Raw genomic sequence first — 144,179 nt, forward strand, 5'->3', positions numbered from 1 at the left:
TCCGGCGCCTGCGCACTGCCTCTCCATCCCCTCCGCATCGCCCCCCCCTCCCTCCCTCCTCTTTTTTTCTGCAGCATCAGTACCACACTCCCCCCCCTCCTCTCTCGCTCTCTCTCTCCCTCTCTCCCTCCCTCTCTCTCTCTCTCTCGGTCGGTTTTCCTGCCGGGCTGCTGCTGCTTTGCGCGCTGCGGGGCCACACTGCGACCGCACCGAGGAGGAAGAGGAGAAAGCCGCGGACCGAAAGAGGGGCCAGTCTGAGCCAGAGCGGCGGAGAGGCACGGTTTGAGAAAAGGCGGGTTTGACGCGCCGTCACCGCGCGGAGAAAGCAGCTCCTCGGAAGCAGCGGCAGCAGCAGAAGGCGGAGACGCGTCACACCGCGCTCTTCCTCCCTCCATCCGTCTCCGCTTTTCAGGGAACCGAAGAACGAGTGAAAAACGCCGAGGAGGACAAACGGAGGAAAAAATCTCGTTGGGGGATCTCGGAGCGCAAAACGACGAACGACGCGGTGTCGGAAACCTCCCCCCCTCCCCCCCGGACCAGGGCCGATTCTCCGTCTCCGTAGCAGCCAGCTCGGCGCGGCGACACCATGAAGGACCGTACGGCGGAACTGCGAAGTGTAAGCTGAAATTTTGCTCTTTATTTGCCATCCATGTTCCCCCCGTGTGTCCGCCGCCTCCTCTCCTCCGCCTCCTGTGGCCGCCGCAGCCTCTCGGCCTCCGCTGCGTCCGGAGGCGAGCGGGGCGACAAAAGCCGCTAAAACCCACATTTCTGCAGATTTTCGCGCCGGCGTCGCGGCGCCGAGCTCCTCATGCTGTGAATACAGAGTGATGCGAAAGTAGCCGCAGAGTCGGGCGAGGACGGAGCCCGAAATGGAGGCTTGTCTCGGGCGTGAGACGGCTTCGTCCCTCGGTGTGAGCGGATGTTCGGGCTGTGGTGAGCCGAGCGCCGGCTACAGCCCCGACGCCTTTCATGACCGACGTTTGAGCGCGTCTCGGCGGGGTTAGACGCAGAGGCCCTGCTCGGGTTTTCTCTGCATGTGCGATGGGAAACGGGTTAGACTCCGAAATAAATCAAGAAAAACGCTCCCATCCGAGCGAATCCGGCCGTGCACGTCCCTGCGAGCGCGCCCGGACGACCGGATGGAGGAGGAGAGCCGACTCCGAAACGAGCCGCGGACCCAAATGCAGTGATTTTTTTTTTTTTTTTTTTTTTTTTTTTTTCCGAGGCCGCATCCTGCGGCCAGCGCGCGCCTCCTCCCTGATACAAGCCGCGTGAAGGTGGGAGCGTCAGTCGCGCTCAGGCGCGGAGGTGAGGACCGATGCGCGGCGGGATGGATGAACCGGGAGGCGGGTGGAGCAGAGCGGAGGACGCAGCTTTGTCTGCTCCTTTTCCGCGTGTTTCGCGCCGCTCCTCCCGCTCCCGTGCCGGTGATAGTGGAGGGAGGTGGGAGAAGTGAGGGAGGGGGCAGGGTGTGTGTGTGTGTGTGTGTGTGTGTGTGGGGGGGGGGGTCCCTTCGCTGTACCAAAGCCTCACCCATTTTATGACTGTGGCGCCGCACCGGGTGAGACTGGAGCTGTTAACGTATGCGGAGAGATGCGGTGCGGCGCTGGGTCCCGTTCCGAAGCGAACAGCTGATGCTGGCGGTTTGGGCGGGTAGTGGTGGGATCTTTTTTTTTTGGTTGGGGGGGAGGGGTGGGGGTGGGGGAGGAGAGAGGAGGGAGGGTCTCACATCACTTGCTCAAACTGCAGCAGCTCCATGCTCCTCCCGCCGCCGCCACCACCCGGGTTCAACCGGGTTCGCCAGGCAGAGGCGACCTGAATATCTGCCTGTCTGTCATCCGTCTGTCTGTCATCTGTCTGTCTGTCTGTCTGTCTGTCATCTATCTGTCTGTCTGTCTGTCTCTCCATTTCTTTCCCTCCCTTTACAGATACATTTTGGGGGGTGGTCAGAACCTGATCAATAATAATGGATCAATAAATCAGCAGCTGAATGCCGTGTGTGTGTGTGTGTGTGTGTGTGTGTGTGTGTGTGTGTGTGTGTGTGTGTGTGTAATTTGCATTAAAAAAGTCACAGCCTCAGCACCGCCTGGAGTTTACCGCACTGCTGTCCATCACTTCTTCTCTCCTCCTTCTTCACATTCCTCCCTCATCCATCCCTCCTCTTCCTCCTCCATCACTCCATCCTCCATACCTTCCTCCCCCGTCATGTTTCCATCCTCCCCCATCCATTCCCCCTTCTACTATCCTTTCCCTCCTCTCTCTTCCTTTTCCTCCCTTCATCTATCCCTCTATACTCATCTCCATCCTTCCTTCTTTTCTCTCCTGTTTCTATTTATTTCACTTTTACTTTCTCTTCCTTCTCTTATTTTAGCTGTCATCCACCACTTTCCACCTTTTCCTCTCTCGTCCCATCCTCCACCCCTCAATTATCCCACCATCTCTTCCTCCGCCTTCCTTCCTTCATCCTTCATCTGCCTCCTCTTTCTCTCTCCCATCTCTGACTCCACTTGTCTACTTTTCTCCATCCCTCCATCTTCCTTCCACCCATTCATCCTCTTTTTGAAAAACTAGCGGAAAATTTGAGGAAAAGTCAAAAATCACAGAAAAGTTTTTGTGCTCTGAGGTGGAAACGTCGGTTTCCATTGAAATGAGGCTCAGTTTCCAGAAAGTCATCAGAGTAAAACCCGAGTGAATTTGAGCTGATTCTAAACCACCACAGAAGAAGAAGGACGCGGCGAGACGGGGTCACTGAAAGAGCTGCAGTCGAAGCTCGGACGATGGAGAACCACGTGGAGAACGTGATGGAGATCAGACGTTTCTGCTGGTTCCAGGTGTTGATGTGAGGAAGGTTCCCGTCTCCTCACGGCTCCTCACAGATTCTGACGGTTTCCTCTCTTCACGCTTCACGGACGTCAGCGTTTAGTCGCTCGGGCTGATTCACTTCAGGTTTCACACACACAACTTTTCAGGGGTGGAAGAAGTATTCAGATCCTTTACCGAAGGAAAAGTAACGATACCACACTGTAAAAATACTCGGTTACAAGTGAAAGTCCTGCATTTGCGACGTGTGGCAGGTATTGTGATAAATGAACTCATGGATCCTGAGTCACGGAGGCTTCAGCAGCATTTTTACTGCTGGAGCTGCTTTTAGCTACGTCATAGACAGGTAGATGGTTTAGTCCACTGGTTCCCAACCCGGGGGTCGGGCCCCTCCAGAGGGTCACCGGGTGAACCTGAGGGGTCGTCAGATGATTCGTGGGAGACGAAGTTCTGATTCACTGATCTGGAGTCAGTTTGTAGACTTTTCCTTCTCCCTGAAACATAGTGTGAATATAGAGTTTGACCTCTTTGGTCCATAAATTAAATTAAAAGTTTTTAATTCAACTTATCTGAAGTAGAAAGTGGAAAAAGTCCGGTAGAATAAAAGTAGCTCAGATTTGTATTTGAGTTCTTTATGCACAAAGTGAAAATGAGCAAAAACATTTTCTGTCTTGCATTCTTTATTTCAGCTTTCCTCCATCCATCACTTGTCTTTTTCATCCTCTATCCCTTCGTTTCTTCATGTTTTCCCAGCCCCCGCCCCTTCTCCGGCCATTTCAGCATCCACCCCTCCATCCTCTCCTCTTCTTTTTGTCTCTTCCTTTTCCATTTCCAGCTGTCCTCCTGTCCTCTTTTTCCATCCCACCAACATCCCACCATCGCTTCATCCCTGCCTTCCTTTATCCACCCATCCCTCCGTGTCTCCATCATCCACTCTCTCCTCCCCCTATTTGTCTTTCATCTTTTATTGAACCTCTCTTCCCGCCCTCATTCCTTCGTCCATCCGTCTCGTTTTCCATCTTCTCTCCCTCGTCCCTCCATCCTCTCACTCTCTGCCGCAGTCTTTCGCTCTACGGACGTTTATTCTGTCCATCCTCTGTGTGAAACAGACACCACAGAGAGGAAGTGAAGTCTTATTGCTTCGCGATGAGTAAATCTGCTCCTTCCTTCGGTCAGCATCCTTTCCTTTCTTTTTCTTTTTTCTTTTTTTTGCATTAACGAATCCCTCCTCTCCTCTCAGCCATGTTGGATGATCACTGGAGTGGAATCCGGCTCCGGCTCACGTAATCCTGCCGGTAACAGATGCTGCTGTATCATGCAGCGGCGGCGGCGGCGGCGGCGGCGGCAGCTCGGTAGTAATAATAATAATTTTTATGTAATCGTCCACATCACGGTGACGCTGCTGCCTCCTCCCCCTCCTCATCCCCCCGCTGCTTCGCCGCGGAGCAGCTCCGAGTCCAAACGAGTCTAAACGAACGCTGTGAGTGTGTGAATGTGACTGAGGGAGGCAGAAAGCCGATGGGCCCCAAATAAAACTCTGCAACGTTCCTTTAACATGATTGTAACATAAGACTTTCTTAAAAATACCATAAAGTACCATCAGGTTCCTGCAGATATTTAGCTTTTTACTCCAAAACCAGAACGCAGATTTATTTCCTGATTTCCAGAACCAGGCGTGCGTCATGATCAACAGAGGGGCTTCGTGACGCTTTTTGCTAAAAATGAATAAAGATTGTGGTTCTCCTGCGTCCGCATATATATGGGACCGATGCTGCCTTCATGATGAAGGTGTGGGGACAGAGATGTTGTGGATAAACTGGGCACAGGGGACGTTGAGGGACGTTGTGTTACAGACAGAGATCGAATTCAAACATGTCCTCCCGTGTGGGGTCCCTCCGAACTGCGGATTCTGGGGCATGATGACTCTTCCTGGGGGCAGTAAAGAAACGCTGCATCATTGCTACGGGCTGCGGCACAATGCTTCGTCACGTTAGACCAGACGTGTCTGTGCATCGGGTTTTAGGAAGAGTTGGGTGAACTCGTGCTGTCAAAGCGATGCGTGTTTACCGCCTAACTGCTCATTTGGACGGGAGGTCAGAAGGTCCAAAATTCATCACTGAAAGAAATCAAAAAGCCTGTTTCTAATTCCGAAGTGGATCTTTGTACTTTGCCTAACAGATAAAACTAAAACTCTCCTTTAACTTGAGTATCATCGTCTTCTTTATCATCAGACCAACAACGCGTTTGTCCGTCTGTGTCCGAGCTCGTCGGTTCCCGCGGGAGACGTAAATCTGTAAAAACGCCTCGCAATTATATGGTTTCGTTATTTAAAAAGTCTCAGTGATTTTCCTAAAGCAGCTGCTACCTGTAGTAGGAGGGGACTGTGGGACTTTGATGGGGACTCGTCTCAGTGAGTTTGGGTTGTGGACTTCTGCACGCAGTCCCAAATTAAGGACTGTGTGGACTGTGTTTATATCAGGGCCTGAGACCAGCAGCCCGCGGAGCAGGACCTGCAGCATTTAGGGGCACAAACTGTGTGCGAGAACTGGTACGAGTTACCTCGCTGCAATGCAAAAAACAAAAATGAGTTCATGTGCAAATAATCCAAAAATAGAGCCTCCATCAGCTGCACCAGCAGAAACCTGGTCTTTCATTGCAGCAGTCGTCCTGCGCGTTTCAGCATCATCCGGACACCATGAGTAGCAGGGCTGTTTCTGAGAGTCGATTGTGATATTTTTAGACTAAATTTCAGTTTTTGTGCAAAACGAAATGAAGATGAAAATGAAAAGGGATTGAGCAATGCCCACCACCACCAGAATAAGATTCCTGGCAGTGCAGAAAAGCTTTTTAAATCCTAGTGTGAGAGGAGAAAACTCACAGGAGGACGATGGCCTGTGCTGGGTTTGGTGGGTGACTGGTTGAAACTGGTTGTCCTGTGGGTGTGTTTGTGCTTGGAAGGAATTTTCTCATGATCTCCGTGTTGCTACAGTCCAGACCACCGGCCCCGCCAGGATCACAAGCCAAAGGCCTGAAGTACGGATACGACCGATACTCAGTACCCAGGGGATCGAGACTCTCCCGTTTTTATTTGATTCGTTCTCTCCCGGCATGCGAACGCACGTCGTAGCGCGTTCAGTCTTTGCCTCTCGGCCGCCGTGTGCGGCGACCACGCGTTTTATTTGACTCTTGCTTCTCAGGCACGTGATTTAATAATTAACAGGGACCCGGAGAGAGCAGCGTGGTGGGGTAAAGCCGGAAAATCAAATATGAGTAATGAAAATGGACTGAGGAGCTCACCTCACACTGGTACACTGGTACTGGTTATTCTGGTTATTCTGGGGTTTAGTGGTGTTGTCCACCACCAGCGTGTTTAAAGAGACGGATTTTTATTCTCTCTTCTCTCTCTCAAATGGAGAGAGAGGAAAGGAAAGAAAAAACACTGCTGGGTAATAAACTGCTCGGCTGTGTGTGTGTGTGTGTGTGTGTGTGTGTGTGTGTGTGTGTGTGTGTGTGTGTGTGTACTTGTTCTTATATCCTGGAAGGGACTCTAACCTGAAATCACGCTAACCCTGTGGGGACACAAAACAAATGTGGTCCCCGCAGGTGGAGACTGCTGTGTGAGGGTTCTGGCCTGGTTTTAGGGTTCAGGTTGGAATCAGGTCTAGTTTAGGGTTCGGGCGGGGTGGGGGGGGGCATAATTCACCCTCAATGGTGTCACATGAAAGCCACGTGTGCCTGCAGACACACACACACACACACACACACACACACACACACACACACGGTGTTCGCAGCTGTAAAATGAAACCATCGTATTTCTTGGCAGTTTGGAGCCTGGCCAATCAGATCTGACCTCACTGGACTTTCTATTCATCGCTCTGCAGATAAATCAGGTCTATTGTGACTTTCTTCTATTCTACAACACTTTTGCCACAAGGTCTATTTAGTATCTGTTCTGGAGCTTTTGATCATATCACATGATCTTCTTCAGCAGACGAAGTTTGCTCAGGTAGCAGGAAACTGTAGATGCTCGAAGGTTCATTTTCTTATGAGAATTTTACAGACCTACTGTCCTATAGTGTTAACGTGACAGATCCGGAGGTTTTAAATAGTTTAGAGTTACATAAAAATAAAACCGATGTTTATTCGTGTGTTCATTTCTAAACAGAATCAGGATATTGACAGACGACCAGTCTAAATCGGGGCGCGTCGCCACTTCAGGCTGAAACATCCAGCGTTTAACATTTTCCGATACCAGTGCGAATCAATAGTTTTTTTCAACACCCGATATTCATGGTTGGATCAACCGGCTAGGGGGCAAACCTGAGTTGCTGATCTGACCCCAGATCTGACCCCAGATTTGCTGTGTGGTGATTTAAGACAAATTAATTTAGGAATGTGTGAGGTACAAGCACAAAGCAAAGAAAAGGCAGGTCTTTAGTATTTGACGCAGAGACCCTCTTCAAGAATTGGGTCTGAGATCAGGGAATGAAATGGGACCGTTTTCCTTTTCCATTTAATGAGCGCAAACCGTGTTGACACAAGGAGCCCGGAGCTTCCGGGGGCCTTTGGAGGTCCCGGGCTTCGGTGCAGTTGCCCACTTTGCTCAGCTGCTTATCCAGCCTGACTAAGTTATAACCACGTCTTTCTACGAAACTCTGCTCGGGTTCCTCCGTCATTCGAAATATTAAACGTGCAGCTGAAATATTGTTTGCTTTTTCCGCATTGGCCCAAATATGAGATGACGTTAGTTTACATGACGATCCCACTGCTTTTCCAGCTCCAGAAGAGTTTTTGAAGATACAACAAACTCAAGAGAGTTTCCCTCAGATACTGTTAATGAAAAACTTCAGAATGTGAATCCTACATTTGTGTGATCGGGCTGTTGGAAGAAATCATTTTCAGCGTTTTCCGGACCGATCAAACAGACAGCGTTCAGTTCTCGCGGACGCACTTCTGATGCTGAGTAAAGCGTATTCAGGCTCGAGATGCAGCCCTACGCGTTAGAGTCTCATTGTTCTAGCGTCCGGGTGTCGAGTCTGTCCTGAGGGTGGCGCTAGAGGAAAGGTCGGGGGGTCGTTAAAACCTAAAAGGTTCGTCCTCTGGCGAGCAGGAGTGACACTGGGACATTAAATGGAAATCCGACCAATTAGGAGTCGAGATGCCGTCTTTCTGGGACAAAGTGTCAAAGGGACACGTGCACCAGCCCGATAGAACAGAGTGTGTCCTGTCTGACAGTTGGTGTGGTTTGCTTTGTCTTCCTGGAGGCACCAGGCGGGTGGGTGTGTTTGGTGTTTGTTTGACTTTGTTTACCCAGCACACACACACACACACACACACACACACACCTGCTGCAGACAGACAGTCGGCTGCTGTCGTATCGTCTCGTTTCTTTCAGTAGTGACTTGCTCAAGGGCACCTTGACGTCAGCAGTCTGACTCTTCCTGCCGTCCTTTCAAATTAAAGTTCCGCTGCAGCTGCTGCAGACGGTCTTAAAGTTTCACTCACATCAGCCGATAATTCTCTGTCGGTCTTTGTCGTGCATTTGTGAAAATATTCTGGTTTCTAATTAGTGTTTCGACCAGTTGACCACGAGAATTTTACAAACTTTAACAACTGTTGAGCATCAAGACACATCAGCTGTTTACTTTTAACTCAAGTCAGGCTGATGTTTCCAGTGAAGATGAAGATGAGTGGGGACGGTTAACTGCCACGTTGACCTTTGCTAGCCAGTTAGCGCCCCCTGCTGATTGTTAGTCAGGCACGCTGCTGAGAGGCTACTACAAGTCGGGAATCGCTCGTCACCTGTGCGGATCGTGACCGTTTGATTCCCGCGGAGAGTTCTGGATGACTGGTACAGAAAAACCACGTGAACAGACTGAATCATGGAAACGGCAAACGGTGAAAAGAGGCGGCGAAGCCAGTGTGATGATGGCACTCGAGCGGTCCATCTCACTGATTGGTCGATCGACAGCGAGTTAATCGGCAGCCGTTTCAGTAACGAATGATGCCAGCGGTCCGTGGGTTTTCTTTCCGAACAAAAGACTCCTCCCGCGGATCAGCTGTCCTTCGGGTGATCAGCCGACTCACCCGCCGAGGTGGAGCCAGAGCCTGATGACCGCCGGCTCCACGCTTGGCATGGTTGGTCACCCGTGAACCAGATTACTGGTGACATGAGGTAGGACCCAGTTCGTCTTCAAACCACCTGGACATCCTACAGGTACACGACAGAAAACGCTGCGGCTGGTCGGAGGAAGCTGTTGGTGTCTGCGCCGTCAATGTGTTTCTGGCCACGGGCTGGATGCTAATGATAGCTCGCTCATCAGTCTGAAGGTCTCTCTCGCTCTGTGTGTGTGTGTGTGTGTGTGTGTGTGTGTGTGTGTGTGTGTGTGTGTGTGTGTGTGTGTGTGTGTGTGTGTGTGTGCGTGCGTGCCGTTGGCCATCCTTCAGCCAAGTCAAGGGCAAACCCACCATTACTGGTGGCAGACAGGAGTCACTTTCACATCCTGACGTTATCCTTTGATTATATGATCTCTACTGTTCTCTACTGTTCTCTACTGTTCTCTGCTGATCTCTACTGTTCTCCACTGTTCTCTACTGTTCTCTGCTCATCTCCACTGTTCTCCACTGTTCTCCACTGTTCTCCACTGTTCTCTGCTGTTCTCTACTGATCTCCGCTGTTCTCCACTGTTCTCCACTGTTCTCTACTGATCTCTACTGTTCTCTACTGTTCTACTGTTCTCTACTGTTCTCTACTGTTCTCTACTGTTCTCTGCTGTTCTTTGCTGATCTCTACTGTTCTCCACTGTTCTCTACTATTCGCTACTGTTCTCCACTGATCTCTACTGATCTCTACTGTTCTCCACTGTTCTCTGCTGATCTCTACTGTTCTCCACTGTTCTCCACTGTTCTCTACTGTTCTCACTGTTCTCTGCTGTTCTCTACTGATCTCCGCTGTTCTCCACTGTTCTCTGCTGATCTCTACTGTTCTCTACTGATCTCCGCTGTTCTCCACTGTTCTCTACTGATCTCTACTGATCTCTACTGTTCTCCACTGTTCTCCACTGTTCTCTACTGATCTCTACTGATCTCTACTGTTCTCCACTGTTCTCCACTGTTCTCCACTGTTCTCTACTATTCGCTACTGTTCTCCACTGTTCTCCACTGTTCTCTACTGTTCTCCACTGTTCTCCACTGTTCTCTACTATTCGCTACTGTTCGCCACTGTTCTCCACTGTTCTCTACTGTTCTCCACTGTTCTTTGCTGTTCTCTACTGATCTCTACTGTTCTCCACTGTTCTCCACTGTTCTCTACTGTTCTCTGCTGTTCTCTGCTCATCTCTACTGTTCTCTACTATTCGCTACTGTTCTCCACTGTTCTCCACTGTTCTCCACTGTTCTCCACTGTTCTCTACTGTTCTCTACTGATTTCCACTGTTCTCCACTGTTTTCTACTGTTCTCTACTGTTCTCCACTGTTCTCCACTGTTCTCTACTGTTCTCTACTGATTTCCACTGTTCTCCACTGTTTTCTACTGTTCTCCACTGTTCTTTGCTGTTCTTTACTGTTCTCTACTGTTCTCCACTGTTCTCCACTGTTCTCTACTGATCTCTACTGATCCCTTCTGCTCTCTGGCTTCATTACGATGTTTATATTCACCATTTTCTTTCTTCACTTCCGTGCGGTGTCTCTGTGGCAGCTGTTTAAACCCTCGACCTGTTTCCGTTTTCAGCGCGCAGGCTTTCACCCAGTCCGAGGTGAGATGCAGTTGATTTAGATTCGATTGTGGTTGAATTAGATCATCCGCTTCCTCCTATTAGCCCACTCGCACCGACTCGCACGTTTATGCTTCTATACTTGTGAGGGCCCTCGTCGTCATAGTACATGCCTGAGTCCCTGAACCATAACCTAAACCTGAAGAAGTCTCGCCTGACATAAACAGACACTGCAACGTAAAAAAGAAGCAGTGAGTATTTTTATCTTAAAAGAGTAAAATAAATCAAAATTTAGAATAAGATCACGTTGCAGCTTAAGTTCAGTTCAAGATATAAATAAATAATCCCAAGTTATAGTTCCAAAAGTGCCTTTGTCTGCAATAACTGTCCCCGCTTTCCAAAAAATGTTCAAACAGTTTTCACTTTTCATTATTTCCATCACTTTTCCAAAAGTTTCCACTTCCCTGAAATTTAAAAAAATGTACCCACTTTCCAAAAATATATTTACTTTTCAAAAATTTTTCATTTTGCAGAAATGGAAAACCCGTGTTCGTGACTATCCAAAAATATCTGCACATCTTAGATCGTCCATATGTTTCAGAGATGTCCTCAGTGTCCCTGAGATGTTGTTGCTTTCATGTCAAATTTCCAGACCTGTCTCCACTTTTTTGTAACGCGTCTTCACGTTCCAAGAACTTCCTAACTGGCCAAAAATGTCCTCACTTTGCAGGTCTAAATACGGATCCTCAGAATAATGGAAGTACAAAAACACACACACACACACACACACACACACACACACACACACTGTAAAACACACACAAAAGCACTAAAACACACACACACACACACACACACACACACTCCTCCTACATAATATTGAACAAACAGTACGTGCTGACTGAAGAAAGCCTTGTGTGTTTTAGTGAGTTTGTGTGTGTGTGTGTGTGTGTGTGTGTGTGTGTGTGTGTGTGTGTGTGTGTGTTTGTGTGTGTTTGTGTGTGTTTTAGTGAGTTTGTGTGTTTGTGTGTGTGTGTGTTTGTGTGTTTGTGTGTGTGTGTGTGTTTCTGTGTTTTTGTGTGGGTTTCTGTGTGTGTGTGTGTTTTAGTGCTTTTGTGTGTGTTTTAGTGTGTGTGTGTTTCTGTGTTTCTGTGTTTTTGTGTGGGTTTCTGTGTGTGTGTGTGTGTGTGTGTGTGTTTTAGTGCGCTTTTGTGTGTGTTTTAGTGTGTGTTTGTGTGTGTGTGTTTTAGGGTGTGTGTGTGTGTGTGTGTTTTAGTGTGTGTGTGTGTGTGTGTGTGTGTGTTTTAGTGTGTGTGTGTGTGTGTGTGTGTGTGTGGGCAGCTTGGTCAGTAGGAGGCTGATCATGTGATTTATGGCAGCATCTCCATTTAATGGCCCTGAAATCGTCCCTGGCCCCCTTTCGTGTGTGTGTGTGTGTGTGTGTGTGTGTGTGTGTGTGTGTGTGACTGTGTGCTCATGTATTATAGATGTACCCCTCCCCCCTCCACAGCTCAGTGAGCAGCCCCGTAACAGCAGCAAACGTCCTCCTGTCCTCATCCTCTGAACCTCTGAGGCTGGTTTATTTTATTCAGTCAACATCTGAGTATTAACTTGTTAGCTCAACCAATCAGACGGCAGCTCGGCGGCGGAGAAGGTCGTTAGACGGATGCATTTCAGCGCGCTGAATGCAGGCCAGGTTCGTCCTCGTCTCCGTTTCCATGCGGCTGCAGACTGATGGGAAACGTAGGCGAGGAGAGGTGATGCTGGTGCTGATGTCACAGGTCTGACAGGAAAACGTCCTCTGAGTCAGACCATCAGGATAAGAAAGCTCTCATTTCATTTTCCTCCCGCATGAAGGGTTATCTACGCTCAGGATTAAACAGCATTAAATTAGTTTTTATTGACCTTGGGTGACGGACTTTGGCTGATGTTCTGTTGTTTGCTGCCAAGCTTTCAGAAAATACTAATTTTGCAGTCGTAGTCACCACCTGAATGTCGACCCAAACTGTTTTTACAAGTCAGAAAAATTGTAATTAATGGACGTTTGAGACAAAACTGTTTTCCCAGTGAAGAATAATCTTATACAGCTACAAAGTGTGAGGGTCCACTGGGTACGCAACTATTTTTTGCCAACTGTAAATTCTCATTTTAACTTTTTCTTTCAACTATTCCTCAACATAGGCACAAAGGACTCTCCAGGGTAACACAACAATCACACAGGGTTGTGTTCTAACCACCGGTTTTAATTATTTCAATTTCGTTTTTGAGAAATCAGGTTATTTTACTCTTAGCTTGGCGGATGGGTCTAAATACTACAATACCCATGAGCTTCGGCTGCTGTTGCCATGGAGAAGATTCCAGGCACAGGTGTGAACCAGAGCAGTAGTAGAAATGTAGAATACATCCCCATGGTTACTGAATTCATCCCAAACTGATCCAGAATCAGAAAAGTTGCAGATTGCGTAATCCATTTTTGTCAACAACACACAACAGCGTCTGAAGCTCTGTGATTGGATGTTCTTTGTTGAAATGCACCTTGGGAGTTGTTGTTCAGATGAGCCCCCCCCATCTCCACCAGAGATGGGGAGACATTCCATTTAAAATTTAATTGATCACAGAATCCCTTTCCAGCTGCCCACTTGCTGTTATTTCAGCGTTTAACCTCAGGTTCAATCGAGGGTCTTACCATCCGCATGGCTGTCGTGCAGAGATACTGCATGTTCGGTGTCTCGCTCAAGAGCACTGTGGCAGCAGAGACTGCTGTTGCCGGGTTTGAAACCGCTGCTCATGCTGCTCTGGCACTGTATATCTGTAGTGGTTCAGTATTACATCCAGTGGGGGAAATGCAGTATAAATAGTCCTGAGCCAAAGTCATTACAGGCAGTTATTGAATTGAATTAAGGCATTAAAAGGTTGGTAGATGGCTGAACTAAGTAGCACCAACTCTGCCTCGCCTCCCTCAGCCGGAGCGTGTCCTTCCTTTAAATAGATTCCTGCAGCTAATGCCTGACAGGAGGCCGAACTGTGCGCCGCCATTACCTCACGCTCAGCGTTCAAAGAAGGACACGACTCTGACGGGGAATGAAACAACGAGACTCGATGGGTTTACTTCAGAGTCCGTGGGGATGACTGGAGGAAGAAGTATTCACATGCCCTATCTTAAGTAAAAGTAAAAATACCTTTATTATTTTACTATAAGCAAAAGTTCTGCACACAAAAGTAAAAGTATCTCCGGTAAAGTTCTACTTAGACCTGGACAACTTCACTGACTCAGGACTTGACTTGTGCTTTTACTTGTGACTTGAATGGGTCTTTTTTCGAGTGACCTGGACTTGTTTATTGGGACTCATGGCTAGACATAAACTTGCTATTACAGGGCTTGAGACTTGACTTGGATCAGTTTCAAATGACTCAAAACTTCAGCTTGTTTTCGAGTGTGTCATGACAGGACTTGGACTCGCCTCTTGACTTGAACTTGTTTCGAAGGATTAAAGACTTCAACATGGATTAATTTTGAATGACTTGGACCTGTTTCAAATGGCTCAAAACTTGACCTGTACTTGTCTCTCCACTTGGACTTGTTATGAATGACTAAAGACTTCTTCTTGTTTCGAGCCTCAAATGACTTGAGACTTGACTTGGACCTGTTTCAAATATTGAAACACTTTGACTTGGATTTATTTTGAATGACCTTACCTGGATTGACTTGAGATTTGACTTAGAATTGTTCCTCTTTCAAATGACTTGGACTTGTTCTTGAATGTTTGAGACTTGGTCTTGCCTCAAATGATTTTAGACTTGACTTAGACTGTTCTGAATGACTTGGATTTGTTTTTGAGTGACTTGAGATTGCACAATGACTTGTCTCAAATGACTTGGACTCATTTTCAAATGACTCAAGATGAGACTTGGACTAGTTTTAAATAACTTACTAAATCTGAATGACTTGTGACTTGACTTGGGCTTTGAAATTATTTGAGACCTTTGGACCTTTTGAAATGACTTGTTTTCAAATGAATCAGGACTTCACTTCGAGTTGTTTCAAATGATTTGGACTTGTCTTTGAATGACCCGAGACTGCTCTAGGACTTGTCTCAAATGACTCATCTTGGGCTTGTTTCAAGTTGGACTCATTTGCGGATGACCTGAGATCGGACTTATTTGAGTGACTGGAGAACTGACTTCGGTTTGTCTATGAATGACTTGGTTTGGAATGATTCAACCTGACTTGGACTTGCCTCAAACGACTCAAAGACATGGATCTGTTCGAAAATTGCCCCAAAAGTGATTGGACTTGTTTCTGAATGACTTCAGAATTGAAATTGACTTTTTTCTAAATGACTAGGACTTGCCTTGAATGACTGAAGACTTGACTTGACTGTTTTTGAACGACCCGGGACTGGACATAGACTTGTTTTTGAAGGACTTGACTTTATTAGTCTTAGATTATTCAGATCTTGATTTGGACGTCTTCTGAACGACTTTGAGACTTGACTTGGCCTGGTTTTGAATCACTTGTTTCTAATTATTTGGTTTTGTTTTCTAATAACTCGAGACTTGACTGACTTTGTAGATCTGAATAGATCCTTCTCCATAGCAACAGCAGCGGAGGCTCATGGGTAGTGTGGTTTTTAGAACCACAGGGAGAAATCATCGTTCAGGGGAGACGGTGAAAGTGTCCAACTGATGATTATTATTGCTAAAGGTTTTCGTTCAAATGTTCCAATACAGTAGACCAGCAGCTCGGCCCATTGGCTGAAAACGACGGTGGGTCACTGCATGAGTTCCCAAATGTTTACAGTGAGGTCACACTGCACCACTGAGGTCACACTGCACCAAAGAGAAGAAGGCACTGCCTCAAATCAGAATTTAAGTGAGGTTTCTTTCTGTTCACACTGTCATTGAAGGAAAATCAGATCTGTGTCATGCATGAGAGAAAATCAGATTTGGGTCACTATCACCTGCACACACACACACACACACACACACACACACACACACACACGTGCACGCGCACACAGTAACATGTTACCCGTCTCCGGGGAACAGGAAGTGGAATCAGGACGGCTGAATGTTTCACGAACACAGGAAATTGATCCTGAAGGACATTTGGTTCCAACGACACTCACTTTTCTGCTCCGTTCACTCAGAATGAGGCACAAAGTGAGGCTGTGAATTAATATTTTATTCTGCAGATATTTAGCAACAGCTGCCGTCTGGACCGACTTCACTGCAAATGTATATTTACAGCGTAATTTTCGTCGTATGCATCAGGTACCAATAAAAGAATGACTGGGTCCTGTTGGTATTTACATGTAGGTACAGTTTCTCCAGAATATCAGGCCTGTTTACACACATTCTCCCAAAACTTCAGTTCTGTTTCCCAGCGTTGAACCTGTAGATACCCAGGATGTGCAAAAATGCTTAGAGAATCGTTTATTCCTCGCTTCCCAGAATACCCAGTTGTTGCTCCCTTGTTCCCCACAGTTGTGTTTTCTACCGTACCTACGTTTAAACAACAGTAGGAACCAGTATTTTACCGGTACACGATACATACAGTAAAATGACACTGTAAATCGTACTTTTATCACCAAAAAAGAACGACATCCAGAACCACGGTAACCCCGATCCGTCAGACGCGTTGCTCCAGCCTGACTCTCTCAGGCCGGAGCTGACAGCTGAAGACGCTGAAGAAACGATGACTGATGGCGAGCTCACATCAGAGACGCTGTCTCTGAAAACTTCTCTCTGCCTGACGTTTTTCGGTCTCTTCACTCGGCGACCCTGAGAACGAAAAACCCCAGAGACAGAGCGACGGGCGGCTGGAGAAGATGAACCGTGACACTAAAGGACCATTTGAATTTTCACTCTCCGAGCCTGTTTCCATGTGATTAATTACTGGAGTAAAACCTGCAGCAGGCTCATTATTACGACGCACAGACTGAACTGCATCTCACAGAAGCTCCGACATCCCACAGCACATACACACAGAAGCCACACTGACGCACGTATATCGTGGATGGTGCATTTCTGTCGGAAGTGCCCTTTTTCAGTTGAGATTAAATTAAGGAATGAAATGGACAGAAGTTCCGGCGCCGTGGCCAAAGCCTGCTACTCGCTGCGTTTTCAAAACCTGCCTATTTTTCTACACCTGTAGTTAAATAAACAAATGTTTAGGTTGACTGTTCCTCTTTTTACGTAAAGGCAGACGGAGGCCAGAGAGATGAAGGAGTGAGGAGGATGAATGAGTTAATGGAGTGGAAATGAGGTGACCCAGTTAGTGAGGCTCAGATGAATGAATCCAACACACCCCCGGTAACGTTGTACTGTAGGTACAGTTTTGAACACTGAGAGAGAGAGAGGCAGAGCCGGGGCGGGTCGATCCTGCTCCATCACCTGAACCGGCCACGGCCGCTTCATCATCCACGTGTGGCAGCAAGGGGGCGCTAATGAGGAATCAGGAGAGGCGTGGAACGTGTCCTAGCCTGAGCTTAGTCCGGTTGGGTGGGGTTTGGTGAAAAATATGGATTCTCAAGAAATTTTGTAGAGACGCTGGTGTTTTCCCGGAGGATGGATCCTACTGACTTTCCTGTAGCGCCACCATGTGGTTCACCTTCTTGGGTTTGAGTGAAATATCTCCACAACTGTTGGATGGACTGTGATGAAATGTGGCTCAGACGTTCATGGTCCCCTCAGGATGAACGGTAGTAACTCTGGTGACCCTCTGACTTTCCTCTAGCGCCACCATCAGGTCACATTTTAATTTGTCCAGTACCTTTTTAAAAATGCTTTTCTTTAGTTAATTTTATGTTTTCTTCACATAACTAAACTGAGTGGTTTAGTTTTGTGTTGAAATTAGACAATATTCATTTTTATCTTGGCTTTTTCTCAGGATAGTTAGCTTAGTTTAGCACAGCGTAGGCTGGTTCATAGACCTTGAATGTGACAAAGCAAATTAATTGATTTTAATTTTTGGTTATTGGTCTTTTACCTGAGTCTTTTCATTTTGTGCAACTTTATTAATCAATTTATTTAACAAAAATAAAACCTATCTGTCATTTTAACGAAGACATATCAATTTTCTTGAGCCCACGAGTACAGGCGTGTGTTTTTATGCATGTTTGAGCGATCACTGCGTCTTTATATATCTGTGTGTGTGTGTGTGTGTGTGTGATGCTAATGATGTCAGAGCTGCATGCTCACACTCCTGACAATAATCTACAAAACGATGCCCAGAAAATTCCACCACACACACACACACACACACACACACACACGGGACAAGAGAAAACACGTCAGATATGACCGTGCATGTGTGTGCGTGTCTGACGCAACACCCTCACAGGGTCTGCCAGGGTGTGTGTGTGTGTGTGTGTGTGTGTGTGTGTGTGGAGCTCCTGTCAGTCAATAAACCAATACAGCTTCATCTTCTTAATTAGATATTTGCTTTTCCTGGCAAACACACTCACATACACCATTTAATTAATCCTCACAGCTGTTCACTGCTTTTTAAAATTTTAGTTCCGAGTTGTGTCCAGAGGTGACCTCAGTGTTCAGTGAAGGTTTGGGGATTTTAAAACCTGTTGCCTAGTGGACTTTCCGTCGTTGTGATTGTCATCAGGGAGCCGGTGGATGATCAGTTCGGATGAAATCACTCCATGTGGTGTGACACACAACAGTTTGGGAAAATACAGCGACATTTTGTTACAGCAGCGTTGGGATAATTTTCCGTTGACGACAATGTTTGTTTGGGTAAAATTATTATGTTTTAATTCTTTATTTGAATTTCAAACAAATATTCTCACCCAAAATAAGAGAGAAATCAGGTGTGATCACAGTAGATCTATCAGACGAGACGTCAAACTCAACAGGCTCAAGACCTTGAATAAGTCACAAATAAAACCACGTTCAACAATCAGTTCTCGGTGGAGTAGCCCTGAATCAGTCGCACTGCCCTGATTCTTATTGGTATGATTCATCAATACCCGATCAATACTTTACTGAAGCTGCGTCCGATGTTCTGCTGGAGGAGTTTAACAAAACAACTGAAATGCAGAAGGTGGTTTTCTTGAGGATGTTTAAATGAATATTTTTGGTTTTCAGGTGTGTGATTGTAGTTTTGTGATTTAATACATCTTCTTCTTCTTTTAAAACTTTTAAGCTTTAATGCCCAAACCATTTTTTAGAAGAATTTAAAAAGATAAAAGCAGGAGGAAATGCTGGATAATTGAATGTTAAATAGCAGAGGACCCAGGGTTGAGCCTTGGGGAACTCATCATGTCTTTTTGGTCTGCTGAGGTGCCTGGTTTCCAGGTCCCACTTTCAGACTGAGTTTTTGTACAGCTGCTCGTTTAGACAACATTTAAAATGTAAAAAATTCAGCTATTTTGGTTCGATTTTAAAAAAAAGGTTTTGTAGAAATACATGGTCATACAGCATTTTTTGAAGTAAGGTAGTGATAAAAGTATTGTTTTGGTGTCAGTAGTGAATCGCAGGTATCATATCTTCACTAGCTTAAAAAAAAATTTCAACCTCGTAAACAGGTCCGGATTAACCTTCTAATGGGCCCGAGGGTAGAAACTGAGCTGTTGGCCCCCAGTGAGGCCCCTGTGTAGTTTGATTAGTTTTGGTTATTCAGCAATATTTGATATAATGACAATAATATCAAATGAAAAATATTAAAAGTAGTGGAACTACATCTTGACACAGGTCCCCTTTACAAGCCAGGGCCTCAAGATGCAGCAGCTGCCTTAGCTTTTCATTGATGGTTTATAGAAGTAAATGAACCGAAATACCACAAACTAATTTCTGCAAAGTGAATCTGGTCTTTTAACCGCGTGGTTCAGTTTTTTAACCCAGCGTTACAACTGGGTCCTGTTGGAGGACAAGAAAAAACTACATCAAACAGTCCGTTGAGCTTTTAGGCTGAAATTTAAATTTGAACACATCATTGCAGGTCAAATATTTCTGTGTTTCCCCCATTTTCAAAGCATAGTTCATAGCTGTTGGAAATTAGTTGTATAAAAACGTCATTTCTAGGAGACGGAGTTGTCACGCAACATTTTACACATTAAACACAGACATGTTCCTGAATTCATAATTTAGGGAGCTCGGGATCTAAAGAAAAGCTAATAAACCAAGAAAAAACAAAACTTGCCAATAAACGAACAATAGAAATGATTAATTAGTATTAGTTATCAAAGTAGAGAAAATAATCAGAGACCACCACAACTCCCTCCTGTCCTTTGCTCCCCCCACGGCACGGCAGTGAGATGAAGGAGCCGGCAGCACTGAGGCACTCTGGGTAATCCAGCTGTTTTCCCAGGATGCAAAGAGTCGTGGAATCAATAGATCGTCATCTTCTTTTAGTGGGTTGGAGGCTGGCAGGCGGCCTGAGAGAGACAGAGTGTGTGTGTGTGTGTGTGTGTGTGTGTGTGTGTGTGTGTGTGTGTGTGTGTGTCCTCATAGCAGCACACCGTCGCTGTCGGATGAAAATGTCTGCAGGTTCCTCGCTGCTACTACATGACGAAGGTGTTTTAAACCAATCACGCTGAAGTCGGACGTTTACCTGGTTCGTGTCGGTTTCCTGCAGAAACCTGATTCACTAAACATCATGTGAACAGGAATCTCGCGTTATGCACAAATTAGACTTTAAGCATATGATAAATGTACCTTCAACCAACTGCCGCCTAAACAGAACCATGAAAACCTCTGGTTGGATATTGTAGAAAAGCAAATTCAGCCTTGAACTGAAGACTTTGGATTTTTCCTCCTCATGCTGATAAATTTAAAAAAACAGATGCGCTACTGCGGAACCCTGTAGATGAAGTGTGTCGCTTTTGGGAGACGGGGTTGTTCTCTCTAAAGTAAAGTGGAGGAAACTAGCAGCTATGGGGGACAGCCGATCGCCATCCTGGACCGTGCGGGGAGGGATCATTTAGGGTTCCCCGCCAGCAGAAGGCAAAATGGATGATGAGATATGGCTCATTTAACACGTTTTGGGTAAAAGAAGCCCGACAAAACAAGAGACCAAACAATCAATAGTGCGATTGATCAGTCCTGATCATTGGTTTATGACATTGACCCCGTCGGACTTTGAGACCCCAAGATATTAAGACATAGTTTATCCCTCTCATGTCTCCCATTGCCGTACATTTTCTTATGTATTTATCTTCTTCAGCAAAGAGAAAAACCCTAAATCAGATCAGTATTTGCTGTGACCCCCCTTTGCCTTTAAACCAGCACCGGTCGTCCTTGGTCCTTGGCAGGTGGGTTGTTCCAGCATCCTGGAGAACCTGCCTCAGTTCTTCTGTCTCTTCATGTGGTCCCAGACTGACTCCGTGAATGAGATCAGGACCCCGTGGGGGCCAGACCACCTGCTGCAGGACTCCTTGTTCTCCTGGTCTCTGATGACAGCGTGTTTGGACTCGTTGTCCTGCTGCAGGATGAATCTGGGGCGATCAGACGCCTCCTGGGACCGAGACTGGGACTGATGATGGAGACAGTTTAGGATGAGACCATGTAGAATTGCATTCAAATGAGTTTGGACCAAAGATGAGTTCTAACTCACTTGGAATCTTATTTTTATCTTTACGTGTCAGCTAAAACGAACCCCCCAGGGATGGGTCTGGGCCCTGACCGTAGATGCATCACGAGAGCCGGAGATCAGACTCAGAGACGCCACCCGGTCCCTCGAATGGAAGTTGCCTGCCCGGCGAATGAACCAGAAAACTTTTCTTGCTTCAATGTTTGCGTCCACAGTCCGCACGGTCCAGTGCACATGTGAGTGGAGGCGTCGTATCAGCTCCATGCGTCACACTCGGGACTCATCACATGATGATCCCCGGCCCAACGAGCACCGTCCTCCTACTCGGGAGCGGTTCTGAGCATCACAAACCCACTGAACTGGCTCTTTCTGATCCAGAACATTGGGGACGTCCAGAGGAGCCGGAGGATTCAATTATTCGATCCCGTTCATGTTTGTTAGGAGCCAACAGGAAGTCGTCTCCTCGTCCATCCTCCCTCCTTTACTCCTTTTTCCCTCCGTCCTCTCTCTCCCCTTCCACTCCTCCCTTTAACCTCAGTCTCGTCCTCCGTCCTCCTGTCTTTTCCATCCTCCCCCCTCCCCTCTCACCTCCATCAACCCCTCCTCCCCCGTCAGCCTATTACCAGACCCCATAAAGGCCCCCTCCTTCCTTCCTGCCTTCCTTTCTTTTCTTTTCTCCTCCGTCTCTTTATTTCCTCCATTTGTCCCTCTGGCGTCTCCTCAGCAGAGAACAAGTCGACAGCAGTCAGACCGTTTATTTATAGACCCAAAGAAATAAAGAGAGAAGGCAGACTGTGTGTGTGTGTGTGTGTGTGTGTGTGTGTGTGTGTGTGTGTGTGTGTGTGTGTGTGTGTGTGTGTGTCAGGATAGTTCGATGTCACTCGTCTTCTATTCGGACTCTTCTGCCCGTCTGCGGTTTCTACTCTCTGTAGTTTGGGGTCCGGATGGGGCTAAATACTACGATACCCATGGGCCCGAGCTGCAAACCCATCGTCACCATAGTTACAAATTTCATCCTGAACTGATCCAGAATCAGAGGGTAATCAATTTAAACTGTCAGGCTTCTACAACAGCACGTAGCAGAATACGAAGCTCTGTGATTGGATAATTGCTAGTGAAATGCACCTTGGGAGTCGTAGTTGACTTCTCTCATCAGAGAATCAGGTTTTTGATGATTGAAGCAGCAGAGTTGAGTTTAAATTCAACTCTGTTTTGTCTGTTTGGTCTTTCCTTCGTGTTTATGTTCCAGCCCGTTCGTTTTCTTATTTTTCCAACTTCTTTAATCTTCGTCTTTTCTCGTTCTCGTCTAAATGTTCACCAGTGACCTATTTAAGCTGCGTCCTCTCTGAACCTGCTGGTAGAGAGAGATGTCCTGTCTTCTTCACCGTGATATTTCTTCTTCAGCTCCTCTTTTGATCGGTGCCGTTCAGCTACGCTACCGTTGCGCAGCAGCTCCGTGGTCGCTGCCGGACATTGACCTGTGAGCCGTTGGGCTACGTCCACACTGCTTTTCCGTCTACATCCGCCCCTCGGTTGCCCCGGCAACCGCGCGTCACGCCATCCGCTCTGTTGCCGCGACGCTCCAGACTCCGCCCCCCGGTGCTTCTTCGTCATCCCCAGGGACTTTTATCATGTGACACTGGACACATTAATGTTTACTTTTTGCAGATTTGCATTTGTACAGATTTCTAGTCACTTACTGTGTGTTCGTTGTTATGAAACTATTTTTTTAGTGGTTTTTACTTTTATACTTTTTACCTCCTCTTTACGGACTGCGCGTTGAGCAGTTGTAACAAAGCGGATTCCCTGTGAGGATTTTTCTGGTTGTGGTTCTGGTTGTGGTTCTGGTTGTGGTTCTGGTTCTGGTTCTGGTTCTGGTTCTGATTTTTCTCTCGGTGCCATGAGATGAGGAGTTTAATGCGGACTAAGGCAGGGAGCTGTCGGCATTTTTTTCAGCCGAAAAATTACAGCATCGGTCGTTTGCTCAAATACCTGAAATTACACCTAAACAGCACGTGTAGACACGTTACTTCAGATATTTCACAGATTAAACGTGTAAATATATACATTTGATATATTTGATTGTTTTTTAACCCCCGGACAAAAAGACGTTTGTCAGCTGCCAGAAACCTCCTGTGAAAGAAAACTGCTGCTGAGGACGAAACCAGTTTTCACCTCTGTCTTTGTATAAAACGTTCTTTTTCCCATTCAGCCTGCTTTGCAGTGTTAAAAATGAAAACTGAGTTCAGATTCATTTCTTAAAGACTCCATTTAAAAATAGCGAGTGTGAAAAAAACGGTTCAACCAGCAGAAATGTTCAGATCAGCATCAGTTAAACAAGATTTATGCTGAGCAGGAGACGCGTGGACATTATTATCTGTCAGTCACAGGCTAGTTCATCGTGTATAAATTCATTCATCACCAAACACAGTTGTGTTTTACTGCAGCTCAGGCTGTAGACTGCTGACTGATGGTGCGTTCATGTGCTCAGAAGAGGCTCTGACGTCCGAGCGTCACATTTATTTCTGAGAGCGAAAGTGAGAATCTGAATCTGACAGAAAAAAATCAGAAGGTGAATCTTTCGTGTTTGAGCTGCAGCGACTGGTCACAGAGAGCACAGATGGACTCTGGGTAGAGCCAGAGATCCCAGTGGATTGTGGGTAACACAGCTCGCTGCTGGCATGGTTTACCACACACACACACACACACACACACAGAAACGCAGTGTGTGTATCCATGCATGCAAACACAAACACACACACACACTCACACTCTGCTGGCATCAGAACACACTCTGACACCTGAGGTCAACGTCCTGATTTAAGTCTGCATGACATGAGAGAGGGAGAGGGGGGTGGAAAAAAGGAAAAGAATAGGAAGGAGGGAAAAAATGAAAGGAAAGGAGGGAGAGAAGGAAAGAGTAAAGAAGACAGGATGAAGAATAAGAAAAGGATGGATGGATGGATGAAGAGGTAGCAGAGCAGATTTAACCTGCAGACCTACAGCCTGAAATACACTGTAAAAAACACACATTTAAATAAATAAAAAAATGTTCACGTATTTTATCTTTGCTTGTCCTGAAACCGATTATCTGATGCTCAGACCTACAACCATCTACATTCACACAGCTCGTCCAGCGGTTCCCAACGTATTCAGCTTGCGAGCCTTTAAAATGAAGGAATCAAACTAAATCTGACTAAATCCTTTTTGGAGGATTTGTACGAGCCTGAGGAGGTGAACGTATCCTGTGCGTCACTGGAAAAAGTCACACAAGACCAACACGCACGAAAAAAACCCTCATTTTGTGCCGTTTCCTTTCTTATCTCTTTCATCGTTTTGTGACCTTCAGATGCATCTTTGGACCCGGTGGGGGTCCCGACCCTCCGGGTAGGATCCGCTGAGCTGGACGGTCCTGGAGGCTTTATTGGAAGCTGGAAAGTACATTTAGTCAAGTTCCATCTGCGGTTACTCGTTTTTCTTTGATATTTCCGTATTCATGCTGGACCTTCACTTGTCACGGAGTTAAAATGGTGAAACTTTTATTTGAGTATGTGAATCCATGTTATCAAGGAGATGCCATTAGGTCGAATAACGTAGCATGAACGGGGAAAATAAAAGAGGACCCGGAACTGACCCCTGAGGAACTCCACCGGGGTCAGCTGGAGTTGAATAAACCTCTTTTTGCAGGTAGGATGAGAACCAGTTTAGAGCAAAAAGATGAATGAACGTTAATTTCTGTGTCACGGCAAATTACAAGGCACCGTTCTGTGTAATGTAACATTAAAAGTGTAACAAGTCGTCCTGCGGTAACACAAATACAATTTAAATGTTTCGGCTGTGAACTGTGAGCTCAGTCGGTTTGAGTTTCTATCTCACATTTAGTCCTCGGTAAAAAGACCAACAGAGAACTAAACCAGCAGATGTGGTTTTCTTCTTCAGGACTGTCCGGTGGTAAAATACCTGATTTCTACTGGGCACATGTGCACGTCATATAAATTCAATGAGACATAACTCTTTCATATTCATATTTTATTATCTGAAACGTAGAGTTTCAGTTCTGTCCACATGTCATTATGAACTGTTCTTTGCTCTCAGCGAACCCAGACAAATGACAAATATATACATATAACAGCTTGGACATTATGTTTTACCTGCTCTTTGTGGATTTGATTTTCCCTTCCTTATTTTAACAGCAGTTGTTTTTACAGTGCAGCGGCAGAATACTGTCCTCTCTCTCTCTCTCCCCTCCCCCATGCTGTAAGCACTGCCCTCTCTATCATCACCCATCCCCCCTCTCCTCTCTCTCTCCTCCATCTTCCTCCCCTCCCCCATCCCATCCACCACCACTCTCTCTCTCCTCCCAGGCTCACTCTCAGTCTTCCTCTCTCGCTCATCCTTATCCCCCTACTTCCATTTCACCCCCCCCCCGCTGCAGGGTCTCGCTGTTCAGTCAGTCACATTAATCTGATTAATTCGCTCATAAACACACACATTTAGAAAACTCAATATGAGAACTTTAAGAGCAGGACACGGTTCAGGTACAGCACACGACTCCGTGTTTTAACTCTGAATATCATTCATCTATTTACAAACTCTTCGTCTTTCTGATCGGAACCGTCCACCTGCCTAATGAATCAGTACTTCATCACCTCTCACCTCCTCTGACCTCGTGACCTCGTTTTCAGTTTCCAAAATGACTCCAGAAATTAGAGCATGGCTGAGCCGTGAACTGCGCCGTGAGTTGAGGCCTCGGCATCAGATGTGATGGATGCTTTCTGGTATTCTCTCATCTAAAACCTCAATCCAGCTGTTTCCTCTCCAGACGAAGGGAGAGGGTGTGAATGAGGAAGTTATTCCGGCTTGAAACTGCTTCTGCTAGACCTCAGTCTGGAACCAGCCGGCATCACCGCTCCATGGTTTCCTGCCTTCAGATCAAATACGTCTCTTAATAAAAACCTGAAACATTTTAGATCGGAGACGTGCAGAGTAACCCAGTCTCACAACAATGATTGTTACGTTTAGGAGCAACGAAACGCCACTTCCTTTACTTTTTCTTATCAACGCAGCCAAGACATTTGTTTTAATAAACCTCCAAAATATTTTCTGATTCATGTTATTTGTTTTCCCAAAAAAGGGGTTTGGAGCGGCAGAAGCGCGATGTTGTTTTTCTTCGCAGCTCTTCCGCTGGACGTCCTGATGCTTGAAGATTTAAAAAGTCACCGCTGACTTGGGTGGACGCGTTTCCTCCTCTGACGTTTAACCAAACCAACGTGTTCGTTCTCTGAACCAGAGACGGGGGTCCGGACGTGAACCTGGTCTCTGCTGTCGCAGTCCTGAACTTTGCTCGTCCAACATCCACCCCGACCTCTGACCTGCAGCTCTCGTGTCACACGTATCAGTGACACTACCATTTAATTCACCGGGAATAATTTAAATTCCAATATACCTCAAAGCACATTCGGCCGAACAAGTTAGTCGTAAAGAGCCGTGGTGGTGCAGAGAGGATCCGGCAGACTTCACGTCCCGGTGTTGTCCTGTGGAAACAGTGGATTTGTTGTCGGAGCAGCTGGTTTCAGTCGCTGTAGTTTTAGTGATTCAGGTGAAAAACGGCCACGTTTCTGGAGGGTGACCTCGTTGTCGGCAGGTAACGACTGGTAAAACCAGTTAAAACCAGTAACGTCGTTTAGACGCACTCATGTTTTCGTGCAGGAATGGCCGCTCGATCGCGTCCGCCCTCAACCCACGTTCACCCGCGTCACACACTGATCTGGGAAGGAGAATCAAATCCGACTCGACCGTAGTTTAATTTCACGTCGTTTCCATGTTCACGTGATGCACAGAAGTGAGAGTTAATGACTCTATTGACTCCTTTATCGCCGCCATCAACGCTCTCCGCTGTAAACGTTTCGGCCTCCTGCCTGTGTGAGAAGAATCCAACCAGCTGATTCACACTGAGCTCCTATTGATCAGATCAACCATCAATAGATGATCGATCAAACCGCATCATATCCATCAAACGGCAGCTGGCGAAGTCAGATTAAAGCTCAATAGCGTGTGTGTGTGTGTGTGTGTGTTGCTGTATCTACATGTAACAAACGTCACACACACCCACAGTTGATTTATTACAGACGTGTTAACAGCAGGAACAAACACACAGACGCCTCCTTTTGTCTTTCACTGACCTTCCTCCTCCTCCTCCTCTTTCTCCTCCTCTTCCTCCTCCTCTTCCTCCTCCTCCTCCTCCTCCTCCTCCTCCTCTCGTTTGCTGTAACAGAAGCTGACGTTTTCTCTTCATTCACTAAAATACAGCTCAGCATTTACCAACAAAGATAAAGGAGAAATTATTTGTTATCATTCAACGTTATCTTAGTTTAAAATTTCCGGTTGTTATTACATTTATATTTTTGATTTTTTTCAAATATGTTTTCTGAATTTTACTTTTTAATTCCATACATTTGTATTTATAATATTTATATTTGAATAGCTACTATATTTTTTCATTTTTTGTAGTTTAATATTGTAAAGAGGCAAATTTATTATTAGATTTCGTTGATACTTCATAGGATAAATATTAGATTTTAATGATTATTATTAGTAGTAGTATTACTACTAATAATATTAATTTTAAAGTAAAGTTAAATCATATAAATAAAAACTAAAAAAAAAGATATAAAATAAGATCGTGTATTTCATTGTTAACAAAATGCTTCCTAATGCAGCAAAGGAATCTTTGTCGACACCGTTTCATGTGTTAATGATTTTTCATTTACATGTCACACAAATGAAAATAAAGATTCGAGCGAGCTGCAGAACAACAGAAGACGAACCAGACTTTGTTCTGGACTCAGCGAAGATGAGAAGAGGAAGCTTGTCAGAGTCTCGGAGTCTCTGTCCCTGGACTGAAATCTGCCGCATGAATGTTTTTATTTTTAGGATGTACAGCCTCTCCTCTTCACTGACTTTCTTCTCTGTCTCTGTCCTCCTCCTCGTCCTCCTCCTCCTCCTCAGTGTTTCCGTCTAACTAGTCCAGATGGTTGGATGAAGAGAAAACAGCAGAGTGTGTTTCAGCCTCTGCTCTTATGTAACAGTGTTCAGATATTAGTCAGGCCCGTCCTCCTCGTTACACTAAGACCGATCCACACAAAACGCGAGGAGGAAGAACTGAACCCCGGGGAGGGATGTGGAGATCAGCTCAACTGCTCTTCCCCTTTTATCATTTGTCCCCATTTCAAAACCTGCACTGGACTCACTCAAGGTCCACGATGCTGAAAACCTGATTCTGGGGGTTCAGGTGCTGCTAGATGATCCGACCAGGTCGGGTCCGTGGCGCACGGTGTGTGACCCCGGCGCTGCGTCTGTTGGAGCGCTCTGTGACCCTGCTGACGTTTACCCACGATGCCGTGGGGCGTCCTAGCGCTCCTACCGGGTCTAGAGCCTCCTGCTAGGTGAAGACGCCGTGAACGTGTTTGTTCTTGGATCAACAGATGAGCTTGTTTGACGCTCACAGGCCTGTGAGAGGTCAAAGGTCAGGGGCTGATGGCCTGAACTCTGAAGATAATGGAGGAAGTTTGATTAATAATTGATAATAATAGAATCTGCTGCCGCTGACGTTCAGTTACAACACGGCGGCAGCAGACGACGCCTGACGGGAATCGAACCCTCAACCCCGGACCTGGGCTGCGTCTGCAGGTCTACAGCTGACTCAGGTGTACATCGGACCAGGTCTACACCTGGTCCAGTTCTCCGTTAAAGGGAGATTGCACAGTGCAGAATATTTCAAATGCGATATGAAGTGAGTTTCTGATTGGCTGAGGCTGGTCGCTGATGTAAGGACGTGTCTTACCTGTGATAAGTTCACCTGCAGTGGACGACCAGGAAATCAGAGGCTGGTTTATGTACAAGTGGACTAACAGAGAGAGACAGGGAGATGTAGGTTTTGAACGAATGAAGCGACACAGCAGCAGAGTCGCAAGCAGGCGACTGTCAGACCAGAGACCAGGTCCACATCCAGAGTCCCGTCTGTGGTTCGGGTTCGGGAGAGATGGTGGTTTAAGTTAGATAAACAGCTTGTGTCTGTTGAGTCAGTGTCAACTGTTTCTGGATGAAATCAGACCAGGATCTTTCCAGACGCTGAACCAGGTGCTGCGAGAGTCTGAACCGAACCATAAACCAGTTTAATGACGCTGGAGTCGCTACAGGTGGATCCTGAGCTGTAGGATCAGATATTCTGGGGCAAAACAGACACGTGGTCTGTGAACGTTTGACCGAGACGTTCAGTGTCAGCGTATTTGCAACTTGTCAAATAGGTAAATTAACAACGTTTCCTCCTGACATGAGGAAACAGAAAACAGAATCCGGTCACAGTTACGTTTCCTACAAAACCTATTTGCTGTTTGAGTTTCTTTAGGAGAAAGGTGTTTTCATTAGGAGACGGGGTTGGAATGTCTCAGATCCTGTAGATGTCCGTCCTGTCTGTCCTCACAATCAGCGGCTGTCACTATGTTTGTTTCCATCTCCACGGTGGAGGCTCAGTTTCTGTTTCAACTACAAAAGAAAAAAACAGTTCAAGTCCCGAATGACCTGCAGATGTAGAGATAACATGTCGCCGTGTCCCTTCGTTGCACGGACCAGTCCTCCACTGTCACATCCACCGATGGAAGAAACCTCCGTGGAAGATTTCAACAGGGAGGGACACTGGGATGCATTCAGGGACACGGCTGTACATTCAACCACACACACTCTTAACCGCTGCGTCCGTCTTCCTCTTTCCTCTTAACAACAGAAATGATCATATTTTACTTGTAGTGTCTGTTTTCTGTTTTATTTGAGGTTGTGACCATCAGATACAAATAGTCAATCACCAATAAAATAAGAAGCCAATCACAGGGAGGAGAAAGGTCAGAGGTGACAGCAGCTTGCGGTCAGTGCTTTCATTAAGCCGCTGACACTGATCTCCTCTTTCATTCAGTTCGGTGGCAGCGATCAGCTGAGCTCATGGTTCAGTTTCAGCCCCGAAGAGCTTCTGGATCATTCACAGATGCCGAACGATGAATGAACTAATTACTGCCAAACGATCCTGAAGTTATTACCATTTTTCCGTTGTAGTTTTTTTTTTCTTGCTGTAATATGACGGAGTAGAGCGACCTAGTTTCAGTGATGTGGTTTGTTTGTTGCCGTCGGGGATCAGGAATAACAAACCATCTGCAGGACCGACCGCCAATGAGACTCTACGCTGCAAAACATCTAAGTGGCAGACATGTACCCAGCTTGCATTATTTGTACTTCACTTGACGACTTCAGCTTCCTGCGCCTTTATACTTCTACTTCACTACATTTCAGGGCAGAATATTGCACTTCTTACTCCACAGTCCAGTTTAGCAGGCATTAATTCAGACCAGTTAATGAAGCAAATATGATCATTCCACTCTACCTGCATCCAACGAAACGACAACCAGCTCAAACAAAACTCTTGGGAGAATGAACCCAGATGAACTCATGTGCCCGTTACCTGGAGCTGTTGGCTAATGCCAAGCCCATCATTAATGTTGTTTATATATGAGGGCGAAGGGCTGAAGTGTCATCCAGACCTCTAAAAATAGCCACATCGCTGTGAGGATGTTTAGTTCTGTTGTACAAAAATAAATCTCACAATTCTTCTCTTTTCAACCTGAAATAACTATAATAATAATATATGTTTTTTGTTTCCAGCAGAAACAAGTGGTGAACACAACATTAACGTATCAACAGCTTTTCAGTTGATATGTTGAATTTGTGATCAAACAGTTTCTTGTCTCCTCATCCAGCAGATAGAGAGAAACATGATCCTTCATCTGGATCAGGTGTCTGAGTCCATCTGATGAATCTAGGTCCAGTACTCCCTCTCTTTTAGCTCTGGTTTTGGTCTCCACCAGCTCCAGTGGGAAACCTCTGGCTCTTTAGCTGCTCAGCACTCCACTATGTCCAGCAGCTGGTCTCTGACTGGGTCTGTCTGCTGTTTGCTGCTGAGCAGGTAGCGGAAAGTGGCTTTTTACAGCTGTTTCCCTCCAGAGATGCCGAAACCTTTGGAAACACTCTGACGGAGCCGACAAAGACAGTGGAGGTGTGTGTTTTCCTGAGGACGATGCTGGGTGTTGGGTGTGTTGATGGCAGCGGCTGATTGGTGGACAGGTGTGTCTTTGTTACAGGTCTTATCTGCTGAGAACAGACATGTTCGCGTTGCTGTGTCTGTGTCTCTGTTTCCCATCTACCTCAGAGTGGGACATAGCACTTCTGAGATACAGCATTGCGTTTTATCTGACCCACAGAGGGTGTCAGGTGACTGTTGGACCCTGTTAGACCAAATGAGATCCAGCTGGACCCACTTAGACATTAATCAGAACCCCTCAGACCCTGTTAGATCCGTGATAGGTACTGTTAGAACCATGTAAGATCCAGTTAGATGCAGTGAGACCCTTTTTAGATTCTTAAACCCAGTTAGACCCTTCTTAAAACTTATTTAGAAGGCGTTAGACCTCATTTAGACCCCGTAGGACCTTGAGAAACCTTGCAAGTCCCAGTTAGACCTTGACAGACTTTTGTAGAATCCTGTTAGACCCTTGATAGACACTGTTAGTCCCATTTCCCATAAATCCTGATATATTTGTTTAACTATCATTAGACCAGATAAACCCTGTTAGACCCTGATAGACCCAGGAAGACCCCTCAACCTTTGTTAGATCCTATATGACAGTGCTAGACCTTAGTTATACCTTTGTTATCCTTATTTAGTCACTGAATCCCAGTACTTGACTCTGGACCATTGTTAGGTCCCATTAGTCCCAGTAAGACCCATGTAGGACCTGGGCAAACCCTATTAGACCCTCTTAGAACTTATTTAGACTCTGTAGGACCGTGTTGCACCCAATTAGGTGCCATTAGACTCTTACTGGCCCCTGCTAGATTTTATTAACCCTTAGATAGACCCAGTTAGACCTTAATTAGAGCCTGTTATTCCTAAATGAGACCCTGCAGGACCTTGAGAGACCTCTACTGACCCAGTAAGGCTGTTGTAGGACCTACGCAGACCCTGTTGGGGTATTGCGTCAGACATGCACACACATGCACGGTCACGTCTGCCGTGTTTTCTCTTGTCCCGGTGTGTGTGTGTGTGTGTGTGTGTGTGTATAGATGGTGGAATTTTCTGGCCTCTGATCTTTGGCATCAGGAGTGTGAGCATGCGGCTCGCTGACATAATTAGCATCTCACACACACACACACACACACACAGCGCAGTGGAGGAAGCTGCCATTCGTCTCCCATAGAGACACCGGAGACACCTGAGCAGGACATAGAGGACAGAGACTCAGAGAGACACGATTTCATCAGATGAGACCTGGACGATATTCAAGCATAATTCTGATCATTTAGAGCAAAATTCATGTTCTTACCTTCATCTCTTTGACTTTCTATTCACTTTCTGTTCAGAACGCAGCATCAAATGATCTGCAGCCTTGTTTTGCCCTGGGTTTAGCCTGTCAGGCTACATACAAGTTGCCCTTCATTAGTTACGGCGGTTGTTAAACTTATTAAACTGGTTTATGGTTCTGTTTTAGACTCTCACAGCACTTGGTTCGGGTTCAGGAAAGATCCTGGTCTGGTTGAATACGGACAAAGTTCACAGTGACTTCAGACACAACCTGTTTATTTACATAGAACCAAAACCGCCATCTTTCATGAACCAGGTGCTGTGAGAGTCTGAACCGAACCATAAACCAGTTTAATGATGCTGGAGCCGCTACAGGTGGATCCAGAGCTGTAGGATCAGATATTCCGGTGGAAAAAAAAAGAGGCCTGTGAACATTTGACTGATTCGTTCAGGATCAACGGATTTGTGACTCGACAAATACGTAAATTAACAACGTTTCCTCATTATGTTCATAGAAAACATGATTTGGTCACAACTACGTTTCAAAAAACGTCTTCAAGACATTTTTCCTGTTGCGGATTAGTTGTATATGAATGTCGGCTCTGGGAGACGGGGTTGTCTCTGTGCAGCACGTCCTCCACCTGTCTCAGGGAATAGGACTGATTCTTATGTGGCTGTCTCGAGCTACAACCTGCTGATTTATTCTGCAGAGTGTGTGTGTGTGTGTGTGTGTGTGTGTCTGTAGGATTTAGTCCTCCGGTGACTGACAGAGTAAACATGAGGACAGCGGACAGAGGACAGAGGCGTCACACATAAAACACACTGAACCAGAGTAAACCACAGCGAGCAGGACGGAGGAGGCCGATCGCTGCTATTTCGGTCCGTATTGATCTGATCTGATCTCAGAGCTGCAGAGGAGCCGCTGACACACACAGAGGAGAGGAGTCGCAGTAATGACTGAGATTATCATCTTTTCGCTGTGGAAGGAAACTGAGCTGCATCTGAGCTTCTTGCTCCTGTAAAAGCTGGAGTTCAGAGTCGGCTCGGACGCCGTTGTAACTGTAACGGCTTCGGTGTTTTTGCTCCTTTTCTGTCACATGGGGAAAAACACTTGGGCAGCTTCGAACTGTCTTTGCGTCCAACCTCTTCAGCGGACGCTGGTTTCTATTCCTCAGCTCCTCCAACCTGCACCTGATGACTGCCGCATTTTACTGCAGACTTACCGGCAGAAAAAATAACAACAATATGGAAATAAAACTCAACGAAATTAAACTCAGAAAATCAGCATTGTTTAAGTTTCAAATACGTTTTTTTTAAATGATCCAATTCATTCTGAAAGAAGGAGAAATTTCTGGAACTGATATCGTTTGATCTCCACATTATAATGTTTAATCATAAATATTATCATATGCTCCACTTTGGAGGTAGTTTCCAAGTTGTGAATATTTATAGGAATTTATAGACTTTTGATTTGTGATTGAGTAGAAACACAGCCGTGAGAAGCAGTAGGCATGTTTAAGTAATGATGAACGACCGGATTAATTAATACAGACGATTGATCGATCAGTAAACTGGTCATTTCACAGGTGAAGTGCTTGGTTTTCTTTGCTTTTTGGACACATCTTGTCCTCTAAAGGAGTAATATGCGTAATATACTGTCAGTAGAGATGTAACAGGTGCCCTCTCACATTAAATCACAAAAAGCTATTTGTTTTGATCAAAAACAGTTGGGTTCATTTGATCTGAAATCAGAAGTTCACCTCAGATTCTGACAGCAGGTTTTTTTTTTTGCTGGTGGCGTTTGATTTCATGAAGGTGGGGGCCACTGGCTCATGTCCCTGTGGGACGTGTACAACCTGAAACCTGAGGTGAATGCGTTTTGAATAGGAAGCTTTTATTTATTTTTCAGAACCTTAACACCACGGAAGAACACAGCTGCACTACAGTACCCATAATCCCCCAGGACAGACCTACGTTGGTGGTGTCTGCGTATCGGAGCGTCCATACACCTTCCACGGCGTCCAGCCAGGTTTTGGGTGTGACTCCAGCAGCTCAACTACAGTTCCCATGATGCCCGGGGTGTCGGCCGCCTGGCTGCAGCCGCGGTGCAGATGTGCCTGGACCTCGTCCCGCAGCATCGCAGCTTTACTGGTTGCTATTTATATCCGTGGACGAGGCGTTGACCGACCTGGTCTGTAACGCCTGTCTGGGTTTGGTTTGACCTGATGAGAGAATAGAACTGCTCTCAGATGGGACCAGTCAGGAGATAAACACACACCCAGGTTCGTTTCACCTCCACGTGATTCGGGACTGTACGTTCACACAGTTTATTCTGGCTCAGACTTCATCTGTGTGAGGAGAAGAATGTGTTTCAGATCTCCTCCGTTCAAATTGATGGGCCGATAATTTGGTTCTTATTTGGGGAGCGACTTCTCATTTAAAACCACCACGGCCCCATCATGTTTCACAAAGGCTTCAGAGTCAGATCATACGTCCTTTTAAAGAAAGATGCAGTTCACGCTTAAAGCTTCTGTCGAGTTCACGTCCTGTCACAGACCAGCAATTAACGTTTGACCTCTAATTTGCTATAATCTTCCCCTGACCTCAACCCTGCTGTCGCTGCCATGCACTGAACTGGGAAAATGCCGGCCTTGAACCCAGTCTGGGTTTCGCAGAACCGGCCAAGATCACCGTTCCGGCAGATTTTTTTACAGCGCTCAAGCTGATGATATTTGTGAATGTGTGAGAAGTTTGTCGGGTGACGCGCTGAGTCACCTGTCAGGTGTCGTTTGGGGCCAGAGATTCCTAATGATGGTCATGTTTCTCCGTCGCAGGACGGCTGTTGACGTGTGAAAATATCGTGTGGGTGCATCAGTTTAATCTGAATATTTTAGAGTGTCAGCGGAGGTGTTGGAGCTGAGAGCGTAAACCATGAAAATGTCGTTTTAAATTGAGTTGTTGGTTTTTACAGTGTAAGTGATGAAGAGCAAGAGCTGGAAAAGTAAAATTCGATGTGAGCAAAGTTAAAGTTGAAGCAGGATGGACAGATGGATGGACAGATGGACAGATGGATGAACGGATGGATGGAAGAGCGGATGGACAGATGGATGAACGGATGGACAGATGGATGGATGGATGGATGAAAGAACAGATGGATGGATGGATGGAAAGATGGATGGATGGATGGACGGATGGACAGATGGATGGATGGATGAAAGATGGATGGATGGATGGACAGATGGATGGATGCGACGGATGAATGGATGGACAGATGGATGAACGGATGGACAGATGGATGGATGGATGGATGAACGGATGGATGGATGAACAGATGGATGAACGGATGGACAGATGGATGGATGGATGAACGGATGGATGGATGAACAGATGGATGGATGGATGGACAGATGAAGGATGGATGAACGAACGGATGAATGGATGGACAGATGGATGAACGGATGGACAGATGGATGGATGAACGAACGGATGGATGGATGGATGGATGAACGAACGGATGAATGGATGGATGGATGAACCGGATGGATGGATGGATGGACAGATGGATGGATGGATGGACAGATGGATGGATGGATGGATGAACGGATGGACAGATGGATGAACTGATGGACAGATGGATGGATGGATGGATGAACGAACAGATGGATGGACAGATGGAAGGATGGATGAATGAATGGATGAATGGATGGACAGATGGATGAACGGATGGACGGATGAACGGATGGACAGATGAACAGATGGATGAACGGATGGACAGATGGATGGATGGATGAACGGATGGACAGATGGATGGATGGATGAATGGATGGATGGATGAACAGATGGATGAATGGATGGACAGATGGATGGATGTATAATGGGGTTGCACTAAAGTGTTAGTTAGGACCCTGAGAGCCAGGCTCATGATGGTAATAATGGTTTCTTCCCAGTTTGCTGTGGCAGAACTTGACTTTAACGATCATACGTGGACATGTTCAGGTGTCCACATTCTCACCTGTGATGCTACTGTACCTGGAGAAAAGGTAGTAAACACTGTGAGCGTAGCATCCTGTTGACAGAACGGGTGGTGTTTCACACTCTACACCCACCACCGTATGAGCCGGTTTGGGTCGGTCCCAGAGGGCGTTTGTCCTTCGCTCTGCGTCTCTGCTCCTGTTTCTGTCCCTGCTCTGCAGAGTCAGTGTGACGCAGGGTGAGGACGGGGGGAGGGAGAGGGGAGTGAGGGCACAGAGGGACAGGACAGCTGCAGTCTGACCACACGGGGCTGGACGGACGGGGGCCACTCTGTGCTAACCAGCGAGCTAACACTGCTACACATAGTCACTTCACCTGATCCCCACACACACACACACACACACACACACACAAAATTACACACAAATGTACAAGAGCCGCAATTATCATCTTTAAATGAACAACGATTATCTTTCGTTATTGATTTATCTGTTGATTATTTTTACATTCAACTATTACTTTTCCGACAAACTAAAAACGAAGTTTTAATATGAATGGTTACAGGTTACTGACCCAGTATTAATGTAGTCACACTGAGACCTGTTTGTCTCCTCGTGATTACACCTGGTCCTAAACAAACGGCCAGAAAATCCTAAGACCGGAGAAGACCACACCAGAGGACGATGAGTTTTTTTTCTTTGAGAACAACTGCAAAACCGCTGGCTTCCTTTAAGGTGTCCTCACCTGTCTGCCTACCTGTCTTTCTGCATTTGTCTTATATCTTTCTCTTCATACACCTGTCTTTGTGCTTCTTTCCACCTGCCTTGCTCCCTCTCTGTCATGTCTTTCTGTCCATCTGTCTGTCTCTGCTTTCAGCTTTGTGTCTGTCTTGCAGCTTGTCTCCCTTTGTGCCTCTGTCTGTCTGACCACCTGTCTTTTTACCTGTGTGTCTCTCCCAATCAGGTGTTCAGCCTGTTCAAACCAGTAGATCTGGTTCTCCGAGTGTAGTGAGCTGGTCTGTTGAAGGCAGCGTCACAGACTGTCAGTACCGAGGAGCTTTTCATTATCGGCAATCAACATATCAGTTACACACACACACACACACACACACACACACACACACACACACACACACACACACACACTGTACAGGCTCGTCTCTTTTAACATTAATAGAAATCCAATCAGTGTAATTGGAAACTGTTTACTTTCATTGAGCGATTGCTTTAGTCTGCCTCACCTGCTGACCTGTCTGTCTCTCCGTCTGTCTCGCTGTCCGTCCGTCCGTCTGTCTGTGATGGATGATGGACTTTAATACACCTGAAATAGTTAAAGCTTAAAACATTAAAGCATCAAATATAATACAGTGGAGCAGATTAGTTTGTTCAGTTTAAAACGTCCACTGCGCTTGGAATAAACGACTTTTTGAGAATATTTTTGTTTGACTTTGCCAACTGGATCCAGCCAACTGGACTTTGCCCAGTTGACGATCCTCCCAGTTTACTCCACATCATTGGGGTCTACGTCATTTGATTAATCGCACATTTATCCGAAATTTGCTCCGCTGAGGTAGAACATCGACTACGTCGGGTCCTCCATCCTCCATCTTGTGGCCCCGCTCTCGTGTCAAAATGTAGTTTTAAGAGCTGAACAGGTTTAGTTCACATGGAGCTCGTGTGCGGTGAAGTTGTTTTATCAAAGTGCCTTTACTTCTTTTGTGTGAGAGAAAACCTCTGTTAGGCCGAACTGTTCCACCACAGGAGAACCGGCAGTTACCTTCAATCGTTTCTGACTCCCTGACATGTACAGTGGGGGTCAATAGGGGCCCAACAACCCCGGGGGCCCCGCAGAAGGTTAATCCGGGGGCTGAGGATAGCGGGTGTTAGAAGCCGCGCTGGCTGTAAAACAGTTGAACTTGCCAGGATGTTCATGGCTGCCTCTCATGAACTCAGCTTTCCCGTTTATTCTGCGGGACGTGTGATGAAACACTCTCAACCAAAGCTGAGTTAATCATTTCTCAGACCGACCGACTCATTCTGAAGCTGTTGAGTCCCCCGTTGTTTGTAACACTTTTACGGAAGCTTCACTGAGGCAAGATTTCTGAAACTTTGAAGAGGACACTGTTAATAAAAGTTTGTAATGAGAGTGAAACTGTGAAAGTGGAAGATCAGCGACAGGCTTTTAGTGGAACTGGAGCCCTGAGGTGCTGCTCTGTCAGTGAACTCTCACCACAGTTTTACTTCATCCATTAAACATCCCCGCTGAGCTCTGTTAGGCAGAAATGACCCAGCGCTACGTCACATCACAGAATTTTCCCTCTGTCTGTCTGCAGGCTAAGGACAGCGACGATGATGAGGAGGTGGTGCAGGTCGACAGGGACCACTTCATGGATGAGTTCTTCGAACAGGTAAGACACAACAACACACACAGGTTCGTGCGGACCTGAGGTCGCTGAGCTCACGTCTCCACTGTTGTTTCCGGAGACGACCTCAGGACTCGTTGAGGGGCACCATCGTTAGATGTGACTAGTATTAAGAGAATTCTTACCATCGTGTGGGTCGTTGGAATTGACAGAAAACCGAATGTGCAGTTGAATAAATATTATGTAGGAAAAAAAATTCAATCTTCAGAAGTGTTTTTGGTTGTAAGTCAAACCTTTCTATGAGGGGTGTGGTTGCAGTATTTTTAAAACCTTGTCCTGTGTATTCAGGAATGCCTCTGCTTCTCGAACCGATTTCCCACATTTCCTGGAGAACCTGGACAACAACAGCTGTAAAAACAGAAAAATGATCATTTTCCAAGTCGAAAACAAGGATCCATACTTTTAATTCTAATTATTATTATTCGTTTTCTACATCAAAAGGGTTCGCGAGATGATTCAAAATGATTCTTCTAGTCTTTGGTTTTTTTTACTTATGAGTTAAATGATCATTTTATCAAAGGTGGCAAAATAAATCAACATAAAACTCACTGTTCACTCTTTGGTCAACCTGGCTGTCATGGCAGGCAGTGAGGGGGGGTTGTAGCTAAACATTCCTTCATTCTAAGGAGGCACCATCCCAAACAGTGGGAAACACCAGATCATTAATCAAAAAGCAAATGACACAAGATGAAGATCTTAGAAAGAAATAACGCTTCAGTCTGAAACTGATCCGTGTGGGTGAAAACGTCCTGGAAGATCCGGATCCTCGGAGGGAACCTCTGTTTTCATGGAGCTGACGAGGATCCTAATGAAATTAATTGAAACGGTTTTAGAGAACTTGATGGCTGTGAACTTTCATTTAGCTGCTGTGCAGTTGATTTCATGTTTGTGGAAGTTGTTCCATCAGGACAGATTTGGGGGATCACCCGTGTTTAATCAGCGTGAGATCTGCAGAGCGACGGGATCCATCACATCCCGACAGAGATCTGACAGTCCGACGGTCTGCGGACGATAAAGACAAACTGATGGTTCTGACGTCTGAATATCACCGGCCTCTAATGCAAATAAAACCCTGGGTTTGATTTAATGGTCTCATGGTCGTGAAGTCTACCTGTAACGAACAGGTGAAGCAGATTCGAGCAGTTACATTAAAAGACAAACTGACGGAGAGAGAAACACAGTCCGACGAGCAGAGGCTGAAGTTTGCAGCCTTCAGCAGAGCCAGAATCAGTCTTAATGAGCTCATTATAAATTATAGGAAGCAGCATCAAGCCCAAAGTGGGGTCATTTAAGAGCAGAACAATTTAACGATGATCGCTTTTTTATGTTGCGGACGCTTGGCAGAAACCTGCAGCTGCTCTACAGCCTGCAGTGGAGCTTTTAATAGGCAGCTGATGGACGGAAAGACGGACAATCACTGAATTTATATTTTCTCTCGGGCCCATCACCCAAACCCAACTCTGCTTAAGGCCTGCTCCGTTCAAACCCCCTGTCTCTGGGACTGTAAGCTATGTGGACTTTAACTCTTTGTGTTTGATTTGTGGGAAAAACGGGGATTATGGAGACGTTAAGCTGTTAACAAGTGGACGTTGTGAGGGTTCACAAGGAAACCTGTGGAGTTCAGTCTGAGAAGATTTGGAGTCAATAAAATGTCCTCAGAAGTCTTTTGGACACCACGTAGAGGTCAAGATAAATGAGAAATTTTCAATGGACACTTTCAACAACATTTCATATTTATAACAAAAAAGATACGAAGCAACTTCAGACATGTATTTTTAAATTTTCAGGATTCTGGGCAGGGCTGTAGCAGGACAATCCCACCTTAAATTTCACATTTTATTTGTTGCTTTACATGGTCAAATGTATTTTCTGTTCACTGCATCTCCTTACACTATGGTCTGAGGTCAGTTACTGTACACAGCAACTTTAGACTGAATTTAATGTATTGGCTTTTTCGTCCAGGAGAGTCAACTTTAGTCCAAGAACCTGCCTTACAGAACTCATCCTGCGTAATGTGCCATCATAACGTGCAAACTTCTCCACAGGTTTCCAGAAAAATGACCCATTACATGACCTCGGCGTCCTCGGTGATGATAAAGAACCAGTGACTCGCATATTTCGGTGCTTCCCTCCAGTGACACTGATTCGGACCGACATCCAGATATCTCTTGAAGAATGTAGTGAGGAGGCAGAGAGCGACGTTCCTTCTGTCTCACGGCTGATTGGAAACCCGGTAAACCCCAGTAAACCCAGTTGTCCGGCCATCATGGAAAAATTTAACTCCCAAATCGAACAGTTTCTACCTGTGGTGAAGACATACAGTGGAAACACCACCTGGACAAACGAACGACAAGCCCGGGATGTAATTGGGCAGTTAGACTGGGAAAAATGAGGGCGGTTTGGTTGAGGTTTGTCTTTTCCTCATTAACACGTGGCCTGGGAGAGCGGCGACCTTGCAGTCCGGCGTGGAAGGTGGATTATCCTCCTCAGCGGATCCGCATCAACCGAAACACCACACACAGAGTTGGTGTTGATCTCCACCTGAAGGCAAAAGCTTCAGAGCTGATCTATAATCTGTGTGTGTGTGTGTGTGTGTGTGATGTTGGTTTTAGGGCACACACACTAACAAACACGTTATCACGAAGAGCTTATAGACAAGTCTGGCCACTCGGCAGCCATCTTAGCAACGCCCCCGGACCGTTATTTCAGGCCAACGAGACCAGGCCCCTCTGTAAATGGGACCTGGTCTTGGGTAGAGAGTCACAACTTCACTTTTAAAGGTCGCTGGGACATAAAAACTGCACGTGTAGAATCATCAGTCAAATCTGATGTCAAAAAACTGCTTAAAAAGGTCTGGTGACCCAATCCAGAGCGCCGCGCCGTGCCGCGACGCGCCGTGCCGCTCATCCCACCGGAGCACTCGAACAAGAGTTTACGTCTGAGGTTTTAAATAAAGTTGGTGCATCACACAAGTTTTTGTTCTGATAATGGTTTTCCTCATTAGACATTTCCTAGTCAGGCTCCTTCCTGCCGCCACTTGACCCGAAGCTGTCGTCGACCTCAACTGTGCAACAAGGCGATTGGCCGATTGTCTCCTGTTCGGCTGCTGTGAAGCAGACGCTTGGCTTTTTTCTTGATCTTCTGAGTTCTGCTGGAGTGTGTGCGGCAGCGTTTTCTGTGATGGCGCCACTGTAACGTGTGTTTTGTGAATATTTTGTGTGTGTGTGTGTGTTTAGGTTGAGGAGATCAGAGGCTGTATAGAAAAGCTGTCGGAGGATGTGGAGCAGGTCAAGAAGCAGCACAGCGCCATCCTGGCCGCACCCAACCCTGACGAAAGTAAGACTCTCACACACACGCAAGCACGTACATAAACACACACACACACACACACGCGGAGCGAAGGGGAGAATAACGCTGCGTCGACAAGTAGCGGTGCTCTTCTTCAATAAACAAGGGACCGGTGCGTCCAGTTGGACACATTCCACAGTACGTGTTTAACCCCAAGCCCTGGTTGAAGGCACTGCGGACCCTGAGTTCAGATTACATTGGCTTCGTTCCACGTGTTGCCTGTTTTCGTACAAGTGAAATTAAAAAAGGAAGCAGATACCTAATAGTTTCTGAGATGTTCAGATGGATCTGGTCAGCCTAGCTTAGCTTAGCATACAGACTGGAAGCAGGGGGAAACTGCTAGCCGGGCTCTGTCCAGAGGTAACGAAATCCACCTACCAGCGGATCTGAGACTCACTAGTTAACACGCTGTGTCTCGTTTGTTCAGTCAATGACAGAGTAAGATCTCCGTGGTGACGCCACCTGACAGTCAGATGCAGATGTGTGGCGCTGGAGATTTTGGTCGTAGAGAGGGGTGTAGTACGCGATCAGCGGTGTATCGGACACTTTCAGACTATAAATACAGACATGAAGTGTTGAATATTGTGTCAGTAACCTTCAGTAACTCGACCCCGAACCTCAGAGTGAAATCTAATCCTGTTAACTGCTCGCTGATGAGAGCTGCCGCTCAGTGTCTGACGAGTCTGTTGGCAGGCGCCCGCCGAGCGCTGCCATCAGTCGCTTCAGGCCTCCTCCCGACACGCGAGGAAAAAATGAAAGCCTCACCTGATCGGCAGCGCGAGGCTCAGAGCGCTGCGCTCCGCTCACCCTGACCCCGGCACACTGTGACTCAGCAACAATGACTCAATGCCACCGCCGAAGCCCAGGGCCAAGTCTGTGCTGTCAGAGACGCTGCACCGTAAAACGCCTGGCCTCAAGACCGGTTTTTCATCAGATTCAGGAGGAGCCAGAGATCCCCCAGGGGTTCAGCTCGGCACGAGGATTCCCCGAGGGCGACTTTTGGCTTGTTGTCAGCCGGATTCAGTGGCTCTAAGATGCTGCTCCTCCGTTATTTTTAACTCTCTGAACGTGACCGAGCCAGCTTGCGTCAAGAATCGCGCCCCGTCTTGTCGTCACAGCTGAGTCCGGTCTGGACTCGCAGACGTGAAACACACATGTTTAGATCCAGTGTGAGCGAGGATGTCACGATGCCTGAGGTCCATCGCACATCAATCATCAGCACGGGGGAATGTCGGGTCCCTGTAAATATAACTGAAGAGAGTCCCGGTCTAGACCTGCTCTACATGCGACCCTCTGGTTGCTGTATAGATAAAACTGAATTAATGGAATAAATATATCCTCTCCTTATCACTGCAGAACTTGGTTGAGAATCTTCATGTTTTTAACGTTTCTTCAGTGGCAGATGAATCCGGTCAGAGTTGAACAGCTAATCCAGCAACTTTTAACGGGGACAGTTTGACTAAATGTGAAGAAGTTCAGGCTAAAAATAAAACAGGGCTCACGCTGCAGCCCACAGCGAAACCCACGGCAGCATGACGCAGTTCTTCTTGTTCACTTCTCCCAGAGCATTATGGGAACTGTAGTTCAGAAACTTAGAAGCTGGCGATCCTAAAGAGTAGTAAGGAAGAGAAATTCAACAGGAAATCGACATTACTGACACTCACAATTCATCCACATCGACGTGATTCTTCTATTTCTTCAACACTCTCCTGCATCATATGCAAAAATCCAAACCATTTCAAGCTGCATCAAACTTTTTTTTGCATAAAAACTGTCCCACGACAGGAACAGTAGCGATCCAATGCCAACTGATGCCATTTCTGAGTGGCCCAACGTATTCTGGAGACAAGAACGTGTGACACGAATCGGCTGACACATGTTCTGACTCTGCTAAAAGCCTGTAAATGAAGGGAGAGGGAGGCAAACATAAGAGCAGGGGCATGTTCAAGCTCCAAGGAACAGTCGAGCTCTCACAAGACGGCTGGGAACAATGAGTGCTCGAGCGTGGAGACTCCAGTTCCCGGCTGTCAGTAAAAATAGCTGCTGTTTCCCAACGCTCGTCAAAGCGCTACGCCGCCCTACCCCGGCTTCCTATCGTAAAAGTTATGTCCAGAAACACGTCGAAGAGGCCGTTCCTTCGATGGACGCCGCGTCAAACTAAATCGACTTATTCCACGATGCGTCAGTTTCTACCCGGAAAAAAACCCTGAGCGTAACGGGGATAATGAGGCGCTCTGAGGGACGCGTCCGATCGTTGGGGTCCGGTGTAGAAAAAGGAAGGCAAACGTCGGAGAGGAGTCAGGTGACCCCCAGCGGAAGTTGAAACACACGGAGGCGGCGTCAGGTGAACCCCACATCACAGCAGAGCTACATGTTTGTCGTCTGTCATTTTATTTGACTTTGTTGTGCGTGCTGATGTTTTCTGTTCTGTCGCTGCATGCCAGATGATGATTATTCTTTTCTTTTCCATCCTTTCCTTTTTTCGCTTTTCCTTTCTTTGGTTTCCGTTTTCTCTGCCACCGTTCTTGTCCTCATCCCTCTGATTCTTCCCTTTTCCCACCTTGAGTCTTTCTCTCCTTCATCCAATCCTCCTTTCCCTCTCTCGCTCCGTCTCCGTTGTGTTTTCCGTCGCATGCCGCCCGTGAAGTCCGTCCTCCTCTTACGGTTGAAGTGTTTAACCTGCATGAAGTGAAGTAAACCTGGGAGGAGACGAGGAGGTTAACCACTGAGGACAAGTGAGTGACGTCTGTCTGTCTCCTCTCTCTGCTCTAAATACAGAAAAACAAGCACAAAGGGAAACGTGCAAAATGATAATGACAATATGAAAAAGGGATCAGCGCAGAATCAGAAGTAAGATTATTCTTCAAGTCACGAATAACACGATACGAAAAGAGACAAAAGAATCAGAAAAAGGAGGAAACGTAAAGAAAGATGGAAATGATCCGTGGTCAGTTCAGAGATAGAAAGGGATGAGATTAGAGGAGAAGTCGTCAGATTAGATGCAATGAAGAAAGGCGATGTGCTATAACGTTGGACAACGTCTTCACAGAGGCCCGGTGCATCAACCGAAGAAAGACAACCCTTCCCTCACGATTAGGAGATCTGTACGTCCTCATTAGAAAAGAGATCGTATCTCAGAATTACGAGATATTTAACCTTCTAGTGGACGAGCTGAGATCAGGTGACACAAGGCAAATCAAACTCAGCGAGACGAGAGCTGAAAACTGACGAGATGAGCAGTACGACTAGAGGAGATAAAATCCAGATGAAGTAAAAGTTGAGAGGAGGTTAGATGAAACAAGATGAAATGATGTGAAGTGAGATTAGATGAGATGAGACACAGACCAAATCAGACGAGATGAATGGATCAACTGACGAGTTCGAAATTAACGCTCAACCTCGCGGTCCAGACGGTAAATAAAAAGGTACTGATGCAGACGCGCGCACTAATAAACCATCGAATCAGCACAGGTCAACAGACTGTCTTGGATTTATTTATGACATTGTTTCCACACAAACGTCTGAATTTCGCTCTTTTACGACACATTTTTAGCTCAGTTTTCCTGAGTTCACCCCAATTGTTGCATATATTATATATTTATATATAGATATTAATGCACCTTTGCATCCCCTCGCAATAAATGTTCTTTGGACGTTCGGACCCACTGTATATTAATGCATTTATTAGTTTGTCCTCACCCTTTATTTTTGAAACACACACTTGCCGTCTCCGTTCTGATTCGCTTTGCAGCGAACGTCATTTGTTCAATCCTATAATGAACGAGGTCATTAAAGCTGATTTTATTTATTTCATTTCATATCAGGCATTAGTAGGTTCTTTGTGATCTGGTTGGTTTGAATGAGATGTGAGGCTGAATCCGTCTGAACCGAGGTGAGAAACAAGTTTAGACCAAATGAGCGGATTAGACCTTGAAACGGAGGAAATCGTTTACAGGTGAGACGCCGTGAGATGATGAATAAAAATGAAGTGAAACGAGATTAGAGATGATTCCCAGCACCGTGATGAAAACACAGCGCTGTCAGCCACAGGCGGGATCTCGTGCTAGTCTCCTCTCCGTCCCGGCGAAGACGCTCCTCGGTTCGGTGTCAGCTCGCCCTCGGCTGCCAACAGGCCGTCGTACGAAATGCATCCCGGTGCTTCTGCCTGAATAATGCATGATGGGAGTTGTAGTGAGAGGGGAGGAGTGCGGCTGTGGATCTGCTTCCAAACCACGGCCATTCATAAAGACTCCGTTACTCCTCCTTTCATCATCACTTCTCTCTGACTTCGACTGTGTGTCCTCCCCGAATCCCGCATACTTGTGGACAGCAGGTGGAATTACGAAGGTTTGCGTCGATCGTTATCAGCCTCGTCCACGCTAATCGATTAACGAAGACGTTCCGCTGTCTCAAAGAAAGGCTGGTGTTCCGAGTCTCAGGGACCGGAGGGATTATCCGGTGCTGATGAGGTTGGTGCTGTGGACGTGGTCGTTACACTGAGTGCAGACCAGCCCCCTAGAGGTCACGGTGGGACTTGTTTCCTGAGCTACTTTTGCGTTACCCTGCAGTACATTTTGCGAACCCTTCTCCCCGTCGTCCCGTCTTTAGGTTGGTGTCAGCGTGTTTGACTCCGAGCCGATGAGAAGCAGCAGAAGGAAAAAAACTCAGAGGACGAGGCTCGAGGTTTAAATGACAGGAGGAGCAGCCGGAGTCTGAACGGGGTTCAAGACCCTGAGCTCGTACACTGCAGGCGCTCGGGACCACGTTTCGGTTCATCATAGAAACGAGGACTTCCCTTGACGACTAATACATTTTCCTTTCTCTCATTCACTGCTCTTTGTGCCTCTCACTGTTCTTGAAATGTGCTGCAGACGTAAACTAAAACGAAACAACATCTATTTATATAGATGTTGTTTCGTTTTGAATAACACACACACAGAGATATATGTGTGTGTGTGTGTGTGACTTCTCTTCCCTGTCGTTGCCGAGCGTTAGCAGCACATGCTAATAAAACCCAGCGAGCAGCAGAGAGGAGGAGGATGAAGGAGGCGGTCAGACGAGAGAACAGGGTGAGTCAGAGGCAGAAACGGCTGAGTGTGATCCAGCGGCTGAATGGCACTGCAGCGCTCATAAATCTGACTGCACTGCTGCAGCCAACACACACACACACACACACACACATTACACCACCGCGCGCACACGTCATTCCCCTCCCTCCAACATGGCTGACATGATGTGACGTTCCCGTTGCTGCACAGGCATCATCCGACAGCGACCTCACATCCTCCTCCTCCTCTTCGCCGTCCCTAAAAAATCAAGCCGTCTTCCTCTCGTTCTTTCTCTTCGCCGGAGATTTTGCTGCAGAACTCAGCCTCCACGCCGGTGTCCGCTGTTGGCTCCGGGATCATTCAGCAGCCAGTTCAGGTCTCGTCTAAAGCTCACGGATGGACTTGTCGTGTCTGATTTGTTTAATTACCTTACATGTTGGGACTACTTCCTGTTAAACGACAGTGTATCCATCCGCCCGCCGCTTCACCACAGACACAATGGTACCAAACCCGACAACCTCCCAGTGGTTAAGTGCCTTCAACCCCTCACACACATTGAGTTACTGGATATATGATCATCAAAAAACGCTTTAGCATTAAGCTACAGTTTACGATGACGCACACACACACACCGCGTCAGCGTTCGGAGTGTGTACCGCGTGTTCGGTCCCTTGCGGAGGGACAGTCAAGCAGGTGAGTCTAAGGCAGAGGGCGGCAGCAGCTCGTGGTGAGGAACCATTGTTTGGACCTTCGTTTCATCTCGCCAGGTTCCAGTCACTCACCAGAACAAACTCTCATTGTGTCTCTCATTTTGTTCTTTGCAGAGACCAAGCAGGAGTTGGAGGACCTCACAGCTGACATCAAGAAGACAGCCAATAAAGTTCGTTCAAAATTAAAAGGTAAGCACTCACACGCAGACGAGTCCTGCTCAAACACCGAATAAAGAGCCTCCAGACCTGCAGGTCACATCTGTCGCAGTGTTTCAGGAGGACTTTCTCTGTGAGGAGTCACTCTGAGGTGACGAGGTCCCGGCAGGACTCGTCAGTTCTCGAAACGCAGACGTTTGCCAAAGCGCGTGCGGTCTGATCTTATCCGTCACACTCGTATCGACTGTGTGTCTGGAGACAAAGCTGAGCTGCGACTGACGACCCGGGAGACGTTAGAATTTAGGGAGCGTGAGAAACGATTAGACGGCAGAGACCAAACTGTCCGAAAGAGGCCGTGAGAGCCTCACCTGAACGTCCAAATGGGCCCAGGAACCCGGCAGCTGCCGACCAGGGCTCCCGCGCCTCGGTGGTAGGACCTCTGACGGTTGTGATGACCCTCTGAACCTTCCTGTAGCGCCACCAGCTGGCCGGGTTTTCTCAGCAGACTGAGAAGATGCTGTAGACGTTTAGGACAGGTGTGTCGGTAAAAACAGTAGACTCCTGCAGAGCGTCCACGCTCGCACGTAATCTGCCTGAGTTCAAACACTTTGGCCGAAACCCCCCTTTAGGAACATCAGCGTTTAAAATCGGTCTCATACCTGACGACAGGGGTCTGACGGAAACGTCGGACGCTGAAGACTCGGCGTTCGTTTACTTTGAGACTTTGAGACTTTGACGTGATTCCACAGCAGCAGCAGAACCTACGTGTTGATGAAGCCGACGGCTTATGACTCCCACGCTCTCACGTAGCAGGTACAGCTCCAGGAGAATTCCCAATGAGGACATGATGTGTGTTACTGCTGGGGGGGGGGCACCCTTAGACTCAGACATTATCTGAACAGGGTCTCTTATTAGAGGATTTACGGTTTTCCTCTCACAGGATGAGAGAGCACATCGACCTTCAGCTGCGGGAGAAGCAAATATCCAGAAACCGTGGTGGTGATTTATCAAGCTGTAATCGCTGCGACAGCTTCATACACACACACACACACACACACACACACACACACACACACACACACTGTAACACACAGGCCAGTGAGCTTAAAGCTACTGAAAAACAACCACAGAGTCGGTGCAGCAGTGTTGGTTCGTACCGAGGGTTCAAGGACATCACCGCTTTAATGTGGACTACACACACACACACACACACACACACACACACACACAGAGAGGCCTGCAGACACATGTACACACAAATACACGCACGCACATCATGTTGATACATGTGTGAATCAACACACACACACACACAGACTGTACATATGCAGACTGAGAATAGCTGTGATGCTGGAGATAAAGCTATAATTGGAAACCCCATGAGGCCTGAGTGTTATTGGCCCATCTCTCACACACACACACACACACACACACTCTGCAGCATGTCTCTGCACTGTATGTTTGTCGTCCTCTGGGGCTCGCTTGTGTGTGTGTGTGTGGCGGGTGACGTGGGGGAGCAGACAGTAGTCGCCGCGTCAGACTGACTGTCGGGGTTCAGGCCGCGCAGACTCGTTGGGTCCGTAGGTTTGATAACAGACCACGGGAGCTCGGCCCACGTGTGCCGGACCCCCTTCCAGACTCCGACCAAGCGCACGTGACCGGGGCTCCTTTTCTTTAAGGACCTGTGGTTGCCCCCCCCCCCAGTGACTCCCCACTGGGGGGGGCACAGAGAATTCTCTGTGTTTGCAGTAGAGCCGTTGCTGCAAGTACGGAGCCGTCCAATCGCTGAAGTCCGCAGCAGCAGGCGACAGAGAGTCGGCCCAGTGAGGAAAACACTACTCGCTGCAGCGAGCCTATAGGTCGCCGTAGGTACTGCAGCTGCCTCGGGGCAACCATGTGTCTGGTTTTACACATGGACAGGTCCACATCCAGGGTCCCGTCTGAGCTTCAGGTTCAGGAAAGGTGGTGGTTTCGGTTCAGTGTAAACATACAGGTTGGGTCCGAGGACTTCCTGGTCTGGATTCAACCAGAACCTGAACCAAGCGCCGTAAAAGTCGTAGTTACGTTTCCTACAAAGCGCGTTTGCTGTTGCAGTTTAGTTTCAGAGAAACTTCATTTCTTGGAGACAAACTGTCGATAAAAACGGGAGATTTTTATGTAAGAACGAATAAACATCCGTACACACACACACACACACACACACACACACACACACACACACACACACACACACACACACACAAGGACTCACAATCTGTTGCTTACTTGCCCAGTTTTCATCTCACTGTCACATAAAATAATACACACACACACACACACCATCAGTGCTGTGTGATATTGCTGAGTCATCGTGGATCCAGCAGAGAGCAGCTGGGCCACGAGCCAGGACACACACACACACACACACACACACACACACACACACACGCACACACAAACACTCAGTGGAAAACATTATATAAGCGTTTCTGTTCATCCCGTCACTCGCTGGAGACAAACCAACATCACAGAGTCACATGACACCAGGACAGACCTGCAGCCAGGCCGGTTGCCATGGCACACACACACACGCATGCGCACACACACACACACCGTTCCAGCTGATGAGTTAATTATCAGCTGTGATATTTTTTCCAGTGACACACAGATCAGAGTGTGTCTGACCTCACAGGTCTTCATCTGGACTGAAGGTTTACAGTCCTGCCAGCGCCCCCTACAGGCTGCTGAGTTCATTACAGCCACAATAAACCAACACTGGACATTTCATTATAAGTTATTGCTATCATACACACATCGGAATCACATTACTGACACGCTGTATCGGAGCTGCGATCACTCATACTTACATTGATCATATTGGTTTATATCAGGGGTCTGACACTCGAGCCCCGAGGCTTCAGCCTGAGCCCCCTTTCATTTCTATCCTGTGTTTGTTTCCATTCAGTCAAACTGTCCCAGTAAAAGCTGCTGAATCGGCTGTGATCAGCTCCTGTTCTCAGTGTAGCCGTGGACGTTCAGACAACTGTCACTGGGTCACTGTGCTACTGAAGGAAACTTAAAAACAGGAAGATTATGAATGGAGTTCTGCAGCCTCTTGTTCCTCTGGTTTCTTAGTGGATTTATAGACATTTATCCACAACGGACATCAGAGTTGTGCTTTTGAGAAAAACAAATTTCAGGCGTTAAGTGTTTTAAAGTATCTTTCATTGAAAAGTTACAACTAATAAATAATCTTATACCTGTATAATATAATATAATAATCTTTATAATATGGGCCACAGGATGAGTAAATGTTACCAAAGGAGACCTCACAGAAATTATTAATATTTATTGATAGAGCACTTTTCTTCTATATTTCCCTCATCATCATTAAGTCCCATGTTTAGACTCTCAGCTCTGAGCCCATTGGTTCCCACTGAAGACGTAAATCTTTACAAACTCCCCCAGATTGATAGTTTCATTTATTAAAAAGTCTCAGTAATTTTCCTGAAACAGCTGCTCACTGTATTTTTTTTATCAAAGAAACAGGAGGAAATATATAGAGCATCTGTTGGGGACTATTTTCAGCGGCGGAGTGTTTGTGGCAGCAGGACGGTGTGTGTGTGTGTGTGTGTGTTGATGGCGACGAAGGAACACGGGCTCACCGATGTGGTTGAACGGTTTGTGGAGGCAGTGGAGCTCCGAGGCTCGGAGGAACCGGATTCATCACAGGACGTGATGGAGACAGTCAGTGTGGGTTTGAGTCTGAACACGAGGTTTGATGACGGGAAGAAAAATAAAAAACAGCACCAGACTTACACTTCTTATCGCTTAACGCAGTTACTTCACAGTTAGTGCTTCACAAAGTGGAAACACAATTTTAAAAAAATGTTTGAATTCAAAACAACAGATAAATGTCTGAAAAATTCATAAAAGCCCAAGAGAAAAACATTTGTTCCGACTGAAATGTGAAAGGTGCAAGAGCAAAGGTCCCGGGGTCACTAAAACCTAAAGGGATCATCCTCTGGGATCAGGAATCATCATGCAAATCTGACCTAGTGGTGGCGCCAGAGGAAAGGTCAGGAGGTCGCAGAGATTATGAGCAGGAGCGTGGACACGCCCATCACAGTTACCCAGGGCTCGAGGCGACAGCTCCACACGTCTCGCTGTGATTTGAGACGAGCCAAAGCAGCAAGTCGCGCATCGGAGGAGCCGAGAGCGTGAAACGTCTGGATGTTTCTACATGAACAAAATTACTCAAACAACTGGTCCGTTTCCAAAACAGTCGCCGACTCATTTTTTAGAGTTGACCGATGAGCTATTGGATTAATCCACCAGTTGTTTAAGGTCAGATTCTATAAACCGTTGGGTAGTTTCATATTTTGAAGTTCAACGTTTTTCAAGCGTTCCTCATATGTCGTCAGATAAACCTGGTGCAGTACAAAGCAGGTTTCCCTCCGAAATGTAGAAGTATAAAGCAGCAGGAAATGCCCACGTAAAGTACAAGCAAGTCAAATTCGTGCTCTGGTGCAGTACTTGAGTAAATGTACTTAGTTACCTTCCACCACTGCAGACTGCTTAGATAGGCTACTGACAGTAAAGGCAACAATTCTTTTATTTTGGCGAAGTAAGCTTGGCCAAAGCTGTCACAATAAGAGCACCGGCTAAAATGCAGAGAGGAAGTTTTGTCCAGATTGATTTGACTTTATTTGACTGACCGTGTGTGTGTGTGTGTGTGTGTGTGTGTGTGTGTCTTCCTGCAGCAATCGAGCAGAGCATCGAGCAGGAGGAGGGTCTCAACAGATCATCAGCGGACCTCAGGATCCGCAAGACACAGGTGAGACGAGAAACCGAGAACCAACTCTCTGCCGTCTGATATCAAATAAATGCTCAAATGTCCCAGAAACGTTTTTTAAAAAGAAGAGAGGAAAGACAGGGACCATGTAACTGCAGGGTCCCTGGTTTTATCGCAGTGGGGCGTCTTTGTTGCGTGACACCCTCCTGCTTTCTCCTCGTATTTCCAATGAATTCCTGAAGAAAGACACAGGACATTTATTTTTACAAGCATTTATATTATGCTTTAATCATTAAAAATATGTTTTTTCATTTCAGGACCCATTTTCAGTCACGTCCAGTAATTCATGCAAGAAGCCTTTATTTTGAAGCCATAGCAAGCCAAGAATTTATTTTCTTTTTTTACATACATTTCTATACATTTCTGAAAAAACATGCATGTCATCAATATAGTACAAATGAAAATGTTATTACAGTTATTTTGGTTTATTGTTTGTACTTTGTAATGGAATTTGTAAAAAGCACCTTTTCCTTCCTTGGTTAAAAGTTCATAGACTCAGCTTTAGCTTCGCACTCCTCATATTATCCTGCACGGAAACAAAACTACGACTGAAACTCATCAGAGATCGTTCATTCTGTCTGTTTTCTGTGTTTAAAGAAAGACTTTATTTAGCAGAGTTTTCTGGACATTAGAGCCATTTTTCATGGTTTTCTTTTGGTCTAACGTGCACAAAAAAGTCCAGGGCTTGCTGCATTTGAATATTTTTACAGATATTTTACTTTTGTTTGAGCGAACGGTAAATGTTATCTGATCACCACGTGTTATAACTTTGATCTGAGACTGTCGCTGTTCATCCAAACTCTGCTCGTTCACAGATCAGTCGAACCTGAAATAACCTGAGAGCATTAAACATGTCGCGGTCCGGGAGCGTTCAGGGAGCGTCTGTCAATAAAGACATGCAGGGTTCTCAGCTGTGATAGTCTTTCACTCTTTGACTGAAGTGAAGGGTTTGACTTTTCTCTGTTTGTGTCCTGCACAGAGCTGAGATCTGCCCACGTTTATTTCATCAGAGAAAAAAATCTGCATCTCTGAACAAAGAGCAGAGAACACACACGAGGGAATCCAGGCTTTTTGTTTTCTCTGAGCTTCCTCTCGCCTCTGCAGCCCGTCCCAATTGTCTGATTTGACCCTGCAGTATTCTGCTCTGTCATTGGCTGCTGCTCCACCCTCCTATCAGCCTGCTCCCCGCTGCCTCCTGGTGGAGGAGTGGAGAACTGTTGCTCCTCACAGCTGCAGCAGCATCAAGACACAACATCACACCACCACAGATCTGTGTGTGTGTGTGTGTGTGTGTGTGTGTGTGTGTGTGTGTGTGTGTATTTGAGCATACCTACGTACATCATTACGTATTTTACAGTTGAACTCATGGAGGTGGAAAAAGTACTCCAATTTTTTTACTTCAGTAAAAGTAGTATCACCACAGAGTAGAAATACTCTGTTACAAGTAAAAGGTATCAGTACTAAAACTACTCATTATGCAGAAAAATGTGCATTATATCATTGTATTGTAATTATTGGTGCATTTATGTGCCCATCCCTCTAAGATCTCAGCTGGCTCTGCTGGACAGTTTAACCATTATCATCCATCATAATTCACTTGCGGATTATATTTTGTTTTAATAACCTGAACCTGCAAAGTAACTAAAGCTTTAAAATCCCAACTCCAGGTGATGCACTGCAAACAAAACAAGACAGTAAACAACTACATCATCACATGCAAGCAGCGGTGGAAGAAGTGTTCACATCACTTACTTCAGTAACAGCAGCAATGATACAGCAGGAAAATACATTAACAGACGTATTAGCATCTTCAAAAGTAACAGGACCCCGTCAGTGTTGTCTTTTTATATTATTGGAAAATTGTTATTGATGCATTAACATATAGGCAGTACTTTATTGTTGTAGTAACGGTGTTTACGTTTTAAAAAACGTTTTAATTGCTTGATATTCTTCTGGGTACCTTCCATCAGTCACATTTACAGTCAGAACAATAAGTTCGGCTATTTTTACCTGTCACGTTAGTCATCTGACCCCCCTTGAAATTTTGACCCGCTGGTTGTGCTTGATAATGAAATCTGAATAAATGTAGTAAAAGCAGATATGTCCCACTCACGTGGAAACTTCAAGCGTTGTCAGATTCTCTGAATTCTCACTTAACTGTCTTACTTTTCATTTATTACTAAGCAGCAGATTGTACAAGTCTGTAAACACGACTGCTCCCAGATAATCTGAATTATTAGTTGCATCGTCAGAAATCACTCGTACGTCTGTAAATGAAGAAAAATCTGCGGTTTCTATTAAAATAAATCCATAAATAAAAACCAGACATTTCCCTCTGACATTTCCATCCCTCTGGTGGCTGGTTGTGAACACAGCAGGAAAAAAGATGAGATGATTTTCTCAAAATCCAAACCTGCCTTTAAAAACCTCTTCTCCTCCTCTGTTTGTCGTCCTGCAGCACTCGACGCTGTCACGCAAGTTTGTGGAGGTGATGACTGAGTACAACACCACGCAGTCCAAGTACCGTGACCGCTGCAAGGACCGCATCCAGAGACAGCTGGAGATCAGTGAGTACTGCAGACATACGACACCGCATACAACCGCCATACAACCAACATTCAACCAACGTACAACAACCATACAACCAAAGTAGTACCACCATACAACCACCATACGACCAACGCACAACCACCATACAACCACCACACAACCACCATACAACCACCATTGAACCACCATACAACCACCATACAACCACCATACAACCACCATACAACCACCATACAACCACCACACAACCACCATACGACCAATGTACAACCACCACACAACCACCATACAACCACCATACAACCACCACACAACCACCATACAACCAATGTACAACCACCACACAACCACCATAAAACCACCATTGAACCACCATACAACCACCATACAACCACCATACAACCACCACACAACCACCATACAACCACCATACAACCAACCATACAACCACCATACAACCACCACACAACCACCATACAACCACCATACAACCACCATACAACCACCATACAACCAACGCACAACCACCATACAACCAACGTACAACCACCACACAACCACCATACAACCAACGTACAACCACCACACAACCACCATACAACCACCATACAACCACCATACAACCAACATACAACCACCATACAACCACCATACAACCAACATACAACCACCACACAACCAATATACAACCACCATTGAACCACCATACAACCACCATGCAACCACCATACAACCACCATACAACCAACGTACAACCACCACACAACCACCATACAACCACCATACAACCACCATACAACCACACAACCACCATACAACCAACGTACAACCACCATACAACCAATGTACAACCACCACACAACCACCATACGACCAACGCACAACCACCATACAACCAACATACAACCACCACACAACCACCATACAACCAACATACAACCACCACACAACCACCATACAACCAACATACAACCACCATACAACCAACATTCAACCACCATACAACCAACATACAACCACCATACAACCACCACACAACCACCATACAACCACCATACAACCACCATACAACCACCATACAACCACCATACAACCACCATTCAACCACCATACCACACAACCACCATACAACCACCATTGAACCACCACACAACCACCATACAACCACCACACAACCACCATACAACCACCATACAACCACCATACAACCAACATACAACCACCACACAACCACCATACAACCACCATACAACCACCGTACAACCAACATACAACCACCACACAACCACCATACAACCACCATTGAACCACCATACAACCACCATACAACCACCACACAACCAACATACAACCAACGCACAACCACCATACAACCACCACACAACCAATGCACAACCACCATACAACCACCACACAACCACCATACAACCACCATACAACCACCACACAACCACCATACAACCACCATACAACCACCATACAACCACCACACAACCACCATACAACCACCATACAACCAACGCACAACCACCACACAACCAACAACCACCATTGAACCACCATACAACCACCATACAACCACCACACAACCACCATACAACCACCATACAACCACCATTGAACCACCATACAACCACCACACAACCACCACACAACCACCATACAACCACCATTGAACCACACGCACAACCACCATACAACCACCACACAACCACCATACGACCAACATTCAACCACCTTACAACCAACATACAACCACCATACAACCACCATACAACCAACATACAACCACCACACAACCACCATACAACCACCATTGAACCACAAAAAACCGAACTGATTCCGGTTTGGACTCGTCGGCCGGCTCGTAAATAATAAAGGAGGTGGACTCAGTCTGCAGATAATCATCATAGTACAGCACACACACTCACACAAACAAACACACAGTCCCAAATTAGACTAGTGGGCAGAACACGAACCCAAACACACACACGCACACATAGGAAACAGTTGAAATGAAAACACAGCATATACAAACACACACACATAAACAGCAGCACTTGAAGCTGATGCAGACAGATAAACACACACACACCAGCAGACATACACAGCTTTTTTTATCCTCCTCCACCTCTGTTCTTCACTCCAGATGTTCTGATCCTTTACGTACTCCTGGGAGCTTTAATCTTTTACACTGCGTTGTATTCTGTGAGCTGATTGTACATTTTGTACGTTAGATCTCACTCTACAAAGTAACTTGTAACTTCAACTGTGAGATAAATGTAGTGGAGTAAAAAGCAAAATATTTCCCTCTGAAATTTAGTGAAGTGCAAATATAAAGTAGCAGAAAATGGAAATACTCAAGGAAAGTGCAAGTACCTCGAAAATTGTGCTTAGGTACTGTCCTAGAGTAAATGTACTTAGTTACTTTCCACCACAAGTTCTAAGGTGATAAATTTTCACTTCCAAGTTTCCAATCAGCCATAATTTGACCTTCTTTTTATTTTTTAATGTGCAAATAGAAATAGTTTTTGGCGCCACAGAACCTCAAGGAACAAGGACCCTTTTCTGCTCCTTTCACAAGACGTACCATGTGACTCAGGTGACTCTTCAGGTGTGCCCAGCTCCAAGCACTGTCTCTGTTTCTCTCTGTGCTCTGTCTGCAGCTGGGAGAACCACCACCAACGAGGAGCTAGAGGACATGTTGGAGAGTGGCAAGCTGGCCATCTTCACCGATGATGTAAGCACCGCACCTGAGCCCGGCTGCAGCTACGGGTCACTTTAGCCTGAGCCGTTCTGCATCCCACGGTGATTATCCTTCACTAGCGGGGATGCAGAATGGCCACTAGGTGCGCTGACACATCAAGTGAATACGGCCTTTGTCACGTGACTGATGGGAGGATGGGCGAGACACCCACCGCGGGAGCTTTTATTCTGAAGGAGTCAGCCCACGTTGTCACCTGCTCCTTCAAATTAAAAGCTCACATAGCTGAGGTCAAGTGACCGCAGTGTCACGCGACCTGACGTTGTGGTCGGACGCCGTAACCGAACACCGAGCTGAAAATCAAAACATTTCGCTGACCTCTTCCGGTTGAAACCACACCCACCCGTGACGTCACAGCGCCACAACCGGTGGACGTCAGTGAAAACGAGGTTTCCGGCAGGTGTTAACTTACTGAGCAGGTAAGTGAGTCGGACTCTGGTTCCGTCCACCGTGAGACACCACCAGAGCAGACCGCCAGCAGCAGCAGGGGTCACAGGTCATGACCGCAGCTTTAACCAACTGAATTTACGGCAAGAAACTTCATTTCTTTTCAAAAGGCTCCTAAACAGCAACCGGGCCATAATCACCATTAAGGAGGATGAAACACTGGGGAATGTATAGTGACATGTAGCGCTCACATTCCTCAACCACGTACGCTCTGTTTTACACACGTCAGGTCTTTAAAGTCTGACTCATATTTTTAGACTAAATTGAACTTTTTTTAACAAACTGCAGGGAGATAATAATCAGCGATCATATCGCAGCAAGTGGAGCAGATAAGTATGAGAGCTTGTGATTTTTTTCAGTATTTCTAAAATCCTGGCTACGCCTCTGTCAGCACCTCAGACTGATTTCCAAAATACTTTCTGAGCCTGTTCTCGGACAGAAAGATTCGAGATAAGACACATATACTGCTCTCATTTACTAATTGTTCCCCGTCGCTTCTATTTTGCAATTTTTCACGCTCAACACTTTTGTAAAAATGTTTCACATTAAAAGCCTTCAGCAGGCTCTTAGGGCATGATCCCTTTTATTTCTGCAAGGCTTTTAATTTGAAACATCCGCAGGAAGGGTCAAGTTAAGTGAGTACGACAAGCAACAAAATCTTGTTTGTTTGTGCTGGCCATTTTTATGGCGAAGATGACGATGATGATTATTATTTTTCTTTTTTCACTTATTTATTCTTTGAGAATTGACATTTGTCTCCTATTATTTTTTCCTCTGCCTCCACTGTAAAGAGGCCATTTCTTTTAGTTAGACTAGTTTGACACTACCTCAAAGTTAAAAAATAAAATATCAAATTTGTTGTGGTTTTTGTTGATTTTTTCATTTATTTACATTGCTAGGGTTTGTTGTTTGTGTAAAAAAAAAAAAAAAATTTGGATCAGTTTCAGTTGATTTTTGCTTTAATTTCAAACCGAAACCCGTCCTCTCCGGCAGATCAAAATGGACTCTCAGATGACCAAGCAGGCCCTGAACGAGATCGAGACCCGACACACCGAGATCATCAAGCTGGAAAACAGCATCCGTGAGCTGCATGACATGTTCGTCGACATGGCCATGCTGGTCGAGAGCCAGGTACGTGGCGTGACCACAGGAAGTTGACGGAAGGCGTGTCCACACGCTGAGAGACTGTTTGTAATGTATGTGTTTGTTCTTAGGGAGAGATGATTGACAGAATTGAGTACAACGTGGAACACTCCGTCGACTACGTGGAGCGAGCCGTATCCGACACCAAGAAGGCCGTCAAATATCAGAGCCAGGCTCGCAAGGTAACGTGGAAAAACATACAAAACTCGGTGTCCTTTTAGAGGAGAAGTCAACTACGACTCCCAGAAAACACTGCAAGAAGCATCCAATCGGAGAACTTCAGACTCTGTTGCAGTGCGGCTAATGGCGGGGTGAAGTCAGACACTCTGAAATTTGACTCAGGTCTCTTTTGGATCTTACGGTTCTGTTTGGACCCCTCTCCGTTGCAGAAATACCGTATCCGGTAATGTTCATGTAGCCATAGCAAGATGTACATGTTATTTGAATACACTGTGCAATATACACCCATATATTCAACAAAATATTCCACATCTATTGCGAAGTATGATTTTAAGGTTGGTAGGTTGTAGTTTTAGGATACTAAAACACAAGATGCATGAAAAATTGTGGTTTTGTTCAAAATACGGAAAATGTAAACACGTCCTGCGCGTCCTGTGCCACTTTTCAACCCATTTGGACCTAGTGATTAATATTCAGTCTTAACCAAATGCTTGGATTTGTCTAAACATCATGATTTATTCGTCAGGAGGGAGTATTGTAGGAAGACGCGTGACAGATTTCAGGGAACGTTTTGCACAAATATATAAACATTTTATGATTCAACAGATGTGTTCATTAAAAATGAACCATAATCTACGCGGCATGATGTTTCTTTGTAAACATTTTTGCTGTTGTAAAATAGTCGTGTATAGACAGAATTTTAACTGCGAGACTCTGGAGACTTACATCGGTTTAAATACCATGTACTGTCAATGACATATGTGGTCATATATCAGATTTTGACCCCTGAACAAACTGATATTTTAACTGGTATTTCTGCAGATGACAGGTTGTGCTGCTGCATTATGAGTTTGAAGAAAGTCATTTTACAGAGAATGCGATCGAGTTTGGAGAGAATTCTGCAGTGGACCGAAAGCGGCAGTGCAACCTCGTTGAAATATCGTTTGTGTCGCCTCTACAGTCAAATTCCGGGATCCCCCTCGCTCTCTCACTCTGTCTTTACCAACCTGTGTGTCTCTCTCCTGCCGCCCCGCAGAAGAAGATCATGATCATCATCTGCTGCGTCATCCTGGGCGTGGTCCTGGCGTCGACCATCGGTGGCACGCTGGGCTTCTAGGACGCTCCGCCACCTGCCGCTGTGACGACCGACACCGACCGACCGTCCGACCGACAGCCAGCAGAGAAAAGAAACACCAATGACGACAACAACACAAAAACTTGAAACACAAATGCAAGACAGATAACCAATCAGCTAGGAAGAGATAACAGTCCAATCACAGATAAGAGGAAACACCACGGGTTTGGGTGGGGTTCAAAAAACAAAGACAAAAAAAACACAATAAAAACGCCATCACATTATAGCTGACTTAAATACATAACGTATACAAAAAGAGGGTACAAATAAACCTACTATTTATTACCGATGTACATGTAAATGTATTGAACATAAGAAGCAACACATGGGTTAGCTACCTGTAAAAAAGTATGACCTATAATATGACATTTACTTGTTTGTTTGTTTGTTTTTTCCTTTTTTCTTATTTTTTAACAGTTTCTTTCGTTTTTCGGGAGTCTCCGAGGACAGTGATGGTGACTGCTGCTGGGTGGGGGTTCTGGAGGACGAGCATTCCAGAGCCAAGCTTTATTCGTTGGTTCGATTCTCACGTTCATTTCCTAGTAGAGGTTCACACCAGAACTCCGCGCCGCGTTCTGCTCCGAAACGCCGTCAGTAACGCTAGAATTCTCTGGAATGCTGTCCCGCAGGACGAGCACCCTCTGGCTTTGGTTGAACCAACTTTGTCCCCTTGTTTCTGGGAGGGAGGGACCGACCTCACCGTTGGCTCAGCCGCCTCTTTAGACCATCCCTCATTGGTTGCTCACTCCTGCCATTCACCTGAGTCCGCCTATTAAATTAGCTTAGACCAGCAAAGCCCGACCTGCCACGCGCCGCCTGTAAACCGAAAAGGAAAGAGCGTGACACGCCGCCCGCCGAGATGCTTTCACAGCCAGCCGATTTGACTGTGGAGAACACCGGTGGGGGGGCGTGTGTCGTTGCAACGTGGCAGGTTTCCCCCTCTAGTCACACCTATCCGACCAAAGACGAGGGGGAGGGACGGCCTCTGGTTTCCATCCTGAAATCGATTGGCCAGCGGTAGAAAATGTGACGTTCGACTGACAGGTGAATGGTGGGAAAGAACGGAAGTAGGAGGAGGAGGGTTTAAAGGAGGGAGGGAGGAGACAGTCAATCTATGCAGTTTAGATAAGAGGAAGACGTCTTGTCCTGCCTCCCCCACCGGAGATGGCCAGTGAGGATCGGGGTTCACGTTATCGCACAAAAAGGCGCATCGCACCGATCGCTCCCCGAGCTGTCACAACTGTTCTTCCGGAAAGTTCTAAAAAATGAAGAGAACGCATTAAAAAGTAGAAAGAAAAACAAAAATATAACATTAGAAAACTTACAAACAAGCCAGACAACAAACCAGATGGACAGAACATGTAGAAAAACCTGAAGAAGCTGGCGTGCCCTGGTTACCTGAGTGTCGCGGTAATATTGTTGCTTTTTGTTTTTTAAAGGGGAACGTTTGTTGCTTCGCTGTTCCGTGGTGCTGCTGTTTTAGTGCGTTCGTGACATGTCCCGTGACGTATCGGCCTCATCATCTAGCGGTTACTGTTTAGTCTGTATGGTTTGATGCATTTGCCTGTTTCCTCCCTGCATCCCTCCAATTCCTGCCTGAGTGTGTGTGTGTGTGTGTGTGTGTGTGTGTGTTTGGGGACTGGGATTTTTAATTCACACCATTTGAATGCCTGAGTTACACAGGTGCTACTGAGCAGGAGAGGCTTTTCCTATTGGTGGATTTCCTCCGTGGAAGGTGGAACATGTGACACACACACACACATTCACGTACATACACAACACATCACATGCACCAACAACTCATGCATACATTCAATGTTTCACACGAGACACACTGGAAATTCCCCCTTAACACACACACTTTTAACTCTCCCGTGTTACACATCATGCCAACGCTAGTGTTAGACTGTTTCGCTTAGCATGCTGTAGCTTTAGCTCGTGTTACGTGTAGATCATGTAGAAGCTAATTGTTGGAGATTGACTGCAAGTTTTCTGGTCTTTTTTAATGTTAAATACACTTTCCATGCGTCCAGACCGGTGTTGGGGAAAGAAGGAAGAAATAAGACGGGAAGAGTTAAAGTGCAAATTCAATCTTCGGATGATGGTTGGAAGTTTGAGAAAAAGCCAATGAGCTAGTAGCTAGCTAGTAAGATTATTTTTGTGAGTTAAATTTGAACAGCAGTAACGCATTTGGACACTCTTCAAACGTGTAGCAATATATATATAAAGTAAATAACACCCAACTTGTCATTTTAAAATGTATTTACTATATATCAGATTGCATTAGCGTTAGCAGTTAGCGGTATGTTTACACAAGAAGACAAGAATTCTCTACTTCTTTTTACACAAATTCGGCTTTACAGAAAAGAACATGCTACTTTAAAATAAGCTAATTATAACTTAGTAAAAGAAATCTTATTAGTTATCAAAGTAATCTGAGTAATGTGTTAACCTCAACAATGCTCCAGACTGGGACAACATACAAGTGCGTTATATTTCAAGACTATATATGTTGTAAAAGCATGTTTTGTTTCGTTGCTGATAATGTGGTCTGTGTTGAGAAGTGTGTGTTGCCCCAAACTGGACGAACGGTTGTGTTGAAAACTACAACGCAGTATTATGAATCTGGCTGTAGTCAAGATGGTTTTTAGGAGGAAGGTTCGTCTGTGTGCAGGCTCTGTGATCCGGGGGTTCATCTACTTCTGTTGAGGCCTACGCTGGACAATCCTGCACTGCCACACCACCGTCACTGTCAGGGTAACAACAACCACAAATACCCCCTTAAACTCCACAAAATCAGTCTACACTACACGTAAAGCAATAAAGTCAGTTGTTGTAGTTCAGTTTCATTTGACAGACAAAGTGTTCGCTAGCTAGCTCACTGTGTCTAGATTCTGCCCCAAGTTTAGAAGCCTCAGAGTTTTTTGTAAAAGTCTTTCCATTCATTTTCTGTTAGGTGACTGACACCTGGAGCTCTTAAGGCTTCAATGGACATTAAACTCCCCTAATGACTGTGTTAGAAAATACCTGGTTCTCTGGTTAAAAAGTCAAAGACACTTTGCAACTCGATAGTTCTGGAAGGCTACGCTCTGACAAGAAGCTAGCGTTATGTGTTGTTCGACAAGTATTGTTAGCCAGCAAATGTAGCCACGACATGTCTCGTGATACTTAAGCTCATGCTAGCTGCTTTGTCGTGGCTAACGATACTTCTGGCTGCCAGGGCAATGTGTAGACATGAGGAAATAGTCATTGCTTTGGTGAATATGTTGTGTTTTCTTGGGAGTCTTAGTAGTTAGCGCTATTAGCTAGAATGTTTGTGATGTTGTGTAGTTGCTAGATGAAAAAAAGAATGAGGATTTTTAGTTTCAGGTTTGGAGAAGAGTGGAGGTGGGAATTTTTATTTTATTCTAACTTCCAAAACCAAAACTGCTGTGTTCACCAAAGTTTAGCAAACAGCCCCAAACCTTCCAAGCAGCAAAGTCCAACAGATGTTTGTTCAGATGAATTGTTAGTAGATTTAGAATAATTTAGCACTTTTCTCTGCTGTTGTGTTGTCAGTGTTCATGGCTACATTCTGTCTTTATGAGTGGTTTGTAAGTGGTTTTGCCATTGTTAGACTGTAGTACGAACATTGAATCTGTCTGCAAATGGATAAAAAATCAAATAGTGTTTCCCCCCCTGTAAATCAAACCCGAAGTATGCTTACTTTGACTTCATTTCCCAGGTGTGTTTGGACTATTTTAGAGCTCTGGATCATTTCAGAAAATATCAGACACTTATTTAGGGAATTGATATATCCTGAACACTAAACTGTCAATACATTTTACCTCCACCATTCACAGTACTTTGTTTGTCAATTGCCAGTTGCATAGTAAAGTCAGCCGTACAATATTAATTCAGTTACAACGTTCTCGATGGTCGATGGTTGTCAAGGTGGCGTCACGGTCGTTGCGGTGGTCTTGCAATGGTTAGGCGGTGGTGACTCTGATGGATAAAAATCAGCAATGTGAGGATGCCGTCTTAGCACCAGCGAGCTTGTTAACACTGATGTTTCTTTGCCGTATGTGTATGTGTTTTTCCTGTAAAGTTCCTGTTCCTGTGAGGCAGCCCTCCATCAGGGCCCTGCCTCCATCCTCCTGGGAAAGTAAACACAGACAAACATCACAAAACCATAAAGGCATTAAGGTCACGGTTAATGAGACAAGCCAGTGAAGGTTAGGAAGTTTGTCCAAGTATTTGGTCCCCTGTCCTTTTGTCTTCACCCATCCCGTTGTGTGTAATAATGATGATAATAATAATAATAATAATAATAATAAAAAAGGCATGCAAAAGCGTTGTGGAGTTTGCATGATGGTGTTTTCTGTACCCCACCCCCAACCTGCCCTCCATGTCGTGCACTTTACCGCTCATCGGACCTGTCTTTGGTTAGCACGTTAGCTAACTACTTTACTCGTTCCTAATTAATCTGCGTTCTCATTTTTTAGTTAAACACATGTTGGCATCACTCGTCAGCACGTGCTTTGTTTGTAACATATTGTTGGAACAGTAACTGGATTTTTAAAGTGTTTTGTACAAGGAGTGGGTTGATATGTAAATGTGAAAGGTTAAATTTTCAAATATGCTGCCAGCGACTTCAGCCGTACTGCTTTCCCCCAACCCCCAACGTTGACCTCCAAACCTCCCGCTAGGTCACACCGCACTGTTTTCAACTGATCTTTGTGCTTATTTGCTTCCACGGTTGCATTTGAGTTGTTTTCTTGTGGAGGACTTGTCCTCACCGACGTTAGTTATTGTTATGAGTCTGAAAACCTCAACCCGTGGGCTAACCTCCCAGCGCCCCTCCGCTCGGCCTTGTGTGTGTGCAGCATGCCTCCCTTCCTCTTCAGTGAAACAAGATTAGTGCATAAATGCGTGAATGTGAGTGTGTTTGTTAGTGTCGGAGCAGCACGAGTTTGTTTTGATGTGCAAAGCATCCGATCGCAGGTCCACGGGTTTGCGCCATTTGACGAATTCCGCTTGTTTTTTTGGAAAAGGGAAGAGATAAGAGATCGGACGTATTTACGGATGCCATGATCACTGTTACTGTTATTATATTTATTAAGATTCAAACCAAAGCGTTTTTTGCCCTCCCCTCACGTGTTCTCAAAATGTTCGCCGCCAATATCAAAGAGCACAACGCGAGTCAAGTTTACACTGAGGTCTTTGTCACACATGCTTAAAGTTATATTATTAAAAAAAAACAAAAAACATCAAAGGCTATTGTAACTATAAAAACAAAAGCCCAGCCCCTCTGCCACCAGGGGGCCACCACCAGCCCTCACTGCATGTTGGTCTGTCCACCAATCCAACCGACAAACCGATAGTTATCACACGCCACAACAACGATGTCTGCCTCCACCCCCCTTTCCTTTCCTTTCCACCCGTAGTTGTTAGTTTGTAGTCTGATTAGTGGAAAAATTTGATGCATAATCATTTGTGAAAAAAAATAGCAAATGTACGCTTCTCCTCCTCTTGAGGCATATACGGAGACAATGGTGGTGCTTTCTTATTCTATTTATTAATTGCTGTTATTCTTGTTATTTTGGTGTCATTATTTTTGTGTACAGCTTGTTTACCAGTCTCTGTTTTCACACCGCAGGATCAATGCTTGCCTACAGGTTTGAAGGTTTTGCTAGCTAGCCAGTCGCAACGTATCTCGTTGCATGGCTAACAGGTCAAAGCCAACCAACCAAAGCCTCTTCTCTTGCAACTCCTCTCCTCGGTCCCAAACTGTTTGTGTTTTTGTTGTGCAAATGACAAGAACTTTCATGAAAATAGCCGTCAGGTAAATTACGATGGAGCAGTGCTAGCTAACAGTGCTTCGTTGTAATTCTCCTCATTGGGATCATCACCACTCTAATGTCACTACTCAATTCTTTTCTGCTGTTTGACTCTTTACCTCTACTGCACTCTCCTCTGTACGCACAACCATACACGTGACAAACCCCCCCATTAAATCAGACTTCATTGTTATTGGTTTTCTTTTTTCACTGTTTTCTGTGAGGGGGTGTTATTTTGCCGTAACCGATCGGTATCAAGTTACATATCCGTCCCCGCAGCTGCATCAGAAAAATGTCGATGTAAGAGTTGTTTTTGCAGTAAGTGGTCTTAAAATGACCTGTACTGCTACACTTGACGCCACCTTTGTGGCCGTTTTTCTCGAAGATGACGTCTTCATTCTTAATCCTGCCATCAAAGCTCTGATTGGCTCAGCTGGTTTTCCCAGCTGGGACATCAGCCATCAATGAGCACAATACCGGACCCGTTTGAATTGCATAAAAAACTGGAGAGGTTGGTGGTGATTCGGAATTTCGAAACAAAGCTAGGAAACTGGCACCACCTGTATACATTATAATTGTATAATTGTGCTTCCAAATTACTGTTGTGCACATGCAGTAGAGATAATGGATCTTTTATTGCGACACAAGAAATTGAGGAGTTGAGGAACCATCATGACCTAGAGTCCAGTGCTTGCTAGTTAGCTAGCTAGCTCTGAAAAACCTGCAGCGAGCATTTTCCTGTGTGTGAGAAAGGACTGCAGCCTTGTCAACTGAAGTCACATATATAGGCAACGATATTTATATATATATATATATATATATATATATATATATATATATAAATATAAATCTTACACCAACATACTGCATTTCTCTAACTGTATGCGGCTCCGTAGCCATTACTGCTTCTATTGGCTGTGTACAGTTTTTGTCGGAGCGGGGTATGGAAAGCAGGAAAAAATCATCTGGAGAGAGTTTGGGTGCGGCACTAAGACTCCAAAGATTGACTTACCGTTAGCCGTTAGCCGTTAGCCAATAGCCCGTGTGTTGAAGTAACTCGGTGTGTTGTTTCACACACGTATTGAAAGTTGACTCGTTGTTCCTGTAGTTTTTTGGGTCATTTTTAACACATTAACCATGTGTGGACACAACACACTCTGCAGTTATTCCTGCAAATTAATTTTTCAGTGTGAACCAGCAGCACAACGTCTGCAGACAGGTGTCTGTCTTCCAAGTTTGTACTCAACAGACACCGAGTTCAAAGACTGTGAGGATTTCAGTTAATCGTGCTTTTTTGTTCCTCCGCTGTCGGACGATTAAACTCTTCTCTGCGATGATTTTTGTCTTCCTGAAGCAATTTACAAAAACCAAAACCTGCTCGGTGCCCTGCTCTGGATGATGATAAAATGAAAACCTTTGTTTGTTGTGGCTTCGACTGCTCTTGTCAGCAGTAGCAGCTGCAGCTCGATCTTCATTTTCTGATGATTTATTTGACGCTCCACCCATATGTTTTTTCTGCTCTCTCATCGTATGAGACAGTATTTGGTTTGTATCAGTGTTTTTTTCCCTAGTGGGAGGGGTGGGAGGGGTCAGGGGAGGGGGCCATGAAGATAGACCAGACCCACACGGTCTCTGCCATAGCAAGTAGGAAAGACACTTAAATAACATTGTTATTATCATTATTATTATTATTATTATTATTATTACCATAAATGACGAATAAAAATGCAGTAAAACATTTGCAAAAACCCAGAGGGAGAACGAACGACTTCACACAAAGTGATCAAACAAACATAAGAACTTTAAAAAAGGGAGGTTGTGACGATTCTATAATAGCAATGATTTAAAGAAGTACAAAAGGAGTTATGTTATCATAAATAATAGTAGTAATATTGAATATTGAATGCTCGCAATTTTGTCAAACTGAAACTGGATTCTTTGTGTTATGTAATTATTGTAAATAACTTCAAAGAGAGAAAAAATGACTTGCATGTCTATGTATAAATCTACTGAGATATCTATTCCCGTCAAAGTTGACAAGTAGTTCGATCTCTGTCCTTTTTTGCCACTTTCGAACATCGCCCGTCCTCACCTGCAACCCTCCCGTGACCGCAGTCCTTTCGTTCTTTCTGCTCGGGCCGAGAGACGACGGAGAGAAAGAGAGATAAAGCTTCCAGCGCCCTCGTCCGCCGTGCTCAGTTCAGACGCCGTGCTTACACCAGCCTGCCGAAATCTTGTTTCCCCCCGCGTGGAAAGAAAAGGCGTGTCAGTGTTTTTAGTAGTAGTGCACCCACTGAGATGCCATGTTTCACCTTTCGTCTGTCGCTCGGGTCTCTTCCTCTCTGTCTCAAAGACGCATCCGTTTTGTTGAGACGGAAATGAAAAGGTCTCGTCTTTCGGCGGGTTTTCGACGACATTCTTTGCCTGTGTGGTGTAAACACAGCCGCGACCATCACCCCAGTTCCAGAGGCTCCACCCACGGGCTCCTCTGATGAAAGTGCTTCCCTCCATATTAGGAAAATTAACCCCGCCTCCAGGGCTGTCCGGGCCACACCCCCCGATCACTTCAAAAGCCCTGTTAGCGGTTTCTGAACTCTCGCTCTCGCTCTCTCTGTTTGACTCTGTGTCTCTCGACCACGGCTAGCTAGCCTAACTACACGCCTAAAACTCAGCCTCGTTACCTGCCCGTTTTACCCAGAGTTTAGCCTGCGCCCAGTCCTAAAATAACGACTTGTCCTGCCAGTTAGTGGCCAGATCATGAGAAGTGCCCAAACAGCCTGTGCTGACATCACCAAGCTAGACTGCTAACAGTATGACTGGCACAAGCGGCTTTCGCATGGCGGCAAATTTCAGCATCGTGACAGAGAAGCGTCACAGGGCCATCCTGCTTATACCCATCCAAAGTCTGTCAGATTCCCTGAAACCGCATGGTCCCAACGTCGAGATTAATCTACTTTTGTTATAAGTTTGTTTTCGAAGCTAAAGGCTTTTTAATAAAAAACAACAACACACCCATCAATGAGTACAAAGCCTTTATCTTCGTCTGTAAAACCACAAGATCTGATTTCCGACTAATATTGTCCTTGGTCGTCATGTTAACGGCTGGAACAATCTGAGTCCTGTTTCCCGAAGCGTCTTAAGGCTACGTGATCTCAGTCCCGGTGTATTTCTATGGGCTACGATCATCAGCCTTTTGGAAAACAGGGGCACAGACCAGTTTTAAAATCACACGCTGGGTTTTTGCATCCGCTCGGTCCTCCTGACGTACCTCAAAATGCCACCACAGTCTTCCTTCTACGTGGCTGTTTCCATTGTCGAGTCCTTGCCGAGTTCCTGGAGGAGGTCTTGGTTTCAGTCTCTCAAAAGCATCGAAGCACAAGAGATCACTCGAAGGTCAAACAGAAGACTGGATCTCGAAGTCTTTCCTACAAACCGATTTAAGGTTACTCGTGGCTCTGAAAAGGAAACAATCTCACGGTTCTTACCTGGTCAGACTGCCAGAAGTAGCTGAGGTTTGCGGCAAGGATATTCAATAATATGCAGCTCCGATGGGTTTGAGGGACGCGGTCCTCCCAGAGTCGCCACCTAATTTTGGGCCCGGTCTCTAGCCTCACACAGGCCTACCGTAACAAAGCGTGCAATATACAGAGAAACAAGGGCTTTCTTTATCATGCAGAGGCATTCGGGCCCGGCCGACGACCTCCGACCTCCTGCAGGAACTCCACTGACAAAATCACACGTTGTGGACCAAATAAACAGGAGCCCCTCTGCGGCGTTTTAGGGAAGACGGACGAGTAACGATCGGACTCGCTTCGGGGAAAATGGCAGGCGAGAGACGGAGATGTGAGGCCAGAAAAAACATTTCCAGAATTGAAAAAACAAGGAAACAAAAAGAGGATAGGGCCATCGCTATTTAGACGCAACTTTGACCGGAAATGCAACTTGTGTCCCGTTTTTTTTGTGTGTGTGTATGTGTGCGTAACGTAATGTAAAAGCGATCTGTCCCCCCCCCAGCCCCCCCCAGCCCTGTTTCCCCCTCCTCCCCCCTCTCTCGTACTGCTGTTGGCTGTTCTGTTTAGTTCATGTGACGTGCCAGTATTCCCCCTCCCCCCTTCTTTGCCTCCCCCCTCTCCCTACTCCACCCCGCCCCCCGCCCTCTCTCTTGCTCTCTCTCTCCTCCTCCCCCCTCTCTCTCTCTCTCTTCATGGATCTTTAAGATGACAACTCTATGCAGATGCTGTCTTTTATAAGTGTGTCAAAATTTTAATTTAAAATAAAAACTTAAAAAAAAACAAACCCTGACAGACATATTGAAATGATAACAAAAAATGAATAAAGAAAAGGATTGTTCAGTGTACTCTTGCCGCCTGATGGGATCTTTATTGCTTTTGTGTCTTTCAATCACTCTCACATTCTCCTATCAAACCCCAGTTTCTCTGTTGTCCCTAATAAAGAGGGTCTAGTCACCTGCACCACAGAGTCTCACGTGATAAAATGCAGTACGATGTTCCTCTTCGCACCATTACTTCTGTCAGTACAACAGCACGGTGGGGTCATACTCATCACTCTGCTTAAAACACTTTCTCCGGTTCACGGTAAGGCTGCTTTTATTCGTCATTGGCTTCCAGTCACTTCTGCTTTGCCGTTTTATCGATCGCCGTACAGCTATAATCAATGAAAGTCAACATTGCCGTTCGGAAAAGGGCTGTAAAGGTGTGGTCACATTGCATTTCTATTCAACAAAATTGCCCCAAAAAAGGGGCCGATGTCACGGTCCTGATGCGAGTGAAGAGATATATAGATTTATATTGATTCCTGCGTTTGCTATTGATGAACACTAGTCTTTCACAATGCGGCGCGTAGCCCAACGCGCGTTTACGTTTGTCAGTTTTTCGTTGCGACTACGGGACTCTGATGCGGCACTGACGTTACTGCTCTATGAAATTATGGTTTTACATTTGATTGGCCGTAGCTACGTTCACGGTAAACTGAGAGGTATTCTGATGAATCAATGCAAAGATAAGGAGCAAAAAGCGACGGTAAGGTCCCCACCATTTAATCATTTATAAGCGGGATATAAACATATGATAAATGGTTTATAACGGACAACAGTGTGGTCGTACACAGCTACCAAGTGTTTATTAATGTTAAGTATCTCTTCTAACTTCTCCTATGAAGACATATTTTATGCTATTACAGCTGAGTTTTGCTATATTGTCCTTTTCGTTTTTCAGTGTCGTTATCTCAAAATCACGAGTGAATTATTTTGTTATCTCAAGATAACCAAGCTCGTTCTCTCGTTACAACGGTTTATTTTATCTCGTTATCTTAAGATAACGAAATGATGAACCCAGGTCGTAATTTGAGCCGGATCCTGCCAGACTGGGACCAGCACCTATTTGATTGGATCCAGCACCTCCTTTGTCACTATCACAATCTGTAAGTAAATTTTTGTTTAATATTTAATGTTATCTGTGCTGCCATTCTTTTATTTCTCATGGAAGTTGCTCGTAAATCGCTCTGATTTTAATGACGAAAAGAGAGAGCGACGTCAAGCACTCAGGGGATCGATTGACAGACACACCAGACGCCACTTAGCTCGGTTTCTTAACCTGCCGCTTTTCCCGGTTGTAAGTAGAACTTTCGGCCCTAATTCCATTTCCCCCCACAGCGGCAATCAATCAGCCCACAGACAGAAGGGAAAGGACAGGGACGCGAGGGGACAGAGGGAGAGAGATGCAGCTGTTTCTACACACCTCCCCCTGCTGATTGTGAGTGATTATTGTGAATGCAATAACCCATCATCACCAGAAAACGAGCTCTGTTATGTCCAGATGGGAAATGAAATAATAACTTGTCATCTCGAGATAACAACATTGAAAAAATCATTGCAGGTGCGGCTGTTCTCGGCCTCCGTAAATAAACGCTTATATCTATTTGCAACTACATTTATTGGAACTAAATCCATCACGTTTTTATGCAGATCCTGAACGCTCAAGTGTTGCCAAAATATTCATTTTTTCCCTTTTGGTTTCTGATTTTTTTCTCAATTTACAGAGCCGATACGTCCGTCTGACGTTGTGGGAAAGCATTTGTCTTTCCCTTTGTGAAGTTCGATCGGCATCCCACAGCCGCGGTGGTTCACCTGTTGGCTCATTTCCCGTGGGTATCAAACAATCAAGTCCGGTTGCTTCCTGAATCCTTACGTCAAACACCGTATCCTGTAAAGATGAGTATATAGCAGATACCGTATGTGGTTAGTGAGTAGCACAGAACCGGGACGTAGCGGCTGAGCTTCACCGATCGTCGGACTCTCTTGACCCTTCAGACCTCTCTCTAGCCGCTATGTTCCCAAACCTCAGATGTTGTTATGACTGATAGAAATGCCGAACAAAGCACCGGTCCAACGCTGTGGTCCAATGGGGAGGATGCTCTTGTTCCTGCCCCAGTCAGTGGATTCACCCTTTAACCCCTCGACCGACAACTCAGAAAAGGACTCATTTCCACGTGAGCTGACTCCATTAAGTCGGTGTAGAAACTGGATTTATTTATAGAAACGCAGATGCAGAACAAAGTGAGAGAAGCACAAAAAGCAGAGACGGACAGAAACGCTCCCAGCAGCATTTCACAGACCTTCACAGAGCAGCTGGATGTCACAGGCTTTTCCTCTTTGCTCGGTCAAACAGTGACCATATGATCGTCAGTACAAACTGAAGAAAGTCCAACTCTGTTCAACCCGGAACAGATAACAGTATTTCTGTTCTCGGTGGTATTAACCTCAGTGCAGGTTTCCCCACGTTCATGTCACTAGCGAAGACGGGAGACGGGGAATGAATTAGTGTGAAGGTTGTTCTTTTTTTTTAAGTTAACTAAAAACCTGTTTATTTTAGATAATCAATTTTTTTAATACAAAATATCATAAAAAAAATAGCTGATATGTGAATTATGTCGGTGTGTATACGTTTGGAGTCTCTAGTGTGTCTGAAGATCCCATTGCGGATGGCGAGTACTGAATATACAAGCAACACATCGTTCAGATGATTGTTTCTGCTATTTTGTCCACCCCTGTCCTGTCAATGCGACGAGGCCAAATAACAGAAACTCCCCCGTATAAAGCAGCAAACTGATCAGCTCCTGAGCGTCAGAAGCTTCACCATGGAGGATTTACTACTGGACTGCTGGACTAGACTGGATCAGGTCTAGCTGGCGTTCCTAATAAACTGGATACTAAACGTAGGCTTTCTCTGTTTTTATTTAATGGTTTGTTATTTATTTATTTGATTTTTGAACATTTATGGTTTCCAGGTTATGGGTCGTGTATCTGATCAGATTCATCCATTCATGCAGTAAATCGAGTTGTTGTATTTCATCTGAATTAACGGCGTAGAAGTAGAAATTAAGGTGGTGAAAAGTTTCTGTTTTCCCAAAAACCAAAACCGGAAACTCGCTGCCCTGAACAGTCCTGACATCTGTCTGTATTATCTGTGTGAACTTCATTTAGGTTCAGTCACAATGTGCCGTTGATGCCGGAGGGGGAGGGCTCTAGGACCCTGCGGGGCCTTGTCTTGATTGAACACCTTCACCTGGATGAGGAGGTGAGTGAACTCGGGTGTGGACTGTTGGGATCCTGGACAAACAGCAGCCTTTACTCTCTCTTTTGGTTTGTATGAGAACACTGTGTCGTTGTCGTCGCGCCGTTAAACGATCAGTCTGCTGGTTTTTTCTCATTGTCATCAAAACCCACGTTGAGACTCAAACCAGCAGTGGGTCCGTCCCTCAACACCGTCCCTCCTCCGTCTGTGGCTCTCAGCTCCGTAAATCTCTAAAAACTCCTCACAGATCTGTAGTTTCGTCTCTTTTAAAAAGTCTCAGTAGTTTTCCTCAAACAGCTGCTTCCTCCTGATTGTTTCTCATCGAACAATTGGGAGGAAACATATAAAGTATTTGTTGGGGACTATTTTCAGCGGCGGATTAATCCACGTTTTGGCGCTCCACTGAATACGTGGAGCTGCAGGACAGTGTGTGTGGGACTGAGCCAAAATAAAACTACAGTATCCATCCTTGTCGTTTTTAGGAATGTTCAGCTGTATTAAATACTCCAACACAAAGACATAAATACCACCGAGAAGGAAAGAAAGGCAAATGTTAAATGCTGGTACTTTTTTTATGGAAGTGATTCTACGATGGTGGAGCCTGACGATTCAAATTTACTGCCTTTCAGTGACATTTTCAACCTTTTCTGCAACAGCTGCTTCATCAAACCTGGAAAATCTCACATCTGACTAACGTCGGTCCATTTGGATAGAAACAAAGAGACATCCTACAGGTATCTGTTCGTATACAAAAGGTTATACAGAGGTTATGATACAGAGGTACAATGACAATACAGCATCTAACCAAACAGCACCAAGAGTCTACTGCTAGGTTTCTACTAGTTGCTTTCTACTCAACCATTTTGCATCCCCAAATGAAAAAAACTGGATTATTCTGACCATCTGCAACCTAATGCAGATAAATCTGAACAAATTTGACGTTTTATGTCCAGAAGGACAATGAGCTTTGAATTCACATGTAAGTTTTGTGTCACAGCTCTAACGACACGAAGGCGAAACAACCGTTCACTTTATTATGCGACAGGAAATCCCAAAGTCCAGGGTGTCAGGGATGCGCGCCGGTGCGATGAATTCACCAAAAATAATGAGTGACGTTTGCTCTTAACTGTGACTCTGCGGGTCATAATTACTCAATCGGAAACGTACACTTTTGAAAAAATCTCGGAATTTCAACACAAGGATCTCACACGAGATGGCTTTGTTGATAAATATGATCAAGTTTTCTCGTTCTCATAATTATGAGAATCACAAGAATTATGACTGTGATGATTCTCAAACTAATAATTCAGATTTTCTAATTAAAGAAAACCTCTCACACTTATGAGAAAACAGACTCATAATTATGAGACATGAATTTTTTGTAAGATAGTTTTGTTTTTTCTCAATTAGGATTCTACGTATTCTCATTCTCATAGTTATGAACATTATGAGAAAATAATGTCATGATTACTAAATACAGAATTTTTTAATAATGACAGTTTTTTATAATTATAAAATATGTAGTTTGTCCTACTTGTGAGATCTAAATCTCATACAAAGGATCCTACAATTACAAGAAAAACTAAAGACGCCCTAATTACAAGACATCTATGTTGTATTACATAGTTTTTCAGATCTTTAATTTCTCGTAATTATGAGATATAGACCTCACAAGTCAAAGAAAAGAAGATAGCTACGAGAAAAGGTTCTCCTAGTCTCGAGCAAACATCCACGATCACAAATGTTCGCAACTTAATTTCTCATAAAAAAAGATGTGTATAAAATGAGAAGACCTGTGTCTAGTAATTATGAGACAGTTTTTCTCATTAATATGAGAACAATTTCTCGTAATTATGAGATCTTTAGTCTCTCGAATTTATGGCTCTGGATCTCATAGCTATGAGAAACTAAGTCATAAGTATGAGAAAACGTCTAACTTCCTTCCTTCTTTCTTTGAACGCGCTGAGCTGTAGAGATCAAGGTTTGGGGAAGGGACACAAAATGGCCCTCACAGTGACTGCAGTCTGTCTCTTTTTGGTCGATCCACCATTGTTTAAAGTGGACAAACCAGTCTCAACTGGAACCCCCCAAAGTCACCAATCATATAACTACGCTTGAAAACGTTTACCAAAGAAAACGTGGCTCTTCCAAGACGTGGAAACAGCTGCAGACTGTGACCAAGTGAAAGCAGAGGACACACAATCATCACATCGTTACTTCTTAAAAATCTACTTCTCGTTAGATTGTGCCACGATCCTTTTAACTACCTATATATGTGAGCCATCAGGCACAGAGTCAGAAAAAACAAAATGATCACTCGGATATAAAGTGATGAAGAAGACAGACGAGGGCCAAGTTGCTGACGTCACAAACTCGTCTGGGGAGGACGTTGCTGGTCTTCAGGCTGCTGTTTAATGAACCTGAAGTCTGTTTGTATGAGTTTCTTCAGAGACAAAACTACATGGCTCCCGATCATCAGCTTTGTCCGTGACAGAAATCCACGACGAATCAAACATAAATTCAGCAAAGTATCACGTCATTGGCTCTGGAGGGGCAGGTGCGTACGGAAGCCCGTTCCTGCCACTTTGAGTTTTTTTCTTCTCTTTAAATCTTGGGGGGTTGGGTTAGTTCTTTCCGCTCATGGCGTAGTTTTAGGATTTACTATCTCATAATTAAGATTCCAAATGCCATAATTATGAAAAAGTAAAGAAACTTTCTCATAGTTACTAGATAGTATGACTTAGCGTCTGATAATTAAGATTTAGTTTCTCATAATTATGAGGAAGTGTCTAATAACTATGAGGAGCATTCTCATAATTAAGAGAACTTAACTTAGTTTCTCATAACTAAGACAGTCTTTAACAAGTGACGAAAGTAAATCACCAGCTAGAATATACTGATAATACAGAGTCATATTTACCAGACACTCTCTCCCTCGGTATCTTGTACCTATGAATAACTTTCTCAATTAATAGAAATTCTATTAATTTCATCTGTGCTTTACATGTTTATTTAATTGTTATTTCTGAGTGTTTCTCATTGTGATAGAGTTTCTAATAATTATTGTTTGCTATTGTATCCTATAATTATGAGAAACTGATAATTAGTTTCTTGTAAGTATGAGAATATCTCTGATAATTCAGACAAACTCTCGTGATAAGAAAAGATTGTGACTTAGTTTCTCATAATTATAGGATAGTATCTAATAATTCTGAGTAACTAAATCCTAATCTTGACTCTTTCTCATTATGAGAGAAGTCTTTCATGATTCTCATCGCTGAGAAACTAAATCGTAATTACAAGGGTTTTTCTTTCTCACTGGGGGAAACTTTCTCATGAGTAAGAAAAACTCTCAAAACTATGATGTAATTATGAAATACAATCTCATAATTGTTGCACACAATAGTACCTAGGCATTATGAAAAACATTCAGTTATACATAATTAAGAGATGCTGTCTTTCTGCATGAGAAGGATTCTCATAGTCATGAGATGTACATTAACACTTAAATAGGAAATTCTCACGATTTAATTTTTGCTATCTCATAAATAATAGGAAGTTTCTCCAAACTGCTATTTAGCATGACTCAGCATTTGTTCCTCATGATTATGACGTTGCACCTAATAAGTAGGAGAAACCTTCTCATAATTAAGATAAACTCTCAAAATCTTGATGAATTATGAGATAGTATCTGATAATTATATAAAACACTTAATAATTATCAGATACTATCTTTTAACTATAAGAAAGTTTCTCCAAATACTATGAATTATGTTATAATTATGATTTAGATTCTCATAATCACTAGACACGTAGTCATAACTATATGATACTATCTCATATCTCATAAGCTTCTCAATGGAAAATGTTTGTCACAATTATGATTTAGTTTCTCATTATTATTAGATTCTATCTCATGATTGAGAAACTGATAAATTATAAATACTAATTTCTCATAGGAGAAAAAGTGTCATAATCAATAGATAATATCTCATAATTATGAGAAACGAATTATCATTTAGTTTCGCATAATTATGTAAAAGTTTCTCAGAATTTTGAAATAATATAATGGCGAAAACTAAATCATAATTATGAGAAAGTTTCTCATAATCATCAGATATAATCTCATAGTAATGAGACTTTAGGTCATTATTCTGAGATTATGAAATCATAAATAAAGGCTTCTTATGATTATTACACTCATAATTATGATTTATGAGAGAGTATCAAATGATAAAGTTAGTATGCAAGGCAAATTTATTTCTAAAGCGCAATTTATATACAAGACAGATTCTAAGCGCTCTACAAACATTTAAACTTTGTAAAAGAAATTTAAAAGAATTATTTGCTAGATACTAAATTATAATTATGAAAAAGAAATGATGAGAAAATGTATTATAATTACACCAAAACACTTTATAAGGAACTTTTTTTTTTTTTTTTCAGGTGGCAGAAATGAGCTTCTACAGTTGATGTTTGAGGTTGGTGCTGAGTTGATTCGCTCCAACCCGGTGACGACACCGGTGAAGTGAAGCTACGTTTGTCTGGGTTTTAAACCCTGTGACGCTAAAGCTCTCCGCAAAGAAACGGACATTCTGCGACGCTTATCGTCCATAAAATGTCCCACGTGGTATCGAGCCACCTTCATGTCTTTGAAGGAAACGGTGGGAATACTTTCAAGGTTTTAACCCCACCTCCACGGGTCATGGTTTGGCCTCAACGCTGGAGAGGACGTTGACTTGCACTGGTGCAACTCATGCTGAGCCGTGGACATACATTCTCCCAGGAGAAGACAATTTCCTCACTTTACTGTCTGATTTACATCTTTACGTGCTCAGTGTTGAAAGTCAAAGAGAGGAGGGAGCCAGTTTTTATCCTCCGCAGTATAAAAAACACAAAATCTCACAACACAAAAGTCTCACATGTAAAATCTGTAATTACACGAGACGACGCGGAGGCAGAAGGTCTGACGAGTGACGCACAAATTTCCGTCCATGGAAAGAATACAAGACCCATAATCCACCTGTACTTGCTGTGTTTGAGTCGCAGAGGAGCCAGAAGTCTGTGAAGCTAAAACACCTCCCAACAAACACAGCGTCACCATCCACTGGACCCATGAACGTCAATGGAAACAGACCCTGAAGCCTCCAAACGCAACTCAGAGTCACACTGGAGTCGCACTGTCACCCATTTACTGTCAATGGAAACACAAGGAGGTCCATTTGGGGCAGTTTATAAAAAACGTCCATGGGGCGACTCACAGATCCGTTCACTGTCAGTGGACACAGGAAATGACCTGCCGTGCGTCAGTAAAGAGAAGTTTGTGACTCCTGACGTCAGCTAAACTCCGAGCACCGTTCGCCTTCAACACAGGCGAACTCAGAGCTTCACGAAGTCAGGGACAAAAGGCGACGTTTAACTTTCCATGACGGGAGAGCTTTAGTCTCCAGGTGCAGGTGGTTTGGGGGAGAAAAAGTTTGGAAACGTCCTCGTGTTTGAGCAGTATGGCGGCAAAGAAAGGCCGAACACCTAAATCGTAAAAAGGAACAACTACTAAAATCAGTATTTGACGTTGCAAACCATCTATCTAAGTTTATGTGGTTCGAAGTCCCCTTTATATACAGACACTGAAATTTAAAATAAAGAATTAGGTGATAACTGAGAGAGCTTTCATTTCATTATGAAATATGTTAGACGTTTTATATCCTTATAACACAACAATAACACAATATTGACTTGTGCAGTAGGTCGTGTCTGGCATCAAAAAACCATCTGCGTGTTGATATTTCATCAGGACTTCGTCCTCTGACGTGTAATTCTAGGTTCTGTTCTACACACAGCCTCCGTTGGAAGTGGTATCTAGTAGTATTATTGTATTGTTGTGATTTGTTGGAGAGCTGATTGGATCCTGATGAACTCACCCGCCATCTAAATGTGCTCTTAAAAGCAGAAATACTGGGACCTACTCGCCGCAGCAGCTGACTGACTCTAACCTCTCAGACTGAGGAGCTGCTTTTGCAGGTAAAACGCTACGAGTGAGTCTGACTCGCCCGTTTAGGAGCCACCTTTAGCCTCAAGTTTTTTAGGGAGCGGGACTCAAACCTAAAGTCCGTCATTCACAGTTTTCCTGATTGTGATTCACAGGTTTTTATTGGTTTTCAATTGGTATTTTGAAGGTTTTAAGTTTGACCGTTTTATTGTTGCCTTATTAAGCTTATTTTTAACCTGACATCGTGGACTGATTTGCCTGTTTTAAAGTTGGTTTGTTGAATGTAGTGATGAACCTCTGTGTGGCAGTAGCTCTGAGCCAACTCAAATTTCCCCACAGTGAAGTCTTGAACCCGAAGGGGGAAAAAGTTTAAAGGTTCGAGATTCCAAAACTTGAAATTCAAACCACATAAATTCAGATGTTTTTCAGAATCAAATATTTCAATGATATAAATTTGGTGGCGTTTAAATTCAACGTTACGCATTCAGCGGTGGTTCAATTTCAGGTCTTCGGCTGCTTATAAGTCTCAAACCCTAAACTTCCACAGAGCAGAACCTTGATGCAGATGTGTTCCGGGGTGTTGTGGTCCTGGCGTTCCTCCTGCTGGTCCAGACTGTCTCAGGACAACACGAGGTCATGAGAACAGGGAGGTCTAGAAAGGCCTGGAGGGGACGGTGAGGAAGGCGGACGGTGTCCCTCTGGACAGTGGCGGACCTCTCCAGTGCACCTTCATGTGGTGCCTCAGGTTGGACCGGGACGAGAAGCGCTTGTCACACTGATGGCAGGAGAACGGCTTCTCCTTGGTGTGGATGCGGCGGTGGCAGACGAGCGCCGTGGACACCCGGAAGGACTTGCCGCAGTCGGGGCACTGGTAGCGTTTGGGCTCGGTGTGGATCCGCCGGTGGTTCTTGAGGGACATCAGGTTGGGGAACTCCTTCTGGCAGGAGTTGCAGAAGTAGGTCCCGGTCTTGTGGCTGTTCTTGTGGTTGAGCAGGGAGCTGGCGTGGCGGTAAGACCGCCCACACTGAGTGCAGACAAAGCTCCTGGAGCTGCTGGGCGGACTCACCGGACTCAGGTCTGAGAAAAGAGAAACAGGACAGTTTTAGTTCGGACTGACTGTGGTTAACAGAGAAATCAGCACGGGGAAGAACTCTGGACCCCAAAGACCGGAGGAGGCCTCAAAGTGCTGTGTCTACAACCATAGCGCCTCCTGAAACCTGCAAATCTCCGTAGTCCGGTCAAGTCAGATCAAGTCCAGTTTGTTTGTTGAGCCAAAAGTATCCCACATGACAGGGGCTAACTGGGCTTTACAGGTCCACGACCTCAGCAGTTCCCAACCAGCTCAAGATCTCTAAAGACAAGATCTCTGTCTCATAACCACAAAAAAAAAGAATCTCAGAATGACATGATTGGGGTCTAATTGTTGCAAGAAAACTCTCATTGTTGGATCTCTAAAGTGTAATTACATGAAAACACCCAAGTTATTATGAGAGTCGTGTTTCATAATCCAAACCGCTACAACAAAGATCTGCATCCTCATGTCTCAGAATGACAAGAAAAGGAATCAATAATTTATAATTACATGTTCCCCTTGCAACTTAACGTCTGTCTCCAAAATCGGCACAAAGCAGTCTCATAATCATTCAAATCCATGTTGAGTATTCAAGAAAATACATTTACAAAGAAAATTTTCACCTCATCCATGTGGTAATCACAAGACCCTTTCTGCATAATCACATTAAATAGAAACCTCGTTAAACGGAGGACGGGCAACGTATAAGTTATCACCAGATCCAGGAGATGAAATATAACGAATAATCTAATAATGAGATTAATCTCTCACGGGTACGAGAAAAGATTTCACAGCTACAAGATCTGTAGGTTTACTTTACGTGTATGACTCAATCACAGGAAAGTGATGGTGAAAGAAGACCTGGGTGATTACAAACATCTATGTCATCATTTCCTACTTAGTAGATCCACGTCACAGAGTGTTACAGTGAGAGAGTCCGTCACTACAGGAAAACAGGTTGTAATCACAAGATTCAAGTCGCACGATGAAGAGGGAAGGCCTCAGTAACAACGTCCGTGCCCATGCTTCCATAAATCACCAGGTCCGGCGCAGAAACAAAGGTCATGACGTCAAAGCTACAAGATGCTTTTTCATGACGGTGGCAGCAGAACAACTCACTTCACGGAGCTCATTTCTCTGACTCCAGAAACTTGTCACGGGGCGAAAACACGACGAGCAAACAAACACAGGTAACAGGCAACAGCGAGAGGTGAAAGGTCAGGTCCACTTCTCTGAATGTTAGGGAGCCATTGAGCCGGTGATTTACAGGAGCGGGTCTTAAAGTGACTCAAATCGTCGGACGCTTTAAAAACCGTCAAACAAACACTGATAAAAGGTCTCAGGAGGTCTGAGCGTCCGCAGCCCTGAAACAGGTCTCGTGCTTCTTTTCACAGTAAAACAAAGAAGTCAGCTCGTCCGTGGTGAACATTAACGAGCGTGGCTCTTTACAACCCAATCACAATAAAGAGATTATTTTCACACAGTTGGGTTCTCCTGAGACGACGTCCGCCGCTTGGATTTAAGCTGCGTGACTGAAGGGCTTTTACTTCCACCTCAGACCGTCTGAAGTCTACCGTCAAGGGTTGTTCCACTCAAATTACACGGACAACAGCAACAAATCCAGACCAACTCTCAACGGACCATTGGATGATACAGCTCCGCCTTGTTTTCCAACACGTCAAGTGATGTATTTTTAGTTTAGTCCAGTTACGGGAAGGAAGACGACTGCGTCAGCAGAGATCACAGACGCAGGAGTCCGCGAGACTGGGCAACGTCTCGCCGACGAGCTGATAAAAGAGCCCGGTACCAGGTCCAGGAAAAACACTGGCAACCGAGCTGCAAGGAAACCCAAGGATTCGACGGGAAGACGCTGAATGATGCTTTCATAGCGACTCTGTTGGGCTGCGACCATCCTGAACCTGTCGCGGTCTACCTCCTGTCAAACCCAAAACCACGATACGCTGATTTTATTCAAATGAACATTTTCGATTTTAAAAAGGGACCCAAGTGTAAAACGCAAAGAAAATAAGTTTGGGAACATCAACATCAAAAACATCAAACTCAGAATGATCATCATTGATCTTTTTTAAATATTATGGTTCAAAGTAAAGAGTAAAAGTTCACATTTCTTGTAAAGTGAAATGTTAACTTTTTGTCATTACTGCTGTAATGACTCCGTTGGTGTTAAACCTCAGGAAAAGATGCTGTCGGAGACTCCGGAGAGACTCTGTCCTTCTGGAAAATACCCAGAAAGACCTTCGCACCACGAACAGCCGGAGTCAAAACAACTAAAAAACGACGATCCTCAACCAGCCTCTTGAACCTTTTCAGCCTAAAACCTGGTTCAGTTTGCAGATTATTGTCCGACAAACTTCCTGGATGAATTACAGCAGGTTGACAGAAAATATTTAGGAGAAGAAACGCAGCCTGTTCATTATTAGTTTATAGAATTGTGTTATTAAAGGAGCATGACGATGTTTTGGCCCATCAACCACATCCCTGCTGATCATTTTTCGCTTTCCTTCTCTACGGACGCTGGTTTCACTCCGGTTACATGAAAATCTACCTGCAGCGTAGGTGATCCGGATTAATCCGCCGCTGAAAATAGTCCCCAACAAACGCTTTATGTATTCCCTCCTGTTTGTTTGAATCTCAACCAGAGAACTGACGTGTAGGAAGAGCTGAGTGTGTCTGTGTGTCCCTTGCAGGTTTCTGAGAGGACGCTTATAAAGTGGACGGTGGGACAGCCGGTGGAACCACAGGGGAAGAAGCAGAGCTGGGATCTGTCTTCTTAAAGGGCGCCTGCAGTTTTTAAACTTCTTAAACTCGTGAGGTTCGACGCTCTCGGGCGCTCGACGGTTTGCGCTCAGCGCAGACCCCGGGAGAGAACATACCTTGCTTCCTGTCTGCAGCGTCTTCACAGTAAAAGCCCTCCAGTTTTGCTGTGAAGGAGCTGCAGGTTCGTGTTGAATCAACTCCATGCTGTCGTTTTTTCAGGACGAATAAAGTTCGATGTTATCGCATTTAACAAAGCCCTGCAGGTGTCGCGGAGAAGGACAATCATAGTGGATAGTAAGTTAGAGGCCATGGATGCAAGTGACCCGTCTGTGCCGTCTGACTGACCCGTTGGCCTGAGGCAGCAGATGTTGTTAGATTACGGCCTTGTGTCTCACACAGAGTCAAAACAAGACTGAATCAAATCCGGCGTCTCTTTGAGACTAAACGTCGTCTCACCGTGTCTTCCCTCCACCTGCCGGACTCTGCCGGACTCTGCGCGGTACCTGGAGAGTTTGATGGATGTAAGATCCAGGACTGGGGCCGAGTTGGTTGGATAAACGTTGATGTCGCAGCTGTTCTTCTGGTTAATTCTTCAGGATTCAAATCATTTCTTGAAAACTAAGTTTAGTTTATGTCAAGATTTATGTCAGTAATGTCAGAAATTTGACCTGAATTCTTGTCCAGCTCCAAAAAAAACGGAACCGTGTTTTTCTTCTTTTCCGTTGTCTGCAAGTGTTGTTACCATGGAAACATGGTTACCGTGAGTTTGGACACAGCGGCAGGGCCGAGGTCTAAATTTATAGATTATCATAAGATCGATGCCAGGACCAGCTGAGCTCTGGAATGATTGGAAACCAGATGCTGGTCTAGATCTGTATTTGAGCTTCAGAGAAAAACAGCAGATTAATCCAGATGTGCTTTCATCATGTGACCAAGAAGGTTCAAATAGAGGCTTCACCTTGACCCGGGTCCCAGACCGAGCTCTACCATCAGTAACGTCAACGTACTGCAGCTTCAGGAAGTAGTCAGACCCCCTTCACTTCATTGTGTTGTAGATTTCATTTGAACCCCCCCCCACCTCACTCTACACTCAACAATCCATAATGACAAAGTGGAAACGTGTTTTTAGAAGGTTTTGCAAATTTATTAAAAATCAAAAACTGAGATCTGTCATTGACAGAAGTATTCAGACACTTTGCCGTGGCTCCAAACTGCGATCAGGTGCTTCCTGTTTGCTTTCCTTATGCTGGAGGTCGGCAACGCTTCATTTTACAGCTCTGTAGTTTTCTAATAATTTCCCAATATCCCAATCTTTATTTCACAGGTCCTATATTTTCCCAGAAACTTTCATCAGAAGTTCCCAAAAACGAGCCGGTTTTTAGCTGTAAATTATGAGGATATTTCCAGGAAAGGCCACTGCACTTTGGTACTAATTATAAGGGAAATGGAGAAAGTTTTGGCCTCTACAGTTGTTAGGTTCTATTAGGAGTTCTGTCGTAGATTTTTTGTTTCAGAAAATTCTGACGGATCCTATTAATCAACAGCTAAACGCCACAGAATTTCCAGGAACTTATGAAGAAAGTCTCCAGGAAATCAGCTGGAAAATGCCGTAAAATGACACCTAACTGGAAACGACTACTGGTGCTAATCATAGGGAAAGTAGAGACAGTGCTTTTTTTCCCCCACTGGTGCGTTTCCAATTAATAAATCTGTTAATTTCCAATGTGACCCAGAGTTCTGGTCAGAGAACAGCCGGACAGATACAGGGAGAAACACAACTCAACATATGTGAAGCATAAAGTTTCCAGTCATAAATGAAAGACGGAGAAATTCTCGCTTGGGCTTAAATCCAGTCGTTCTTTCATGGAAGTCTACCAACAAATTGAACATTTATTTCCAGGAAACGTCCCAGGAAGTTGTTAGTAAATTATGGAGCCGTAAAACGAAGCGTTACCCAGACGTCTGATCGCCTCCATGGACTCACAGATACTGTGTCTGTTGCCGCTTACGGTTTATTGATCCGGTCTCAGTTTAGCTCACAGATTCCAGATCAGTGCGTTTTTCTACCACGTGACCTCCTGTGGCTCAGCTGCAGCTGTGCTTCAACATCTGGACTCAGTGAGCAGGGACTTAAATCTACAACTCAACATATTTTGTGGCTTTAGTCTTCACAGGATTGACGTGTGTTTACTGTCAGATTCATACTCAGTGGTCACTTCATGAGGTGAACCTGTAAAATCTAATGTGATCCAATATCAACACGTTACACTGTAAAATCTTCTGGGATTAAGATAAAGAATTCTTATGAAAGACATTTGTTCATGTTGTGCGTTTAGATAAAACGGTATCAGCTGATATATTGTAGGTAGTTTTGTTTCAGGCTGGACTTTAAATGCTCGGGTTTTGTTGAAATTGTCAGCAAAGCGTTGATTTATTTTAATTTGACGATGAGACAGGAAAATATTTTTCAATCTTCGGACAGCGAGAGTGTTTCTCAGTCCAGGGCTGCAGCTAACGATTATTTTCATTACTGATTCATCTTTTACTTTTTTTAATCAATGTGTCAGAAAAGAGTGAAACACGTCGAGCAAACGACAGAAAATCTGTGAACTTTTGTGCCAAAAAATTCATCACTTCTCAAAATGGATGGCGATAATTTTCCGTCAACTGACTTCAGTGAGAAGTGATTTCTAACCCGGAGCGACTGATACAAACTCTCTGTACTTTTAGAGGTGATAAGAAAGCTGCAATACAAATCGAGTTGTTATTACTGACGGCTCTCAGTACGATGCATCACAAAACTACGGCTGCAACTAAAATAAAGAAAATTGTTTTCATTATTTCCTCGATTAATCGATGAACCCAGCTCGGCTGAATCACTAACGTCTTAAAACACAGTGCTCTATATATAAAGATTATAACAATGAAGAATATTCTTACTAATCGTTTGGTCTGTAAAATACGAGAGAACAGTAAAAACAATTTCTTAAATCCAAAGTCTTTTGCTCGACCAACGGACCGGACCCCAAAGAGATTCAGGTTACTGATAAAAACAGAGACACTAGAAAACCTAGAACCAGAGAATGACTTGACTTTTAACATTTTCTATCAACTATTGATCAAAACGGCTGCTAATAAATTTGTCAAGCGATTAATGAACCGATGGTCTCGGCTGAACCACAAAGTCCAGCCTCTGACAGTTTGACTCGGTCTGAACATCGGAAGCGTGTTAAAGGTGGACTGCATCAAAGGTTACGGGGGTACCTAATAAAGCGACCTCTGAGAAATGGATCTGAGTATGTGCTGAAGCTGTTGAAGGAGAACGGATTGAAAACACTGACCCCCACCGTGGGTTTTTTTTCAGCTATTTATTTTCAGTACTCAGCAGTAAGGGTTATAGTATATGGACAAGTTTTTCTGTTAAGAAATGAATTATCAAAACATAGTTTATAAAAGTGTATAGTAAGCATTACATATATATGCATGGAAACAAAAAGTTAGAACTGAAAACAAAAAAGGGGTTATAGTTGTTCCAAACCAATCTTTTTCTTCTTCTTCTCTCTAAAAACTACTTGAAATGCAGGCGGGAAAGTGTCCACTCAGGGGGGAAAGAAAAAAGAAGAAAAATCAAACATGGTGAAGGAAGAAAATGCAAAAATAAAATAGAGAATGTACAGTTATTATTTCTGTGTTCTAGATCAAGATCACATGGACTCCTACAGCACTTGACGGTCACTGCACGGCTTTGACTTATCTTTTTTCTTTTTTAAAACTAGCACCAGTGCTCCTGACAACGCTGACAAACGGTGTTTTTTAACACGCACACAGAGGCTTCCAAAAAGTCAAAAACGCAATTAAATAAAAAGGGAAAAAATAATAACACCAATAAATACAAGAGGTTACCATAAGAGTCTAACATAAAAGAGGTTCCAATGATGAGGACTGAATGCACTCCAAACAAAGAGGAGAATCACCGAGTCGTCCCTTTTCAATGTGAGTTTGATTTGTGTGAGACAGGAAGGCGGGCGGGGGGGGGTTCAGTCAAACTCGGCGAAGAGATAAATATGGAAGAGAGGGATGATGGGAAGGCTCAACTGAGAAAGACCGTCACAACATCACTTGGTAAAAGGCAAAAAAAACCCCACTTTCCATCGTGTAGTTCCAGTTCCTTAAATCTTCACACATTAGAACAGAGTAGAGTCTCAGTGGAGCCCAGTGTCCGTTAACGGGTCCATCATCTCCACAGAACAGGGGGGTTGTGGGTAGAGAGAGGGGGGGGGTGTCAGGTGGGTGTTTACATCAACAAAGCTCTAAACTCACACATCCTAAAGACTAGTGCCGTCCATTACAAGTGTTAATAATAATCATAATAATAATATAAATAAATGCATTACTACAATGATCTGTCGTCTTTTTTCCTTCTTATAAAAGAGGTACTGTAGATAACACAGTCAGAAGTACGATTACAATACAGGATCAAACAGAACAGAGTCGTGTCGGCTCAGGCCGAACAATGTACACCTTCCTCTCCTCCTGTTTTCAGTTGTCGACGTGGTTTCGTTCTCTCTCTCTCCTTTTTTCAACGGCCTCGTTCAGCTGCTTGTTCAGAGACGTAACAGTAACAAGTTTGAGACGGAGATCGGGGCTGGAGGGGAGATCTAGAAATGTGACGCCAAAGACGGATTCACCGCTCGTTCACACACACGGACTCAAAAACGGAAGAGGACTCGGGATCGGACACTCGGCGGCGGCGCGCGGGGGAGGTCCGAATTCAAACGAACGTCTGACAGAGCGACAGCCGGCGGCGTTGGCTCGGACTCCCTGGTGAAACCGAGGCAGAGAAGTGGCCTTCTCTTCCAACGAGCTGTCCACACGTGAAAGGTGGCGCGGTCAGACCGGATTCCGCCGGGACGAAAATACCGGGGTTGTAGACGTAAATCTGCAGGGAAACGGGTGGAGCTCAGTCACTGGCGCTGGTTAGACACGATCTCCTGTAAATGCACAGCAAGGGGCAGACTTCCCATTTGATTATGTTCTAGTTCCTTTACATTTTGCCATTTAGTCGACATCAGCGAGAGAACGGACGGCGATCGCCGATCCGATTGGATCTGTCGGCGCAAGCCTACTGGACACTGAACTTCCACGTGTGAAATCAAAAGGTAAAAGTCCATATTAGACCGAACTCTGCACAAAGCCAGAGAGCGAGCACGTCACAGAGATCGATCAAGACCGGCGTCCGGTCTGACCACAGCTTTCGATCCACGTCGCTCCGAAAAACCAACTACTCGGTCATGGACCAGTGAAATGGCGTCTGCACAGACGCAGTCCAGTTTGAGTTGAAAAAGGAAACAAGGTTGAGACGCGGTTTACTGTGCGAACAGAACCAAAAAAAAAAAAAAACGCAACCTGAAGTCTCAAGTTCCCCTGCGCCCAGGTTTCAGCTTTATGAGAATGTCCTCTCACACACACGACGGTGACGACCCATCGTTTTAATTCCTGTGAAACGGAAGCACGGTTATTTTCTGCTCAAACTACACGAAAAGCTGAAGGTCACGGTCGACGGCTTCACTCTTATCTTTAACCGAACTTTTATGAGCCACTGGGACTTGAAGTAGAAAAGCGAGGCGTGAAAACACATCGCCCGGGACATGAGATGCTCTGTTGTCGGCCAGTGTGGTGACAGTATCTGAAAACCGCTGCTCAGTCCGAGCTGGGCGAGCAGGTTCCTGCTACGGCTGCTACCGCTGAATCCGTATGTGAGAACGAGGCGTCGGGAGGTGGTCTGACGGGGAAGCTCCGAGACCAGGAAGCTTGCCGCGCGCGCGCACGCTTGAACCAGACCCTCAGAGACCAAAGCGTCCCGTCTTCAGCTGTAAAAGCTCCCACAAGTCATTGCTGTCACCTGTCAAACCATTAAGATACAAAGAAGAAAAAACAGACAAAACCCCTCTGTCTTTACCAGCACCTCCACTGCACCTCCATGTTGGTCACTTAAATAAAAACTGTTTGGACTTTGTTTAGACTACCTAAGTCCGAATACGGTTTAAAAACATTGTGACAAAGGCCACGACAAGATTTCATCGACACAAAACTCCCTACAAACATCATCAGAAACAGAAAACAACTGGACCAATCGGCTCCGGGGATTGAAATGGACAAGATGGCTCATTACTTGAAAACAAGCATCAGACTTCCTCACACCTTCATGCGGACCCTCACGGCAGTCTGTCATAAAGTCGCTACCACGGGACTCATCAGTCTTTACGAGCTGGTCCATAATAAACAGTCTGGTTTCAGCTCAGTCTCTGCAGCTGTGGGGCCCTGCCACTCAATTTCTCACCAATGTTCCAGAGCGAGAAAGGTTCAAGAACCTCAGCTTTACAGGGCAACATGCAGTAGGGAGTAAGGCAGGTGTAGTGAAGTCCATGTAGCTGTTAAAACTACATCATGTCTGTGTGCAGTCCGTGTCTGCCTGCCCGTCTGCCTGTCAGTCAGTCTGTGTGGGACAGTCGGACAGTTCTACAGCCGGAGCCTTGTGGGAACGTCCGTGAGGGAAGCCTCGGCTTGGGAAAGGTTAGGAAAAGATGTTGGAGCTGTGTGAGCAACGGAGTGTGTGTGCACGTCCTCCATTTTCAGTCCTCTCTGTGTGAGTGCAGTGTCCATTTTGTGTTCTCCCTCCTGCTATCGGTGTATTTTCATGTCATGCAGGACCTGGACTGAATCTACACACCCTGTCCTTCACACACACTACAGCCACACATGGGAAATGAGGGAGAGGAGGGTGAGCAGCAGGAAGAGCTACGTTTTGGCACCTCCAGAAACCTTGGCATGTGACTGGCTACCCCATGCCCCCTGTCTTGCCCAACCCCACCCTCCCTCATCCCTTAGCTTATATGAAGGGGCCGCCGGGCATACCCAGGAAGTTGGGCGCACCCATGGCCATGGGAGGAGGCGCCGTCGAGCTGCTCCAGTGCACCTTCATGTGGTGCCTCAGGTTGGACTTGGACGAGAAGCGCTTGTCACACTGTTGGCAGGAGAACGGCTTCTCCTTGGTGTGGATGCGGCGGTGGCAGATGAGTTGAGTGGAGACACGGAAGGACTTGCCGCAGTCGGGGCACTGGTAGCGTTTGGGCTCGGTGTGGATCCGCCGGTGGTTCTTGAGGGACATCAGGTTGGGGAACTCCTTCTGGCAGGAGTTGCAGAAGTAGGTCCCGGTCTTGTGGCTGTTCTTGTGGTTGAGCAGGGAGCTGGCGTGGCGGTAAGACCGCCCACACTGGTCGCAGACGTGGGACTTGATGACCTCACTGTTGCCCCCACGGCTGCGGGCTTTGGCCATGCTGCCGGGGTCGAGTCCTTGCTCTTGCATCAAGGTGAGGTCCAAGCCTGACCCCCAGCCCAGCTCCTGGGAGCCCCCTGGTCGGGGCTGCTGGGGTCTGGGCTGGCGGGGCTGCGGTGCCTGGCCGTGGGTGATCTCCATGTGGAGCCTGAAGCTGGCCTGCGTAGGAAAGGCTCGTTGGCAGGACCGGCAGGTCAGCTCCCGCTGCTTCTGGTGGACTCGTCGGTGGTTGTAGAGCTGGGAGGAAACACGGAAGGCCTTGCCGCAGTCGTGGCAACGGTGGCGCCGTGTCTCAGAGTGGATACGGCGGTGGTTCTTCAGGGCAAGCAGGTTGGAGTATGTCTTGAGGCACACGGCGCAGTGGTAGATGCCGACAGTGTGGGTGTTCTTGTGGTTGAGGAGGGAGCTGGCATGGCGGTAGGAGCGGCCGCATTGATCACATCTGTGCAGGGACAAACAAGGAAAAACAAGAGGGGAGGAACAAGGGGGTGGGAGGAGGGACAGAAGGAAAGAAAAAGGGAAATTAGTAACGGAAGATGGTAGTTTGTTTTCACTGTTCTAGCCAAGTTAATTTCAAGTTATTGGTTACCACTTTTTCTTTAAAATTAGTGAAATATTTTAAACTACTCATCTAAGATGTTGCACATACAGGTATATGATCTGAAATCCGGCTTAAAGCTTTGACAGAAGACTACTACAAAGTGGTGTACCATTTAAAATTAGGATTGCTAAAAAGGTCATGGGGGAGAGGACTGCTGAGTGGGTGAGGAAGGGAGGGACATGGGGGAAACTATGGACAAACAACTGGGATTCATGTAGGGAACTGGGAGGTATCTGCCGCTCCCTGCACTGCACAAATGGACACAAGCTTCAAACAGCTTCTTTCGCATGTGAAAACAATTTCAAAGACCTTCTGTCACAGCCTTCTTTTAGGTGATTACTAAATTCTCCGTGTAGTGATGAAAAAAAAGAAAAATCAAACATGCCCACAAAACCTCCACCGTTTCAGACTGCAGTTGCTTGCAGCTACTGTGCTGTAGTAAGGAATCCTTGACTGATACGCATAATAACCTCTAAACATGTGCAGTGCAGCTAGCTCCAAATACTTCCTAATCTTCCCTGTGATTTCAGTTTGCCAAGATATCAAAATGCAAGTGCCCCATCACATAACGGCAGTTTCTAGTCTAATAACTGGCCAGTATCATGATACTGCCTAAAGAAAACAAACACAAACAATTTAAAGACTACAGTCAAATTCATAACAAGAGTAAGGAACACACAACATCAATACTTTAAATTTTGCTAATATGCTACACAAAAAATACTACTTAAATCAAATCTGTGATAAAGTTTGCTAAGAAAACAAAGCATGAAAACAGTACATCTAAACATGAAATGTTTGACTGTTGGTAGCCTAAGAAACTTAAAAGTGTGATATATGCTAACTGAAAGCAAACGGGGTTGACTTATCTGGTCTCTCCACTAATTCAATTTGTCCAAACTTCAGAAAAATCCGAATTCCGGCACGCGTATGGTCCCAAGGAAGCCGGATTGGAGATCATATACCTGTAATAGACATGTAGAGACCTAAATTTATCTTCACTATTTTTTTTTTCAACTTCGAAGAATCACAAACAACTGACGAGAACTCACGTGTACCGACACTCTTCGCCCTCTCCCGTGGGTGCAGTGGCCTTCCTCCTGACTTCCATGCCTACCTGGTTGTCCCCGCAGCGGTGCCTGGCCAGACCGGATCTCCCCTGGAAACTCTTCCCACAGGTGGGGCAGCCAAAGGGGGTAGCCCCCTCCTCATGGACCTTCTGGTGGTTACGGAGGAACCTGGCCAGCCGGAAGGCTTTCCCGCACGTGTGGCAGATGTGCTTCTTCCGCTGTGTGTGGATGCGCATGTGGTTGCGTAGCGCCATGTAGTTGGTGTACGGCTTGTCGCAGAAGTTGCACCGGAAGTTGCCTGTCTTGTGGGTGTGCTTGTGGTTCAGCAAAGAGCTTGCATGTTTGTAGGCGCAGCTGCACAGGTCACAGGCGTAGGGTCTCTCATCAGAGTCCAGGTCCACAGAGCTTCTCTCCATGCTGATGTTGGTGGAGCTGTTGGTGGAGGAGGACGAAGGCAGGTGCTGGGCTGGGCAGTCATGGGCTGCAAGCTCATCAGCCGTGGCAAAGCCTTCACAGCAGCCATCACACTCAAAATCCATCTGGGCCCCAGGGCCCTGAGGGCCTTTGCACAGCCCAGCTGTAGTGTGGGTAGCTAGCTGCCTCTGAGTGCGGAAGCCCTTGCCACACTCTTGGCAGTTGTGCTTCTTCTGGGCAAAGTGGAGACGCAAGTGGTTTTTCATTGCCAGCCTGTTGGGGTATGTAGAGTTGCAAACATTGCAGTGGTACTCCCCGATTTTGTGAAGATTCTTGTGATTGGCTAGGCTGCCCGCATGTCGGTATGTCTTTCCGCATTCTTCACAGGCAAAAGGCCGACGTCCACTTTCAGCTGGGTCAAACTTCTGGGGCCTGGAAGTTCCAGCTGAAGAGTAGGGCTTTTTGAACCCCTGATGGCTGTATTTGACACCCATTACCTGGCCCTTTGATGACTCTCCTCTCATAGTCTGCATTTGAGAGGGGCCAGGCTGCTGGAATCGGGAACCATTTGGGCCGGTCCGAACAAGACCTTTGGCCCGATGCTCCTCATGGAGACGGAGGTGGTTGATCAGCTGCTTTTGGATCTTGAAGGCCTTGCCGCATTCTTCACACTTGTGCCTGCAGCGGGAATGGGCAGATATGGATAAAAAAAACAATAGAGTCTCTGTAAATAGATGAAATTCATTCTCTTTAACCAATATCAGGGGAGTGGTGGTATTAAACACAACCCTCTGTGGAGGCTATTATTTTATGCATTACGGCCCCCAAGTCAAATTCCTAACAGGGTTGGCAGTCCGGGTACAATGTTGTTATGTTCAATTTAAGTCCAACAGTTTGGTGACAAACTGCCACAACGCAGTTAAAATCAGAATGTCTCCCCTGGCAAACAGTACCCAACAAAAACAGCATACTAAATCTCGTAAGCCATCGGCCGCCACATCGGGCTAAGAAACCACAAATCAACAGTTAGGAATTAGGAGCACTGATTGCGATGAAATCGAGATAAAGTTCGCTCAATGCAGATACAACTGATACATGAAAGCCTCGCATTTCATCTTTCAACGTAAACTTTACCAGCTGAGCTAAATGCAAAGTGATGCAGCACTTGTGCTTTGTAAGAGTGTCCACAATGGTAAATACCCAATGTTTATCAACATTCTTGGGACCAGCCCTCTGAATATGAATTAAGTACAAATCACAGCCAAAATTTAAGTAAGATAAGATTGGATTCTTTTACTCATTCGGTTTACAAGCAACTCATGCGACCAAATTTTTTTTTACCCTAATTCCAAGCTCAGATGATATTCCTTACTTATTCTCAAATGTGCGTAACATGTGGCATTACCTTTAAAAGGCATGACATCTGCCCAAATAAATTAAAAAAATGGACCGAATAAGGGACCTACCTCTTCAGGTCAAAGTGGGTCCTTTGGTGATTCTTGAGAGCCAGCAGATTGTAGTATCGTTTCTGGCACACCAAGCAGCGAAAAACCCCAGTCTTATGGGACTTTTTGTGGTTAAGGAGTGAGCAGGGGTGTCTGTATCCTCTTCCACATTGGTCGCACTTGTGGGGCTTGTCACTTTGGTCAACCATAGGCCTACGTCCATCGCCACCAACATCACGACTCCCTCCGGCGACCCCAGCACCAACACCATCTCCTCCAGACATCCCTTTGGCTCCATTCAGGCCCTGCTTGCTCAGTGAGCCAGCCCGACTCTTCCCAGGGCACAGGTGGGTGATGAGGTGGTGGCGGTCAGCAAAAAACATGCCACAGTCAACACAAATGTGGCTGCGTCCGTCCATCTTATCATTGCCATTAGCTGAGCTGCCTCCAATACCCTGTTGCTGGCCGTCTGGCCTTTGGGGGCCATGGACTAACTGGTGATTCAGGAGGTCCTGTTTCCTGGAGAAGCTCTGGCCACAGGTGGAGCAGATCATTCTCCAATCCTGCTCCAGGGTGGAAGGTCCTGGTCCTGTTGGGTTATTGGCATGGCTACGCAGATGGCTCCTGAGAGCTCTGAGGCTGGCGTAGTGGTTGCCGCACACCGAGCAGTGATACACTTCTCCATCATCCTCGTCATCTTTGTCATTGCTCCCCATTCTCTTGCCTCCGCTGTGGGCGTACTGTCGTTGGCTGCCGCCTTCCTTCAGGCTGCCCGAGCCTCCAGCAGACAGTGAAGTTCCGCTGGAGCTGTGGTAGTTCATGTTCCCCATAAAACCGTTCGACATGTTGCCCTGCTGCTGTTGTGCCTGCTGTTGCTGGCCATGGCGGGGACACATGTGTGACTTGATGCCAGATACATCGCCATACATCTCACCGCAGTCGGCACACACGTGTCTGTCGGCCTGACGGTGAGCAGAGTTGCTCTGGGAAAGTGAGCTGCCATCAAAGCGATCGTGGAACTCAAGAGAGTCCAACCCACTGCTGTGGCCACCATCTGGTACAAAGTGGGCAGCATCACCAAGATTCCCCGGCAGTGAGATTGGAGTGGTGGCACCACTGCCTTCCTGGACGTAGCTCTGCTGGGAGTCCAGAGTTAGTGGCTCTGGAGATAACCAGTCATTGCTGTCATTGTTAATAGGCTGGTTGGAGGGACGTCCCTTGTGGCTTCGTAGGTGGCTGTGTAGCGCTGCCAGGTGAGGGTACTGCTTACAGCAGATGGTGCACTGGTAGTGGCCTGTCTGATGGCAGCGTTTGTGGTTGACCAGACTTCCTGCATGCCGGTAGCTTTTTCCACACTCCCCACATTTAAAGCGCCGCTCTCCGTCATCTGGAGAATTGGCCTGGGGTACACGGCCTCCAGAGGGTGAAGACACCGAGCCCTGTGATCCAGAACTTAGGGTGTCTGAATTGAGGATGGAGCTGTCCTGGCCATGGGAAGCAGGGTGGGGATCGTGGGTTAGATAGTGGACTTTCAAGGTCTCGAGATCTGGGTGTCCTGCGCCACAGTATGCACATGTGTAGATGGGATTGTTGACTGGAGGGCCCATTATGGGGTCGTAGGGACCTCTTTTCTCACTGGGCAGGGGTGGCAGGGGCAGAGGGTCCCCCAGGGCCGGAGTGTATGCTGGGGATCGAACTGCACTCAGATTGTGAGGCATGATGCCTGGGAAACTGCGGGGCAGGCCGAGGGATGGCGAGGCCGTGTTGTGCAGCAGGATGTGCTCCTGGAAGTCTGTCTTATTCGGCAGCGCTACCTGGCACAGGTGGCAGAAGCAGGAGGCCGTGTCGTCGTTCTGGGACGACTGATTGCCACTGCTGCGCTCCGAGTCGTGGAGGCTGCTGCTGCTACTGCTGCTGCTCACCATGGATGCCCCGGGGGGCTTGAACTTCGAGTGAGTTCTCTCGTGGCTGTTTAAGGCAGCCAGGTTGCTAAATTGTTTGAAACACACAGAGCACTTAAAAGTTCCTTGTTGGTGACACTTTTTGTGGTTCACCAGACTACCGTGATGCCGGTAGGTTCTATCACACTGATCACACTTGAATGGTCTGTCCCAAGCGTCGTCGGATTCAGGGGAGCCTTTTTTTCCGTGGTCGTCTGTCTCGTGGCTTTGTAGGACACTATGTCCCATACCACTATTATTCAAATGGGAGCGCCCAAACCCGTCGGAGAGGTCCTGGGCGAGACCGTAGTCCCTCTCGTCGTGGCCTGCTTCTTCGGGTACTTCTTCGCTCTCTTCTTCTGTGTGTGCACTACTGGGGGACAAAGTATGGATACGTAGGTGGTTCTTCAAAGCTACAGCGTTGGGCAGGGTACGGGTACAAACAGGACACTGGAAGGAACCCACTTCATGAGATTTTTTATGATTAGCGAGGCTAGCTGCGTGTTTGTAAATTCGGCCACACTGTTCACACTCAAAACGTCCGGTCTCTTCCTGCTGATAATGTGCTTTCATATGCTCTAGAAGACTTGGAGTACTCGGGCAAACCATATCACACTCTTTACAGGGGAAACCCTTGGCACGACTCATATCATGCATTGCCATAGTACTCTAAAGCGAATCGGTTGGAGAGAATCACGGTTCACAATACAGCAATGAACAGTGATAGGGTAGGGGAGGAAACAGCAGGGCTTAGCTCTTCAGCTGAGGGCAGAGGTGGCGGCCATTTTCTCCCCGAGAGCCGTCAGTGCAGGTCCAGCCAATCGGGGCCCACCCTGGGAGGTGGCGGGCCTGCGGGGGTCACACCAGCCAATGAGGTATCACTGTGGAGACGAGAAGAAGAAAAGAGAAGAGGGTTACTTTTAGAGCAATTTAAGTCCCCGTTTTAACATGAACTTGCCCCCTTTACAAATTCAAAATAAGCATTCGAACCCTCAATCTTTCAGTAAACAAAATCACAAGGTGCAGTCAAACTCATGTTCATCTGACTGAGTATGAGGTGGTTTTTGAGCATTTTACATGAACACCATCCTACAATGCTCACACTGCACCAAGTATGAAAGATTATTCAAGAACCATTTTGATAATTGACTGATCTCTTACGTTGCGATTACATTACCATACTCTGGTGCCAGCGTCTAAAATGGGAGTTTTTTTTCTCTCGTATATCTTTATGAATTGAATATCTTTGGGTTTTTGTCTCTGGCTTGAATAAATAAGTAATTTGAAGATGTAACCTTGGATTCTGAGCACTTGTGATAACCATTTTTCATTTACGGACCTAATGATTAACTCAGTTGAGTCTGCCCTACCACTGTAAGACTCAGGCGCAGCACCTAACCCGAATGAGCGGAAACAACTAAGCTGAGAGTTCTTTACTGCTCTGGAGAGAAAGGTCACAGTACTGACCAGAATGTCAGACAATATTTTTTTTTCTGAAACTCAGGTTTAAAAAGTGGAGGTTGTCTTATATTTAACGACTACACAATTACGTGTTCATTCATTACAACAGATATTCTTTTTGAAAGGAGAGAGTACCGGTGTAACTACAGTCTTTTACAGAGTGTTGCGTTATGGGTTATTTGTTGCCTTATTATGCTGCCAGGATGGTGAGGGTTTTGAAGTCTGTCTACAGTGAGTCTCAGAGTTTATCAGCCTTAAAAGTGTCTGGTTCGTCCAGTTCAACCTGCAGGAGTTTCTGAAACCTGGTGTAACACGTTCTGCTGCCACAGAGGAAATAAATTCATGACGTGTGAAAACGAGTTCTTGGCGCCTCCAGACGTCTTTACTGCAGAAGTGAACCAGGGAGAGAATCTGCCAAAACAGCCAAGAATCACAGCCGTCACAGACGATGAGCTCAGAAAGACTGAAGCCTGAAAAATGTGAACTGTCTGAGAAAATAACGGTGTGAGAGGAATCGACTCAGTCAGCTGGGCCACCCAGTGGCCACTGGGAAGGTGAGCTGTCTACAGACGCCCTACCAAACAGAAACTTTTGGTCAGATGGCTGCGGGGGGATGAGAACATTACAGTTCAAATCCATTAACTACAAGTCTTGTTTTACCGAGGTTATTTTGTGGTGCCCAAGGTGCCATCAGTCACAAAAATGTGAAGGATTACCTCGGGACATCAGTGAGAAGTTTTGTTTCGCTTTTCCTCTCTCTAATGTCTGAGCTACTGTGAAAAGCAACAACCCGTGTTGGGTTTTTTATGAATATTGAATTGATAATGGTTCAAAATGGTGCCTAGGCCTCCAGAGACCTGGGGAAAACCCTGCTAATTCTTTAGAATCAAGAACATGCCTTTGTGTTATATGTTTATATCATGACACGAGTGATGTATCGGTAAGGCTCCATTCAAAATTAGTTAAATATTTTTGCCCCAAAAAGGAAATAAAATTTTAACTAGGGCTGCAACTCATGATTATTTGTTAATCTGAGGATTATTTTCTTGTTTTGTCCGACCACCAGGCCAATTGTCTCTGCTTTTCTCTGATTTAAGAGAGAAAAGCAGAAAATCCTCACATTTTAAAAATCACATGAAATAGTGAATGTTTGACATTTAATTAAATTTAAATGCTTGAACAATTAATCAATTATCAAAATGATCCAAAAAAAAAATTCACTTTCAATCAGCAAATAATTTCAGCTCCAATTTTAACATCCCAGGAATGTTCATTTTAGTGCTAAAAGATGCGATTGGATATTAATTAAATTTCAAAACCGGTGTCACATTTCAAATATCCGCCATCTCATTTGGAAGCCTCACATTTCCTTTGGATCTGACATTATACTGCCAGCAGGCTGCAGCTGCACTCCCTGCACCATTCACACCTGACAGCCCTCTGCAGAGAGCAGGACACACCTTTGTTTGTAGTGTAAAGAGGCCGAAGCTCGCTGCGAATCTCCCACAGCCTCAGAAAACCACTGCAGGATCAACAATCCTCCAGAGCCGCCACCCAACCCCCTCCATCAAGGGTCAACTGGCCTCATACCAGCGCCAGTATCCACAGTAAGGTCATTTGCACTGTTACCAGAGGACGTATAGCAGCAAAAAGCAGGAGCAGCAGATCTGTGGACCGATAACCTCAATTTGTAATAATGAGAAACTGGAGAGTTTGTGGGAGAGGATGTGGTCCGAGAGCTGAATGTGTGCATATTTTCAGGGTTGTCTCAAATTAAATGATTATTGGAAGAATGTGAAGGTTTGAATAAAACCAATCTCATAGACAGACTTGTCATTTAAACCATGTAACCTCGTTCTAGGGAAATGTTGTGTGGATAAAAGTGAAATCAACATGCGAGTGAGAGTTCTGGTACAGAAACTCTCTTGAGGTAATCGTTATGGGCTCAAACTAAATCAGTAACGATCAGCTGATTGATTTTCTGTCAAAACCCTGCCAGAACTCTGAGCATGTTGAAATGTACCACACATTTTAATCACATTTCGATTAAATCTACAACAGAAAATGTGAATTAATGCGCATTTGTTTGCCGATTATGACAATAAACAAAATATCTCTGGGTTTTGTATTTCTGATTAAATAAAAGAAGGAATTTCAAGAGGTCACCGTGGCTGCTGGGACTTTATCATTTAGTTATATCTGGCATTTGGTCGACAAACAGAAACAAGAAAATCATCTGCTGAATCATTAATAATTAACCACCAATTGGCAGATTATTAAAATACTTTAGTCCAAGATATTAATAAGTAAATTAGCTAATACAATAAGTGGTAATTGCAGCTTTATTACAGTCTAATGGTGTGAAACTGGTGTGAAATTTTGATTTAAATCATCAACTATGTGATCAAACAATAAGTTAAAAGGATTCCATGTCAACTTTCAGTCCCTGACAGTGTTTTGATTCGGTTGGTGCCAGGAACGCACCCCGGTCCGGTCCATTCGTTCTCTGATCAGATAGTCCCGATTAAATGTATCTTTGGCCAACATTGCACTGTACTGTAATTAGACTCGGACTACGTTCATGCGAGGCTGGTAAATTTAAAAAAAGGTCTGTAGAAAGATTCATTTCTTAAAGGCAAGTGATTGGAACAATCTATAGTAATTTTCGCAACAGTACTGAAATCAACGACCATGAAAGCAAGAAACTTGCAACGATATCCAGCCCTGGTCATTAACAGAGGCAAAAGAAGAATGCAGCTGTCTGAGGGTCTGAACGAGCGTTTCTGAGGCTCAGACTGGAAATAAACCCGTCGTCAGTACTCTGATGCTGCTGATGGCCCAATATTGACAGACTACTGTTTGTTCATGTTCACATTACGCTCCGAGGAAGCACCGCCGCACCTGCCGCCGGGGTTCAAGGACGCAACCAACACCTATTTTCATTACTGATTCATGTGTCTAGTATTTTCTCAATGAATCGTCTGGTCAATAAAAATCTCTCTGGTGAAAAACGTTATTCTCAGTGTCCTTCACGTGCGGATCTGTCCGACCAAAAGAGGGTCAGTTCTCTGTAAAGCGGGACCAGAAAACGCAGCAGATTCTCTCAGTGGAGAAGCTGCAACAAGAGAGTTTTATTTATCAAACAATTAATCAATAATCCAAACAGTTACCGATTCTTTTCTGTCTATCGACGTATCAATTAATCGACTATTTGCTGCAGCTTTATTTAAAATGTGTAAACTCATGACCTCGCAGGGTGGAGCTGAGAGACACTGACAATATTACATTTCTAAACAAAAAGTCAATGAATCGTCGAGTAATTAATCCTCCCAAGTGCGACGTTGCTGCTTCTCTGTTTTATAACCTGTGACTATGGCTACACGTTGGGTTGAGCTTTGTTCAGTCCCTGCAGAGGAAAAAGGTCCATTAGTCAGCGAAAGCGTCACAATCAAACAGTGTAACAGCTAATAAAGACTTTCTGTTACGTGTATCTAGGTTGAAAATGTAAAACCGAACCCTCGTATTGTGTTGGTGGTCCTGGAGACTGCAGGGCCTCTTTAACAGCTTAAAAAAAAAAAGCCTTTCAGGTGTGAGAATTGCTTCTGTTGGGATCTCCAGCTGTAACGTAAGGTTAACAATAGGGATGCAGCTAGCCATTATTTCCATTGGTGGTTAATCTGCCCATTATTTTTTTGGATTAAATCGATTAATTGTTTTTGCCATAAAATGTTAGAAACTACTGAAAAATGCCTGTTATGATTTCCAGCAGCCCGATGTAATGTGTTTAAATGGCCTCTTTTGTTCTGAAAACCAAAAGTACTCGGCTTACTGTCATGTTCCGTAAGAGATCTAACAGGAAGTAAAATCACTATTTAGGAGGGAAAATCGAACACGAGTCGTTGAAGGACGATGTTTTATGGTCACTCCTGTATTTTGTCACTTTCATGAAATGCTGACGCTTCAAAACTTTTTCACGTTGGGTTTTTTGGGATTTTAATAAAGTCAAAAGAAAAGAAGACACATTTAACAGGCCAAAAAATAACAATCGTAAAAATGTCATTATTGTGAGAGGCAGCAGCAGCAGCAGCAGTATAAAGCAGCCAGGTCCACAACAACAACAACAACACAGACTAACCAGTCAGTAATCAGATCAATACTTCTTGAGGACCAGAGTGATTAAAGTCAGTCGATGCCTGTGACAGTTTTAACAGGCTAATCTGTAATTTGTAACAGATTACACCAGGCCACCACGTTAATCTGCTCTGCCACATGAACACACACACACACACACACACGCGTGTCACTCTCTTCACACCCTGCCAGGACTTCCAAGGACTTTTCAATGACTTCCAAGGTTTTCTTTGATGAAATGTGACCTGACACCGGTCGGACCTGACACCGCAGCGTCGCAAGGTTCGAAATCCGGGAGAAAATCCTGCACGCCGGAGACCTGGTACAACAGTCACACAATGACGCAGCCGAAAACTCTTTACGATTGATTCCTTCCCCGACCGGTCGTGGACAGAGAATCGATCCACGACAACCTGAGTAAAAACTGTCGGTCTGATCTTCTCGGGCTCAGGAGACTGTGACGGACATTGTTCGCTTTTTTTGAGGCGTAACGGGACTAAATGACAAAGTACCCAAAGAACCAGTCGACAGTTAGTTTCTCTGGGTAAAATAATCGTCAGCGACGGCGCTAAGAGTAGAATGAAATGGAAATGTGACACAAAAACAGCATGAGGCAGAATTGATGGGTAACTGTGGTGTTCGGGTGAGCTTCAGGTGTTTCTTTGAGGCCTGCTCTTTTTTTTTTGTACGTTGCAGTTGTGGACTATCAGGAGCTGCAATGGGCACGAAGTGGCCTTAATCCAACACAACTCAGCCTGGGTTATTTTATTCAGCTTTTGTCATCTTCGTTAATATACTGTGACCTTAGCAGGATTTACTGTGAAGCCCTTTTCAGACACGGAGTCTGGAACATTTCCCGCTTCATCTTTCTGTCAGTCTCCCAGACTTTGACATTCATGAGCCTCACGGCTTCATTCGGACACGACGGGAGATTTGTGGAAAAAGCCGCGTGTCCGCACGTTCGGAGGGACGGATTGTAAAACTGACTTTGCTGCCGAAGGCTTAATTCATGACGAGACTCGTCCCGCTCCTCACCGCGAGTCCACCGACACATGTTCACATCCGTTGCGTCGCTGAACGGCATCAGACACACGACTCTCTGCCTGTCGGAAAACACCAGTGACAGGACTCTTTTCATCCCGGTTTACTCACGTGCCGTTTGTAAAGACCTTCACTGGATATTTATTCATTCATTCCGCAGCTCGCATGAATGAAAACGATTACTGTGGTTGTGAGAGAGTTTTTTAACTGTCGAGGGAAAATCTTTTTACTCACTGGTCTGAGCTGACGACAGTGAATCCAATCAGCTCTTTACGGTGTTTCACTGTCTAATAAACTGATTTTATTTTCTTTGTGCATAAGAGATGAAGACTGAAATCATGACTTTATTACAAAGCGCTTCAAGACAGCAACTAACGATCTTTTTCACATAATCATTAGTCTATTAAATGTAAAAAATACATCACAAGGTGATGTCTTGTTTTGTCCTCGAGTCTAAAACCCAAAGAGGTTCAGTGGCTGCGATAGAAAACAGAGAAAAACGGAAAATCCTCAACGTTTGATATTTTCTCAATGTCTTTGCTTAAAAGTGACTCTGACATTTTATTTATTATTTAACGGACTAATCCTTTTAGCCCCGGTGGTCTCTCTGCATGTTAACCCTGCGCATTTCTGCAGCTTCACCTCAATCTGACTTCATTCGGCTCAGGCTTGTGCCAGGAGCCAAACAGGAATGTTTCAGGTCCGACGGTAAAAAAAAACCGCCGTTGTGACTTTTATGTAAAAGCGAGCGAGATGTTTATTCAGACACGAGAGCGGCGTGTCGAGCTACCGTCGGTTTAACTAACGAAAGAGCGGGTCTGAAAGGGGCTAGAGATAAAGAACGGCAGACACAGAGAGGTGGCTGAAGGTAGATAAAACCAGGGAGAGGGAGGGAGCTGTGGGGGAGGGGTGGTAGCTGGTAGTCGGTTCAGCTTGGGAGTGAGGGATGAAGAAAGGGAAAAAAGGAAAGCGGTGGAAAATAAATGTGTGGAGGAGGGTTTGATTGGCGGGAGAGGAAAATGCTGGGGGGAGGGGAGAGACGCTCAGAGCAGGGAGACCCTGATGAGCTGTGGTCTGACAGGTAGGAAGCTCAGAGCCAAACTAGACCAGGAACCCGATTAAATAATGTGTGTGTCAATCAGACTCACTTCACCCCGTCACAAAAGAAAACCAGTCCTACGTAAACCCTGCTGGGGGGGCTGCCTCCCCCCTCAGTTCAGTGGACCTGTCCTTAAATGTCCAGGATCTGCTGATCCAGTATTTTATTTTTTTCCTTTGTTTAATCAGCTAAAACTCTCGCTGAGATTCACATCTCTTTTTCCAGAGAGACAGGGAGAAGGGAGCGGCACAAAAACGTCAAGTGTCCCGCACTACACAAGACCACCAGACCAAGTCCAGGTCAGACCCGTGACGCTACAGTAAGAAGACAAAGTACACACTGACCAAGAGCGCCGGTTTCCACATCCTTCACCAACAGTAATCAGCTCCGACACAGTCCTGACTGAAGTCTGTAGCACATCCTTACAGTTTCCATTACCTCCATGATCCAGCTGCATATTGCAGATGTTACCTTACAGCAGGAATCAGCGGCGGGAGAAGCATTCAGCCCCTTAACCGAAAGCAGCAGCACCACAGTGTGTGTTATAGTCCCGCATTCAGCGTCTCACTCACTGAGCCGAAAGTACAGAAGTACCAGGTATAATCAGCCACATGTACCAGTCCCGGCCCCCGCGCGTGTTTACTTATTTATAGTCCTGAAGTCAGAGCTGTGACAGGATGTCATACTGTTCCTTTCCTCAGAGAAACACTGTCCAGATATTTGCTCCAGGGCTGCACCCATCAATTCTTTTCTTTATCGGTTAATCTGCCAGTGATTTTTTCCACTAATCAGTGAATGGTTTAGTCTGAGAAACGTCAAAAATGCCCATCACAGCAGCAAAGCCGAGCGTGAAGCCGGCAAACGTCCTGTTTTCTTCTGCGATGATAAAGGACACACACACAAACAAAGATTAATCGATTATCAAAACGGCTGCCGATTATTTTTACGTCGATCCACTAATCGTTTAATCGACTAATCATTTGGTCCAATATGAAGCCTGGCTGGATATTTGAGGCCGACATTAATATATATATATATATATATATATATATATATATATATATAAATAAAAGGATCCTGACATGTGGTTGTCAAAGAACAGTGACCCACACCTGCAGAGTCTGGATCATTTTACAGCAGAGAAACAAAGCTGCCTGTGCTCTCTACGGGACAACAGTCGATCACTCGATCATCAGAAGATTCATCGCTGATCAATGTAAAGTGCCTTTAAAAGCGCTGTATTGATAAAATATTTTATTATTATTAATCAGCAATTGTTTGATAGTCCGATAATAGTTTTAGTTGTTTTTAAAGCAAAAATGCCAAATGTTTTCTTGTTCACAAATGTGAGGAATCGCTGCTTCTCTTTGTGCTGCCTGATGTTTAACTGAATATCTAATATCTAATAGTTATCTTGGACATGTGAAGACATCTCATTTGACTGTGGGAAACTGTAAAAGACATTTTATAGACAAAACGATTAATCTGGAAAACCATCTGCAGATCAATAGATAATGAAAATAAACGTGGGTTGCAGTCATGATGGACAAGCTGCTTCTCCTCACATGGATACAGACACAGACGTGGAAAGAATTATTAGTGCTTGAAATTACAGGACATTTATCTCCAGCTCCAGAGCCAAGCACAAAAACTCCCAAGTGCTAGGAAAGCTGTGGCCCCTGGACAGGCTCTGAACCGGACCCAGCTCTGAGGGCTGGAACTGTACATTCACACAACGACACACTCTCACAAAGTCAGAACCACTGACGCTGCAGCAGAGCGCGGCGGCTTCAGCTCCAGCTTCAGTCCACGACGCAGACGCCGAGCAGAAACCACCAGACCAAAATGACGCGATGGCTTCAGTGGAGCAGAAAGACCGGCAGCGAACCGGCTCGACGCACACACTGTGTCCTTACACCTGGACAAGGACACACTCAAGGAAAAACCTGCTCAAGGACCCACAGAACTCCCTCAAGGGCTCCTGGAACCTGCTCAAGGATCCCCTGGCCCTTTGTCGGTGACTATAGCAACCTTCTCAAGTAACCCTGGAACATACCCAAGGGCACTGGAATTAACTGAGAATCTCCAGGAACCTCCTCAGAAACCTTTAGGACTTTCAGAGAGACCCCTGAAACCTCCTCGAGGGCCCCCAAAACGCCCTCGGGGGCTACTACAACCACCTCAAGGATCCTCTAAATGAATACCAGTAGTATATATTAAAGGGGGCCTCAAAAGGGTTTTGTGCATGGATTAAGGTTTTCTGGGGGTAAAACCCATTAAATTTACCAATCACCGTGAAAAATAGCTTTATTTTTCTACCAAGATTTGAAGACCGGGGTTAAAGTTACAGGGCTGATCCCAAATATGGGATTAACGGAAGATCAGTGGACTCCTACATAGGACTGATCATTTTCATTTGATGTGATTTAATTACAGCTCTATGATCCCCTGATAACATCTTCAAGTCAGAATACTTATTTCCAACATGGTCTCAGGACGTTAAAGGACAGACATAAAACTTCTAACATTAAATTCAAGGGTTTTTTTAAAAAAAAGGGAAAACCTTGCTTAGGATTTACCCAAAAGCACTAAAGCCATCTCTGAATTTTCACAGTAAGGATAATTAATTTTAAGGTTGGTTTTTAAATCGCTCTAAAAACGCTTTAACCATGAAAAAAAGAAAAAAAAACCCCATTACAATACCTTAATTAATTACAATCCATTCATTTCCCTCTTAAAGTGCCATTAAAACAACACAATCACATCATTAATTGGTAAATTAATGCTATATCAAGGTAAATGTGATCAGGTCTCCAGTCACTGCGCCCAGCGAATGGCGGTCAACAGACACTAACTGCTCCGATGACGCCGTGAACTGGGACTGCAAGTAACCATCATTTTCATTATCGATTGATCTGCTGCTCATTTTTCTCAATCAATCGATTAATCACTTTGGCTATGAAGTGTCAGAAAATACTGAAAAATACCTTTTATAACACATCTTCAGATGTCACGTCGTGTCCGACCAACAGCCCGAAACCCAAATACATTCAGTTTAATATCATGTACAACAAAGAAAAACGGCAGATCTTCCATCTGAGAAGCTGGAAACAGCAAATGTTTGACATCTTTGCTTCGATTATCAAAATAGTGAAACGACTAACAGATCCATCGACTGATCGCTGCAGCTCTAAATGAAAAACTAAACCCATATGCAAATGTTTCGTGGTATTCGTTGCAGCGGCCGGTCACATCATTAGCGGTGAAAAGCCGCTCGGCGGCACGCAGCTGCAGCTCGGGCTCGGCAGAGTTTCATTAAGACAAAGTGAAGAAGTGGTCGGAGTAAACAGGGAGGAGGTGCAGAGTTCAGCCAGATGTTTGATGTGAGGCAGGACAAAGAAAAGCAGCAGCAGGGCCACGAAGAATGTAAAGGCAGCGCTCAAGCCAGCACCGACGGACATGAAGCAACACACTGCTCCCAAGATGTTTTTACAGCCTGGCTCCAACTCCACTGGAGGTGAAAGAGACACTGAGCGCGTCTGTTCGTTTCCACTATCGATTAATCCATCAATTGTTTTTTGCCGGCAATCGTTAAGTCTGTGAGGCGGTGAAAAGTGTTTTTTTGTGCCACCGACAGTCCAAATCCCAAAGACGTTGAGTTCACCGAGACAGAAAACAGAAAGTCTGACGCACTGGAGAAGCTGGAACTGGTTAATGGTTCTTTATTTGTGCTGGATAAATGTCTTATAAGATTAACTGATGATCAAAACAGAAGGCGATTTAATGGACTCACTGCGTCCGCTCTAGTGTCTAGTTCACGTGTTATAGTTATGCAGGTAAAGCACAAGTACAAACTTTATGAAAACACACAGCAGTTATTTGCTCTGAGCAATTACAATAACGACCCATAAAACCTTCATTTCTCCAGCTGATCACATGTGAATACTTTCAGTCATCCATCAATAAACTGCGTTGGACTGTTGACGGGACAAAAACTGTTTCAAGACATCACCTTGGACCCTGGGAAACGGTGATTTCCGACCTTTTACGGACCAAACGATGAATTCTTTGAGAAGTGAAGTGGCAGCTTAACTGATAATGAAATAACTGTTAGGTGCAGCTCTCACGGATCTCATTTGCAGTCATTGTTATTTGCCACGTATTATTTTTCACAGTGTGCTTTATTGTATTTATGCATCCATACAAACTGACACACGTCAGTTTGTATTTCATAAATGGATATTATGCATTTGTTTATTTATTTACACCCCCCCAATATACTGTATCTATGTCACTGAGATAGAAAACTGCACCGGTGATTTCGCACATCAGAGCTGCAACGATGAGTCGATTAGTCGATGGACACAATGAACTCCGATACTGGAATAACCGTTTTAGTGATTGTCGGTAGGAGTAGCAGCAGCCCCGTGTCCCAGCTTCACAAGATTGAGAATTGGGAGAATTGGCTGCTTTTCTGTTTCGTACTCAGCAGCGTCCGGACCGTTGTCCAGACAAAACGAGGATTCTGGAGACGTCGCCTTGGACTCTGATGAATCGGGAAGATCATCAGCAGATTAACTGAAAGTAACTGTAGGTGGAGGCCCTGGTGCACACTGGTCTGAGAGGATGTGCCCCGTAGGACTTTGCGATTCGATCTCCTTGTGTTTTCTGTGCATATTGATTCTACACATCTGCTTCCCGTTCCCGCCTTATCTCCTGGTTTTCTCGTTTCAATGATACTGGCGCGGCTGGGAAATAACGCGTCCCAGTCTGCAGGTCTAAAAGTTCACTGGTCCACAACGGTCCGGTGGAGGTTTTACAGAAGAAGCATCTCATTCACCAGCAGATTTGAATCGGCCTCTCACCGGCAGCCAATCACAGTCCTCTCGCTCTTTTCTCCGAGCTCCAAGTCCCGATCATGTAAACAAACCGAGCCCGGCTGATTAAAAGCGCTTTATTCACAAACGCGCCCAACGCGTGCAACCGTTTGCGGTCCGAAAATCACTTCAGGCGGCCTGGAGGGAAACAGAGACAGCCCGGGTCTGTTCACGCCGACGGACAGATCCCCGGCTTCGACTGTTGAACCCGCAGCCGTTTTTTCTCCACATTTTATTCCGTATCTGCAAACTAAAGCCTGCTCCGGGTGCCGAGAGCTGGATCTGACAGAGAAGGAGCCGTTACAGCCGCAGCGGGGCTCCCTGACCTTGGCCCGTCTCCTCTCGGTCGGGTTCAGCCCCGGCATGAATTTATCGGGACAAAGCGGGGCATCTCCACCGCCGACACACGGCCGACATTTCCTTCGGTCGACTCCCCGATTTGACCGGGGTGGTGAAGCCCGAGCCCGGCCAGCCGGGGAGGGGAACCGTGGGGGGTTAACGGCGGACAATCGTCTAGTTTTAGCCGTGTAAATCCGACACGATGCTCCCAGCAGAGCGGGACAACACCTACGGCCATCAGCCCACTTTCACTGAGACCCCATCTCCATCGGAAAATGGCTTTCGAGCAGCGAGCCATTTTCCCCCATGCTAACGGGCTAGCCTCGCGTTCTTAGCCCCACAAACACAACCTGCTACCACGCCAGCTACACCTGAGGACCGAGCAGGGTCCAGGTCTTTCAAACACGATGCAAAAAATAACAGCGTAGGCAGCCCGGACCATTTTAGCCTTTTATTTACAAAATGCATTTTGTGGATCAGAGGTGAAAGCAGGCAAATACATGGCCGAGCTAACGTTAGCATTAGCGCCTTGCTAGTTAGCAGTCCCCCCCCCTCCCCCCCCACACCCCACCTCCGCGAAGAGAGAAAGGGGGTAAAACGGAAGTTCAAAACAACAAAATGACAAACAAAGCACACAAACAACCCAAACACGGAGCTGCTCGGATTAAAGGTACCCGGAGGGTTATTTTGCCGTGAAATACGTTCACGCTGCCCGGGTTGAAAACTGGCCGCTGCAGGAGCTCGCAGAGGTTAGCGTTGCAGCTAGCCCTAGCATCCCGAGGCTAGCCCGGAGCTACACAAAGATCTCGACAAACACACCGCGGCCCCCGCTCACGGAAAATCTGTTTTTTCCGCCGTTTTCCCCTCCACACTTACCCCTCAATTGGCCTCTGCGCCCGCGAAATGAACGATGCACGGCGCGGAGATGCAAAATGTGCAAGTTTCACGGATTAGACATGGTTATTTCTCCTCCTCCTCTTCAACCACCGACTTTTGGTTCTCGGGTCTTTCCCCACCGCCGCTTCGACAGCATACTTCCTGCCGCTGCCGCTGCTAGCCGAGCGGCGCCGGAGCGCAGCGCACACGGCAACGCGTCATCATGCGCAGAAGGAAATTTCAGCAGCGACAGAGAGTCCCGGTCCGCGCGCCTCGCAACGGCTCACGGCCTCCCCGGGAGCGAGTCCCTCGCGTCCGTTTGGATGCGGACCCGAGAAGAGGGCACGCTTGGTCAGCCGCTGGGAATAGCCGCGCCGAGCCGAGCCGCGCCGAGCCGGGCCGGGCCGGGCCGAGCCGGGCCGGGCCGAGCCGGGCCGGGCCGAGCCGGGCCGGGCCGAGCCGGGCCGGGCCGAGCCGGGCCGGGCCGAGCCGGGCCGGGCCGAGCCGGGCCGGGCCGAGCCGGGCCGGGCCGAGCCGGGCCGGGCCGAGCCGGGCCGGGCCGAGCCGGGCCGGGCCGAGCCGGGCCGGGCCGAGCCGGGCCGGGCCGAGCCGGGCCGGGCCGAGCCGGGCCGGGCCGAGCCGGGCCGGGCCGAGCCGGGCCGGGCCGAGCCGGGCCGGGCCGAGCCGGGCCGGGCCGAGCCGGGCCGGGCCGAGCCGGGCCGGGCCGAGCCGGGCCGGGCCGAGCCGGGCCGGGCCGAGCCGGGCCGGGCCGAGCCGGGCCGGGCCGAGCCGGGCCGGGCCGAGCCGGGCCGGGCCGAGCCGGGCCGGGCCGAGCCGGGCCGGGCCGAGCCGGGCCGGGCCGAGCCGGGCCGGGCCGAGCCGGGCCGGGCCGAGCCGGGCCGGGCCGAGCCGGGCCGGGCCGAGCCGGGCCGGGCCGAGCCGGGCCGGGCCGAGCCGGGCCGGGCCGAGCCGGGCCGGGCCGAGCCGGGCCGGGCCGAGCCGGGCCGGGCCGAGCCGGGCCGGGCCGAGCCGGGCCGGGCCGAGCCGGGCCGGGCCGAGCCGGGCCGGGCCGAGCCGGGCCGGGCCGAGCCGGGCCGGGCCGAGCCGGGCCGGGCCGAGCCGGGCCGGGCCGAGCCGGGCCGGGCCGAGCCGGGCCGGGCCGAGCCGGGCCGGGCCGAGCCGGGCCGGGCCGAGCCGGGCCGGGCCGAGCCGGGCCGGGCCGAGCCGGGCCGGGCCGAGCCGGGCCGGGCCGAGCCGGGCCGGGCCGAGCCGGGCCGGGCCGAGCCGGGCCGGGCCGAGCCGGGCCGGGCCGAGCCGGGCCGGGCCGAGCCGGGCCGGGCCGAGCCGGGCCGGGCCGAGCCGGGCCGGGCCGAGCCGGGCCGGGCCGAGCCGGGCCGGGCCGAGCCGGGCCGGGCCGAGCCGGGCCGGGCCGAGCCGGGCCGGGCCGAGCCGGGCCGGGCCGAGCCGGGCCGGGCCGAGCCGGGCCGGGCCGAGCCGGGCCGGGCCGAGCCGGGCCGGGCCGAGCCGGGCCGGGCCGAGCCGGGCCGGGCCGAGCCGGGCCGGGCCGAGCCGGGCCGGGCCGAGCCGGGCCGGGCCGAGCCGGGCCGGGCCGAGCCGGGCCGGGCCGAGCCGGGCCGGGCCGAGCCGGGCCGGGCCGAGCCGGGCCGGGCCGAGCCGGGCCGGGCCGAGCCGGGCCGGGCCGAGCCGGGCCGGGCCGAGCCGGGCCGGGCCGAGCCGGGCCGGGCCGAGCCGGGCCGGGCCGAGCCGGGCCGGGCCGAGCCGGGCCGGGCCGAGCCGGGCCGGGCCGAGCCGGGCCGGGCCGAGCCGGGCCGGGCCGAGCCGGGCCGGGCCGAGCCGGGCCGGGCCGAGCCGGGCCGGGCCGAGCCGGGCCGGGCCGAGCCGGGCCGGGCCGAGCCGGGCCGGGCCGAGCCGGGCCGGGCCGAGCCGGGCCGGGCCGAGCCGGGCCGGGCCGAGCCGGGCCGGGCCGAGCCGGGCCGGGCCGAGCCGGGCCGGGCCGAGCCGGGCCGGGCCGAGCCGGGCCGGGCCGAGCCGGGCCGGGCCGAGCCGGGCCGGGCCGAGCCGGGCCGGGCCGAGCCGGGCCGGGCCGAGCCGGGCCGGGCCGAGCCGGGCCGGGCCGAGCCGGGCCGGGCCGAGCCGGGCCGGGCCGAGCCGGGCCGGGCCGAGCCGGGCCGGGCCGAGCCGGGCCGGGCCGAGCCGGGCCGGGCCGAGCCGGGCCGGGCCGAGCCGGGCCGGGCCGAGCCGGGCCGGGCCGAGCCGGGCCGGGCCGAGCCGGGCCGGGCCGAGCCGGGCCGGGCCGAGCCGGGCCGGGCCGAGCCGGGCCGGGCCGAGCCGGGCCGGGCCGAGCCGGGCCGGGCCGAGCCGGGCCGGGCCGAGCCGGGCCGGGCCGAGCCGGGCCGGGCCGAGCCGGGCCGGGCCGAGCCGGGCCGGGCCGAGCCGGGCCGGGCCGAGCCGGGCCGGGCCGAGCCGCGCCGCGCCGAGCCGAGCCGCGCCGAGCCGGGCCGGGCCGAGCCGAGTTAGGCGGCCGCCGCCGCCGGTGATCCTGAGGGAAATGACAGTCCGAGGTCATTTTTATCAGATCGCCGGCTCGGAGACGCGCGGTCCGCTGTCGTGGGGGTCCACGGCGTCCGCAGCCAACGCTCACCATCAGTTCACCTAGGGCCTTTTGTTCCTCCAGCTCAGTGTTTCAGACCCAGGCGAACCTGTTCGGCAGAACCGGGCCATAAACCTGCCGTTGGGCCCCTACTGACCCCCCGTGTCCCCATATGTGTTGTTAAGGTATTGAATCTGTGGTCTACTTCCGTTGGACGTTTGTTTTTGATTTCCTGACAGATACACAGAGAGAGAGACGGACAGACAGACAGGGAGAGAGAGAGACGGACAGACAGGTAGACAGAGAGAGAGACAGACAGACAGGGAGCGAGATGGACGGACAGGTAGAGAGACTGACAGACAGGGAGAGAGATGGACAGGGAGAGAGACGGACAGGGAGAGAGATGGACAGACAGGTAGAGAGATGGATAGACAGGTAGAGAGACAGACAGGGAGATGGACAGACAGGTAGAGAGACAGACAGGGAGAGAGACGGACAGACAGAGAGAGAGACGGACAGACAGACAGGGAGAGAGATGGACAGACAGGTAGACAGACAGGGAGAGAGACAGACAGACAGGTAGACAGACAGACAGGGAGAGAGATGGACAGACAGGTAGAGAGACAGACAGACAGGGAGAGAGACAGACAGGGAGAGAGAGACAGGGAGAGAGATGGACAGACAGACAGACAGACAGGGAGAGAGATGGACAGACAGGTAGACAGACAGGGAGAGAGACGGACAGGGAGAGAGACAGACAGACAGGTAGAGAGACAGACAGACAGACAGACAGACAGGGAGAGAGACAGACAGACAGGGAGAGATGGACAGACAGGTAGAGACAGACAGACAGGTAGAGAGACAGACAGGGAGAGAGATGGACAGACAGGTAGACAGACAGGCAGACAGACTGGTAGACAGACAGACAGACAGGTAGAGACAGACAGACAGGGAGAGAGATAGACAGACTGGGAGAGAGATAGACAGACAGTTAGATAGACAGGCAGACAGACAGGCAGACAGACAGACAGGTAGAGAGATAGACAGATGGAGACAGACAGGTAGATAGACAGACAGACAGGCAGATAGACAGGTAGAGAGATAGACAGGCAGACAGACAGATCTCTACTGTCATGCTGCCCCATCTTTTTTTTCAATTTCAATTTTTATTTCTCGATGACAAATTGAAAAGACTCACAGAACAAAATAAAAAGGCTGGCAGACAGTTTTAAAGAGGACCCTCATCCGTCTTTCAGAATGTCTTCCCCGTACCCGGATACCATAAATAAATGAGCGGTGCGCTGCTCCATCGGGAATTCAGCAGCGAAACCCTGTTTATCACAGAGCATCAACCACTAATGTCGGGTTTCATGCTCATCTCTTCCCTCTGGGTCACAACGTCCGATGGACGAGAAGACATAATCGTCTCCCGTTGCAGTTGGAACTTCCAAACCAGCTCACGTCTCTCGCACGATCCAGCAGCCGTTTAACCTCAGATCCACGTGTGGCGCTCGTCCAGTTCCAGGCACCTTTTAAACGAAACGACGGCCCGACCGACCTCCGCCTGGACCGGCTCCTTCCCACCGTCTGATGTGTTTATGGCCCTCGTCGCTGTTTCCCTCCGCCCTCCGTTGACGGCGGCCGTCCGGTCCAGTCGGTGTCGGTTCTGTCTGATCACGAATCGGGTCTTTTTTGATAAACAGATCTCTGATCTGATTTAATCAAGTCTGAATGAATGAAATCGGGTGTTTACGCAGATCTGGGTGTAAAGTTCTTTGATATTAGCTCGTGTTATCCGACTCCTACAAACACCTTGACACCTTAAAATCAAGCAGCAGAGGCCACGGTGGAGAGAGACAGTCAGGCGTGAGCCTGCAGGTGTGGGCAGGTGTTGGCAGGTGTCACGGCTTCACTGGCCTCCACTGAAACACCGAGCACAACATAGTGGGTGAAATATCTTTCTTAGGATTGCATGTGGAAGGCTTCTCAGCTGCTTCTGCAGTTCTTCTGAGAGGGTGGGGGACGCTTTGGTCTTGGTAGAGCTGCTTCAGGAGGGTTCTGGTCCGTACTGGACTCAGTCTTCACACAACCTGGACTAATCTACAGTGTCTGAAAGCTCTGAGTCTCCTGATTCTCTCCGTTCAAAGCATTTTAGGATCCTCACGTCGCTGCAGCAGCTGTTCGCACAGAACCGGTTCAGACCTGCGGTTCCAGGCGGATTCAGGTTTCCGCCACGTTTGTGTCTCTGTAACTTCGTTCATGTCTCTTCTACTCGCTCTTCAGGGAGACCAGGGTCAGGACTGTGATCCAGAAGGGCTGAAAACACGTTCATGTAATGTTTGATTTGCTGTCCGCTTCAACTTGATGTACCTCTAATGTGCTGCGTTTGATGTCATTATTAGTAGTAGTAGTATTATTACTTCGTAATTCACTGATATTTAGATCTTGCATCTTTCTGAACAGATCTACTGTTTGTTTTAGTTCTGTTGCTTTTATTTTAGAAATGTTTGCTGTTTCAGTTTTATGCTTAATGTACATGTCCTTTTTGGAAATACATTAGACCATATTTCACCAACAGATTCTTTAATTTACTCCAAACTGGTGAGACCAACGTGATTCAACGTGTTTATTATCTCAGAGTCACATGATGCAAATGTCACAAACATGCACATTCAGTTCCTGTTTCAATTTTGGTTCGAATCCGACAGCGAGAGGAGAACTGAACACTTGTCGAACGTTTAGGTTTGGGGTTTAGTTTCCCTCCTAATCCCAAGTATTTTGTCCAAATGTCCTGTGCGTGTGCAGTTTGTCCTCCAGTCTTGTCATATCCGGTTTGGTGAAAATCAGATGATACTTCACACAGAGAAGTGAACTTTCCATGGTTTCTTTCCAGAACCTCAGATGTGTTGATTTGGCAGATTTCAGGCTTTAGTGAAGTTGGACCCCAGAATAGAGACACAGCAAAAGCATGCGACTGATGAACCACATAATAATCTCGGTGAAAGTTCTCTCTGTCCTCACAGTCTGTTTTGTTGTTGTCTGAACACTGAAGTGTGTTTTCATTAAAATTAAAGAGCAGCTCGTCGTTTCCCGAAGCAGTAATAAAACCGCTGAAGGCATCGTGTCGGTCCATCACATGAAATCAATAAACACACTGATCTGCTGAGCGTTTTAATGTGCGCAGAGGTGAAGGCGAGTCAGTGTATAAATATTCAGCTGCTGCAGACACATCAGTATTTCTGTGTGTGTGATATAAACCTCCTGTGGGTAGTAGAGCTCTTCAGTCATGTCATAGATTTTTATCTTAGCATTTTCCTTATCGCGAATTCTTATCCTCAGAAAAGTCAGAAAATAATCCGAAATTTACTCCAGACGGGAGAGAAAGGAGTCAGTTCTTTGGTAGACGACAGAGAACACATGAAATGTTCCTATACTTTACCGATACCTCAAAACACTTTTATATTCCCTCACTTTTTAAACTGATGTTTTCCATTTTGTTAAGCTGATTGTCGTTTTGCTGTTTTCTATCATCTATTCTACTTTGTATTTTGTAAATATAACCTGGTTGTTACTATCATGCTTATGTGATGCTTTTAATCTGAAGCATTATGTAACTTTTATTTTGAAAAGTCACCTAAAAAACAAACAAACCAGAAACTAAACATATAAAGATATTTTGAAAAGTATGAATTTCGGGATAAAGCATCTTAATCTCCTACCAATCAAAAGAGACCAAATCCAAACAAATCCCGAAAAGAATGAGAAAACAATTATTTTCCATTTTTCTAGATTTTCTTTTTATTTCATTCATATTGATAAATATATTTTCCCGTGGCCCAAACTACATGTCAGAAAAGGCTGCTGCTGCATTCTCTACTACATGCCCCAGAATACCTGGCGTCGGTGGAGACGTCATCCTTCCGCGCCTTGATTCAAGCCTTTTCCCTCTTTGCGTCGTTCCCGTTTAAATCGCGTTAGTCCGCGTACCCGGTCTCCTTTTGCCGCCGCTGTGTTTTTATTTTTTATTCGGCAGAATGGGCCCAATAGAGGTAAAGTCGACCATCTTTATAAACTCTTGCTTCTGACGTGAAATGAAGAAACTCACTGATATTTTAGGCCAAATTCTGCTGGTAGCTCTTTGCTGTTTGTCGCTTTGCGTTGTGTTGTTGCCGAAACGTGGCTGCTAACGTTGATATCTGATGCTATTCTGTTATATTTGATCGGGTACCTCGCAGTAAGTTAACCGGCCTTTGTTTTGATCGTTTTTACCTCTTTTTTGCTGCCTGAGCTCGAATTTAGAGAACTAGAGGGAGACTTAAACCAAACTCCGTTCATAATCCTGTTCAATGTGTGTTTTCCTGCTTTTTAGTAAAAATGTCCACGTCCTATAACAAGGGTTGATACATTTTGATGTTGAGGAGAGTCTCCTGGTTAATTCGGGTTGTGGTGGATTGAGTTATAGTGAATTTATTGCTGTTTTCAGGCAGAAAACTGCTGAGTTTGTCCTTAAAATCAGCCCGAATGAGGATAACGGTTCCTGTTGGTGAGTTCGTGAGCAGTTTACAGTGAAATGATCGTAGCACAATGTTGACTACAGATCTCCAGCTTTTCTGAAAGATGTGAGCTGGATTTCAGTGGTTTGGACCTGGGTCTGGACACCTCAGTCGGTGTCTGACATTACAGAACCCCGACATCACTGTTGGTCAGTTCCCGAACTTTTGAGTTGGTTTCCCGACTGTCTAGTTTAACACAACCGCTGCGTTTTGGACACTGACTGAGACTTTAACAACCACGTAACTATAATCTGCTTTTGACAGAAGGATGATCCAGGTGGGACGCGTTCTCTCCATGGTTTGATTGGCTCAAACATCCTTATTGACGGTCAGTGGAACCATACGAACATGTGGAATCACTGTTCAACGTGTGACCAGAACAAATTTTGTTCGTGGACATTTCTGGAAGTTCTGGCTCGACATGTCCCCCACAGGAATGAAGTTCTTCCCTCACGGTTTCTCCTTCTTTACGTTTGTCTCTGCGGTTGTAAATAGATCCGCTATGTTGTGTTTAAAGTGCCTTGGGAGTTCGGTACCGAGTAGACTGGAAAACCGGAAGATCCCGGCTCCTGCCGAAGCCCACGTTAACTTCGGCAGTCTAGTTAGCTCCGACTTCCGTGTCGGTGTGGTGTAAATATCCCGCTGTTTTATTTCCGCAGCTCCTCCACATGTCGGTTTTCTCCCAGAGTTTTTCTCCCTGCGGCCGGTTCCTGGCGGCCGGAAACAACTACGGAGAGATCGCGCTCTTCAGGTCAGACTGCACCTTGCACCCGATTCGCCTCATGGCGACCGCTTCTTCATCAGTATGAAGGTGTAACGATGTGTAACGATGTGTAACGATGTGTAACGAATGACGACTGTGTTGAACCGCCGCAGCCTGTCCGCAGCTCTGAGCCCAGATGCCACCGGACTGAGTCAGAAACCGGTTCTAACGTTCACTGGTGAGTCGTGAAGTTTCTCCTTTTCTCTCTAGTCCACCTAGATCCATCAGGCTGGTTTCCAGGTCTCGGTTGTCTCCGCTGCTCCAGACTTAACACAGGGGTCCACGAGGAAGAAAGAAAAGCAGACAACAGACGTGTTACATATGAAATTTACACACACACACACACACACACACACACAGTAAATTAGAGTTGACTGCAGTTATGAAAACGAGGAGGATGATGATGTGATTTATGAGAAGATCCTGATGTTACAGCCTGAGCTCGTCCAGCAGGTGTTTCAGAGGACAGGTCTCCTGTCGTCCTCCTCCTCCTCCATATGGGAACCAGCAGCAGGTTCCCGCCCGGAGGTCCCGTCGTGGTTCTTGTGACTCGTCTGGCTGCTGCGTTCTGAGCAGCTTGGAGTGTGTGAATTGTTTCCTGATTTATGCCCGTGAGGAGACATCACACTCGCCTCTGACGTCTGTCCCAACTACTGACGGCTGGTCGCTCTGTTGGGGACACGAGCTGTTGGAAACAGTTTTATCCTGATGGACGAACCCAGTAACGGTGCGTTGAGTTTGACTGAATAAGGACTTGACAGATTCTGGACTCTTGTCGTCCCCTCCAGCTCACGAAGGCCCGGTGTTCTCTCTGCTGTCCACGGACTGTCACCTCCTGAGTGCAGGAAACGGAGAGATCAGCGCCTGGAGCTGGACTGAACTCATCAAGAAGGTAACGTGCACTTTAAAGGGCAGCTTCGCGGTTTCTCAAGTCTGTCTCGAAACAACAGTCGGGTCAGCGTCGTTTTTCTCCGTGTGATTTTTCCTGAAGAGACTTCAGTGGAAGCGACCGAGGACAAAGTCCACAGTCTTCATCCTGTTTAAAACACATTCAGTCAGTTAATCTGAAGGTAACGAGACAACAAATCCGATCCTCCTGCTCAGGACCCCCTCTTCGTGTTTCCCTCTTTAGCTGCAGTGGAGCCAGAATAAAAGACCGAAACTAAACCAAACTATACGTAAAGATCTCACAGATACGACGACAACGGGCAGCGATACAATCGAAAAGCGAGAGAGGACGAAAACCAGACCAGAGAGGAAGAGTTTAGTTTATATAAGCAGGCGACAGCCCTCGAAAAACTGTGAACTGGTCCTTTTAACTTTACACCAAAACCGATGTGAACTGATGCTGATGGATCTGTGATCTGAGGAAATTGTCTTGATGTTTGACCTTCTGTCTCCCCAGAATGTCAAAGCTCTGTGGACGAAAAGACCCAACTACAAGTGAGAAACAGCACACATCATGTTCCCGTTGTCCGTCCCACAGCGCCACGCGGCTGACTGACTGTCTTTTTCCCCAGGTCCAGTCTGGAGATCCCAGAGATCAACTCCATGGCCCTCAGCCCCAGAGTGAGTACAGGCACCAGCCTCATCTGATCTAGAGCTGCTACGGTAAAGAAAGGCATCGAGTCGTCACATCTGGGGAGCAGGAACCGGCAGATGTTTTGACTTTTTGGCCTAAAAAATGACTAAAATGACGATCTGAACATCTGCAGACAAATCCGAGCTCCTGCGACTCGCAGTTCCACCTTAAACTGACCCGGAGCGGCTCCAGACTCAGAGTTAACCGGTGTTACTGTCGTATTATAATCACTGTACAGTGCGTGTTCGGTAGAGCTGATGTTCCAGCTCTGGTTCCAACGCTGCGTTGCTCTGGTTTGAGGTGTGGTGGGTTTTTTGTGATTGAGGGGAAGCAGCTGCTGGAACTGGACACTTGTCCCGTGGGATTCGTAAAACTCTTTTCATACTGGACTCGTACGCTTATCGTTTACCGCCCGGGTTTTGAGAACGCTGTAGAGATCCGACGTTTGAGGTAAAATGTGAATAGGGTTCGTACGCATCCGGCAGTGACTGAATGTTCGGGATCATCCTGCTCTTCCTGTCTCTCTCTGCCTCAGGACAACAGTCTGGTAGTCGGCGGGGGAGACAACAACATCCACATCCTGGACCTGGAACACGGAGTCTTCAAGGTCCGTCAGGTTCCTCACAGCAGTCTGACCTCTGCTCACGGGAACCCTGGGATTTAGTGTTTGTCCGCCTTCGGCTGGTTTGTGATTGTGCGGCTGTGTGTTGTTGCCACGGTGACAACAAAAAGTTCCTTGTTGCAATGAGACTTTTTTTAACAGGATCCTTTTTTCACGTCCTAACAAAGAGATTTTTCAAGATACGACCAGATGATTCTGTTTTAACACAGAACTTTTCCTGTTGTAACAGAGGATCATTTTATCTCCTCGCGCCACGACACTTTCTGTCTCGGTCGCGCGCGACGCCGCCGCGGTGTCTGATCTGGTTTCGTGTTATAACAACACACCCAACGGTGTGTGTCGTGGTGCAGTTCTTTGGTAACTGTCCTGTGTTTTCTGTCCTCAGTCGGTCCTGCAGGGTCACTCGGACTACGTCCACTGCGTGAGCGTGAGGGAGAGGGAGGCGGAGATCCTGTCGGGGGGGGAGGACGGCGCTGTGAGGATCTGGGGTGAGTCATGGAGGGCGTGTCCGTTTTACTCGTATCAGAAAACGCCAGCCTGTGGTTGAAACCCGATGTCTCTGTCCTGTCCCCAGACTGCAGGACGGGCCAGTCTGTCCACTGCATCGAGGTCTACAAGTACGAGGTGAGACGGCTGGACACTCTGGGGGACGCCCTGACGCGGCGGTTTAGTAATGACCCTCGTCAGGCCGAGCTGACGTCCCCTCAGTGTTGTCTTGTTCACCTGTACCCATGTTATTTCGTGTCCTTGGTGTGTGAGAAAACTGAACCGAGTCTGGTCTGCTGCAGAGCTGTGCGCGGCCTCAGTGCGGGAAGTGGATCAGCTGTTTGACCACCGACTCCGACTGGATGGTAAGAGAACACACGCGACGCATTCAAGTCCTCCTGGGAGAAAAAAAAACCAAAACAACTTCATGCAGAGTTGTAAAGACACCGATAAACTTTTCCTTCGGCTTTTAGTTTTTACCTTTTAACGCCTGAATAACTGAAATGTTTTCAGCATTTTCAGTGTGTTTGGGCTTTTTCCTTCTTAAAGCCGATTAGAGCTGCAACGATTAGTAGATTAATCCGGTAGTCGAGGGACAGAAAATTGATCTGCAGCTATTATAATATCGTTTTAATTTGTTTTGGTCGCTTGTTTTGAAGCAAAGTAGCTAAATATTTTCTGGTTGCAGCTTTTCTGCGTCAGATGTGAAAGTAAAGCGAGTATCTTTGGGTTTCGGAGACCTGTAGGAAATGAAACCAGACTTTCACCATTTTCTAACAGTTTCTAGATGATCAGTAATCAGTAAAATTTGACACTTGAAAGTTTTGCTGAGTTGAAAAGTCAACCAAACCATCCGGGTAACTTCTCCATGATGATGATGATGATGATGATGAAAACATCGCGAACAGAGTGAGTGTGCAGGAGGATCTCTGAGTGTTCACGATGCTGCAGCACCTCACGTGATTCTGGTTGAAGGTTAAAGAGCCTCCTGCTGCGCCTCCTCTCTGACGTGTGTGTGTGTGTGTGTTATTTCTCTTCTCCTGCAGCTGTGTGGTGGAGGTCCGTCTCTGTCTCTGTGGCACCTCCGCTCTCTGTCTCCCACCTCCACCTTCCCGCTGACAGGCTGCCAGAGACAGGCCGCCTTCTACCAGGACATGGTGAGAAAAGACTCGTTTTCCGGTCGTTGACTTATCGTCTCTCTACCCACGTGTAGATGCCAGAAAAAGTCATTTTCAAACCGTGTCTGACCTTCAACGCCGCCTGCTCTGTTTCTAATTCATGTTGCTTTGAATTAAGGGAGAAAAAGGTTGGATCACATCTTAACGTTAGAGTGACAGACTGCAACAACCCGTGAGAAAGAGGAACTAATCACACAGTCGATAACTAAATAAAAACGTCCTTAGAATGAAGGACGACGCAGTTTAAAATAGAAAAACAAGAAGAGGCGAAAAATGTTCTAAAAGACTAAATGATTTTTATCAGCGGGAGAAGTTCAGGCGGCAGGATGTGACCGGATCAGACAAACAGGAAGACTGACAATTCGTTAGGAAGCACATGAATCTACTGACGTTGGTGTCACATTGTTCTCCTTAGCGGCGTCTCACAATAATTCATAGTGATGTAGTCAGTCAGTAACCAGAACCCGGGGACATGGATGGGTCACCGAACAGGCCTACGGGCCCTGAGGGGTCCGGGGCCCCTGGACCAGAGCCTCTGGATGAAGTGGCTGTTTATTTCCTGTTCAAGTCAAAGAGCTCAGTTAGGAAATTACGACAACAGACGCGAGTGTCCCAAAGACACGAAAAACCACCACAGATCTCTTCACGGTCTGCGCACCGGGGTCCGATGTGTCCTGAGCCGTCTAAACCTGGACCCGGGGGAGCGTCACACCAAACTGTACAAGTTCATATCCTGTCTTCACGTTGTGAATTTCACATCTGATGAAGGTGCGGCCACATCAGTGCAGCAGGTGTGCACGTAGATGGAAGCGTTACCGGTTACTCTGCACTATCACTGATGCTGTCATCGTATAATGTATTTCCGCAGCTGGTTTACAACAAATCAAGGTACTTTCTGGTTTTATACTAACTGTGATGCAGGACAGGTTCCGCCTGATGTTATTTCACCGTGGCCGCAGACGGACCTCAGAGTCTCACCAGGAACGCAGTGAAAGTGGTGATCTCAGGGAAACTGTGCGATGCCTCGGGTGAACGGATAATTACACGGCACAAAACTATGATTAGTGTCAGATGTTCTGAGCTTCCGTAGAAACCTGCTGGACAGACTTCATTAAAACTATTGTCTTAAGCATGATGACCCGGCTCTGTTGCAGATCCTGGCGGTGGGTGAAGGTCCCTGTGTCTCTCACTGTCTGCTGGGGGGAGAGGTCAAAGCTCAGATCCCCTGTTCTCCACAGAGCCTCAACACACTGCAGCTCAACACCAACAGCACCGAGCACCGGGTGAGACCCTGAACGCAGCACGTCCCCACTGTTAAACGGGTTATAGTAAAAAAAAAGTTGAATATTTGACCGAGCTGGTTCGGTCCCAGATCCACTTGATGCTCCGATACTTTACTTCAGTAAAAGCCTCAGTACAACAGTGTACTCCATTACAAGTTACATTTATTAAAAAAAAAAAAAAAAAAAATATTAAGATATGATATATAGATATAGATATAGATAGATAGATATATATATATATATATATATATATATATATATATATAGATATAGATATAGATAGATAGATATAGATATATTCCTTCAGAGCAGATCTGAGATCAGTCTTTGTTGTTTAAAAAGTCAGAAACAGGTTTCGAGCGTCGGTCTGATTCATGAAGCTCCAGCCCGAGCCTCAGACGATCAACTGTTTGTGTCCCAACCAAACAAAGAATTTACAAGGATCTTCAATAAAACCCTGGGGGACACGTCATCTTCTCGTGTCCCGCTCAGTCAGGACCTTCTCTGAAGTTCACTGTATTTTCTGTCCGTGCAGGTGCTGACGGTTGGAGGCAGCAGCGACCGCATCGATGTCTTCACCAACCTGTCCTACAAAGCATTTTCCCTCAGCTTCTGAGCACACGTTGCATTCCCTCGCCCCTCATCCTAATCTGAACCCGGTTCTAACTTGAACCCTCGAACAGCCCTTTGACGGTGTGAGGATCAGAAAACGTCCTCGAAACGATGGTTTAGAGCTAAAATTTGTCAGCACAACCATAGGACATGAACGGTGACGTGTGGATGTTAATGTGTCTGGCAGGTGAAGCTCCGATCATTAATCTGAGTATTTGTGAAGGTGTCAGAAACTCCCCTCAGCTTTTATATCATTTTGTCTGAAGATAATAAAATATTTGTCATTTTATGCCAACTGTTGTTATTTGTAAACAAAATCAACTAAACTCAAGTGATTTTGGATTAAAAACAAAAAAGATTCATTGAGTTTATTGTCCGTGATAAAAATGGGACTGAAAGAATTATTTTACATTTTAATGCAAAGTCCTATTCAACAACCTCTATAAACATCTGTTGTGTTTCATCCACTTGTTGTTTTTGATTTCAATTGAGTGGAAACGCCAAAAAACTTGAAAAAAATCTCAATGTTACAAAAACGTTTTTACGTTTGGCTGAAGTGGAAACGTTGGATCAGCCCGAGCGACTAAACGCTGACGTCCGTGAAGCGTGAAGAGAGGAAACCGTCAGAATCTGAGAGGAGCCGTGAGGAGACGGGAACCTTCCTCACATCAACACCTGGAACCAGCAGAAACGTCCATCGCCTGAGCTTCGACTGCAGCTCTTTCAGTGACCCCGTCTCGCCGCGTCCTCCTTCTTCTGTGGTGGTTTAACGAGCGACTGGAGAATCGGCTCCACCGGCTGTTTATTGGCTCATATTCACACAGCAGCAGTGGAGGAAAACCAGACTTCGCTCAGGTTTTACTTTAAAGATTTTCTGGACCATTTCTGCGTCTCCTGTTTGGTCCAACTATGGACGCCTGTTTCCAGCAGAAAAAGACATTAAACCCGATAAAAGAAATACTTGTAGTGACCCCGAGTATTTAGTTGTTGCTATTGTAGTTGTAACACTGCTCTTTTGCTGCTCTCTTGTTCAAAACTAAATTTTAGTCCCACTGGAACTTCAGCACATTTTCTATCTCAGTTCAAAATCAAATGAAGTCATTACAAACTAATCACAAAGTGTTAAGTTGATACTGGATCTGGACATTTAGTCTAAACTCTGTGTTCTTCCTGTTCCCATCAGTGTTGAAGGATTTAAACTCCAGGGTTTAAAAAGCTGAACTGAAAAGTTTTTATTTAAAATAGCAAAAAAATACATTTATATTTTCCACTTTGAAAACCAAAGTGTACAAACCTTTTTTCCACATCAGCACTCTTCTGTGGTACAAAACTGAAGTAAAATCTCAAACAGAAACTCATTCCAACTAAATACTAAACAGAAACAAACTCATGATGCATTCAGGGAGCAGAATATACGTGGGATAAATGACAGTTGAGCTGTTGACATGTTGGTCTGCTACTTGTTTCCCTTTATGTTTCCTGTCTGGAAGCCTTAAACTGACCCGTCGCTGCAGAAACAACACGTGTGAATATCCTATACAAGCGAGTGGCTCTGCCTAAAATCTGCTCGCTGACTAAGGGACCCTCTGCGTACAGCGGGGGCTAGTGGGGGTACAGTATATGATTAATAACAGCTGCTGACTGAAACGGGAGAACCTGGTTGATGATTGACAGGTGAGGACCTCGTCCCGCCACATTTGAAAACGAGGCTTGATATAGCCAGAATGCATCAGGAATAATGTCGGAATCAGACCACATGACACCAGCCCAGGAATCTTGGGAAATAAGATGAGCCGTGGTTCGACGTGCACATTATTTATGACAGTTAAAATTAAACAGTTCATAAATGAGTGAATGAAAACCACATCTATTGACAGTGAATGTGATTTAAAGGTTCCTCTAGCAGCTCTGTGGAGCCGTTTTCTATGAGAGGCCCCCGTTTTGTTTATGCCGTTGTTCCAGCCAGTGGTTCCACGTTTTTCCACTGGTCTACGGTGGATCAAAAACACGGCAAGAAGCACACGGTGCAGCAGAGTAGAAGACGACGGCTAGAGAATAAACATGGATGTGAACAGCAAAGGATGTAAAATTTTAAAATGTTTTCTGAGGAAGGAAACACATTCAATATGTTAGAGTTCAGTGATAAAGAGAAGTTTTGTTTGTTTACAAGAAAACTCCCCAGGCAGAGGTTGGACTTCACTGCGAAACTGTGAACTAAGTGTTCACAAAGATGTTTTGGTGGGTTCTGGAGGCCGACAGGGAGGTCTTAAGGGTCCTGAAACGATTCTTGGAGTTGATACAGGGTTCCTTTAGTCCTTTAAGTGATTCTAGGGGTGACTGGGGGTGTTAGTCTTTGAGGAGGTTCTAGGGATTGATATGGGGGTTCATTGGGTGTGTTGGGGGGTTTTGAGGTCATATTGTTCCTTGAGGTGGTTGTAGGGGTAAACAGGGATGTTATTTGTGGCCTTGAAGTGGTTGTAGTAGGTCTTGAAGCAGTTCTTGGATGAACAAGGGGTTCTTTAGGTCCTTTAGCTGGATCCAGAGGTTTTAATGGTGGGTGACTAAAGGGGTTCATGAGGTCTTGGGATTTGTCTGTGTGTCGTGAAAGGCTTCTTTAGGTTTTTCGAGGAAGTTCTAGGGGTGACTGGAGGGGTCATTTGGGTTCTTGGTCAGTTTATGGGGGATCCGTAAAGTGGTTCTTGGGTAACTGAGAGGGTTCTTTAGGTCCCTCGGGAGGTTCTGGGGATCTTTTAGGTTTTTCTTGTTATAACTATGGGTTCGTTCAGTCCTCGAGGAGGTTCTAGTGGTGGGTGATTAAAGGGGTTCTTGAGGTGCTGCAGGTGTCGGGAGTGCTGTGTGTGTCGTGAGAGTTCTTAAGGTTCTTGAGGAGACTCTGGGTGGGGCCGGGGGGGCTGATGGGTGGTTTGACCTCTCAGTTTAACGTCTCCACATACAGTTTAGAAATGACGTGTCACATCTTTTGTCTGGAGGTCATAAAGTGTCTCAGATGCGGCGTCGGTTGCTGCTGGGACCCTAAACGCCCCACGGCTGTCGGGTCGTCATGTTGTCAGGAGGATTTCATGTAGTCTGGTCCTGGTGCAACAGGTGCAGTTTTATCCAGAACAGTCCTTTAATGTTTGAAAAGAGCCGCCACAGAACATTTATGTAACACGTCAAAGTCTGAAGGCGACAAGGCGTCACTTTACCAGACAGATGAAACCGGTCTGAGATCAGATCAGACTGTAGTGTCCATGTACACAGTGTGAGTGTGTGTGTGGGTGCGTGTGTGTCGGCGATGGTATTACTGTGGCTGCAGCAGGTGGTGTCAGGTGAGCGGTGGGCGGGGCCTCAGGCTGCAGACAGACAGGCCTGGCGGACGCTCTGAGCCCAGGTGTTGAGCAGCTCCGTCACTGAGTGTTTGTCCGGCAGCTGCAGCAGTTTGGACGTCATGTTCCTGTGGACCGTCTGCAGGAAGCTGTTGGCACCTGATGGACACGGACAGAGAGACAGGGGGACAGGTAGAGTCTGGATTATCAGAGTTCACAGTGACCACATCACCAGTTTGATTCTTTCAATTTAAAATTCATTTAATTCTAATAACTTTTAGTTCAGTTTACAGTAACATCTGGTCTGTGTCACTGATCAGTGAGCACATTCACATGCACACCAGTGGTTGTACCAATGTTCAAGATATGAAATGGACCATAAGAAACCTGATTATTCATGTCAGCGTCAATTTTTGATTATTGCATCTTCTTAAAAATGATTTATAAAGATAAAGGAATGTGGATGGAGAACACATCGTTCCCCGTGCTATCTCAGGCAGAAACACGGAGATCTTCTCCTGCAGCCAGAGGAGCTGCTCGGGAGCAGATCGTCTTCACTGAGGACGGGGTGTGTTGTTGTCTCACCGTACTGCTCTCCATCATCGGCCCAGTAAGGACTCTGCTCGGGATAATCGGCGGGAACGCTGAGCTGCAGTGGAGGAACGCTGGGGAGGTTTTTATCATCTGACAACAGAACAAATGCACAACAACAATAAAATACACATCTGAACACAAACTGAACCTGATAAACTGCTGATTGTAGGAATGGGACTGAATCTGACGGCTCGTCCGACACGTGGACTCTCTGTTCTGACTGACGGGTCGCAACAGTCTCACCCAGTTTGCAGACGAGGTGCACGGTGCCATTGTTGCTGCAGTACGAAGGATCCAGGTTGACCAGGAACTTGACATCGAGGCGAGCCACCTCTCCCTGCAGGATGTTGGGGATGGTCTGCCGTTCGTCGTCCTCGAGCTTCCTCTTCCGACCAGAGATGTTGGGACCCCTGACGGACGGAGGAGCGGGTATAAAGCACTCATCAACGACACTTTAAGCCTAACCTGTCTGTGACTCCAGATGTGCCGCGGAGGTGAAACCTACGTGATGGGGGGTCCGTGGATGGCGTTCATGGCGGGAGCAAAGGTTCGGTACAGCGAGTGGTTGAAGACCGGAGAGCGGATGTTGGCCATGACGGCGTCCAGCAGCGGCTGACACAGATACTGCTGCTTGGTGGCCACAGGAGGGGGAGGGGGTGTCGGCTGAAACAACAGGGACAACCCGTTACTGCGTCCACCTGGTCTCAGGATTAAATACTCACCAAACAACATGAACACGCAGTTACAGACAGCGAGACATGGCCAGTGACAGTAAAAACTAACAACATAACAAAAAGCCAGCGAGGAATCAGAGGCACAAGCGCTTACCACGGCCATGTCGTTCTTCAGTTTCTCTAGAGCGATTTCACATTTCTGTAGAGTCCTCAGGGGACATCTGCAGGTCAGAGGACACAGAGGACCATTACAGAGGAGCTAAGGTGGATTCAAGTGAATCACTGTTGATGAAGAGTGTGGATTTTTGAACCTGGTGTTTGGATCAGTCAGGATGTTCAGCAGACTCTTCATCTTGCTCAGGTCCTTCTTTCTGTCTGTTAACATTAAAAACAAAGGAACATTAACAAAATAACTTCATATATTTAAAGAGACGCATCTAATCTTCTTGATGTGACTGGGGGAGCTGATAAGGGCCGCCCCAAACCCGACTAACTGATTAATAATCATTATAATTTTGAATGTCCTGTTCGGTCCATCCAACAGTCCAGAGCCCAGAGAGATTACGTTTACTGTGATATATTCACACATAGATGTTTGGCATGTTTAGCTTGATAAAAGTACTCAAATGATTCATCAATTATCACAATTAACTAATTAAATCGCCGATTAATTTTTCGTCAGTCAACTGATGGATTAACGGGCTGATCGTTTCAGCTCTGAGGCCGACCTTCGTTTTTGTCAATCTTGTTGATCATCCTGCGCAGAGGCTCGATGTATTTGGAGAGCTGTTTGAGTTTCTCCATGTACTGCTGGTCCTCCAGAGACGTGGCTCCGGCTGGACTCATCACTGAGCTGGGGTTACCTGAGGACAGGTGAGGACAGCGAAGGGACGGGAGAGAAGAAGTCAAGTGTCTTACTGCGTCTGTTTTTCTTCCTTCACATTATTCAAAACTCAACCCCGACAAAAAGCACCACACTTGAGATATAAACCGTGTGGTTTAAAGAACATGGAAATCTGGTCAGTCGTCATCAACCAACCTCTAACCTCATAACTCACCTGGGAAGGTGACATGCAGCTGACATGACACACAGCCAATTTCCATACAGTGTTAGTGAAAATTAAAATTGAGAGGGACAAGACTGAGCCAGGAACTGAGGTAAATGCGGTCGGCCGCGTTCCCGTGAGAAATTTATCGTCTTTTGGGACGGAGTGAGAAGTTGTCCAGTGAATCACCGACTGTGTTTACTACTGCTGTGGCTGAATAATGTAATTTCCTGGAGTGTTTCAAATTCAGTGTTTGAATTAGAAACGGAGGAAATATTACTGAGGAAATAAGTACTCAAAAGTAATCCGTGAACAGGTAAACATATCAACTCCAAGCGAAATCAGTATTAAATAGCCATTAAGTCACGTTAAATCAGCTTTGAATAGCAGCATGTTGAGTCATCGCTAACGTAACTATCATTTGGTATCAGTCGAGGATTGTGCATCTAGATACGTACTGAAGACAGAGCAGGACAAAACACTGAGAAATCTCTGCTCTGTTTGACAAGAATCTATTTTCTTATCTCACACGGTAAAAATAATACGAATCTTCAGGTGAAATACGTCATATTTATACAGTGGAGTTAAACCACACACACGTCAATGTAAAGAGGAAACTCTGGCCGTCTCCAAACAACAGAGCCCAGGGACTTAAGGAGAGTCTGAATAGTCTCAACAACAACGATTAAATAAAAACATATCGATCAATCATGTAGCTGAACAGGCTTCTGTGATCCAAATAAAGAGATCATCAAGCATTAACTAAGAGCCCATCTTTAGCATTATGTCCTTGAATGCACCACCAAGACGTGTTCAGAGAATGATCTCTGCTGACAGTGGAGCATGAAGGCGACTAAATGTTGACTGCCGCAGTGGGTAAGCTGAGTCAAACAATCTGGAGCCGATGGAGGATCGGGGAGTACGGTGAACGGTGAGGCGGTGTGTGCGTACCTGGGGTGTTGAGCGGTCCAGGGGAGGGGACTCCATAGTTCTGGGGGGTTCGGGCAGTGGCGGGGCTCTGTGAGGGCTGAGGGGACGGGCTGGGCTGGAAACCCCCCGGAGACGGAGTGGGACCAGAGCTGGAGAGATTTTAAAATCCAGCATGACAGGTGATGTTAACGGTTTGTTTTACCTGAAGCTGTTTGGAGTAAAACCCTTGAAATGTGAACTCCTGTCGTACCTGGCGGAGTTGGGCTGTGAGGAGGGGGGCTGGGGTGACGGCTGGGGAGGAGGCGGCATCGACTGCGGCGTCTGGACCTGCACAGGTGAGGGCGATGACATCATGGAATGCTGCTGTACCTGTAGGGGTGATTGGACAGAGGAGAAGGCGAATGAGCCAATCGGAGGCGGAGAGGCTCTGAGCCGAACCGACCGCGCTCCTCGACGTCAGCTCGGGGCAGAGCGACGGAAGCTGCATCATTCATGGATGTGCTCCGTGCATGAGCGCGGACGGAACACTAGACCTGCCGCTTCGAAGCGGCACCAAGAGCCAAGTCCATCCCACAGCTCACCGAGGTCTACTGCTCCACACCAGTCTTGGTGGTGGTAGACTGGGCCACAGTGATCAACACACATGAAGAAGTACACTCATGTACAAACATTACACAAATGGTTATCACATAATAGGCCAATTAATACTAATATTAATATGAATTGTTCTTCTGGATGGGACTGATAATAATATCACATATCTGACCCTGTCAAGATAGATATAAAATATCATGCTTTTATGAACGAGTAAGAAATATGATCCATTTATTAAAAGTTTAGTCATTTTTTTAATATAAGGTGCCTGAGTGCTTCTAGAAAACTCAATTGAATTGCTTTATTAATCACATTTGTCCTCTCAGCTTCTGAATGTGTGTTTTTCGCTGTCATCTGATTGGAACTGAAAAACCGTTTGGCTGATCTTATTTGTTTCAACTAATTATCTGAGCTCGATTGTGTCCTGTACAGTATTTGTATTTCGGGGAGTGACGGGATGTTGTCAGTAACCACGACTGACCCTGAGAACTCTGATAAATTTCAACACACCTTGGCTCTTTCTGCTCACTTGTGGCAGGTACCGGAAATAACGTCACGCAGGTAAGCACTTGAGTACTCGCTAATACTGCAAGTGTGTGTGTTGGGACGGACCCGACATACACCAAGAGAGGAGGGCGACCTGTATGTAGACTGAGAGATGAGACCATGGGCAAAAAAAAGCCCAGAAGTCCTTCTCTGCAGCTTGTAAATCTCACAGCCGTGAGAGAGAGCGTGGCAGTAACTCAGGTTGACTCAGATGAGCGCATAAACATGTTGATTGGCTCCTGATGCTCAGGCTTGTGTTAATATCCAAGAACGGCTGGTAGGTGCTGACGTTTCCCGCAGCCTTGGTGCAACACCGCTTTGGATTCTGGGCGTGTGGAGAGAAGATTACGTGTTCTGACCCTAAAATGGTGGAAGCACCGGGGCAAGATGAGGTGAAAGGGTCGCTGTCAGACAGAAGCACACTGTGGACTGGACGGGGATCGTTCAGGGGTCAGAGCTCCCACCGGGGATAAATACCTGCTGTGTCATCGGCTGTCCCACCGCGGCGGCGGCGGCGGCAGCGGCGGCGGCAGCGGCGGCGGCGGCAGCGTTCGGAGGAGGGATGGAAGCATTGAGGGCGGCTCGAGGCAACCGGTTAGGAATCGGCATCCCCGGACGAACCAACTTCAGAGGAAGACACAAAAAGACACACAACAGCACAGGTGAGCAGAGAGGAGGCAGACACACACACGCAGATGTTATCGGCTCCAGTGTGGAGGAGACACACAGCTGCAGCTTCACTAGTGACCTGATAAGGTTGTTAGCAACAAGGACGTGTGTTTCACTGTGTGGACTGACATCTGCCGCTTGCGGTCACCTTTACCTGCATTTCAACAAACACCCGAGCAGTTTTGTAATCTAACACAAAGCATCCACCACTGTTTACACAGAGCGGCGAATTAGATCGGTTACCCACACAGCACCAGGATCGGCTGGTCAGAATGTGTCCGTGTTTGTGTTTCATCGTGTGCTCATAACAATACTACATCATAAACCGAAGTTGTCTGAGCGGTCGTTCAAAACGTGTTAATACGATTATTCACAGTGCAGACTCATTCTGTTAGTTACACCCTCACACGCAGTCCAGTTTTTCTGGGACGTGGGTTTATAATAGTGCAACAAGGTATTTATTCTAAATTATATTCTCAGTAAAATATATATTATATATTGCATTGTTGGGTGAAAAGTAGTACTTGAATTCCTGGTCCTAAAATCCACCATGGGAGCATCAAGCTAATGTTGCTGCTGTAACCCACAGCAGGCGATCTATATATAAAAGTTAATGCCAAACGTAACTTTGCAATCTTTTAATCTGACATCTGCGGTGGAAGTGGTGTCGTCAACTCACATGACCTCCTGATAAACTTTAAATTATGCTGCGGCGGAGACTTTTCACTTGACTTAAAAGACAAAACTGGAAATCAGTGTCGTATATTCAGCAGCATGCGATGTGATTTAGAGCTTTCACGCGTAAAGCACCTGAGCTTGCGGTGGCTGCGGTCTCACCTGTCCGGGTCCGGCGGCAGCGGCTGCGTTGAGCTGCGCCTGTGCTGCGGCCTGCTGGGCTTGCTGTGCTGCCTGCTGCGCATGCTGGACCTGCTGCTGCTGCTGCTGCAGGGCTGCACGGGCCTGCTTTCATGCACACGCAGACACAGACACAGGCACATATACACACACAGACAGACACACACAGACAGACACACAGACAGACAGACACACACACAAGAAAGGGGTGGGTAAGCAACACTTCTGCAACCCTACGTTGTGTTTTCTCTCTCCTGACGAAAGCTGTTATGGGATAGTGAAGCACTGATCCACATTTTTCTTTCCCGGTATATATTCCGATACCTCATCTCAGGTTATCTGCTGATACCAAATACTGATCTGATATCAGTGCTCTCTTTCCCCCACATTTAAAAACTGTAAATCATGTGGAACTGATTGAACTGGACAGATAGTCTGGATCGACAGATTTGGGTTTTCAGAAGCAGACTAACAGGGCTGCACATTTTCATTGTGAACTCTGTGGGGCTGGATATCAAACCTCAACACTCGTTTGGTACTGACCAAAATGTTTCAGCAGCCAAAACAGTCCAGTACTAAAAGTTAGCGTTAAATGTCGTGTTAGGGCTGGTTTACTAAGTCTCTGGTGAGATACTTCCTGATTTAGACCGTAACTTTGCAATTTTTTCTATCATTTTATTTTGGCTCCCCGTGTTTGGAAGTTAATGTCTTGTTTTAGCGTGAACATGCACCCCTTCACAAATTCAAAAGATGCATTTAGTCAACTCTAAAGAAAAAAGTTTAAGAGCAGTCCAGTTTCTCAAGTTCAAAAAAATCAGGACAAAATGTCAAACCATACCTCTTCATAACAAACAGTGTTAATATCATACAAATCCCATAAGACAGAGCAAACTAAAGAGTCATTGCGCTGACCATTAGCTGACGAGTTTAACCAAATAAAACAGACCAAGAGCAGGTGGCATAAACAGGATTTTTACATGAACTTCGTGAACTTTGTGAAGTCTCTGATTCACAAACTCTATAGAAATGCAAACAGTGAACTCAGTCTCACCTGGAAGGCCTGGATCTTGAGCTGGTGCTGCTGCTGCTGCTGCTGCTGCTGCTGCTGCTGCTGACTCAGCGAGTTGATGGGAACGTGCTGAGCGGACGTCATCTGTCCGGCCAGAGACTGAGGCACCATGCCGGGCTGCTGCTGCTGCTGCTGCTGCTGAGAGTGTGGAGGCATCTGTCCTGGCTGAGGCTGACCCTGGGCCTGGGCCTGAACCTGCTGCTGCTGCTGCTGCTGCTGCTGCTGCTGCTGCTGCTGCTGCTGAACCAGGTGCTGAATGGACTGGGCCTGAGCCTGGGCTTGGGCCTGAGCCTGGGCCTGGGCCTGGGCTTGAGCCTGAGCCTGGGCCTGAGCCTGAGCCTGGGCCTGGGCCTGGGCCTGAGCCTGAGCCTGGGCCTGAGCCTGGGCCTGGGCCTGAGCCTGGGCCTGAGCCTGAGCCTGGGCATGCTGCTGCTGGAGTTGCAGCTGCACCATCTGCTGCTGCTGCTGTTGCTGCTGAATCCTCGTCTGGTGCATCTGCAGAGACAGGAATGAAAGATGTTGGGTGATTTAATTTATTCATCAGTAGTGAGAGAAAACTAGAGCCAACAAAAGAGTAAAGCTGGATTTATAGCTGACTTAAAGGGTTATGGCAGTCTCTGTACTTACCTACAGCACAGGTCATGATTTATAGTTGAGCAGATTTCACCTGTAGGCATCATACGCTATCGGATAATATTGTGCTTTCATATCATTCCCCTAGTAATTGAGCTTACATTCTTTCATTAACTTTGTGATGTGAAGTGAAGATTTACTGTAGAACTCGAGTTACATCCACATAACTCGTATTTCTCTTTGTCTCTTTACTGTATATGTGACTAATGCCGAGCAGTCGCCCATTTAGACTGTTTCACTTACTGTTAAAGAGAAAAGTGATCCCTCCAAAGTTGGTGGTAGGTGCTGGAGGAAAAACCAGCACTGGCACTTTCTCCATCAACTTAAAACTACACCAAATTAGCAGGGTTAACCCCCGGATATTGGTTAGCGGAGGAGGTAAGCGCTAAACTGACGGTTTAAATACATGGCCTATGCTGTGTGATGTAGCTCCATCAGAAGTGTAATTACTCCAATTTCTTAAAAAAGTTATAATTCCTTCTCAAAATAGCAGAAGCAGTCTTTATTTTAAGTGAGGCAGGCTATTTCCACTATAAATCCTGCAGGAAACCCTGGATTAATACCTAATTTCATTAAATTGTTGTTATTCCATCGATCAATGTATCAATCGATCCACATTCTGCCGCTTTAGCAAAGCAGCCCATATGTCCTTCTCCCCAGCCAACTTCCCCTCTCCTCCTGTGGGAGATGGAATATGTTACCCCTTCAGCATAATCTGGATCTGCCACGGGGTCTCCTCCCAGGTCATTGTCCTCAGAAAACACCTGTATTTGCAAACTCATATTTTTGGTCATTACCCAAAGTTCATAACCACAGGTGAGGGGCTGAAACGTGGACTGAGCAGTAGTGTTGCACAATATACCGAAACCAGAAAACTCTTGTAATTCCCTGCCGTTAAAAACGGTACTATGCTCCATTTTACTAGTATTGTTACTTTAAGAATGACAGTGTTTTAATAACAGTCTTATTTCCTATGAGTTGGACCGATGTGCGACAGCGGAGCAGCGAGAGGCATGGCTGCAAATACAAGTGCTCTTGCAGACAAAGCAGATGCACGAAGCAAAACATGGCCGACAGTCAGGGCATTCCGGTTATAAAAGAAGAGAATGGCTTATACTAACGGCCCCAAAAAGACACCCCAGGGGACACAGTCATAAACCTTCTCCAAGGCCACAAAGACACTTAGACAAGATAGGCGAACTCCCATGAGCAGTCAAGCATCCCTACAAAGATAAAAAGCTGGTCCTTTGTTCCAGGTCCATCCAGCTCTGCCTCCTTTATGGAACACATGTCACCTGGGATCATGAGTTCCCCCAAGTGTTCCTTCCGTTATCTGACAACATCCTCAGTCTGGGTCAGCAGATCTCCTTCCCTGATGAAAACCGCCTGGGCTAAGCCCTGCGTCCTGCTCCTCAGTCATCAGACAGTTTTCAAGAATCTCTTCGAGGTTGGCCAAAAGTCTTCATCTCCATGGTCCCCCCAAACTCCTCCCACACAAGTGTTTGTTTCGGCAGCTCCTCTCTTTTCTTTAACCAAGTGTCCAAGACACCCAGCCACAGATCGCAGGACACCACTCAGGATCAGATCAAGCAGGGCATCGTAGAAACCACCAGGCAAGGACACTGGTCCCTGTATCCTGGGTGAGTTAGCCCTGTCACAGAGTTGCAGTTTCAAAAGAATTTGGGACAACTTTGCCTTTGGTGTCCACTGCCAGGAGGTTAGGGTTAGGGTACACAAACCCCTCCTACACAGTAAGGTGGTGCTTCTGAGGTGTTATTTAGTCCAAGAGGTGTTACATCATTCAGCAGGACTGCATTAGAAATGAAAGCAGGTGGGAATCACTACTAACAAGACCGGGTCAAAACCTGGTATGTGGCTGGACCGTCCTTTATCTGTTTGCTTCTCTCCGGCTCTCTGTGCTCACACACACAGTAGTTTAATCCATCTGAATTCCCAATAAAGCTGTTCTCATTTACATGTTTTTCTGTTTCTGTTGTCAGACGACGGAACAAGTATGAAACAGTGACTGAAACGTGGCCCATTGAGAAGACATGTTAACCGGCAGTCACTTCAAGCCATTTCCAAGCTGCTGCTCTGCTGCTGAAATCCTGGTTTTATAACCGCAACGTCGTCTGAAAAATCACCAACACATAAGTTAGAGACAACGGCTGTGTTGTGATTACAGGTATATTTACCTGTAAAATGATCAGTCAGAGAGAAAGATAGAAGCTCATTCACGTCTGTGTCAGCTGCCATGTGGTCAATTGAATGAGACGTATAAAGAGGTGAGCCTGCAGAGGGAAAGCCCGACCTCGTGCTCGCGGGGCAACACTGACGACTCTCTTCTACAACAATAGCTTTTATGAAGAAAACTTGCTAAGGGGTGTGAAAAGTCGGTATATCTAGCAACAAAGTCGCTAAGTTGATGACACTGCCTGCAAATGCCCCCTGATTGCATAATAGAAACTGTTTACGGCAATTCATTTTGAAAGAGCAACGACTGATGGAAAAACTTCAGCACTCAGTCACTCACTCAGTCACGGATATTCACGTTTATAGGGCTGGCCCCGCTGCTGCAGTCCAGCCAAAAAGTACTCCACCATTAACATTAAAAAAAAAAAAATCCCGAGCACTATTTTACCGACTTCCTCATTTCAGGACTTGTAAAGTTTTCCTCTGATATCCAAGTGCCGACTTAGAGCATATTGGATAGGGTTTAGTAACTTGACAGTGAGTCAGCACACACCAACAGTTACCCACAGATAATCTATAGAACCAGAGGTCTGAAAGTCTGCTGCCCTGAGGGTAACTGGGCGTTCAAGCTGTTGGCAGCTAGTTAGCAGAGCTCAGAAAGGGTTAAACGTGGTTTTCGCATGGTTGTGTACCTGGTTCTGCTGCTGCTGCTGGTTCTGGGCTTGCTGCTGCTGCTGGTTCTGGTGCTGCTGCTGGAGCTGCTGGTTCTGGTGGTGCTGCTGCTGCAGCTGCTGCTGCACCCTCAGCTGCTGCTGCACCTGAAACTGCTGCTGGATGGCGGCGTTCTGCTGCTGCTGCATGGCGTTCTGCTGCTGCTGCTGCTGCTGCTGCTGCTGCTGCTGGACCTGCTGGAACTGCTGGAACTGCAGGGACTGCTGCTGCATCGGCATCTGGCCTGGACCCCCTACTGCACAGTGAGCAAGAATGAGACGAAGGACTGACCCAGTCTAAAGATCAGAACCAGTCCGGCGGGAGCTCTGGAGTCGAGTCTTAAATACACACAACGTGCCAAAGCGGAGACTGAAAATAAGGCCGGCTCTGACGCCAAAATATGCAGTTCAGACGCAGCCAGCATCCACTGAACGCTCTGAAGATGTGCATTCACTGCAAACACACACCACATGGAGGAAACACACTCACTGGCTTGTGGGTTTCCAGCCACCCCTGCCATGGCATGCTGGCCTATCTGCATCGGCCCCATGGCCCCCATGCCCCCCACTGGAGCACCGGTGGGGCGAGGCCCCATGCCAATGGCGCCCGGGCCCCCTCCAACCCCTGTCAGGTTAGTCAGGGTATTCATGGGATCTAGCAAAAGGGTAGACAACAGACAATATTACGCAGCTCCGACATGCACAGCAGAAATCATGAACACCATGAGTCTGGTAGTGACAGGTCCAGCAGAGGACAGAACACAGCAAAGAAAAACTAAAACGAAAAGGGAGCGGAATGGAGAAAGAAACAAAGTCCACTTACCTGGACCTCCAAGTGTCTTCTTGTCTGTAAATAAGACACGAGTGATTAGTAACTGATTCATTAGTAAGTGATTAGATTCCCTTGTAAAGTTTTCCCCATCTGTGACCGCAGCACACTGTAGGTCAGGCCATGATTATGTTTCAGTATTCCCTTTATCGCAAAACAAATTTTTTTTACCTGCAATTCAGCAACAGGTTGAATATTCAAATGTATTTTGTCCAATATCCTCAATTCCTGATTAAAATGTTTGAGGGTAATAGCTACCTCTGAGGACACCGAGGTCAGGTCTTCAGTAAGTTTTCTGGGATTTTGGGAGTTTAATTTGGTGAAAACGGGAGGGGTGTTCTGAAAACTCCCGTTTTCACAACTTTGAACATGCGCAATGTAATGGAGACTTCTAGCTCCAACCTATTTAGCATTTACTGAACGTTTACTGAACGTTTAGCCTGAGTTGGCTCAAACTAAGTGACACCATGTCAGAGAAGTCGTAGGTTGGTCTGCCTTTTGTTAAAACAGACAGAATGTAAAGTTTGCAAACAGCAGTTTTCATATCACAGATCATCTAAAAACGGTAGGTTACCGTGTCTGCGTTAGGATGCTCCGTCAACTTTCTTGTTTAACACTTGAGGCTTTGAGTCTGAACGTATCAGAATTGACATATTTCAATATATTTGGTTTAATTTCGGTAGAAAATAATTAGGTTAGAATTATTCAATATTCTGCAAATACTAGCCTTTTCTGTTTATTTCTAATTCATCTACGCTAATAAGGCTACCAGGTAGATTGCAGTCACTGCACCTTGGCTGTTTAAGTTGATCTAGAGATAACGTGTAGATTTTTTTTCCCCCTGCGATCAATCGGTTGAAGAGCAGCTACGATTTCAGTCGACCAGGAGTTTCTCTGGTTGACTGCAGCCCCAGTTATAAAGTCAAGGAATTAACTTTCAGTTAACACTGGAAGCAGCTACATGCATGATGCCGCCTGAGTCGGAGCTTTACGCGATGATGCTCTGGGTCCCGTTTCAAATACTCGTGCGGGTAAATTACTTACGGATGTCTCTGAAGTGTATGATCAACCTCGCCACCAAAGATAAATACTCCTCCTGGAAAAAAAACACATTTACACCTTCACAAAGAGGATATTCTTTGCTACTAGTCTTAAGAGGATCCACTCCTTGAAATAAAGACAGAGTTTTTTTTAAATGGAATTTTACATTCTAAACACACTAAAGATAAACATTAACAAAAGTGATTATAATTACCCCTCACCCCCCAAGAACATAAAATACATCAAAATATAAAAAATAATTAAAACAATAATGATACTACTACTACTACTAATAATAATAATAAAAATAACTATAATATGTATATAATTAATATATAAAATAAAAACAGTTACAGCAGTGCATAGTTTCTACTCAATTTCAAATCAGTCAAAATTGTAAGTTAAAACTCTATATAAGGGCTCCATACGTTCTGGTCTTAACTTTTGACGATATAAGTTCATCCACATTCACATGGAACGTATGTCCATGGTTTATTGTTCCAGATGAAAACTCTTCAGTAGTTCATTAATACTATGAAAGAAATGTTAGGTAACATAAATGGAAGCAAGTGAAAAAGATAGATTTGGGTAATATTAGCATTTTAGTTTTATGTAAACAAATTGTGTATATAAGCATTGAGTCCATTTACTGTCCAATACTGTCCTCAGGGGTAATTTTAACCCCTAGGTATTTAAAACCTTCCTCAGGGGCTGTCAAAGGCGTATCTGCTCTATAACACGCTTTAACCTTTCATGTGTATTCAGTAAATTAACCTTACAGCACTTACTCTGGATTTGGCTTTGACATAAACGTGGTTCTCCATGTCGTTGCTGGACTTGGTGTGTGCGGTTCCTGCCTTCCTCATCGCCTCTTCACTGGAAGGAAACACAGGAATCACATTATTCTCATTATTTTACAAAGTCAATACAGTCAAATTCGCAGAAGAGGACATACTTGTGGCAAATCCAGGAACTTCTGGTAGTCATCTGATAGATCATTACCAACAGATGTTCAGCAAACTCCGACTTGCATGTTTCTGTGTGTTTCCAATATTCTGCTTATATGTACCTTTAGTTCCCTCCTACAGAGTGAGATTAATTCTAGGGCTAGGTGAGGAAAGAACAAAACAAACAAAAACAAAGGATTTTCCGATCGTGAGTTTTATTTGATTGATCCAGTATCGATTCCTAAGATCCTGAGATGGGATGATTTGTATTTGTGCCTTTTCTCAGTAAACGTGAACGTCTGCGCTGAATGTTGTGCGTGTGCCGTGGATCAGTCAGAGCTGCGTCTGCACAAAAAGGAGATTTTCAGTGAAAAATCAGCGTAGACGAAAGCTGCCGTCTGAGCCTGAGTCACTGGGAGCTGAAGGATCAGAGTCAGTGTGGACCTGCTGCAGTTTACGGGACTGCGGTGACTCTGGACTCCGGATCTACCAGAGGGACAGACTGAGAACAGCCTCCGCAGACTGATCTGAGCTCAGTGTGAGTTTGCTGAAGAGACGTTATCTCTGGCTACGAGACCTGTTACTGACAGTCCACGTGGAGCCGGGTTTTTGAAACAGCTGCGGGTTTTTATTCTCCTTGCTCAAAGGTTTTGCGAACGTTGACCTAAAATATACAGACGTGTCATGTTTTAGTCGTTTTGCATTTGCCGGGGAAAATCAATCTTTTCTATAAAAGGGGAAATGTGTTCACAGTTTAGTTTTCTAGGAAACGGCAGCGTTGCTCACTTGCTGATTGTAGAAGAGATCCCAGTGAGAAAGGTTTTACGCAACGCTGGTATTTATCTGATGTGACTGAATCACTGAGGACGTAACTCCATCAGGAGATCCAGCCCGAATTACTTCAGAAATGGTAAATGAGTACAGATTCACTGCTGAGTGACCGCTTGACAGCAGATTGTCTCAAGTTTCATTTTGACCATTTAACCCAAAAACCATGATTCATCCTAGACTCTTTTCTGAACCATAAAACTATTCATCAGTCAACTTTCATTTCTGCACTTGATCTCAGAGATCTGGTGATATTCTGACATCATTACTATAGCTGTCAAATCCTGTTTATCGTAGTGCCATCAAATCATCTGCCAATAATTTTCTTGATTAATCGTTTAGCTTGTGAATAAACATCAGAGTCCACATTTATATTTATTTATATGGAATACGAATAAATATCCAGAGTCCAAGGTTTCTTGTTTTTGTTTTGTCCGACCAACAGCCCAAAACTAAAAGATATTCAGTTTATAAAGATATTAAATAAAGAAAAGCAGAAATTAATCTGCGTATCGCCGCAGCTCTACACTAAATTACTAACGACACATTTCACGTTAAATCACTGCTCTCTCTATCACAAACTTATTGAGAAGTAGTAGAAATCATCTCTCAACACTTATCCGTAAAGCTCCACTGTTAAACCAGCTCATTTCTCATTTAAATCGTGTGATTACATGATCAAACAACTACATCCCCATTAATATCCCGTGTGTGTGCATCTTGGCAGGACCGGTTTCAGGATTTAATCACCGTTTACACGGACTGAACTGTAAACTGCCCTCAGACTCAGTGCTTTTACTTCTCTTACAGATTTTAAACCTCCCACATCTCAGACCTGTTCGCTAAATCAATAAATTCAGTCTGATTATTAGGCTTTAGAGATTTATTAGGTGATGTGTTTGTGACTCTTTTAAGAACTATATATCACTGGAATGTTGGTTGTCTGACTGTGAAAAGAGAGGCTGATCTCACTGGGACTACCTGATTATATTCAGTTACTAATCATTAGAAATACATGAATGTCTGCCTCAGTATCATTCAGTGGTGGAAGAAGTACTCAGAACCCATGCCTCAGTAAAACCACTAATACCACATTGTAGGAATACTGTTACAAGCTGAAGTCCCGCATTCAAAATTTTACCGGAGTCAAAGAACAAAAGTATTAACATTTAAAAAAATGCTTAAAGTACCAAAAGTTAAAGTACTCACTATGCAGAATCACAGACTTATATGGTTAAATTACAATTAAAGATGAGTTGATGTGTTCACCACTAACACAGAAGTTGGTGAAGCTGGAGATAATTAATGACTTCATAAACTTCTTCACTTATCTTAACCTATGATAATACAACATCATTTATTTTTTAATTATATCATTGTATTGTTCATCAGACTCTGGAAAGTAACTACAGCTATCACGTTAATGCAGTTCAGTAAAAAGCACATTTCTTTTCTCAGATGTGGTGGAGAAGAAGCATAAAGTATCAGAAAAGTGAAATAGTCCAGTAAAGCAGTAAAGTACAGTACCTGAGTAAATTATTGTGCGTGTACAAAACTAACATTTCGGCTACTTATCAGCACGTTGTTTTCAATGTGACAACTGGTGTCTGAAAGCTACATGTACGTCATTATATGTGAACGTACAGTCCGTTAACTGCTGAATATAAATGTAGACGTTTGTTAGTTTTCCGTATTGTCGCTTGTTAATCTGCACGCTAAAGAATTAACGGTGATTTAACCAAGTCAGGGGAGTTAACTCTGTATGAACTGAGGAGCATTAGCTGCTAACGATGAAATTTGACAAAAATTTACATTACGCATTCTCTCTGGTGAGTCTGTTCACGCCGAATTGAAGAGTGGACCCGAACCTTTCGTTCTATGTTCTCTGTCATGTTTACGGACTCGTGCTAATTTTGTCTTTTCACAGCTCG

The 144,179-nt window shown here is 46.2% G+C and overlaps 4 protein-coding genes across 4 annotated transcripts in view; 2 read left to right on the top strand and 2 right to left on the bottom strand.

Moving 5' to 3' along the window:
- The first annotated feature begins 536 nt into the window (after positions 1–536).
- stx1b (syntaxin 1B) lies at positions 537–61,176 on the top strand. Its single transcript, XM_040124086.1, has 10 exons — positions 537–616; positions 38,790–38,864; positions 42,116–42,215; positions 48,100–48,174; positions 52,884–52,957; positions 55,434–55,542; positions 58,192–58,265; positions 59,730–59,867; positions 59,951–60,061; positions 61,096–61,176. Exons 1-10 carry the CDS (start codon positions 587–589, stop codon positions 61,174–61,176), a joined length of 867 nt encoding a protein of 288 aa, XP_039980020.1. The 5' UTR covers positions 537–586.
- A 20,003-nt stretch (positions 61,177–81,179) lies between these two features.
- si:dkey-89b17.4 (zinc finger protein 850) lies at positions 81,180–111,358 on the bottom strand. The gene is made up of 5 exons (XM_040124003.1): positions 111,075–111,358; positions 95,332–98,131; positions 93,434–94,543; positions 91,360–92,222; positions 81,180–81,671 (listed from the first exon to the last, which is right to left on the bottom strand). The coding sequence occupies exons 2-5, from the start codon at positions 97,911–97,913 to the stop codon at positions 81,247–81,249; spliced, it is 4,980 nt and encodes a 1,659-aa protein (XP_039979937.1). The 5' UTR covers positions 97,914–98,131; positions 111,075–111,358; the 3' UTR covers positions 81,180–81,246.
- Positions 111,359–117,577: 6,219 nt separating this feature from the next.
- thoc6 (THO complex 6) lies at positions 117,578–125,053 on the top strand. The gene is made up of 13 exons (XM_040124083.1): positions 117,578–117,734; positions 118,898–118,989; positions 119,115–119,179; positions 119,790–119,893; positions 120,407–120,444; positions 120,522–120,570; positions 121,119–121,190; positions 121,591–121,693; positions 121,780–121,829; positions 121,994–122,056; positions 122,738–122,848; positions 124,024–124,152; positions 124,688–125,053. The coding sequence occupies exons 1-13, from the start codon at positions 117,720–117,722 to the stop codon at positions 124,766–124,768; spliced, it is 972 nt and encodes a 323-aa protein (XP_039980017.1). The 5' UTR covers positions 117,578–117,719; the 3' UTR covers positions 124,769–125,053.
- A 782-nt stretch (positions 125,054–125,835) lies between these two features.
- med15 (mediator complex subunit 15) overlaps positions 125,836–144,179 on the bottom strand; it is an 18,750-nt gene continuing 406 nt past the window's right edge. The window contains exons 2-18 of the mRNA XM_040124094.1: positions 141,262–141,349; positions 140,477–140,528; positions 139,427–139,450; positions 139,094–139,258; positions 138,586–138,860; positions 135,050–135,562; positions 133,981–134,106; positions 132,952–133,098; positions 131,585–131,703; positions 131,356–131,483; positions 130,087–130,221; positions 129,670–129,733; positions 129,513–129,579; positions 129,190–129,347; positions 128,928–129,094; positions 128,676–128,774; positions 125,836–128,249 (exon numbers count right to left, since the gene is read on the bottom strand). Of these exons, the coding sequence (XP_039980028.1) occupies positions 128,113–128,249; positions 128,676–128,774; positions 128,928–129,094; positions 129,190–129,347; positions 129,513–129,579; positions 129,670–129,733; positions 130,087–130,221; positions 131,356–131,483; positions 131,585–131,703; positions 132,952–133,098; positions 133,981–134,106; positions 135,050–135,562; positions 138,586–138,860; positions 139,094–139,258; positions 139,427–139,450; positions 140,477–140,528; positions 141,262–141,349 (2,464 nt within the window). The 3' untranslated portion in view covers positions 125,836–128,112. The remainder of the gene's footprint in view (positions 128,250–128,675; positions 128,775–128,927; positions 129,095–129,189; positions 129,348–129,512; positions 129,580–129,669; positions 129,734–130,086; positions 130,222–131,355; positions 131,484–131,584; positions 131,704–132,951; positions 133,099–133,980; positions 134,107–135,049; positions 135,563–138,585; positions 138,861–139,093; positions 139,259–139,426; positions 139,451–140,476; positions 140,529–141,261; positions 141,350–144,179) is intronic.

Source organism: Xiphias gladius, chromosome 3 (assembly GCF_016859285.1).
Source record: "Xiphias gladius isolate SHS-SW01 ecotype Sanya breed wild chromosome 3, ASM1685928v1, whole genome shotgun sequence".
Lineage (NCBI taxonomy): Eukaryota > Metazoa > Chordata > Actinopteri > Istiophoriformes > Xiphiidae > Xiphias > Xiphias gladius.

What these genes read in the sequence shown, in the direction of transcription:
- si:dkey-89b17.4 (XM_040124003.1), bottom strand. Translation starts at nt 97,913, where the DNA reads ATGGCAATGCATGATATGAGTCGTGCCAAGGGTTTCCCCTGTAAAGAG. An exon ending in GGCGAAGAGTGTCGGTACAC is followed by an intron (nt 92,223 to 93,433) that starts GTGAGTTCTCGT and finishes GTCCCTGCACAG; the next exon opens with ATGTGATCAATGCGGCCGCT. An exon ending in GGGTGCGCCCAACTTCCTGG is followed by an intron (nt 81,672 to 91,359) that starts GTATGCCCGGCG and finishes CTCTTTTCTCAG; the next exon opens with ACCTGAGTCCGGTGAGTCCG.
- stx1b (XM_040124086.1), top strand. Translation starts at nt 587, where the DNA reads ATGAAGGACCGTACGGCGGAACTGCGAAGT. An exon ending in GTACGGCGGAACTGCGAAGT is followed by an intron (nt 617 to 38,789) that starts GTAAGCTGAAAT and finishes GTCTGTCTGCAG; the next exon opens with GCTAAGGACAGCGACGATGA. An exon ending in CCAGAGACAGCTGGAGATCA is followed by an intron (nt 55,543 to 58,191) that starts GTGAGTACTGCA and finishes CTCTGTCTGCAG; the next exon opens with CTGGGAGAACCACCACCAAC.
- thoc6 (XM_040124083.1), top strand. An exon ending in GGAGAGATCGCGCTCTTCAG is followed by an intron (nt 118,990 to 119,114) that starts GTCAGACTGCAC and finishes GAACCGCCGCAG; the next exon opens with CCTGTCCGCAGCTCTGAGCC. An exon ending in GGACTGAACTCATCAAGAAG is followed by an intron (nt 119,894 to 120,406) that starts GTAACGTGCACT and finishes CTGTCTCCCCAG; the next exon opens with AATGTCAAAGCTCTGTGGAC.